Consider the following 144,179-nt stretch of genomic DNA (forward strand, 5'->3'; position numbering starts at 1 on the left):
ATTGGTTGAGGAGCTCCTATGCTGTGCTCGTCTGTATGAAGCCTTCAGATAGCAGCACTGCAGTGAACATACATCATATATAGACTCTTGCTAACGTTCAAGCTTTTGACAGGTTCGCCCTAGTTATACAGGGGATAAAAAGGAACTGCAAACTGATGTGGACTCATAATTTTCATTTTCCTCTTGAAGAGTTAATTTCAGGTATGTCTAGGAACCTGTGAAAGGTTTGGCTCCCAGCACCATGTTCTCCTCGTCCAAGACAACAAAGATTAAATAAGACTTCATTTATGCAGAAAAAAATAGTAATAAAATCCTATCTGCTATATCAATAAGGTTGGGTTAGTTTTTGTTTGGGGTGTGAATATTGGTGATATTTGGTGCTCACAAAAGTGGGAGATTAATCCAGGTCAGAGCAAAGTCTGGTGCAAAAGGACCCTGTGTAAACTCCCACACATTTCCATCAATGCATCTCAGTCAGGAGGGGCAGTGAAACGTGGCTGCTGTCCCAGCACCGGACCTCTTCCGAGGGGAATGCCAAATCTGCTGAAAAGCCCCAATGGTTTGCTTGATTGCAAATGGGTTTCAAACCCATCAGAACAGCACATTTAATTATACCTCTCTGTTGCTTAACTCTGAAATTGTAACAGGTACTTGTTTGTCCTCCAGCTACGCTCCTGTAATTGCCCCTATCCAAGAATAAACCAGGAGGTAGCAAAAATTGTATCTGTGATGACGGTTGGTTGGTTGGTTTGTTTTAACTAGATGTTGATTTTTAATATGCTCGACTGAATCTTGATGTAAAAGAAGCCACTTCTAAGGGCAAATTCACGTTGCCTCTTGCTTTGATCTTTTACACACAGACACACATACAAAAACCTTATGCAAAGGAAGAGAGGATTTGAAAAAGAAACAGGTGTTAGACTCTGAAAAACACTATAACCAGGTCAATAGGAATTTCCCACTTGCTGTTCAAATTCTGTGCCTGTTTGCCAAGGAATCAAGGCTAACCACATACAGTTTCCCAGCTATATACTGCTGGCAGGGATCTTATCACTGAGCCAAATTAGCAGGAAGGCATATTCTTAGATTGTTGTTGGCTAGGGGCCAATTCAACAGTGGGATCCAGGTAAAACTTGAAACCGATTATTTGTGTCTTTTTTTTCTTAAAGAAGCAGAATGTGAAAGTTAAAACTACAAGTTTTACATACCCTGTGTTGTTCTTCACTTGCAGGGCAACAGAATCCAAAAACTGAATTGTTTCAAGGCACAGTAGTGTGCCAAATGCACATTTTTATGTAGATGACCTCTGTTTTCCCTTGCTTTGGGGAGAGAAGAAAGAGCTTATTACAGGAGGGAAACTCTCTGCATAGAGGCAATATTTGTGAATGTCAGTATCTCTGGCACAGAAGGGCAAATATATATATATTGAACGTAGCCTATTCATACTTGCTTCTCTTATTTAAACCCCAACATACAACACAGCAAAATCACTGGGAAAAATCCCACTAATTTTCATTGATACAGGACAGAGTCCTGGCTTGGAAGAATAGTGTGATCATATTGACGTCACTGGACACTTTTAAGCAATGTTGCAAAATCAGTTCACCCATGGAATTGCTTCCCCCATGCTCATAATGTGCTTTGTGGAGCAAAAGCCCACACTGGGAAAAATGAGGGAAGGCTGTAACTCAGGGAATTGCTTACGCATTATCCTATTGGGTCAATTTTTTATTTTTTTTCTAGAGAATGTGAAATGCATTGGGCTTAAAAAGCTCTCAGCTTATGTAAGAGATGCCAAAGGGCAGACTATTCATTAGCCAAGACATAAAAGTAAAAAGGCTGCTTCAGGGCCTTGAGGCAGCACAGTTTCTTGAGCTGTGCTTCATAACAGCTGCCCTCCAAAGTCTGGTTAACGTCATCAGAAGTGCTCTTTAACAGAGGACTAAGACCATGTCCCTACTGGCACAGAATCCCCACTCTGGGCAGTCCCTACATGAAAAAAATAAAATAAAAAATAAAAATTAAAAAATCCTCAGTTTCCAGATCTCTCTTTCTATCTGAACCCTGACACACTGGGGCTCTTCCTTTACCTCAAAGTAATCGCCATAGGAATTTTTGCTCTTTTCTTCTTTAATATTACTTTCCATTCTTCTTAGTCTTTGATAAACAATGGCTGCTTAGTTATTTGTTACAACATGTACTGCTGGCCCTGCACATTAGTCCTCTCTGCGGAAACTGACTTGATCATTTGACATTTGATTTTTCGAGGTCCCTTCCAATTGCAAACATTTTGTGATTCCGTGACCATCACAGAGCAGCCTTACAGAGTGTGTGCGCTTTGGATTTACAGGAAAGCAGGGAACCAGTACCAGAAAGCAATGGGAGTGAGCAAGTTCCTTCCTACCATGTAATTGTATTACTTTTTGGTGTAGACATGATTAGTGTCTAGAAAGTGGTGTGATTAGCATTTTTTCCCTTAAATGCTGCTATAAAATGATATAATTGGCTAAAAATTCTTTGTGCTAAATCTGGTACGCCTTTTTCCCATGTAGAAGTCCAGCAGAAGAGCCGGACACCTGCATCTATTTCTTGCATACAGCCCACTTCCCTACTGTGGAGATATATCCTGTTCTAGCTTCTGGGCTGGGTTACTCATGCTACCTTCTAGCAGCACTTTATATGTGAGCGCTGGCTGTGAATCACTTCAGAGGAGCCATCAGCACACAGTTGTAGCTGTTCAGAGCAGTTACCATCACAGGGTCACTCGTTTGTGTTTGTGATGTCTCTCAGCCAAGAGTGTCAGGTTGCAGGGGAATGTGTTGGCTGGGACGTCTACTGTAGCTCAAGCTCTTGCCAAGGAAACCTGAATAAACCTTATAAAAATATTCTCCCCCTTCCTATTTATCTTAGATTTTTGAAGTTATAACTATTTAATTTATCAGACTTGATTTATTGAAGTATTTACCTTGGATGCTGTTGTACTTGATGGTTTTGAGCAAAGAAATGACTAATTCATAATGACAGTTGGGATGAAAAAAATCGCAGCACCAGGAATTAAACTAAACAAACTCTTGATTTATTTATATTTTTAGCTACAAGCAAAAGCTTGAAGCTGAGTAATAGAGTGCTAGCTGCAATTTAAAAAAAAAAAAAAAAAAAAAAAAAAGCAATACAGAAAGGAACCAAAGCAAGAGAAAATTCCATAAATATAAGGAAAAACATACCCATCTGCTCTATCCAAAAGCTTTGGAGGAGAAAAGGGAGAAGAGATTGAAATGGCTATTGAATAACACTCATTTGATGACTCCTGAGTATTTCTTTACATAAAAAGCATGCAAGTGTGAGGCCATCTCAGTTCAAGTTTCCTTACTTCTTCTCCAACAGTGCCTCCTGCTAGAAGCCTCCTGCCATGCAGCAAGCACCGCTGCTGGCTGCGTGCCTGTACTGCTTTAACTTAGTGAAGCTTCTTGCTATGAAAAGAAGCCTACTGGAAAGCTATGGAGAGAGACCAGAAAAGGAGATGTGGGGATTGTTAATACATTTCTGTGTAGCAGTGTAAAACCCATGACTTCAAGGACTACTGAGCTGGAAAGTCAAAAATAGCACTCTTGAAACTGTGACTCTCACAAAACACTGTCAGAAAACTATTCCTGCTAGATGGAAAAGTTGAGAACAAAATATCTAGTTTGAGGCTATTTCTTTTGTACCTGTTCTAAGATGAACTTTCACAATAAAATCTCACCTGGTATTCACTTGGGATGCAGAGGTGCAGATGTAGCACACAGAGTAGAAATGGGTCTTGAATGAAAATACATGAACCTCCTATCTGTAAGTATATGAATTCAGCTAACTTGTTTTTCTCACATCTCTATATGCTTAACTCAACTTTAAATTCTACATAGATAATCATAAACTTTATATCAATAAAGATTCAAGTTTTAGCGTAAATATTTGGTTAGCACTTAGCCAGCATTATTGGTTTTACAGGGCTCAGTAGCTGTCCTATCAGCTAAAAATGAAAGATCTAAAATCTCGGCGATCTTCAGAAATGCTAAAGCAGAGCCCATGGAATCCTGCACCATGATATGACAGCTGTGCTGACATCTCCTACCTTACCAATTGCAGGTTGGTATCAGAGGCTGAGCCACAGGCCCCAACAAATGGCATGCTATGACAAGTAATCAACCTCTGTAACATCTAGCCAAGTGGCATATGAACTTCATACAGTCAGCGATTCCAAAGCAGCATAAGACCTTTAGAAGAGATGTAACATAAACTTTTTTCTTGACACAAGCCAGGAAGCCTGTGGCATTAAGGTAAGGAGCGCTGCCTAGACTTGCTGTGCCTTAAGGGCTGCCTGTACCTGGCCACGCTCGTGGCTGATCCTGACTCACCCACGTCTCCTTGGCCTCACAGCTGCTTCGTTGCTTTGCGCTTGCATGGCGAGCAGTGGTCCACTGTCTGATGCTGGTTGGTGTCACCAGCCCTGCCCTGCTCACTGTGCCCGTGATGCAATCCCTTCCCTGTCTGCCTTGCTTCACTCTTGATCCAGGCTCTGCTTCCCTGGCAGGGCTGCCAGCTCTTGATGCTCCCTGGCACCTTGCACTGATGACATCCATGCCAGAAAGGAGCAGGGAGGACAGAGATGTGGACGGAGATGGAAGTGGAGAGGCTGTGGCAGAAAACAGATATCTCTTCAAGTCAATGAAATATTTGATATAACAAAGAATGAGAAAACCTATACAATTGATATTCAGGTATGAAGAGGCCACCATTCAGTAACTCAAGCAAGAGCTACCAAAGGAAAAGGCAGAGACTGACTAATTGGACTGAGGAGGCAAGAATGGGGCTGTCTGCTGGAAAGGGGGCTGCAAATTTTGCCTGCCTGCCATGTCCACAGAAAAAGTATTTCCATTGTGGTTGGAGCATGGGCAAGGCATGATTTGGTAGTGGAAATTGCTTGCTCTCTTGGGAAGGAGACAGAACTTATGGAATAATTTTTAATGCCATTTAAGAAATTGAATTTCTGTTCTGTGGGAATTTTATTTATGCTAAATCAATACATAAAGTCAGAATTTCATTTTACTGATGAATAGGAATTATATTGAAAATCAGCATAGACAAAGGAAACACTTTTAAAGATGCTGAACTGTTGTAGTCCTGAAGTGGTTTTAACGACAAAATGACATAACATTAAAATATGACATTTAAATATTTCATAAAAGACAAATAATTCAGTGCCAAAATTATAACAAGATACGGTCGTTCTCAAAATGACATTAACATAAGTAAAATAGGCTGAAAAATGATTCATTTCTTTCTTCTTTTTTTTTTAAACTTCAAAACTAACACTTGCCAAATTTCTGCATTTGGCAAGAACTTCATTTTTGAGTGAAAACTTACTATTGTCCTTTTTTTTAAAAAAAAAAAAAACACATATTTCTCTGAAGTTGAAAAATATGAGTGATGACTTCTATTTCAACAAGGGAGCTGACAAATGATTTCTTGGTAGACTGTGATGCTACCACTGATTTATTCTGTATGTATGCAGTCTGCTGTACCTCACATGTAGTTTATTTTTTGCAGTCATTTTTGAGAACCACTATTATAAAGTCTATCAGCCCCACAATCCAATATTGACTCCATGTTGTATTGCCTTACAAAAAAGTTAGCACAGGCACACTACTTTATTCCATTTTTTCTTTTCTTTTTCAGCCCAAGAAGCTTCGAAAAACCATCAGTTTTAAGTTGGGAATGTTATCTCACTGATACAGCAAAGAATTATGTTCACAACCAAATTATCGAGGCTAAGCATGGAGGGTTTGGCTACAACATGCACTCCAAACCAGAGCTTTGTCTTACACAGACACAATCTATGCATTTGTATAAACAAATGCTATCTTCGTTACCTCAAATGGCTCCATGCTACTGAGATGGAGCAAGCTGAACGCAGCGCAGAGCTCTGAACAGAGGTGTTTGAAGAATTTCAGCACAGCCTGGCGGGTAAACTGAGAAAATGCAGCAGGGCCACTAAGGGAATGTGGGCACACTCTGCATGGCCAGGATCTCAGCTAACTGTCAGGCAAGGTCAGGCTAGCACGAGGTTTGCCCTCCAAAACCAAAACTGTGATACTGAGTGCTAAAATTGGTCCAAAGTAAATTTCCTGTTTCTGTTTTGCCTCTGTGTTGTACAGCCACACTTGTGGGTTCAAAACACAACCTGGCTGTAAATAGTTACACGCCTTTTCCTTTGAAAAAGGTTTATTATTTTAATTTCACAAATTCAGTAATGTTATGTATTGCTGATGGTGAAAATACTGAGTCTGAGGACTTAGCTATTTGATAACCCCCCTTTTCACTAAGGTTGAAAAAGACTGTAAGACTTATTTACAGTAACTTACTGTATTACTGTAGAATTCCTTTTTGTCCCTAGCAAGGAGATATTTTAAATTAAATTTCTTTAATAATGTTGCAGTTGTCATCTTCCTTTCATTTGCATTGAAAAGAAAGATCAACTAATAAAACTTTTGTATAAAACTTTTCATTTATACCTTGCTATACGTTTATGATGTACTGGGTTCCATTCTTCCTCTGAAGCCTTACATTTTTCTGACCACCACAGCCTGGACCAGTCCCAGGCTCAGTGGCCTGGACATTTTTATGTCGTATAACATTCATCTCAAGAATCACGATATGGCTGATACTCATAACATACTCTTTCTGCAAAAGATATTAATATTACTACCTGGTTCATTACAGAGTGCAAGAAAGTTATAAAAATATAAACAAAAGAGAAAAAACACAAGGTTCATCCCCAGCTATAGTTACCTGACCAAGAAAGAACTTGTGAAGGCTCTGAGACCCTTCCTCTCTCCACATCTTCCTACACCTGGCTCCACCAACACGTCATCATTCTTCCACTTTTCTACTGGTTTCTATCCAGTAAATTGTGGCAGAAATCCAATCCCTTTGGTCACATTAAACCTTGATTAACTGAATTGGTCTCCCAGATTACCTGTTGCTTAACTCACCCATTGCTTAGCTATTTCTATCCTGGATTTCAGATTATAAAATACTTGTGAACAACAGCTGACTCTTAGCTTGAGGCTGTGGTTACCTGTCATTTTTCAGTTTAACTCTACTTGAGAAAGTCAACAAAGTTTTGTATCTTACTTTGCACGTTAGTTTCTCAGCTTCTAGGCTATGCCAAGTATCCAGCCTGCTTACAATGTTGTTCTTGCCTTAACAAAACAGTTTCTTAGCAGATTATTAGCTTGGGCTTTGTGCCTCACCTGTGATGTGCTTCGCTGTGTTCCTGGGAGACAAAAATACAACCACAGATCACCCACATGAATACAGAGCATCCCAGCATAATGGCACTCTTCTACAGATTCTGTCACCACCTTTTGGATTTTTGAAACTCAAATGACAATAGAAAAGGAAAAAAAAAAAAAGGCACCCTGATGTATACATAGCAAGTTCCTAGAAGTAATCAGAAATTCTAAAACTTATTAAGGCAGACTCCATCAATTGTCACATTGGGATTGTATGAAGTGTTATTTTTATATATATATATATATATACACACACACATATATATACATGTGAATGTTTGCTGCCACTGTACCTTGATAAGACTACCAAGCTGCAACACTTAACTGATAATTGTGAATTAATTATTTGATCTCAATTAGCAGCAAAATTAAATTAATGTTTTAACTGTGACCATATATGTTTTTTACATAGCTCTCAAGTATTTTCAATTATTTTTATTTTTTTCGTAAGGAGAAATTAGGAGCATGCAGTGATAAGTGGAGGGATACTAAGTCTGTTGAGTTTCTTTAATGACTTCAAGCAAGAGAAAAATGGTTTTGTTCACCTGTAATGAGAGAATCACAACACTTACCTGGATTCATACACAGTATTATAAGAATTTCCTACTCAAATTTGTATTTTTATCCATATATTGGACAGCTCAAGATTTTGTGCATTTAGAAGAAATGACCAGTTTACAGACTGTTAGAACAATTTCCACCACGTTAACTATTAATTAATCTTTTTATTTGTCTTAAAAACAGTAGGCTAAAATTCAGCAAGAAACAGTAGAAGTATCACAACTATAACATACAAAATCTCTTAATTAAAAAAAAAATTGTTGTACTAGTTGAAATATACATGGTTTGGAGAAAAGCATCTACTCTGAAAACAGGTCATATGCATTCATGGAAGTAATCTCTTTAAATTACAGGATATAAGCATACAAAATAAATGTGCAAGCACACAATATTTCAAGCTCTAAGAGTAAACAGAAAGTGTTTTCCGTCAGAACTGTAATCATTCAAATCTCCAAACTTTCTGCTTTGAATCTAATATTGAAATCTCAGATGAATTTATATGGAGCAACAAGGACATCTTGAGGCAAGTTAGAAAAATGCAAAACTTCTACTCCACATTGATTTGGGAGGATTTACTAAAAATCTGACCCTTGGAATTAGCACACAATGTAAACAATAAGCTCTTGAAGTTGTTTGGCAAAGTCCCATAAATTCCGCTTACTTAAACAGTGCTTGGTCAGCACTCCTGAGGTGATAGAACATATGCTTACCAATTAGAGTTAATAGTTTTGAAGACAGGCCTGTTTTAGTAATACACTACTCTTGCTGTGTTGAGTTCTTTTCCTCCTCGTTACAGACGTTAAAAAAAAAAAAAAAAAAAAAAAAAACACTTCCCACTGCTCAATATAAGAACATTGTATTACACTGTACATATTTTTAAAATGAAAAGCACAAAAGCAGTGAAAAGTTTTTGAAGAATTAAATGCAAATCTACACAAAAAATGAACTTTCACAGTTCTCTGTCACTCTTTCTGAGTTTCAAGTATTCCATTAAATTTGTAATTTTGAAAATCTGATATAAAAATAGATGTCTTCCAAAAAGGTATGAAGAGGGAAAAAAAAATCATATACTTCCTATTTTGGTTAAGATTTTTTGCACATCAAAATGCACTGTTTATTTTTTTAGCAAAAAAAAATTAAGTTAAAACTGGAGTTGTGGGGCCATTTGTTGAGCTTTCTGTTCCCTTAGTAGTATCTGCAGCCTTAGAATCCTCACAGACTTCAGAAGCCCCATTTTCCTCTGGTATTGATGTGGTAAGATCAATAGTGATCAAATCAGTTTCCTGATCTTTTTTTTCTACTTCATTGCAAAATTCAACTTTATCTTCCTGCTGGCTGTTCTTCTTTATTTGTCCATTCTGTGCAGGGTAGATACTGGCAATGGTGTCATACAGAAATTGGTAATGTTCCTTAAATATAAAGAGAAGAGGTTAGTATGAATGAAACACACAGAGCCCACAAATAATCCCATTCATTCTTTCTTTTCTTAAATTTTAGAAACATAGTACACAATTGAACATGCAGAACCACATGTGAAGCAGCTTCCACAGTTTTTGGCATACAGGATAGTGGTTCTATGGTTTATTCTGATTTCATGTGTATATAATATCTCTGTAGCTGCTTCTGTCAGATGCTCCAAGTTGAGTCACTCAATACCCTCTTGGTTCACAAGGCAAAGTCCCCAGATATGTTTTTCAGAGTACCTAAATTGTAAACAACATTTATCTCTGGGAGAGTTATATCTTATCTTAAACTAAACCTGGTTTGTTTTTTCAGTAAATAAAAAGTGTATGCCACAGAGACACAAATTCTCTCGAGTGACTTAAAAAAAAGTTGATGTCTCACAACCTGTGAAATGAATTTCGCCTCCTAACCCAGGGTGCTGTGCACACATGTCTCTAAACCAACTATAGAAATACCAATTAATGCAATTTGTAATTGTATAATGTGCAGCCTTCCATGAGGTGTTATAGCATTACATGGCTGGATATCTCACAGACTTCTTTATTCTTAGCAGTAATGCCAATTTCTAAGTAATGATTAGTGGTTGTGCATGTCTTGATTATAATTAGTGTTCTCTATGCAGAAACGATGCATAACATGATAAAGATATTTGTAACTGTGATAAGCAATCTTGTGATTTGTCCTGGTAAGTCACAGGATTTACTTACAAAGGTGGAGACCACTCCCAGCCTGGTGCGACGAAGAGCTTTTACTACTTGGAAAACATCTATTACTTCTTCTGTTTCTGCACTTTCCAAGAGGGTCATTAAAGCACAAAATACACCAGTCTGCTGCGATCCATCACTAGAAGAAAACACACCTTGTTAAAATGTATAATCAGCAAGACTTCTCACTAAACAGTAGCTTAATTCAAAGTCTATATAATGAATTACATTTTAAAAACATTTTTTACTGGACAGAAATTGTTACAATTAAGAATATCTGTAGGACATACACAAGACAGTTTATCTAGATTCCATCTGGAACTCATTTGAACACTTAACAGATAAGAGAGAAATTAGAAGTTTTAGTCTTAAAATCTCAGCAATCGTTATCAGGATTATCTTCTCTTTAAAACAGTATGCGAGGAAATTCCTGGAAATGATCCTAAAAAAGTGGACTTACGCACTGGGTTGAACTAACAGCTCTGCTGGGTCCTCATTAGTAATACATTACAAGAACATTCTGAGCTAGCATTTCTTCTCAAAATACATGTACCAGGCAAAAGCACCCAGCTCTACCCACCTACTCCACACCCATGCCGGCTGAAGAGAAGTGCACTCACCTTTCAGCACTATAATCAAAAAGCTCAGTTCGGAGCATTTTAAAGAATTTTATACAAAGAGCTAAGTGTCTCCCACAAGTCATATCAAGGCTTGTGGGAAAAGATGGGTATCACAAAATTGTGATTATTAAGTATATCCAGAACTTAGAGCCAGGTTACAGAGCGTGCTGCATTCATACCCACCGGCAGTGGACGACAAGTGGTACACTGCGGTTGTTTCTGTTGTCCTCAGAGGCTGGTCTGGTTGGGATTTTTTGTTTAAGGTTTAGAATCATGCTGACTAAATCTTTAGGATCTTCTGGAACATCCAAGCCATTCCACCTGTGATACTGATACTGATACACCTTCTGTGTTTCTTTCCTCTGCAAAACAGCAGTGGAGTCATAGTTAATGTTAAGGCTAAAATAATAGATACATGTAGAACACCATTGCAACTATTTTACAAAAGAAATCTTTTATTCCTGGGGAACTATATTGTGATATGAGTTCTGCCTTTGTGCAAATATGAGCTAGGCAGAGGTCTAAGCACTGCTTCAAGTACAAAAGAGAGCTGACCTCCTGAGACTCCACTACTACCATCTCAGCAGCTCACTAAGTGGTAAATTTTAGCCAATTTGTAACATTTATCATGATTAACTACTGGTCTTGAAGAGAAAAACACTTCAGTTTCTTAGCGCAGGAGGTACGTGTGTTTGGAACTGTCCCTGTCATCTTTCTTTGTGCTAGGCTTATAATTAGAAGATCTAGTGTAAAACTTCCTTTCATAATTTGCAAAGAAACTTTTACCTTCAGATGTGTAACATCAAATGCTCGTATAGTATAGCTAGGACAACAGTTGACATCCGTCATTTGAACTTCTATGCCATCATATGTTTGTTTGCCTTCTCCCCAGTACTGTGCACAGTGTTCCTAAAATAGATAAAAGTACAAGTCAGCGCTTACCATTCAAACTTCCTTTTAGTTTATCTTCCACATGCACTTACAGAATGTGTTCACTTCAAAGTAGTAGGAGTTTCTCTGTATTTTAAAATACAGCATCAAACAACACTTTCGTTCAAAAATTAATTAGAGGGCAAATTAAGGAGGTAAACAATAGAAAAAATTATATTGGAAATACAAATTCCTCATCCCATGAAACACACTTAAGAGGAAAAAGAGAATAAGAGAATGAAATTCAGTGTTTTCCTTGTATATAGAGGACCCTTAATACATCAGTGTGAAAATGATGCCCTCACCTGATCTCCATCTTTTAGCTCTGTCAGCATAACAATTACTTTGACTTTTCTTTGGAATACCATCTGCCAGAAGTCAGAGATAGTTTCCTGAAGTGGTCCCTGTGTTGCAATCATGGCTTTTGGACCCCAGTAACCCTATAAAAGAGATTTTAAGTATTTTTTTTTTCCTAAAATTCATTTGAAATGTGATTGTCATGCAGCAGAACTCATTGTTATATAACGTAAAGTGATTATCCATTTGTTCATAGGGAAAATATGCCTATCACAATAGGCAATGAATGATCTTACAGCAATTATAACAGCCAAATGACATTAAACTCCCAGTATCACTTCCAAAGTATTACTTCCAGACTGACAACAAGATATACTCATGCTATGGTGAGACCCGCCATTATCTACAAAGCATATTTTTTCAGAGCTAAAACAAATATTTAATTCTACACAGTTGTTTAATTACACCAATGAGAAGTTTAAACACTACACTAGACTTAGTGCACCAATCAGTTGACACTGAGCTATCCAAAAGCAAAAAGAATCTAGATAAATCTAATTTACCTAATAATTCCATAGCATACGTTATCTAATTAGCAACTGATAACTGCTCTCCTTGGAGGTAAATATGACACCAAAAAATTGATGGCCCAAATTTTTACTAGTACAGTTTTGTGTATGTGAATAACTGTACTCACATTTCACTCCCAGAGAAAATATTAATACGGATTGTCTTGTAGTAGTGAAATGTAGAAATTTTGATTATTAAAATTCTAAATGGATTTGCCAATCAACCATCAGATCTTCCGCCTCTGTTCAAGTAAACTTATTCTATTTGTGAAGCCAGTAAGAGAATGAGTTCAAGCTAGTATATAGTTATCATAGGCAAGCTTTATCTGAAAGCTTGTGAGATGCTTAGAATGGACCTTCTATATACATACAGTTATGAAGGAAGCATTGATGTATTTGCTTGATTCTTCACAGTCACTTTCTTCATCTGAAGAATCATCTGAATCATGTTCACCCTCCTTAGTTTGCTCCTCTTCGTTCCTGATTGGCACTCGGTTGAAGTCATCTGCATGAGACAGTGTCACGGTTATGCCACTGCTGCTCATACACAGCATTAGAGGAGGGTTGTCTCCACATCACCATTCTGCTTCCTCCAGGGAATCCCAGCTACTGTTTTTTATTGCTGGATGAAGATGGCCACAAACGTGGTGGCTTGGCTTCCCCTGTTTTTTTCAGGGTTTTTCCCCCTGTTTTTTTGGTTTTTTTTTTTTTCAGGGTCATTTTCCAATGATCCTGAACTGTAGCAAGTTTCTGAACTTGGTGTTGTGCTACTAAGTGTGTTTGTGCCTTCCTAAGCAGTAGAAGGGAGTCAGGGAACTGGTGGCTGATTTTGCAAAACCCTTGCAATACGTGCTAAAACCAGTTCCCAGGCAGTTGCGTCTTTACTGGGGAAAGGCCAGAGGCATCAGGAAAAAAGGATTTGACAGAAGAGGGCCAAGGGCTCCTCCACCTTGGGTAATGTCAAAAGCCAATCTTGATATACTCAACATTTGAGAAAGACTCCTCCTGGTTCCCACCCATCAGGCTTCTTCCTTCTCTCTCCTAATGCAATTTTTAAGTGAGACACAGACATTTTGGGATGTGTTGCATCCAAGTACTAAGAAAAGTTTTGCCCTATACATAAGACAGTGACCTGCTCTTTGAAACCTAGCCGCTGTGATCCTTCACTAGCTTGTCAGTCACCAAGTTCTAGTTCTTCATTTTCACCAAAGAAAAAGGCAGTTGGTTTCTGACGTTTTAATGGAGTCTGTAAGCAGAAAAAGTCCAGTTCTTCGATAACAGACTGCAGAATAAAGGCCACTTTATTTGAAATAAACTTAAACACTCATGAGAATTCAGTTTTTTTAAAAAATCTTCTTTAAAACACTAAGAGAAGTTTCTAATTTTACAACATTGAGAAAACTAATTAATCAAATACATCTCAGTAAGGTAATTTACTGTCCTCGTTTGTTCTAAATATATAGGTTTCCATAAAGAAGATAATAGATAAAATAACAAAATGTTCATAGAAAATACTTACATGGAATTGTATTGGCATTCCTATTTTTGCTTCTATTTTCTTCTCGATTTCCAGTGTTCTGTGTCCGCCAGCCTTTATAGGAAGGCAGTCTCTAAAGAAAGAAATGTGGCATTATGCTTGGAATAAAAACAGTTTCTAGGATCATTGTCCCCTGTGGACACCCATATCCTGTCTTCATCTCCCAGCGCATCACTTCTTACTATAATTCTATAAATTTTAGTCACATCTGGACTACATTGTACTACATGTACAATGGCATGGACAATATGCACATAGACACAAGTTTTTGTCTAAAGATTTTACGCCCCTAATCTTTATTAAAAATAGCAAGAATAGAAATCAAAAGCAAGAATCAAATTTAATTCATTTTACAGGATGGTTTTCTTTCATGAAGGTAAAGAAATTGTTTCTGTGCCAGAGAAAGAAAATAGCACATAAGTGATCTATTTTATATGTTACCTCTTTTTCATGGCTATATGTTAATGTTCTATGTTAATGTTAATGGGAGTGACAGGTTAGTGCACTTGAAGGCAATGCTTATTTACCTGAAATTCTGCCTCCAGCAGAGATGGATCACTTGGAGGATCTTTTCTTTTCAGATTGTTAAGATAGGAATGCAGTTCTGAGAGACTGATCTCTGTTTCTCCATATTGATTGTATTCCACTAGTGCTTGATGGATAAGGATGTACTGTGACTGGTATTTCCCATTTGAAGGATTTAAAAATGAAGTTATTGATGAGTAAAAAAATCATAGCACTTTTTAAAACAATTATGAAAAACAACTACTTATATGACGTTATTAGTGGTAATAACATTAAACATTAACTTTATATAGGCATTAAATTAAACTATTAAAAATCATAGGGGCTTCCAAATTAAATATTTTGGAGCATAGTGTGTTGGATGAACAGTGAATAAATATCATGAACAGTATGATCATGATACAGGATGAACAGTAAATAAACATCATACCTTTCAAAAAGCATGCAATTGAGATTTGAAAAATTTGATCTGAAAAATGTCTAAATAAGTTAAAAACATACATTCCACCAGTCCATGACATATATTGTACTTTCAACTCAACTGAAAATCCCAGGAGACAGAGAGATTTTTGAATATGAACATTAAGTTTGATTATGTAAATTCACCTTTGTTCCTTTGTATTTATGAAGTGTATGCCAGAAGCTGGATTATCAAATCCAAAATGTTACTGTCTTTTTTCTCTAATGTATAAACTTAAAAAGCTAAAGTTTCTAAAACTTAAAAATTGTAGTGGAAGTTTTTCTCTCTCTTAATATTTTTAAAGCTACATTTTCTATGAAAAACTTCACCTGAATTGTAGGAGTACCCAAGACTGAGCAGAGCACTTCTGAGAAAAACTGATGAAGAACTTAGAGAAGGAGAGTTCCAAGTGAAAGGAATGTTAGCAAGATACCTCTACTTGAACCATGAGGCACCGCTGCCGACGCAGTTTCACAACATAGCCATAAACATCCACTCTGCCTTCTGCATCCAGCCCCTCCAGCATTGCATCAATTCCAATATAGGTTCCAGTGCGCCCAACACCAGCACTGCAAAGTACAAAGGGATTTGATTATTGAAGGGGAATGGCATCTTCCAGTCCCCCCCGAGGGAGGAGAAGTCAGTGAGACAGAGAAAGTGAAAAGACATGAGAAGTGGATAGAAAGGAAATGAAAACAGTTCTTGTAGTGAATTAATTGGCAACACTAAAAATTATAAGTTTGGATTTTAAAGCATCTTTTAATGAAAATAAGGCCGATATTGTCAAATATTGTGTTTATAGCCAGAATAGCGTGGCATTTACTTGGCTGCTTTTCAAAAGTCTATGTATCCTCAAGTTTAGTTGACTTGAATCAGGGCTTCAGACTTGACTTGACTTGACTTCAGGGACTTCAGAAAACAGGCTTTTCAGTGCCTCTCTAGCTATTTCACTCTCAAGTAATCAAATCACAAAATTTGGGATCAAAAAAAGTATCAAAACTACTGAGCTTTCCTAGCTCCCTTTTGTGAATAGTTTCACTTCATGTTCATTTAACATATTTACATATATAAGATTTACCTGCAATGAACCACTATTGGGCCACTAAAAAAGTTGCTTAGAGCATTAACTCTGCGGCGGAGTTTAAGAAGGAGATGAGGATCCTCAGGAACTCCATGGTCTGGCCAACTTGTGAACTGAATGTGAGTGACTTCTCTTCCAGCTGTCCTTTCTCTTCCCTAGACAAAAAGATGTATGTTTTTTTGTTTGGTTGGTTGTGTTTTTTTTTTAACATATAAGCAAAAGAAAAATAAGGACAACAGTCATCAAATGTTGAAACAGAAATTTCAAATAGTGTGCTGTCGTGTGGTGCGCAATGGTCTCTCAGGTTACAACATCTTTCATATTCCATTTAAATTAAAAAAGTAGCAGTGAAGAGAGCTGTGAACCAGGAATTCACAATAACTTATACAGTGAACAAGCAGGAGGTTCAAAATGTAAGTACTTTGTTCTCAGGCTAGCTTATAGTATGTCTCCCCACACTATTCATGAATAACTTGGCTAGTTTATAGTTCTGCTTGCTTCAAGGGATACTGGCTAGTAATTCTCTCATGTCTCCTAAAAGTACTTTGCTGAGAGTACCACATATTAAAAATAAAATTAAATTAAACTAACTTAGAATAGAAAAACGTACAGGAGAACCTATGATTTTCAATGATACTAACTCTCTTTTGTAAGTCTCTTGATTAAGGCTTAAACCATGTCTAGGGTTGGGTCTTATTTTCATATGTTGCTGCTAGATTCAAAGAGAAGACACACATTTTGATAATCATTATAAAACAAAATGACTAAGACTTCCTAAGGCTTTTTTACTGGCCAAGATTCATTATGGCTACATGGGTATCTTTCCAGTAATTAATCCCCAAATTCTTGCTCAGATTTGAAGTATCCAGCTGTGACACAGCTGTTCATACAGTTATTCACCACTCTTTCAGGAATTATACAACACTATTGCACCAGAAATGTAGAAGTCTCCAATTTCTTGCCAGGGATGACTTAAATTCCACAACCATATTCAGTTTTATCTATATTATTATAACGTCAGCCAAACAGAGAACAGACAGCACTAAAAATATTAGTTGTCAGCCTGCAGCAATCTTTCCCTTCTACTATTAGATTGTTGTAGTCACAGAGCAGTGTCTTCAACAGTTAATCATCATATTCTCACTGTCTTCACACAAAGTTGCAATTTTGGCATTACTGAAATGCAGTGAGACAGCAGAGTAGGAATTCCCAGCTGTAATCATGGATCAAGATGGGTGGAGTCTGTTGCTTGAGTATTTTGCTGAAGAGCTGTGATTTGTATTCCACTTCCCCATACTGGAATGTATTTGCAAAGGGTGTGAGAGGAACATTTAGCCTTAGATGGCAAATTGTCTTCTCAATTACAAATACAGCAACTAATATGATTTCAGATGTATAAAAAAGACTGGTTAACCAGCCTTAGTGACTTTTCACATAGCCAAATGGTAATTTTAAAATGCTTTTGTTTATAAATGTACTTAAGATTACCAGAATTTGTACACCATACAACTGCACAACTATTATGAGGGTAGATAATGTTGGTCTGTGAGTCATATTAATTTTACTCGTAAAAGAAAATGCTGAGATACATAAAAACCATATAAATTTCAGGATTAAAAACAAGCTAAATATCTATTAAGATATTAAGTTATATTTAATATATTTTATTTATATAATTATAAATATAATATATAAATTTATAATTATAAATAAATATAAATTTATTTAATATACTTAGTATATTAAATTTCCTCTTAAATGTAGATTCCAGAGAATTACAGAAAATCCATTTTTAAGTAGGGAAATGCATGTCTAACTCATATTTTCTGTAATGAATGACACCTACATGTGGCAAGCTTTTATTTAAACCAACTATTGCTTGGGGAAGAACAGCTTCCAATGACAGCTGACTCTTCTCACGCTTTAAAATAATTTTTTAACAACACCTACAGACTCCAAATACACATTCCAACTCCAGTCAGTCTTACACTCCTGAATCAACTTACCTTTGTGATATGTAGTTTCTGAATTATATAGTCTGGACACATTTTACTTTCATTGATCTTCACAATAATGTCCCCGTATGTCGCAGAACCATTCTCCATTGATGGCCAGTACTGGGCACATTTGTTCTACAAAGATATGAAGTTAACTGGTGAGCAAGCATAACAGCAAACTGGCAGATGGTAGAGAGCTAAAAGGAAGTCTGATTTTAAATAGATAGCAACTTAGTATAGTTTTCCAGTTTCTCATAGGTCTTGTCCTCTCCTGAAAAGGTGGTCACTACTTAGGACATCACTGCCAAATAATTCCAAATATCCATGGAATTTAACTTGTAACATAAAGTGACAATACTGTACAATAGGTACATAGCAACACATTCTGTTTTCAGAAAAAAAAGGATGGATGGATGGATGGATGGATGGATGGACGGACGGACGGGTATTTCTCACCCTGTTTCCTTCCTCACAGCGAGTAACCATAACAATAATTGTTGCCTTCTGCTCCCAGATCATTCTCCAGAAATCATCCGTGGTTTCATCCTTGGGGCCTGGCAGGAGATATATTAAGGGATTTTTTCAAAAAGTCCAGCTACACAAAAGCGCCTTGTTGATATGTTTAGCCACACAGTCTGAAAAACTAACCAGAGATCATGCAAATAACAGCCACAGTTTTGCTTTCTTTATGACTGCAGCCATTAGGCTAAAATATTTTAAAAGTTGTATATATATGTCTGTGAAATCTGTATATATATCTGTGAGTATCTGTACATATATACATCTGTGAAATATGAAAATCCCTTGCATAAAACTACACCTCATAAGAAATCAGACTGTGAAGTACAATTTGTTCATCTTCACAAAATTCCCAAAGTCAAATCTCATTGGCAATTTTTTTCACATTTAATTTCAAAATGTGAGCTTTTCCATTTTTCTTTAAATTCACTAATACTTTGTGACTACTTCCTAAGTGGTTGAATGAAGAAAACAGATTCTTTTAAGTTTAGAAATTACCTTGTGCAGCAATATATTTTCTTGGTTCCTTGAAGCCCTGTAAAAATGTACAACGTTATTCAACTTTTAAAAATAAAACAAGAACATTTTTAAAAGATTTGCAAATTTAGAAATCAATTAAATATGCAACACTCCAATAATATCAAATACATTAAAAAGACTGAAAAAAATCAAATGAAAATCCTCAGAGTGTCTGATACATGAAATGTGCAGACCACAGGGTTTCTTCAATAGCATCTAAGAGGTTTTATAAATAGAAATCACTCACATCAATATGACTTGCATTGATATAGTCTGATCCTGGATCTCCTGGTATCTCAGAGAGCTCAACACGGTTATGGTCATCTGTTTAAAGTATTTTAACAAAATAATTATATTGTCTCAAAGCACTGAGAAAACAAATATTTATAGAAAATTTATGCAGAAACTGTAATACTCACATGGAAGGATATCAATGTAACGGTTTTTGTTCTGATTATGGCTTTTTTTGGCCTCCCTTATTGAAAATTTAGTGAAAATTCTAGGAATACTCTGTAAAATACAATGTTTATTTAATTAGTAATCATGTACTTAAAAGAGCTACTTACAATCAAATACATATGAAAGAAATTTGCTGCTAAGAATCTGGAAGACAACATTCATACAATACTATTTCATGCATGTCTTCTATTTAAAATAAATGAAAAGTATTCTCCCTTAATTATATATCTTCACAATTCTATATTATTTATATCTCCATGTCTAATTAGTGAAAGAGACTGTAGAAAGTTAACCTCAAAAAGTACTTTTGAACCACTGAAAGATAAATAAAAAATATATTTTTTCATCTGATCATAAGAAGTACTTGGTAGCAAAATTAGCTGAAGCCATATTTGACCTCAGATGAGAATTCACTCAATTTTCTAGGTTCTTTGTTATTTATTTATAACTAGTGCATATCTAGTGCATATACTTTAGACATGCTCCTCAACAGAATTTTTCCAACCACCTGGCTACAAATCTGTGGTATATTTTGAGCCAATGACAAACCTGAAATTCATCCAAGAAAAGTCTTCCTTCATCAGCAATCTTCCTCTTATATGTCTCCAACAATTTCTCAGAAGGTATTGGCTCTATGTTCAGAAGCTGTCTTTCATCATCTTTAACTGTGTAAATATGTTGAACATTTATTTTTACTGTCTTTTAAAATGTAAACTACATATCAGTAATGTAACGTGCTTCTCAAATTGTCAGTTAAATTAACAAAAAGATGAACCCGGTTATTTCAACTGAGTATATTTATTTTTCAAAAACTGTTGTTCCCCAGACAATCTACAAGCAAACAGGTCCTGGGAATAACAGGCCTTGTTCAACTGTGGATGCATCAGAAGGAGGCCACAAGCAGGGACTTTGCATGAACAGCACTTTTGTACGAAGTGGCTGTTGTCATACTTGGGTCACAGCAACAGACAGCCCAAACACCCACAATAATTATGGGGGTGTACTTTAGTTCTAATCATTTCCTGGCAATGTTTAAATGGATTACTATACAAACAACCTGCTTAACATTTCTTTTGAAATATAACAATAAATGTTGCCTACTTTGCCTAATTTTCTCCAACTTATTCTGAGTTGTTATAATATGTATTATCTTTTATAATAATGATTGAACAAGGCTTAACATCTCTAACTATTCATCTGTTGATTTTTCAGTTCAATTTAAAAGATTGTTTAAACAATTATGTGTATCTGAGCAAGTGGATTTGGGTATCAACACAGTATTACTCCCAATTTAATGTAATTAATTTTTGTGGGCTTGAATGTAATAAAAGATGTTTTCCTGAAGCTTTCTGGTATTGACTTAATCAGTTTTTCTTCATAAGCTTTGAAATCCTGTACAAAAAGCTACACATTATGTTTAGTTTCAGTCTTTGAAATTCTAAAGCCTTCAAAATTTATAGCGATAAAGTACTGCTTTATGTTAAAATTCTTGATTTTAAGAAGGTATAGGGAAACGGGAAATCTGGAATCTTTTTTTTTTTTTTAATGAAATAATACCAGTTTTTCAAACTGGTAAACTTTCAGTTCATTTAAGTATAAATACTTCTGGAATATATTTGAAGTTCAATATTTTAACACGTAGAGAAATACTGAATGTGTGTTTTGTTTGTTTGTTTGTTTTTCTCTAAAATAGGTTTTATTATGTCAGTATCTGTAATCTACATATAAAACCTAGAATGTAAACAATCCAAAAGTGGCAGTAAGACATGACTAATTTTATTTCTACCTGCTATATATATAAAGATACTCACCTCCTACGAGGCTGATGTCTTCAGAAGAATTGCTGTAGAAAAGCAAAAGCAAAAGCATCTGTAAAAGCTTTGACTAGTAAGACATATCTGATGAGTTAAATAAATACAGTTTCATATATGAACACCCACCAAGACCGTTCAGTAAACAGCATTACAAGCTCTTAGTGAAATAAAAGTGACACAGCTAGGACTTCTCTGCCAGGCAGAGAAGGACCTGGGAGTGATGGTGGACAGTCGGCTGAATATGAGCCAGCAGTGTGCTCAGGTGGCCAAGAAGGCCAACAGCATCCTGGCTTGTATCAGAAACACTGTGACCAGCAGGGCTAGGGAGGTGATCGTCCCCCTGTACTCGGCTCTGGTGAGGCCGCACCTCGAGTACTGTGTTCAGTTTTGGGCCCCTCGCTACAAGAAGGACATCGAGGTGCTTGAGCGGGTCCAAAGAAGGGCGACGAAGCTGGTGAGGGGCCTGGAGAGCAAGTCCTACGAGGAGCGGCTGAAGGAGCTGGGCTTGTTCAGCCTAGAGAAGAGGAGGCTCAGGGGTGACCTTATCGCTCTGTATAAGTACATTAAAGGAGGCTGTAGTGAGGTGGGGGTTGGCCTGTTCTCCCATGTGCCTGGTGACAGGACGAGGGGGAATGGGCTAAAGTTACGCCAGGGGAGTTTTAGGTTAGATGTTAGGAAGAACTTCTTTACCGAAAGGGTTGTTAGGCACTGGAACGGGCTGCCCAGGGAGGTGGTGGAGTCACCATCCCTGGAAGTCTTCAAAAGACGTTTAGATGTAGAGCTTAGGGATATGGTTTAGTGGGGACTGTTAGTGTTAGGTTAGAGGTTGGACTCGATGATCTTGAGGTCTCTTCCAACCTAGAGATTCTGTGATTCTGTGATTCTGTGACTTTCAGATCCTGTACAGAGATGCTTGGGATCCCTGCCCTACAATGAGCGCTATCACAGGGGAGAAGCAAGGGAGCTGCATCAAAGAGTCTTGCATAATTTTCATAGAATCATATCATAGAATGGCTTGGGTCAGAAGGGACCTTAAAGACCACCTAGTTCTAAACCCTCTGTCATAGGCGGGGATGCCACACACTAGTTCTGGTTGCCTCGTCCAACCTGGCTTTGAACACTTCGCTGTGGATGAGGCATCCACAACTTCTCTGTGAAGCCTGTTCCAGTGCCTCACTGGAGTGAGAATATCCTCCTAACATCTCATCTAAATCTTTTAGTTTAAAACCATTCCCCTTTGTCCCATCATTACCTGCCCAAGCAAAATTTGTTCTCCATCTTTTTTAGAAGCCTCCTTTAAGTATTGAAAAGCTGCAAAGAGGTCTCCCTAGAGCTTTCTCTTCAGGCTGAACAGCCCCAGCTCTCTCAGCCTTTCTTCATATGAAAAGTGCTCCTGGCCTCTGATCATCTTTGTGGCCCTCATCTGGACCTGCTCTAACAGCCCCACGTCCTTCTTGTGCTGGGGGTCCCAGACCTGGATGCAGCACTGCAAATGGGACCTCACAAGGGTAGAGTGGAGGGAGACAATCACCTTCTTACACCTGCTGGCCACTTTGTTTGGCATGTATTATTTTTAATACTTTTGATTTACTTTATGAAGGAAAGGTTTTGCAGATACTTGTGAATATTTTTTCACAAAAGTAGTAACAAAGCATATTGTTCTGGCAGATTAATTCTTCTGTGGCCTGAAAAAAGGTACGCTAGAGAGATTTTAAATCTTGTTCATTGTATTTGCATTGCCAGACAAACCACCAAGAGAGATTTTGATTTTTTTTGTGTTTTTTTTTTTTTTTTTGAAAGGATGAAAAGATGAGAGGATGTCTTTTCCATGTATTAGTGAAATATGAAACTTCTAACACTTTTGCACTATCTGTTGTGAAATATCTTTGAAAAATAAAAAATAACATTTTTATAAGGAAGGGAGAGAAATATGAAGCTTACCTAAGCTTTTTTTGGTGAAGATCATAGATTTTATACAGAACCAATAGCAAAGCAATTGATGTCACAACGATCAAGAACACCAAGAATATGATCAGGGCCCTAGAGTTATCTAGGAACAGGAAAAGAAAAATATATATTATTTTTCAAATAAATAATTAAGAGCATAAAAACTTTAATTTTTTTTTTCTCTCTTTGTTTTTAAAAAATCTGTATACGGAACCAGCCTCTTTTTTTTTTTTTTTTAATGAAAAGAACTAAGTAATTATTTTTAAATATTGAACTTAAGTTTGTTATTTCAAAGTTTAAAAATGGCAAGCTCACTGACAAGGAGAGAACTTTTTCATTAAGAATACTTTCACTTAAGGTCTTTATGCCCACCTGTCGAGATGCTACATCTCACTCACTGGCCTGGCATTGACATGGGCTGCGTGAGCTGTACATGTGAGCAGGGGAGCTGCCAGCTGCTCCTGGTTTTCAAGGCTGTTACACTGTTTGACAGAGGGAATGTGGTGCCTCATCCCCCAGCTGCAGGACTGAATTATCCTGTGATCAGTTACTCATTATATGAAATACTATGTGAAGTCTTGTGTATTTGGTCAGAAAAAGATCTGTTCCTAAATTAATTTCTTAATTTACCTCTTTTTAGTCTTTTTTTTTTTCCTGTCAGCTCTTGCCAGTGCTACAAGGACATTTCAGTAACATATTCTTCAAATAAAAACGTCTTTTATCCAATTTATTTTCTGATTTTGAATTGAGTTCAAAACAGGCCTTCTCATTTGGGAGCATCAATGACAGGTTCCCTGTGACCCTTACTGTTGATTAGACCCCAACAGCAAATATGAAGGTAAAGTTCCCAAAAAGTTTCAATGGAAAAAGCCTTCCAGGTGTATAAGTTACTCGAGATAAGTAATAAATAAAATTCTTATTTATTTATTTCTCTTGTCTATAATAGTTCCCATGTCTACAATGCTTGGACTTTCTCATGATTTTTGGCATTGGACACACAAACTCCATGGGAGTGGGGAATCCCTGACAACTCACACAAGTTCAGCTCCTGAAACACAGTATCTGAACACAGGAAAACAATTCTAAAGTGAATAATATAAGTCAGAGGAATTAATTTCTAATCACATTAGAACGTTTCCTGAAGAAGCCACAGCTATTCTGAGTCATGTTTGGTGAATTGTCAACATCATTCATTACCTTAACGCTGAAGGTAATGTGTAAAAATATTCTTTTTTTTTTTTTTTTTTGAATGCAGAATAATTATTAACTATAAAAATAGGCAGATTGGATTTTTATTTAGAAACAATTGTAATGGAATTCACAATTTACACTATTACTCTATACTATGCTAAAGACAAAAAGTAAAAATGCCATATTTATTTACTTACATTTGGTTTTTATACTTCCTTTTACTGGGTTGCTTTCTTTTTCGCCATTAGACACACGGATCTGCATGCAGCAGGTGAGAATAATAACAATGTTAAGACATAGCAAGTAAAAATGCCTGCATAATTTGTTTCCAAAAGCAAAGAACTATGGGTCTTTGAAACACATCCATCTATTTTCAAAGAATAAACCTCATTGACAGCATGATCTGTTGTCAATCTTTATACAGCCCTTTACAGTGCATCTCAGATCTCCACTTATGTTACAGCAAGATCTAGATCCAGAAATGTGTGTATGACTGAATAAAAATGTTAGTGTAAGAGGAGAGACAGTTTACAAAGTCAAAATCAGATGCATCTCAACAGCAACAAAATCCCGTCTATCCCAAAGCAAATCTCTCAGCTCTGAAAAGTAACCAAGTGATATGTAATAGAACATCATTTTATTTGCCTCAACAGTAAATATCTAAATAGTTAACTGAATTGGATATTTTTAACCCAAGTTCCTGTACTGGAAATAATTAATTAAAGGTTAAATTATAAATGCCAAAGAAAACTTTTAAATAAGCTGCTTTCTTGCAACATTATCTTTTGGGTACTTTAACTGATACTAAAATACTGGCTTTGTTTAGATGTGTTCATATTTTGTATGCTATTTTACAATTAGCCATTATTTTTCATTTTCTTAATAGAAAGTCTGATTAGATCTAATAGGCAGCTGGACATTTGTGCATGAAAGATTTTACACTTGCTTGTGAAGAAAAATGAATCTTACGATTTTATGTAAAGATTTAGTACTGAACAGGAGAGAGTACTAGCAGGATTAAATAATTGTGATTTTAAAGCAGTCTCCTGAAGCAAATGAGCAGGAAGGGGAGGAGAAGGATTGGTGAATCCATTGAATTATTCGCTTCAGGCTGAGCTCTCTCTGAGCCTATCCCATCCCTGGAGAGAAATCTGGAAGGACCTTGCCTTCCACCTCTGTTCTAAAAGGCTGATGTGTCCTGGGGCCTGGTGGTTGCTGAGTTCTGCGGCTGGGAAGAAAAACATTTTCTGAGCAGTGGGTAAGTGGCAGCACCCAGAGGAGTAGCTGGGGCAGCAGGGAAATCAAGCAAGAAGCTTCTCCAACTGCAAAAGATAGAAACCCATTGCAGCAGTCAGTCAAAACCTCACTAAACCAAAAAGTGTTGTGGGTACCCTTCTGTTTATTCCCTGAACGATTCAGAAAGTAGGCAGAAGGAAATTGTGACATCTGCCAGCTTTCACAGGATATCTGTTTTTCTTGAGCCTCTTGACCCAGAATCTTTTCACTACTGTCTAAGGCCATAAGGCTTTCCCTGGTTTCTCCAGTAAGAATTGGGCAAAATATGTTCAAAGCACAAGCTAGTGTTTTGACACAACTGGAAGCCAACTTCTTGTCAGACAAGCTGCTCACTGCAAATTGTGGAGAAGGGCCTACAGGAACGTAAGTATTTTTGCTCCTATTGGAGATCATCTTCATTTTCCAAATACATAGCTTTCTGATCATAATCTGTAGGAGAAATATCGACAAAGGCTCAGAACAAAGTCTAGACTACAAAAGCTCTCTGACATGTCTCAGGAAGACATGAAGGGGGGAAAAAGTTTTTTAAAAAGGGGGAAAATGAGTGAAACTGGTTCCTAAGAGTAATAAACTGTCATTCCTACTGGTTACTTTCTAACCTAATGTTTCCTGAGATAAGCTGTCAGGACAAAAAGAAATACTCCAGCTGCCTACATTAAGGGATGGACACAAGGCCATTGGCTTCACAAACAAAAGCCAAAAGGATGAAATGCCTAAAAGATGACAACACAGTAGGAAGCCTCCAGGAAAGTGAAGCCTGTAAATAGGGAAATCAGAGGATGATATATTTTAGATGGATACATGGGCAGGTTTGTGAAAGGCTGGTGTAAAAACACGTCACAAAAAGAATCCAAACTGCTTTATGATAACTAGTCCCTAAAACATTAGGGACAGCTGAAGAACAGTGCACAATGAAAAATTTTGAACAATTAATTTCAGAGCAATTATCTCAAGACTTAAGTTTCATATTTATTCTCTTTGATAGAAATGACAACCAGATATTCATTAAATGTGTTTTAAATATTGTAATATCAGATACATTTAAGACACCCAAATTTCTCACTGTCCCATGCTATTCAGCAAGTACTTTTCATGCTGTCAGAACTTATATGGAATAGCACATAAGGAATGTGCTACAGATGGACCATATTTGCCTTTTTCTCAAAGATCAAATATAATACACCTAAACAATGAAAATATGTTTTTTTAGATGTTTAGCTTCATATGCTTACTTACCTCAAAGACATACTGTGTTAAGTATGAGAGATCTTGTATTTTAAAATCACAATGATTACCACTTTTGTTTTGACCATTCCAGGATAATACAAACTTTGTTTCTGCCCCATACACTTGTTGATTTTTGCAGGTAATCTTGACAGCATTATCACCGTCCAGATCTAGATCGAAGGCAACCACCGGATCTGGTACTATTTATAAAAGAAGTGTTACTCCTTCCATTCTCATAACTCAAAACCAAATATTTTAATAACCACATGGGTTCATGTCTGTTATCTTCTCTCTTAATAATGTCATACATTTGCTTCCTTAAAAATTTCAGTCACAATTTAACAATACGAATAAAATCAATGCTGGGTTAATCATAGCCTTATCCAAGCTAGAAAAGCTGTAAAGAGGAGCTGAAGCAGCTAGGAGGACCAGAACTCTACCAACAGTCAGGCTGCCAAAGATAATAAGATGGCAACTTCACCTCTTGCTACTGACACCACTTTCTCATTTCAGGAACATAAGACAACAAACAAAACATGGGAACAAACAAATTTTTCAGTGTAAGTCAATGTCTAAGTTTCAAAGCTGCTGTAACTTGATTTTCCTATGAGAACTTACTGGTGTATTTTGCAAAAGTATTCTTTTGCTACAAGTGTCACCTTGTCCTAAAATGCCAAAAAACAAACAAACAAACAAACAAACAAAAAAACAACAAAAAAAAAACAACAGAAACTTTTTACTTTTTAATGATTATAAATCTGTTAAGGTGAATTTGTTTCCTAGCTCTGATTTTGTATGTTGCAGCAAAAGGCTTTGAGACTGGGGACGTGGGATCTTTCCTTGAAAGTTTTTTAACCCTTTCAGAAAGTCAGGAAGTAAATAACCTTCAGCAAGCCAGTATATATATATAAAAAAAAAAAAAAAAAAAAGGAGATTTCATCTAGGAGCTAGCAGGACATATGACTTGGCTGGGCAGGTGGCAGTTGCTCACTTTTCTGTACAGGGCAAGTTTGTGAGTTTTCTACTCAGTATGCTGCTGAAAAAGCTGTGGCGAGGAGAAAGTGAGCATTTCTTGAGGGAATGTGTTTGTTGAGGTCAGAAAATATTTTACAAAATGTCATTTTTTCTAGTCCCAAGGAGTTAGGCTCTAATGATATATTCTTCTCTTCAAGAAATAAAACTCGCAGTATCAGATTGATCATGTTATCTGCTGCTGTATGTTTACATACATGGAGAATGTGTAATACCATTAACTCATGAAGGCAAGCAAAATCTTACTTCCTCAAAAAATAAGAGAACCGTGTTTTTTTGTTTTGTTTTGATTTTCTAGACCCTTAAACTTGTGTCACAGAACACAATCTCCACCCAAGGTATTAAAATATGAGTATATCCCCAGAAAGTGGGGTCTCCAAAATGCAAATATGCTCATACTAGATAAATCATAACTATAAAGAAATAATCATAAATCATAAAAAAATAATCGTGCTCATATTAGGACTGTTTAAAAATTAAATACATTTTTCAGTTTTGGTTACAGTTAAGTCTCCGATCAAATATATTACATTATCAATGCATCCATTTACCAGTTGTTTATTTCTCTATGGGGCTTCAGGTGATAATTTTGATTTCCATATTGTTCCAAATAGAATTTAAAACTTGTTAACCCAGTTATTCCCAGAGTAATAGGGAAATTCCATTGTTTTCAAGGATATTTATATTTTATATTTAAAACTGGATGCAAAAGCTCTGTATATTCCAAAGAGAGATAGGATTCAAAATTCAAAATAATAGTCTGTCAGAACTATTTCCCAAAGACCTAGTGAAACAAATTTAATAACAACAGAAGTCAGATTCAGTGTTCTTATATATCCAACTCTACGTACTTTCCAGAAGTGCTAAAAGCAATGAAAGATTTTTATTTTTTCCTAATATTAGGAAAACAACAATAACAAAACACACACACACAAAAAATATACATGCACACACATAAAAAGCCTACCATCACTAATACAAAAATAATGCTTTATTTTTCACTAAAAGGTAATTTTTGATTTTTCAGTGCAATAAAGAAAATATCGATTTAGTATCCTAGCAGGTATTTTCCCTGCTAGGATATTTTCCATTATATTTTCCCTGTAATTGTACCTCTCTCTTAGATGAGCCTAGAGGTGGTGGAACTAGAGCTAAAAAAAAAGTACTGGAATAAATTGGAGAAACTTTTTTTTTTCTCAAAGAAAGAATGAGAACAGTGAGAGCCCCTACATCTGAAGATAACAAGGAACAAATAAACAAATAAATAATAATAATAATTTAAAAACAAACAAACAAAAAAAAAAAAACACTAAAATAACTCCAGCCCCCCTTCCAAACTAACAAACTAATTAAATGGCAACAATAAATTAGGAAGTAGTAATGTCTGCATCTGAAAATTAGTAAATATCTTTAAAATCTGTATTTTTTCAGCTCTTCTTGTAGTTATACTGATAGAACATGTATGTGAAACAAAGAATCGTGGCCAAGGGGACAGGCTTTCCATAGAGGACAGACCTTTCTGACAGCACAATGCTAGGTATGCTTTTTGGCTATAACCTAATGAGGAGTCTTAGAATTTGACTGCCAAACTAACTGAAACACAGTACAGATATTAGTATTGGTGTATCCTTGGCCACGCAGGTCTGCTTAGAGCAACCAGGCAGCTACAGAAGAGAAGGTACATTCTGCACATCTTTTTAGCTTTCATTCCACAAAGATGTTTTTCTTTCTCTTTTTTGCATAATTTGAATGTTCTCTTTACAGGAAGACATAAAGCTTTCTAGAGTCTTCTAAAAAAATCCAAATGAACACAGATATTTTGAAAAGTCTAGTATAGATAAAAACAGTAAATGAATAAATTAAAAATAGATTAACATTAAATAATTAGAAATGAAACACTAATGACATAAATGTTAGTAAAAAAAAAAAATCTAATGTTAATCGATTTATCAAGTAGTAGTAATAACATATATAAAAATGTAAAGTACAATAAGAAAGTACATATTTCCTGTGTTAGGGTCAACCTTGACCTTAACAGTTAGCAAACAAGACTTACCTCCTGGTTTTGTTCTAGAGTTGGTTTTGTTCCATTTTCCCACAATTATTTCCTGATGTATGCCTTTTATATATGCAGCTACAGACACACTAAATTCGGCATAAGGTGTAAAGTTATCACAAGTAAACTCAGTCGTGTTTTCTATGTCAATTATACCTTAAAAAAAAAAAAAAAAAAAAAAAGAGAGATATGTTAGGAGCACAGAAACTCTCTCACCTCATCAGAGCTACCTAAAACCACTGTTGTGTGATTCCATTTTAATTACTTTGTCCTAAGGAGGCTTGGTTGGTTTGTCCTGCTCATTAATGCTAAGTGAAGGCTCAGGAAGAAGAATACATATATTCCCCAAACAAACAGGTAGGAAGTTGAGTTTTTTTGTTTGTTTTGTTTTGTTTTACATCCTCAGTATGTCATTAAGACAAGCATAATTAAAAACTAATGTAAGGCACATAGACAAAGAGAAGCTGGTACTTTCTTCTGTGTTCAGCTTGGGAAGAGGTTACTAGATGTCCAAAGTCACTCTGCATGCTGGACAAGCTTGTTCTAGTAATGATGCAGGAGATGCCACCTGTTTTCAGTGGTGGCAAGCAGGACAGAAAGGTATTGCCCAAGGAGCAGCATGAGCAAAGCTACTACAAACACTGCTTTGGTGGCCTGGGGAATTGAGGAGCAATGGCTTTTTGATGTCTCCACGAAGCACAGATGCTTCAGATGAGACCTCCTCACACCCAAGCATACTACCTAGGTCTCCTACATTGGCCAAGCCAGACCAACCACAGAAACAGCACATACATGTATGAAAGGAGAGAATGCTTAGTAGAAGACAAGTACCTGGCTTTACCTCTGTAAGCATGAATATGCCACCCTCTGTACTTAGGACTCCCTGACTTTTACATACATTAATGTTACATAGAAGGCAGTTCCCTTTCTGCTCTTGTCACCATTTCAGTAAGTGTACGCAGATCTATAGTCCTCCTTAGAAATTCCTGTCATCATTCTTGAAGGAATAAATAGGTTCAGTGTTGCTTTACTAGAACCCATCAAGCTTACTATGTTAAGCTGAAACAGCAAAGAAAAATCCTAAGGGAAGAAAACTGCTAAAATAAAAAATAAAAAATAAAAAAAAATAAAAAGGTTTTCACCTAGAATAATTATTCCACTTCTCCACAAACTTCTGATTTGTGAAAAATTAAAACTATTAGATGAGAATCTTCTCTGAGAATAAATGAACAAGCTATGGGTGCATTTTCTGAGGCAGACAATGCCATTCTAAAAACTGATCAGGCAACTGATGATCTTGTCACATTTTAATACAAGATACTTGAGAAATGAAAGATGACAGTGATGTCCTGAAATGATAAACTAAATAACCACATAGTTGAATTGAAGCAGCCTCAAAGTAAAGAAACTTTTAAAAAAGGTTTGTAGAACAACAATAATAATAATTTAGTGTTTTTACTGGACATTTTTAAGAAATTCCAATATGTTTGGACACTGCCCCATGCTTGGTGCCCACTAAATAAAAACTAAATAAAACATGTGAGGAATTATTTTGTACCAACAGAGGATATACTTACCGCTGTTATCAGTGCCATTGCAGTTTATATAATAGCCACGTATAAGAGTTTCCGGAGTCTTGCTAGGTGGTGTCCATTTAACTGTTACATTATTGACATAAATTTCTACTGTAAGATCTCCAGGTGCTTCTGGAGCTGTTTGTTTGTTTTGTTGTTTAAAAAAAAAATGGATGGGAGGGAAAAGTTAGAATAAAAATGCAAAATATTCCGTTTTATTTCTATTTTAATTAAACTCAATTTCATTGGATATTAAAGCAAGATAGCAATAAAGTAAGATTTTGCATAGTCTATTTAATTCAGAGAAATTATACACAATTATAGAGTACATACAACAGCATCAAATTAGAGTAATTTCATAAATTTAATCAATTCAGGATATAGGTGAATACAGCAACATCACATCTTACTAAAATTCTTCAACAATTCCAATTATTATACATTGTTTTGATTTCCTTATAATTTTAACCAACTTTAAATTTCTATCCTGAAATTTTCTTTGCAGGTTTCTTGATTTAAGGTGATTTTCTGTTTAATTGATAAAATAATGCTAAGCCATTTCCAAGGACAATACTGTATAATACTTTATCATTTTATCTGGAGACATTCTTTGCAATTATTCTATCATCTTTCTTCACAAGCAAGAGTTTGATATTTGTTTTTCTCTAGGGCTGCAATTTTTTTATTCTTTTGTCTTCACTTTCATTGAAAATTGCTTACATTTTGCCACTTTCTCATCCTTAAGAATAAAAAGTCACAGTCTCTTAGGGAAGAAGAGGAAGGTTTGAGACTGCAGGTCTGAGCCTGGGGTTGGAGGGAGAAAGGACAACTGTGACTGTGGTCAAAGAACTACCATAAATACAGGAGATGAGGTGATAAGAGCTGGAGGAGAACCTGAGACTGGCTGAGCATGCTGCTCAAAATTTATCTTTATCCTCCAGGAAGCACAGACAGTTGGATTTGCAATGGGTGTTTCTAGAAATATGTGGAATGCAAAGCAAAATTAAGCATTATACTTGCCATCATATTCTGTTTGTGTATTGAAGGAATCGAGGTCAAACTCTTTTCCAGAATACTTTACTGTATGTTTGCATTTGAAAGGATGTTTGGGTGTAAAATTGGTCATTAATACGCAAGATCCATTTGACTGCCAAGATGTTTCTGGAAAGGTAGACACAAAAATGGCTTACCCATATTTTTGACAACTCTAAAAATATATCATATATCTAAAAGTATATCAAATCATATCTAAAAATATATTATACCATCTTAACTAGGATTTTCTCTACCATATTTATTCAACATAATTTTTAGTACACTACCAGAATATCCAAAACCGAAAAGCGTACGACCTAGTGAACCCAAGTGACTGAGTTCTAGGTTCTTTTACATCAATTCAGTTTGCATAGATCTTTACTTTCCATCTAACACTCCTATTTTTATACCCCTTTTACATTGTGGACCCCAAAGCTGCACACAGTACTCAAGGTGAGGCCATACCAATGCTAGGCAGAGTGGGACAATCACTTCTTTCAAGTGATTAGCTATATATTGCTTAACACACCCCACAATACGGTTGGCCTTTTTGGTAACCAGGCCATATTGTTGACCTGTTTTGAGCTTACCATCAAACAAAACCCCCAGATCCCTCTCTAGAGGGTTGTACTGCAGCAACTTGTTCCCCAGACTATATATACAACTAGGATTACACCATCCCAGGTGCAAAATCCAGCATTAAATTTCATACAATTGATGATTGTCCAATGCTCTATTCTATCAAGATCTCTCTGCAAGACCTGTCTACCCTCAAGGCAAGTGACAGCTCCTCCAGTTTAGTATCATCTGCAAATGTACTTGGTATGCACACAACTCCTGTGTCCAGGTCATTGATAAAAACATTGAAGAGAATATTTGTCGTGCATTTTTCTAGAACATGGGGATATGGAGCATACATATCTTCTTTACCACACCATTTGCCTTTAAGCTGATGTTTTCGCAGTCTCCAAGGCTGGCAAGCTCCAAGCACAGAGTGTCTGTACTCAGCTATTCACGAGCCTGCAGAGCCAGCTGCCCACTTTGTCTGCAAGGGAGCAGCTCACAGGAGACACTCGGATTTCCAAGTTCTCAGCTCCCCTTCAGGCCATCAAGCAGGAGCTCAACACCTCCAAAAGTCTGCAATTTGTGAAGCTGGTAAACTAAAGGAATGAGCTCTCTGGGCTTGAACTCTCCCCCAGATCTTCTGCAGTGTGTGGAATGGTAGTTCCTAACCTGCCCACTCCAGAAATTCGGAACATCTCTTCCCTCATGCTGGCACAATTAATGAAACCTGCCAGTCTCATCCAAAGACAACATCTATATTGCTTAATAAATAAACAAATAAATAAATAAGCATTTTAAATTATGTTAGAAGTGTCTTACCTTCACAGCTAACATCCACATTACTACAGGCATGTAAGCAACCTTCATCTGAGGTATTGTTTTTAAAACAGAACTGTACAGATGTGCTGTTAAGAATCTTCTTTTCTAAAGAACAGTGGCTTTTATCTAGAAAGGATTAATATTAAATAGCAATGTGACATTAGTTGTATTGATTCTTTAAATATCGATTTGTTCTTATATTTGTTAATTTGTTCTGCAATATGAAGATATAATTGGCACAAAATGATATGCAAAGAATTTAACAAGAAGATGAAATTTAAAAAGTATTCATTAGACAAAAACGGTTGTTGTATTCATATCATAAATTAAACTTTTAATTCAACAAAAGCAATAACTTTAGTGAGCAAAACATCCAACATAGATAGTAGCTCTCAAGTGTTGGCCAGCCTTGTTATTGCTAGCCATGCTGCATATGACTGATGCAGATGAAGTTCACTTTTCATTTACAATGAAAAAATTGTATTTTTTACATGAAAACCTGTCTGATTCTCTGTAAAAACAAGAATAGGCTATGAAATCCATGAAAGCTGTATTACTGCATGTGGAAGGAAGGAAGGAAGAAAGGAAGGAAGGGAGGAAGGGAGGGAGGGAGGGAGGGAGGGAGGGAGGGAATTACTAAGACCCTTCTATACCTACCCGGTGGAATAATTATACTTCCGTTTTTGCAGTTGTTATATTGAACTGTATATGTTCTGCATCTGTTAAGTTTTGTTGTGTTGTTGTTGACATCCACCCGTGACATCACCACACCATTGAGCAAAATAGCATATTCTGTGTTGTTTTTGAGATTCTTCAGTGTAACTTCAACCATGTTTTCCTCATCTGTTCCATCTTCTGTGATGTAGGATATATTAGGATCTAAAAGAGAAGGATAAAAAAGCAAACAATCATTTCATGACAATTTTAAGGACTCTTAAATGTTTTGTGGTAGCTGGTATCCCCAGCATCACAGGTGTTAAAGAATCAGAAAATACAGCAAAATTGCCTCGTTTATTTTTAATGTTATTTGTTACCTTAAAAATATTTAAAAGAGAAAATTTCCTTAGGAAAATATTGTTTTAAGTCATTCTCTAGTAAGGGAAACCAAAGAATTCAAAAGATTAACATTCCAGAATTACATTTTTTTTTATTTATTTAAAATGTCAATTCAAAGTGAAATATTTTATTCTGACACATTGAATCCTTTGTTTGTCCAGAAATTTCAGATTTTCTCATTTAAAACATTTCATAACCATTAAATAATAAAAGCCACTTCTGAAAACTGGAGAGGGGACAGCTCTCTCATTTTGAAGAAAGAGAAACCAATATCCAAGCTTTGGATTTACTATAGTTATGAACTGCAGTTTGCAGCATGTGTTCATTGGCAGTATGGGGAAAAGTTAGAGAGAGCCTAGTTGAATGAAAGCAGATCTCTACTGCAGCCCTTCCATTGACAGCCTAGTTCAAAGGCAACTCAACAGAATTCTAAATGAAGATGAGAAGATCAGAACTGTTAATAACTTTAATGCAAATCTTTCAGAAGCATGAGACAGTTTATAAAGCAAATTGAAATGGTAGCTCATTTGTTTTAGTGATAAATTTTCCCTGAGTTTACTGATATGTTCAAATATCAGGGCTGAGATAAATAAGGGGTTTGGTTCTTACCACAAGGTTCTTCAGTTGGCACTGAGGGACTTTCTATAAGAAAAGAAAACAAAATGAAGGTGTACTTCAGCAAGTATGATTTTCACAGAGCATTAGAGGAAGACTACTAGGTACTGCCTAAACTGGTACTCTTCATTCAACACGTTACAAGTAATTGTATTCAGCACCCTATTCGTATTTGAAAAAGGGGCCACATACATACCAATTCTTCTACAAGCTATTTTAGTCATGTGCATTTCATCATTCTCCAATGATACCAAACTGTTTTTTCATACTATTTCAGCATACAAAGTTACACAAGAATATTCCAAAATCACGTTCTCGCAGTGGTATGATAAGCTACAGCAGTTTGCTGGGATACGAATGCTATGGAATGCCTAAGCGAGCACTTTCCAATGTCACCAAAGAAACACATTTTATCTACTTTATGCATAGTTACTCGTGTATCTGGAAACAGACTAATTCAAGAGTACAGATCATTTTACAGCTATTGTTACACTGGAACATCCAGAAGAAATTAAGAGCTGGTATTTAGGAAATCTGTACAGAAGCTTGTGCAAAAAAAACTTCATCCTGCAACCAATTATTTAAAATATACTAAGGTGTGAGTACTATCAAAAGACAGATATCTAATTTTCTTCACAGAAGTGTCTTGGATTTGTCTATTCCCTCTGGCCTAGGAACCGGATGGCTGAGCAGTGCCCCTAATGAGAGGGTTAGCTAAGAGGGGCCAAGATGGCTCAGGGCAGGAGACCCACAGGTAGAAGCTAAGCTCAGTCTGTGAAAGAAGACAGTTTATGACAGCCTACAGCTACTTGAAGAGCAGTTATGAAGATGACAGGAGACAAACACCTGGATGTACTTTACTCAAACACACACACCCACCTCAATGACCTGAATAATTCCTTACAGCACAACTGCCACAACAATACATGTAAATGCTTCATATATTAGGCCCCAAGAAAATATTAATGCTGAGTGAAACAACAGGGAAGCCATTGGAAAACAGAAGTTCACAGGTTGCTGGATGTAATCTCATGTTTTTGCTGCTTTAGCAAACTTCTATGAGTAACGAGGAGAGTAATATTGACTGAGTAATTGGACAGATTCACTTTCCTACCATGCCACTCCATGGAAACAGTTTATGTTTTTCACTTCCTTAACAAGCAGTAAATTTGGTGCCTCTAATCCTACTCTTAAAATATTAATAATATTGCTTAAAAAAAAAACACATTAAGTTTGATGCAGTTGTATGCCTACTTGCATACCTAATTTGTATGACTTAAAAATATTTATCAAGATTATTTATTTCATTCTAACACATTTTCTGTGGTTGCAGTGTGATAATTGCGACAACTGTGTGCAAGTTTGTCACCTATTGTATGACTGGGGGTGGTCCCCGTGCTTGCTGGCATGCTGACTGGTGAGGTGGTGCTGTGCAAGGATGTTGTTTTGTTATCATCTGTAAGGAAATAAACAATATATCAGCATTAAAAAAAGCAAAATTCACTATTTCATATGGCTACATCATCAGTAATGTCTTACGCTACACTCCCTCCTCCCCCTTTTTTTCCTTCCAGGGTTTTTGTAAGTTAGAGAAGAGTGCTGAAGGAAAGATCATGTTCATATATCATGTTCATGTTCATATGATCATGTCCAGAAAATGAGAAAATATGTTACATACAGAGAAAGCAAACTTTTAGGAATATAGCATTTACTAATGATCTTTGAAATGTACACAAATTTTTTTTTATTTCCTTTTTTTTTTTTTAGGCATAATCTGCATTGGAGTCAACAGCGTAGAACAGAACAGAGTAAGAACTACCTTAGTAATTGTGAACTAGGAACTAAAACATTCTGCTATGTTCTGACAGTACAGCACAATTATGAACAGTGCCTGTGCTCTTTCAGAAACAAGCAATCCAGTAATGCTTAAATGCCAGATAAGACACATTGCTCATTGTATCACTTACTATATCTTAGTATTTATCTCCCTGCTTATAAGCCTCGGATGGGTTTCTCTATTCTCTTAGGTCCGTTCCCATTCTTGCTTTGGCAACAACCTTGTTGACAGTACTACGAGTTTTGATGCTACTGAGGTAATTACAAGATCTGAGCATCGGACACCAGATCCTGAAAATAATTTGGCTCTGGCTACTATGCTGAATTGCAGGTACCGATTCCATTTGATGAACTGCAAACTGGAAAAGGCTACCCTGAGGCTAAATTACTCAGTTTTCCCCTACAGCTCAGAGTGCAGCATGTGGCACCTAAAAGAAGTCGGCAAACCTGATGAAGCATGACTGAAGGCAGTGGGAGTGCGTGTGGTAAGGGCAGCAGGGCTGCTGTGTGGTGAGTTGCTGGGTCCCGTGGTTGGGTCGGAGCCTGCGTGCGTGGAGAGGTGTGTGCTGTTTGAGGGGATGCCACCTGTGGCAAGAGGAACGGCGGTTTCATTAGTGTTTCGGAGGTCACCCACTCACAGAACGAAGCAAAACTGCAAACAGCACAGGACAGCCCCACTGGGAGCTCTCCTGCGCTGAGGCACTGTGCGTTTGGGGCAATCAAAGGTACGCTGAATGCACAAGGGTCATGGTGTAAGGGAGAACAACAGGTGGCAACCGAACATCCTTATGGCACGGACTGCACATCTTCCATGACAAATGCTAGGTTTTAAAATACACTCAAGTACATGACTCAGAACCAAACTGGTTTGATATTCTTCCCTCTTAAAACAGTGTATTTCATTTCACTGGGCTGAATGAAAAAGCATTATATGTATTGCACACATTACACAAGACAATTATACACAGGAAATGGAAAGAAGAAACAACCTGAAAAAAGTGTCAGTGAATTTCTTAATGTAAATTAAAAGTTTCTTACTAGTTGGTGTTGTCACGTTCTGAGCTCCTGGAAAAGACAAAGAGAAAATGTGTAAATTACATTTTCAAGGAATCACAGGCAACCATATGAGATTAATTTTTTTAAATAAAAAGAAACATTCTTTCCTCCTATCAGCAGAGCTTTCCCCAGAGAATTACTTATTCTAAAGTAAACTCTATTCTAAACTTTAAAACTTTATTCTAAAGCAACTACTAGACCCCCAAAACATCAAGTATATAGATGTATGTAGGCTCTAATTTTCCATATTAGAAGTCCCATTTCCTTGAGCAGGGAGTCTGCTGTGCATCCGGAAGGATGGACATAGTTTCAGGAAGGCTGCAGCAGATGCTGGTTCAGCTGAAACAGAAGAGCAGCAGTGCCACGGTCCTGACTTCATGGTTACCTTTAGCGGTGCTTGCAGGTGAGAGTGACGTGGAGGGTGGAGGTGACGAAGGGGAGGGGGAAGAGCTGGTAGGTGCCTGATTTTCATCTCCTGCTAAACAGTGAGGAAAAAATATCGTTGAGTGAGCAATGTGTGATCATGAGAAGTTCATTTCAAGCAGAAAGACTACCACTTGTCTTCTGAATCAAATGCCTCCCTCCAGCACTGGCAAGAACAAGTTTGCATTGCTCTCCAGTTCCTGCACAGAGCGTGTAACACACCTGCTTGGATTTATCCCAAGAGCGTAGCTTACAATGAGGTCTGCAAAACCATGAAGTGCCAAATTCCTACCAATTTCTCTGGGATGCCTTTGTGGCAATGAGATTTGACAATCCTTTAGCAAGGTAAGGGGATGTACTGACTTCAGGTGTTTGAGAACACCAGCTAAAGGGGGTGAGTTAACACGCAGCTTGCAGAAAGCACAACGTGATTGGGGCTGTTTTGTTTCATGCTATTGATCTGGGAAGGACCTTCTTCCCACAGATCCTCAGATACCACTGTGGCGCCTGAGGTAAGTGCAGGTAAGTAGCACTGTGAGAGCTCAGGGTGAAATCCTCAGCTGGGAGCTCAAGGGCAAGGGGTGTCCATAAGGAAAACACAAACCCATAACAGCATGTTGCAGCTGGAATTGTGATTGCTTTCTTTAAAACGCATGCTTCAAATTTCCACACTTGAATTAATTAAAATAAATAAATAAATAAAACTACATATGTCTTCATCATATTAACAAATTTTGCTGCAGTATAATTGGCCTCGCACAACCTAAACCACCGGATTGCTTTAACAGTGATAGAGTTAATGTTTGATAGAAGTAGATGTCACTTCAGCTGAAACCGAAGAGTAGCAGTGCCATGGTCCCAAATTTCAGTATTACCTTTAGTGGTGCCTGAAGGTGAGAGTGACGTGGAGCGTGCGGGCGTAGGGGAGGGGGGAGTGCTGGAAGATGTTGCAGTTTCATTTCCTGCTGTTTAGTGAGGAAAAAATACGACTGAGTGAGCAATGCATGAAGGTGAGAAGCTCATCTACATTAGAAAGAGGGCATTAGTTTGTATGACTTTCTCTAAACCATGCTTCTTAGGTCAGGTGAGACTGGAGGGTACTTAAATGGCACTTTCATATTTATTGATGCATTTTGCGACAGCAAAACCAAAACCCTCAAAATCTTTCACTTCATCACACACCAGTGTGTACAAGTAACATCAACAAATAAAGCATGATTTTGCATTAGCAAGAAGAGACACCAACACTAATTCTCTTCTCAAGAAAAATCTTACCTGTCTGTAATCCTCATCATACAAAAGCCAGTAATCCAACAATCGGTATTCCTAACAGACCTTTACTTTACCTAATATTCTTTTCTAAATCCCAGCACACTTCCTGGACCACCCTGCTGATATTAAGAATCCCTCTAGAGAACTCTGTCTCCAGGTTAACCTCTCATAAACTACTGCCTGATTTCAGCTGGGAGTTACGCCCTTTTCACAGCTATAAAAATAAGCCCCACTTTTACACTCAGTTTTGAAATCCTGACCCAAAACATTCTTAATTTGTGTAACGTGAAATTTCTCTCAGGATAAAGGGAGACAAAAATAAATGGCAATTGTCTGGAACCAGGAGAATAAGGACTACTCGTAGGAGTGTCCATCAAAACAGAAGTTTGTTCTCATCACTGTACCTTTTACTCATTTAGAGGATTAGAATCTTCCACTTTGAAATACGAATTTTGAAAGCCATGCTCGCTTCCTGGAGACATCTTTCTCTAACACTATTGCCAGGCTTTCAAAAGGAGAAAAATTCCACTTGTTCACATACTGTTGAACAGTACGTGAACTGTGAAAGTTTGTCCACAAACTTTCATCCACTCATGTCTCTTCCTTTCTTGGCCTTTTTCTACTCGTTCTCCTCCCCTACGTTTCTGTTACAGATGAGAAACCAAAGTACAGATGATCTTCATATATCACTTCAGTGTCTGAAATCTCAGGTAAGGACTGGAAATTTGTTAACAGGAATTGTATAATTTAACTATATGTATTAATGTGCCAAGAACCATGTAAAGCTAATGTGTAATCATATTTGCCATAATCAATTCAATCTCACAGTATCTTCTTATATTTTTAAAATGTGGTGTTTGAAAGCCAGCAGTTGGTCACTTCCAGTTTCATAATATGATTTTGCTTTCTTCAACCTGCTTACCAGCTGAAAAATCAATAATTCCCTCTCCTTCCCAGATCTTAGTTCAGCACATAAATCATACCTCAAGCCCAAAATTAGCTTTCTGTAAGCATCCAGTTTAAATACAGTGTGATGTTTATCGCTTGCTCATGGCGACAGATACTACATGCCATGCATGATCACAAAACTGTTGAGGTTGGAAGGGACCCGAAGAGATAGTCTGATCCAATCCTCCTGCTCACACCTGGGTCAGCTCTTAAAACAGTTTGGAAAATAACAATCCTAGATCACCGTTGCCCTTTTTTTACCCTAAATAACCACTGGCATTTTAACAGAACTTCATGGCAGTTTTGTGCCATTCTAAGCAGTTTATCATTATCCTGTTCTTCTGTGATTCAATGATATTATATCATTTTCATAGCAATGAAATAGGATGCAGTTAATAAGAATTCAGTAGGTGGCACCAGAACACTGAAAAAAAAAAAAACTCTCAAACAGCAAAGGTATTGCAGTAACAGCAAGATACATTTCCCCATATAAACTTGTACAGGGATATTAGATAAAACAAAGGGAAAAAAAAATAAAAGAAGGATCCCGATACACTGGACTGTATTTCTCCAGTATTAATAGACATGTTGCTGAAAGCAATTTAGTTTTCCCAAAACATCCCACAGCTACAGATCTATGACAGATCTAACCTCTGGGTAACAAAGTTAACTGTGAAGTCACAGCTGTCTGCTCATGCTTAAATTCTAAAACACATACCTGGAAATTTAAAGGTTCAAATCTGAGAATATCTTTAATAAGGATGTTCAGCCCCCAGAAAACATCATGTGCGGTATGAAAGCCTGATGATCACCAACTGAGCAAGTTGGTCTATTTCCTCACATCTTAAACTTCACCCAGCCATAAACCATTTTAAGATAATATACATAGGATAGTCTCAGACATTCCAAGTGCAAGAATTAAAGTACGTAAAAAGTTGCTAATACAAAAGGTGTATGCAAGCTTCTCTTCACCTTCTCTTGATTTGGCCACTGGCTGGTTCCTACTAACCTACCCAAAAGCCAAGACCTATCAGTAGTGTTGGAGCACTTCTGGCCACGGTCGAGTGTCCTGCAAAAAGATACCCCCAGCACATACAGCCAGCAAATGGACAGCTTGGCTAATTGCTTTTCTGCTCTCCAATGTCTCTCTATTGGTTGGCAGACAAAGTGCAACTGCTGCCTTAAAAAAAGGTTTGACATGAGATGACAGGTTCCCAACGGAACTTGGACGAGCTAACCATCCTTTCTCCTGAAAGCTTGAAGGCATGAAGGCCCTGAGATTGAAATATGGGACTATTATATTTTGAAGCCCTTCAGTGTTCAACAAGAAAAGTAGATGGAAGAACTATGAAAGAAATCAGGCCAAACGTCTTAATCTCCAAGCAAAACAAGCTGTAGGGCACATTTGGAGGTCCAGGAGCAGCTGTATCACTGACGCAGTCATGGCTCTGCACCTGCTGCCGTGAGCCATGGTTGCACCCTTATAAGAAGTTAATGTTTGCCGCTGTTCTCTAAGGAAAGACAGAATAAAGCGAAAACACTTTCCATTTGGAAGGACCAAGCAACCCAAGAGCAGACAATTCAGACCTAGGATATGTTAAAAGATATTGTGTTTCAAGTAAGTCCAGGGTATGATCTTCTCAAGCAGAAGGAAGCACCAGCACATACTTCCTGTGCTTGTGTGTTATTAAAGGAAACTCCAACTGATAAGATAGCGAAACTGGAGAATCTGCATTAAAAGCCTAAAAACATTACCATGTTTTTATGGGCAAAATATTATCATGTTTTTATAGGCAAAAATGTCTTAACTGATGACAGGGAACATGCCTTTTAACTACTTTCTGCTTCGTATGTTGCACAATGGGTAAAATGGCCCCAGTTTTCTATTTCCTGCTGCTCTAGGCAGGGGACTGAGCCTGCAGGCAGGTACGTCAGGCAGCTTCTCCTCCGTGCACAGGAGTGCTGCAGTACTGCAGCCCGGACTGCACACAACACAGAGGAATGAGGAGGAAGAGGGTCCCTTTCTGCTAATAGCATATTTAGTGTTTTATCTAGCATGGTACCATACCCATCGGCTCTTCACAACCAGCTGCACTCTGCGTGACTTTGCTAGACCCGGGGAGGGGCGGAGGAAGTCGTTCTTCCTCTCAGCCTCACGTCTGCAGAACTGCTGGCTGCCCAGGGCTATTCTCTCCCAGGAAAAGTGCTTTGTGATTCTGCAGAGCTGCTGCCCTTTTCCCAGGACCTCCTCACCCTTTGGCATACTGGGCAGACCCCAACATCCCCCACCAAGCAGGACTTCACACTAAGCAGCCTGTGTAGGTCCAGAATCGGTCTGCCCTCCTTTTACAGCTGAACAGTGCTGCTCTGCCTCAGCAGGGTCAGGGCTCTTCACATCTGCACTGAAAGCAACAGGATGTGGGCTCCTTGTTCAGGTGGAGTAAAGCTCTTTGAGGGGGTCTTCTAGCAAACAGCACAGACATTACTCAGCTCCACTGCAAGCCAATGCTAAATTGAAGAAAAAAAAAGAAAAAAAAGAACAGTTCCTGGTGGGAGGTAAAGGGTGAGTAAGGCAAGGAACTACACAAAGTGCTGCCAACCTCCATTCTTTGGTTTATTTTTAAACTTCAAGTGGGGTAGGATATAATTCACACCTATTTTAAGGCTCCTTTCCGCTGCCAAAACCAGCTAAAGAGACCTTAAAGTAAATGAGCATCAGGGCCAGAGATGTTACTGCTGCTTTTGGCAGCAAACACAAAATGAAGGGATCCTCTGCTACTTTTTAAATAAATCTGGGCAAACCTATGAACAGGCTTGAAAACACTTCAACATCTGAGTAACTCTATATCACAGAAGACCCCTCAGATTTTATAAGGATCACGTGTGCTGAAGTGCTTTCATAAGCACAGAGTGCAGAACTAAACTTTAGCCTTTATCATTATCTGTATTTGGGGAAGAAAAGTGTTTCTGTTTTCTGGGCAAACTGCTGCTTTTTGAAAATTGGTTAAAAGAAAGCCACGTGAGGTTCACACACAAAAAGTATGTGAAATTTTGCATGCCCTGAGTTAAAAATCAATAAATACTCATTTAGGATTAACATGTAGAAACTTTTCAGTTTCTAAGTGGGACATTTCAGATGGTCCTAAAAAAAAGTGCCTAATATTTTTTCATTGCAGATTTAACAAAAGCACTTCAAAATAATCTATAATCCTAACTGATAAAAAACTCAATAGCTGTACAGCAGTCATAGGAATGATATAAATGTACAGCAGCTGAGAATTAAAACTAAGCAAATATTATAAAATCTATTCCCATGGGACATATTCACAATATTTATTTTCACCAGAAATTTGGGATAAACAGTTGAAACTGTAAATTTTAATCTAACAGAAGTTCTGAAATGATTTGATTGAGAAAAGCCAATTGTCTCCATTTGGCACCAGGCTGTAAGTGCTCATTCTAATTCTCCAAAATTATAATTGAAATAAACAGTTCCAGTGTGAGTTTGTCAAAACGTTTCCTGTCACACAAGTCCATTAATAATTGTCCCCAACGTGACTCCTTAACACACTGCAATCACAGTTTAAGAACCTGATCCCGCCACTCTTTCCTAGCACGAGTATCCCTCGGAGGAGACCTGGCTTTGTCCTTCCCAAGACCCAGGGAACCTTTGCTCCCACCTGAATTCCATCACGAAAGGCGGAGTCTTTCTGCAAACCGTGTCTCAGGAATAAGCACAGGCCTACACTACAACTCAATGTAATAGGACATAGGACTGTATTTTTAATGAAAATCAACCTTTAAAATTAATGTTTTTTCTTGCTTGCCAACACCTATGCACTTCTTGCTGTCCATCTTCCAGGATGGGAGTTTCGGAGCCAACTAGAAGAGCTCAGCAGCAGTTAGAGCATTAGGGAAGGCAATGAATTCAAACTGGCCAGAAAACTAGTATGAGGGCAGGAGATGGAATTAAGAAAAACTTATCGCTGGCAGATACAAGAACACAATGCTGTGTTCCGCAATGTTGCAGACTTAGGAAAGAGGGGGAAGGACAAACATCAAAGTTTGTCCACTCTGCTATTATACAGAGCCTGTCTTAAGGAAACAATAAGAAGAAAAGCTTACGAATGCTGAAATATTTTCTCAGCTAACCTGAAATTATATTTCAAAAATAATTTCAAAACCAGAATTTTCTGATTCCACTTATACAATGCAAGAGTTTAATTTTCCCACAGAAAAATAAAAATGCAGAGAAAAACAGAAATTTCCCTCAAGAAATATCACATTCATGGAAGCAACATTTGTTATGAACGAGAACTGGAATTTCACGAAACCATAAACCTGGAGTAGAACATGAACCAAAGGCAGCAATTCAAATTCATTTTGCCAAGTACACACATCTTGCAAACTCAAAATAAATACCTAGAAATATCAAGAATTTATCAAGCAGAAGAAAGGCATTCCTATCAATTGCACTGCATTTTAAATGACATCCTCAGTCTTCATAGGAATACTTTAACTACAGTAACCCACTTGTTCAACTACAGCTAACAACGCCTTTGCTGCTCTGTGGTTTCTCTCATGCTGTTTACTTCTGTTTTTCTTCTACAGAACCCTACTCAAAAGGAAGAGGGTGCAGCATACTGTGGTTTAGAGCTTAAGCACTTCCAAATGGTGAAACTGTGTTACCATAGCACCCACATGCTCAAGCAATCAGACCTATCTCAGTGCTAAACCACAACTTCTCTAGTGCAGTCATGAAATTTCCCTATTAAACTCCTTTTCACCAAATTTGCATTTATAATTATTTTTAGTTGTACAAATTCATTAATATGATACTCAAGGCTGCTTTGCAGGGAGAATGTGTAATGATGTGAACTGTCTGCAAGAGGGGAGAACATCAAATCCTGATGTAACAGTTAATTCAGCTGTGAAACGTTGGCTACCATCCACAGCCACTAAGAAACACCTATACATGAGGAATGTAAGATTGGCTGTCATACTTGCTTGGTAATTTCGTGATACATACAAAAGAAAAAATGTGCTAATGCTGCTTTGCCTTTTGTATATTTTCAGTGTTTGTGCATGTGCAGAGCCAAGAGCCAGAGTACATCTGCTAAACTTACCATTATGTCAAGCAGCAGTACCTAACCTCAGGTATAACTCTTCTAGCTCCAAATCTACCATGAGCAGAAAGAAACACTTGATCCAAACTATCAGCTTATGATACAGACAGGCTGGTTTTGGAATTGCTGAGTGCATATTGTTTGTGGCAAACAAAAGAAAGGAAGGACTTGCAACAATTACACTCTCTTCTCAATTTCTGTGCCCATGTTTTTGCAATTGCCTCCTCTGCTAGTTCTATGTATTCAGCAGAGTTGAAGGCAGATCAGTTCCCAAGATTTCTGACCACAAAAAGAATCTGCAACTGAGAACTGGCTGACTACTGGAGAGAGTGCGAGCTAAGGGCAAACTTCTTTATCTTGGACTATCTCATTGGACCTTGGCTTATTTAAATACCTGACTTAGTTCTCTATCCACCTCTGAGCTGCTTCATGGTAAAAGTGTATTGCTGTATTGCAGACATCTTCCTGACTACAAATTGCTTTTTACATAATTTTGCCAGCAATAAAAAAAAGAATGGGTCCTGGAAATGTTTCTCTAAACTCTCTCTAGTCAGCTCAAATGATAAACCATAAACAGTTTAAATACATACTGTAAGAATTGCAGCATTTGAGCCACTGATAATCTAAAATCTATCAAAATCATAAATCTCCCCTTTGGTATAGGTCTGTTAGCAGGAAGTACTTCGATCAACAGCTCTGTATCTACAAGGATTATTTCAGTGAGGTGAAATCTGTGAGTTTTAATCAGTGAATTTCAAAAAAAGTGCAGCTAGAAATTTTTAAAAATAAATGAACACTTCTTTCAAGAAATGATACCCACCTATGAGCTTTTACTCTACGTAATAATATTTTTCTCTAATCAGTTGTTGAATTAAAGACTCAAATAAATATAATGTGGCTAACTGTCCTAGGGGTTCTGAGGGAGGAGTGTAGCTTACAGAGATAAACAAATAATTTTCAGGTGCTCTGAACATTTATGTCTCCAACTGGCATCACCTGGATGCAAACACGCAGCTCTCCTACAAAATAGGATCAAAGTACAATCAAAAATGGAAAGAAAGCTCGTAGGCTGTGAAAAGACACAATAACATTTCCTTTAATTTAATTTTATTTTTAAAAACTTTAGAAGCATATTGTATTCAGAGCCAATAAAGAATTTTAGCTGGGAGACTAACTTTCAGGGCAAGGTTGCTTTCTACTAATTTAATTTTATTTATAATGCAGGAATATCAGTGTTCGTCGATCACAAATATAACTGCTTGGTGCTATGCTCTGGTTGTGTACAAGAAGTTATGCCTGCAAAGTTTTCATTTAGACATAATGGAAAAACAGAAAAGAATCTTTATAGTTTTACAAAGGAAACAAACAAAACAAACAAACAAACAAACAAACAAACAAAAAAAAAAAAAAAAAAAAAAAAAAAACAGAAAACTTGTCCCAGGTGTTTACAAGATCTTAACTAAAGAAGAGATGCATGAAACAGAATAAAGATGTTCCTACTAAAAAGCCACCACTAAAATTTCATTTTTTCCGGTGATCTGGCATTCATCTTCCTGCTCCAAGCTGAACAGGACCCTCGGCAGTTCCTGTGCCCCATGAGCCAATGTCCCAGCGAGACGTCGCTAATCAGCAGTGCTCCAAACTATCCTGCTACTCTCAGTCACCTCCCATGACCCAAATTTCTTGCAGCATTATTAGATCCTAACCAGAATTGGTTAATATACATCTTGCTTCTGTTTCTTAAAAGCACAGAGAGTACAGAGATATAATAGTTCTTCTGGCTCAGTGGAGATCCATTCCCAGGCCAACTCTGCCTGCCGGGCATCCCCCTTGCCCACCCAGGGCTGCCAACTGTGTTTCAAGGGAGAGTGATTTTACTTGGTGAGTATCTTCACTTTTTCTTTCTTTTTTTTTTCCTACAGACATTCAGGCCAGAAATGACCAACAAAGTCAAATGAATACCATTCATCAGAGACACTACTGAATACCTTTCTTGCTGTCCATGAAGTATTATGACTAATAGCATTCACTGATCAACAGCTAAGTCAGCCATACACTTGTTAGGTTACAATTTAAAGTAAAGTAAAATAGTGACACATAATAGGAAGCATCATTTAAGGATCAGATTTTACCACCGTTATACAAAAATGATTTGAAAAGTAAATTATTCATTGAAGCATATCAATATATTTAAGAAAAACTGTCAGTTAAAAATTATGTATATATGTTCCCTATGTAAAATAATAGGGAATTATTTTTATTTATTTATTTATTTTAATGTAAAAGCAGACATTTACCAGTATTTAAATTAGTCAGAACTTCCAATGTTTGATGGATAACCTGATATCCATCTTGTACTCAGCTAGCATGAGGACAGTTGGGTCTGTGCCCTGCTCGGTAATTACACAGACACTGCTTCAGTGTTACTACTGTGTGAGCAGTCGGACACAGCCTCCATCTCTGTGCCTCTATAACATCATCTGCAAAGTGGAGACAGTGGCACTATCCTATTAAACTGGCATATTGTGGTCAGAAAATCATTTTCATTAAAAATCATGAAGTTTGCAGTCAAACCTGACAGTGCTATAAAAAATAAATATGTTCAGACCCATCTGATGGCACAAACAGGGAGAGCCGTGAGACTGCAAAGAGTCAAATAGACTCTCAAAGAGAGACAACTCAGACTTGAACTCCCCAGAACGCCATGCACGTACATACAAAATCTCACATTATCTCAAAATCTGGATTGCTCTGCCCCTTCAGGAAAGCTGAGCCAACACTCAGGAGCATGGACCTGTGATTCGTGTCACAACAGAAGCAACAGTGATGAACAGCTTACACAGCAGTGCTGAGCACCCACAACTCCTCCTAGAATCAGTAAAAACTTTGAGTGAAAGGGGTTTCTCTATCCCCTTGACCTTTTTTTTCTTGCTCTTTTTTGCTATTTTAATTCAAGCAATCATGAGACGCTAGCCTCAACTTTAACCTACCCATCTATCTGGGAATGATAAGAAGGGGGTGGGGGTGAGTGGGTGGAATAGTTCATCTGATTTTGCTTTCAGTTCTGCGCTGGCCATTCTTTTCTAAAAGACTGTGTTTGCTGAAGATGTCAGGAGATGAAAATACAGGCTCAGAACAACTCCACTGGGCTCACAGGGATTGCAGAGCCCAGTATTCTAGCAAAGAACCTGTGAAATCTAAAGCTCACATTTCTCAGGATGTGAACAGGAATAATTTCAGTACTTTAAACAATTCAAAGCAACAGAAGCACAGTCTGTTTCTTTCTTTTGTATGTAGCAAGTAATTTTTATTAGCATTTCATAAATCTTCGCTTTTTTGTTTGTTTTTTTACCACAATTTTGTAACCTAAAAACGCTGAGTGGTTTGGGTGAGAAGATTAAAATCAAAGATACTAAGTAAAGAATGCTGGACAAAAAATTATTTAGGAGGAGTTTTATTGACTTTTCAAAGTATAGGGACCCAGAGAAAGCCCTCAGGCCAAAGCCAAGAGAACATCCAATTACATGCTCCAGATAATTTAAACTCTTGCTTTAGACACAGAAATGCACAGGCCAGAAAATTTAGCAGACCTGTAAACATTTCTGATGTCTAATAAAAAGAAAGACGTATGTAGTGGCAACTGTACATCTTACAACAGCAAGTACAACTCCCACTTGGAAGTGGGAGGTCAGAAAAGCTATGTGAGCAGGAAAATGAGTATCAGGTTGTATACAGACACACACGCAGACAGAGCACCGTGGACGTAGTATGTATAATGTCTCCTGTGAGGACAGATGGAAAAGCTGACACAAAAAGACACAGAATGTGCAAATGTGGGTAAGAAATCTATTCTTTGCAGGTCTCTAATTTTCCAGCATTTGGTTGAAATAGTGATGAATTTATGACCACTTGACCTGGTAAAATTAACTGTTTTTTTCCTTTTTAACCAAGGGAATGTATCAGAATTTTTTCAGTGTGTAGATTAAGACACTTGCAGAGTTTATTGAGCATCCCTACAGCCACAGAAATGTGATTATATGAACGAAGCAAAAAAAAGACAAAAGGTTCTGGTAAGTGTTCACTTCCGCACCCAAATTCATCAATGTCTTCAGTAGGAATTAAGCCCATAATTTAAATTAAGACGATGTTCTGAATGAGGAGTGCTACAAAGGCTGTGGTATAAGCACGGGACAGATCCCTAATATCACCCCAGCAACAAATACGAATGGGTATCAGGGACTGACAGGGCTGAATTCAGCATTCAGCTCTGCTGGTTGGGGAAGGCATGTGAGCCTTTCGTCTGCCTGCCGCTTGGTGCACGTAGACCAGCTCCGGTGTGGAAGTGCCTGGCTTTCTGTGGGCTGGTCTGCACCAGATGTGAATGCTTGGATCAACTGAACTACAATCAAAACCCATCACGACCTACAGGACCCACTGCCAAACTTCAATAATTTGTCTATTTTTATAACACTTCATGATGCAAACTGAAAATTTCAAGGTAATTTCATTCAAATTGAAATCATGACAGTTTGTGATGGTGCCCAGCATCAGCACAGCAACTGAGACCATTACACCTGAAGCCTTGAGGAAGCTGCAGCTGCTCAGTTTGGACTTTCAAGATTAGCTTCACACCCAGAAAGTCTGAAAAATCTATTAAAAAGTAAAACTCTATCTTTGGGTTCCCATTTTGTACAGGATGGGTTTGTAACAAATCCCATGGCAAAGAATGGATGACACACTGCCCCGCATAACAGAGAAGGTATAGAAGGAAATTGAATTAAAGGCTGTCCTTTCATTTTGGTAGGTGCCTGGGATAGATAACTGCCCCAAGGGAATATGGTTCTCTAATGAATGAGCACAGAAATGGAACTCTTATGAAAGCATCCTCCAAAGAACGCAAGAAACAATGGTAGGATCCCTAACGCCTCTTACACCAGCTGACATCCCCTCAGCCCCCTCATGGGTGACTGGAATCCGGCCGCAGCGAAGGAGCTGGCTGTGCAGAGGTGAGGTGCTGCTGGCTGAGCGGGATCCCAGTGCTCATGGGAACTTCTCAAACGAGACCAGTTGCAGTCTGTTTGACCACACTGTTCCCCCTGTGAGCATGGGGATTACGTGAGGAACGTAGGCTTCTTGCCAGAGCATCTGCTCTCCAGACAGGAGTGCAGGTGCTTTTACTTGGCAAAGGTAGTACAATGGCTTAATAGCCAAGCATGTTTTGTCTCACAATTTTAAGGTACTGGCAATTGCCAATGAAAGCCATCTTTTACCACACCAATGTTACTGAGCTTTGGTACTACATTACCAAACGTAGTGTTAAAGATCCTGCTTACGCAGCTAGCTGTGTTCAGGGATGTGTCAGTCTTGCTTTGCTGTGCCCTGTAGTTGTGTCTATTTGGCTATGAGTCATTAGTCAGCTAAATGGTTAAACACCCGTTTCAGTATAAGTCAGCTGCAGTTTGGATTTGAGTGGCTAAACTACGGGAGGGTTCCTTTTCTCTTGTGTGTGAACTTTCTTCCTCTGTCCTTAGGGGACAAAACTGCGAGGTCAGTTTTGGTGGTTACCCATCAGTCAGCTTGGAGTTTTGCTTGGTCTTCATCTGTTAGTTTGGCAGAGATTTTGAGCTATCATAAAGTAAATAAAATGCATGGCAAATCACCACCTCTCTAGGAAGTGGAAGAAAAATTATTTGAGCACTTTAACACAACAAAATTGTAGTTAAATGTGCTTAGTCTCTACTAGTAGCTTTGTCCAGCAATATGTTTTTTGTGGTCCTGTCCAGGCTATGTATAATGCTGACACTCACAACAGCTTATGATGACACGTTAATATACTAGTGGTCTAAAGGAGGGGTTTGGGGACAGCTGTAGGTCCAGCAAAGCTCTGTTGCTTTGCGCACATGCACCAGACAATGGTACCGTCAGCTGGGAAGCCTAAAATTGCACAGTTCCTAATTCTCTGCCTCTTCTGGAACAGTTTCAGTGTCCTGCCTCTAAACTGCAATGGTCCCTGGTGTTACAGGCAAGGCTCTTCCTGCCTGGCACAGTTTGTTTTCTTGCCATCATGTACCTGCTTACATCAAACTCCAGGAAACTGGTCTCTGACTCCACAGCACAAATATTCCCATCTTAAAGATGCGTTCAGTCTCTGTAGCCTAAATGCTGGCTGTTTCATACACAAGTCTCACTACAACCTTGCAGTTGCTTCAGAATTTCAATGTAGATTGCATAATTTGGGGTGCCTTGAAAGTTTGCTCTGTCTTCCAGCTTGACCAAAAGTCCTGAGATTTAGAGATGATAAGATCAAAGAGATTGGCTTGGCCTTCTATAAAGTTATTTAAATCTTTTATAAATTCTTCTATAAAGTTATTTAAATGATTTTTCAGCAAGCCTGTGACATGACTATGTCACCCTGATTATCTTCCTAGTTTTAACCAGATTGCACCAGGGGAATACTGTTTGACTTCAGGTAGACTAGCAAGCTCAATGGAAAAGTCTTTCTTTTCAAAAGCTAACCTACTTAATTTCAAAGGAATTTCCAAATTCACCCATTTGACCCCATTTAATCATCTATTGTTAAAGATAGAAAAAAAATTAAATTCCTAGCTTTGTTCCTGCCAACCACAGGAAGAAGAAGGAAATGCCCACTTCCACCTAGTCTGTGACTTCAGAAATGTGTACGTGTTCCAGAAAGAGAGCACAGTCCAAATCATTTAATGGTTTAAGGCTGGATATTTTGTTGTTTTTTGTTGGTGGTGGGGGTTTTTTGAACAAGGACAAGAACTGAGACATGAAATAACAGCAAATAATGATTGTAGATGTACGTGAGCAGTTGCATTAATTACAAATTGCAGCAATGTACTTATTTTCATTTGCAGAACTAAAATGGCAGGCAAGTGGCCAGAGCTGTATTTTGCTCTTCCTCTGACACCACCAGGAAGAGTCTGAGTTGCATCAGAAGATCTAGCTCACAAGGCATGCTTTCAACTGTATAAAGCAAAACAAGCACAATATAAGCACTGTGGGGTTTTAACTCTGTTTGGAACTAATGGACTTCTCTTCATTTCCTGGTAAATGGCAGCCTACAAGAACTATATGGTATCACAGGATGTGGGTGTCTTAATTTTATCTCCTTTTTGCAGTGTGCTGGTCTCTATTTAGCAAACCAGCTCTCAGCTAGCATTTTAAGCAAGCGCCTTCCCCTTCCCATGGCAAGGCTGCTTGTCAACCCACAAATGAGTAAACTTCCTCACTGAGGTAAGTAAGGTGAATAGCAGCAATATACAAAAATATTAACACTTCAGCCTACAGCGTTTGAAAACACAGAATCCTACAAAACTTAATTACCAGAAAGTGCAATTGTCCTAATGACTCATCTCTCATTTTTAGCTACAAAGCAGTCCATAAGCAGCCTCTCCAATGACGCAAGCCTCATGGTACATCACAGTACGAGACAGTCATCATCTAACAAATGAGATGGTTTGTGCTTTAACGTCTGTGAGCGTTACTCTACAGAGAAAATCCCGAGACCGTCCTGGACTTGGACCATTTGAGTCGCCCAGTACAAACACCTGATGTACTTTTTTTCTCTCATAGTTTTGCCATTGCTTCTCCAAGCTGGTACCTCAGCTAACACACCGAGCCATGACAGACCACCCCCACACCGCTGCCAACAGGGACAAAGAGCTGCACCTCCTCACAGAAGGCCACTGAAGGAATAAATACGCCTGTGCAAAATAGATAAGGAAATAGAAATCACTTAAGAAAATGCATACAACCCACTAGCAAAGATTAAAATGTATTTGATATGTGATTCTTTTCAACCATATACCACCCCTAAAAGTGACACTGAAATATTCACCTCAATCCACTTGCTTTTCCCAGCTGGCTACGAATGCAGTTCATCATTGCCAAGAGATGGTTCTCCCAGTCAAGGGCTTTCAGATGGGTTTCAGGATTGCTGTACAGTGCACGCTATTGCCTGAAATACCTATTCACATTTGTGGGTTTGTTCCCTCTCCAGAAACACTTTGTGAGACCTGATTTTGAGAAAATTCATTTCAGCCAAAAGTAAATATACAAGTTCAATAATATTTCTGAAATAAACATATATTTTCCTTCATCTAATCAGCTTCCAGTCAACACAAATTACGACAGCACGGCTACATAGCCTGTTATCCAGTACCCATCCCAGGTGTCTGGTCATACAATCACTTTTCCCCATTGTATTGTTCCTTAAACCTTTATAAGAAACTTTTATCAATGGGACAGCTGTTTGAGAAAGAGATTGGCACTTCAATATTACATGAATGCTTTTTACTACCAGTATTTTCTTTTCCAGCTCTGACTGGAAACAACCTCAATGAAATTAAATTAGCTAATTTTTTATTATTCACTCTCCACAACTTCCTTTGTGTACATGTGCTGGGACTGGCTGGGACAGAGTTCCCTTTCCCCACAGCAGCCCATACAGCGCTGCGCTTTGCTCTTGTGGCCAGAACAGTGTTGATGGCACACCCATGTTCCGGCTGCTGCTGAGCAGGGCTGGCTCAGCACCAAGGCTCCCTCCCCAATTCCACCCCCAGGGGCCAGTAGTCTAGGGGTGGGCTGGAGGTGAGGAGTGGACACAGTCAGGACAGCTGCCCTAAACTGACCAGAAGGATATCCCCTACTGTATGATGCCACACAGCAATAAATCCAGGGGAGAAGGGGGGACACCCATTATCAAGGTGTTCCTGAGCAACTGTGATGCACGCTGAGGTCCTTGCTTCCCAAGAAGCTGCAGTACATCTCTTGCTAATGGGAAGTAGAGATTTTTTTTTCTCCTTTTGCTGCCATACAGACTTTGTTTTTTTTCCTTTCATTAAGCTGCTCCTCATCTCAAACCAGGAGCTTTACTTTTTTCATCATATTTTCTCCCCCTGTCCTTCTGAGGAGAGGGAGAGAGAGAGCAGCTTGGTGGTACTTAGCTGCCCATTGGTTGTTAAACCACCACTGTACAAGCTGGACTAAAGATTTTTAATAGAATCAATGTGTTTTGTTTTGTTTATCTTTTTTTTTTTTTCTTCTGTGCCATATTACATTCCAAGTATTCTTTAACTAACTACTGAAGGTTCATTGATCTGAAATGCAAAGAGCCACCCTCAAAAAGATGATTTCTGGAGTACACTGACTACCCCACCGAGCTCCACTCTAACAACTGATGTTAATGATAAGGCAGTTGGTTTTTTGGTTTTATTTTAAGTTCATATTCACAAGCCTCTTCAAGAACTTTTGGGTGAACACCACATTGTTCAGTTCTGAAGCTAACTTTCTGAAGACAAGATGCACAAGCTTTATGCAGAGATCTTTCCTGAAAGAAAATCTAGCATCAAGCAAAAAGGCAATAGTCTAGCCCTATACCAACAAATCCAAAAATGCTTCCAAGATTGCAGGTCCAGATCAAGCATACCAGAGAGCAAAGGGTCCATCTGCCATGCCTTGGCTGCTACATGAGGAAGCCTGAACCTGCAGGAGGGAAGGGAACAGTGCCGTGTGCCTGGATGTCCCCCGACAGTCACAGGGCCAGGCCGCAATGAGAAGCTTTGAGCATTTTTTACCTGCAGAAGAGATCCACAGATGTTTACACCTAGACATTTCACATCATATTTCTTATCTACCATACCATTTTTATGAATTATTTTTTAATTTAATAGTTTGGATTATTACTGAGGTTTTGGAAAAGACTGGTAGCAATAAAAATACTTCAATTTTATAAAAGAAAACAACTGTTTCTCTCTGCTTAACAGATTTATAAATATTAGAAAAAAGAAAGAAAGAAAAAAAAAGAAAGATTGATTTCAATGAATTTGCCTGATAGGCAAATCGTACATGCCATTGAAAAGAAGGATATATTTATATAAAGAAATACAGAAAGTTCATTCTGATTAATTATTAGCCTGCTGACAGTACAGAGCTAATGCAACAGACCTGGATGTGTCCTTGTAAGGAAAAAAGCGGCAGGAACTGGATTTTGCAGAATACGAACAACCCTTGTATCTCAAGAGAATCCTCAAAATTCCCCCAGATCTGCGGAATCTGTACATTATGATGTTCAGATCTTTTTTTTTTTTTTTCTTTTCTCCTGTACTCTGCACTCTGCAGAAAACTCCTGTCCTAGCTGAGAAATTCTAAGGAATATTTTTACTTCCTCTATTTTTCCACATAGCGAGGCTTCATATGCAAAGAAGACATGGGCCTGGCTGGTGCTCACCATTTCAATTACGTTAATAAATGTATCAAAAGCAATATCAAAAACATTCACTAGTAAGTCTGTAAACACTGGACATTTAAATCATATTAAATCTAATGCTTTTTAGGCAAAGAATCATCAAAGAACTGAAATTCTGAAAGTGTTTTGGTTTTTATAACAGCAGGCATACGAAAAGCACCTTATTATAAAGACAATACGCGGAGAGCCCAAGCTAGGATCTATTTGCAGTCAAACCGGTATCTTCTTCAGCAACTGCATTGTGAAGCTTCTAAGTGGATTGTGCAGACAAGAAACCAACATCCAACACTTCAAATACTCAGCATCAGGCGCTGTCAGTCATTCCCAGTATTCTTCATTATGAGTGAAATCTCCTGTCTCGGTATGAGAAGAAGTCACACAGATTTGGTTTTGAGTTTGTTTTTGAGCAAAGGCTTTGAAGCACTTTTTGTTCTGAAACATATCATTACAATGAATTTTGTGACAGATCATTTCCCTAACGATCACGTTTCCTGTAGTGAGACTTCTCATCTGTCTCTAAACTGCACCAACACTGCAACCACGTGCACATGGTAACAACTCCCACCTCCAGTGAAAATGCCATTATGTGCACATGGACAGGATGCAGAGATGTGTCACTCTGACCTACAGCACAGATGAGGAGCCTGCTGCACCAGCGTGGCTGAGCTGTTTTGATTTTGCATTTGTTTTACAAGGAGATTAGACAGTAACTTTAATAGAAATCCAGATTGTGAAGAGTTATCATTATAGTCCTGACCATGCTAATTCCTGTTTGCGTTCACCTCCTGCAGTACACAGTAATTCCTGAACATGAAATTAAGTGCAGCTGCTAAATGGACTGGTGCTGCAAAATGGCCAGCACTGTTTGCATTACCGCTATTTCCCTGCTCTTAATTTACTCATTTCTCTCTAACTTGCTTATGCTCCAGAACACATACAAGTTACCACTCTTTGATCTTACCCAACTGTCCAAGCAGCACTTTACTTTGTACTTCAATTTAACGCCCCTGCCTGAAAGTAGGCAGAAATTTTCCATTGAAGCTGACAGCAGTGCTCTCTCAGGAAGAGGGATTTACCCTTACATCATTCCCCACCAGCCCTTGCTGATTTTCAGGCTACATTATTGTGTCCACTCTCAACTAGAGTAACAAGTACTGTATGCAGAAGATTACTGAGGATTTCTGCAAGCGTCTGAGGTGATATACACACCCCCTCCCACTTGGCTGACTGACTGCAAGGATTCATTAAATGAATGGATAATTTTGCAAAACAATCAGCGTTGGACTCTACTTTCCTTTTTGTATTTTTCAATATGATTTTTGCTTGTTTGCTACAAAATAGACGACTTAAAAGTTTGAATTTTTAAAAATGCTCTTCTTGTGCCCTCATTTGCCCTCCTCTTTTTGCTTTTCCTTACTCTGCAAAAGTTACAGGATATTTCTTTTTGTCCAGCAACTTCCCAGGTGACACTGTGGACATCAGCTCTCTGTGTCCATTTCCATTTAACCTGGGAAAAATGACTTTGATTAACTAATGTGTTTTGAGCTCTGTGTAACTGCAAGATATTTATGAAGGTTCACTGAAGTCCATTTCTGAAGTAGAAATATTTTATATCAACTCCACAAGGTGACAATTTGTGAGGATGAACAGGTGTCCCATGGCTCTTTGTGTTGCATTTCCTCTAATAATTACTGTTTAGCCCAACTTAGTACAATACACATGCAGTCTGATTGCTGCAAATACATACAATACCTTCTAACGACACAAGCATCTCACAAGCTAATAATGTAATGAAAAATGTTCCATGATTGTCACTGCTGTGTGAATATACATAAGGGATCAAACCTTGTGCATTTAGCCTGACACTGACGTATTTTACCTTCACTGTAAAGAACTCCACTGAAATTGCCTCTTAAATTTAAGGTAGTGAATAACCCTTTGCTTTCTCAGAGGCACAGAACTTAAATAAGTGAAATTGCCAAAGTCTTAGTAACATTTCTCTTAAAGACAAGCTATTTTTTCCTCAGTTAACCTCTCATACATATTATCTGAAAGCTTCTCCAAGTAAGAATTGCAGAAGGGAGACTATAATCATTACAACAATTATTAGTATGAAATAAATGCCTTCCTGACTGGAAAAAGGATGTATTTTTCTTAACTAGATATTTCTTCTTCCTCTTTGCATTCATTCTGCACAATATGTTTACTCCATAGAGAGACATTCTCAGCAACTTCTTCGAGCAGGAATTCCTCCCCCTCCCCTGTAAGAATTGTCTTTAATCTTTAAGTGGAAGAATGATAGTATTCTGCCTACACTTCCTGGAAACTAAGCATAGGTCTGTGTGTCTGCGTTTATCAAATATCCATCAAAGGTCAGGTAATTTTCCATACTCATAGAGAGACAAAGATGCTACCTATCTTGATGAATCAGTTCAAGAGCGTTAGTGTTTGTCCCTCAAAATGAATCTGATTTAATCACTGAGAAAATGAAGGACATTCTTTCCGTAACTTTAGCTGTGCTCAGAATTACAATCTTTTCATGTCCTTCCACTGTGGGCCCAGATCTTCCCTAGCTCTCAAGTTGGTGACAGGAGACAAGTGACCAAGCAGCAAATCAGTCAGTAAGTAACTAGTTGGAAAGGCTAAGAGCTGGATTTTGGAAAGTATGAGGTCACTAGGGAGCAACAGGTTCCAAGTGCTACCTTGGAGAAAGAAAAATAAATAAATAAATAAATAAAAATGCTTTCTTTGTCCTAGCACTAAAATGTTGGAGCTTAGTTATTACACTTTTATTCTCTTCATTCTAATATATAAAATAGTGATTGTGCCCTCAAAACTTATTTACTCCCTGCATATGAAAGAATTCCACTTATTTCTTAGGGGAAAAAACAAACAAATAAACAAAAAAAACAACCTCTAGTGTTTGTTTTGACACCAGGATTGCAATTATTAGTACAAGGTATCAGTATGTCAGTACATTCATAGTAAGACATTTCAAAGGCTTATAGTTCCAAAACAGGTAGGCGAATTAGGAGCCTAAGTGATCCTCAGGAATTCCAGTATATCCATCAGGAAAGCTTCTGTCAGCTTCAACAATAACAATACAAAGAAACTTGGCAGAAATCAGTTTATGCTGCAAGTATGTTAACCTGATCCAGAGAGGCCAACATATTTTTTAATATTTAATTCTTATTTTGGCATTCCAGCAGTAACACAAAATTTGCTAGATGTCTTCACTTTGAAAGAATTGAAATAGTCAAAAAAAAAAACAAAACACTTAAGTTTTTGTTTTTTATCCTCAAACCTCTCTCTTACACCTGAGCAAAGATAACAACTATTTCTGCACAATATTTTGCACCTGTATTCTCTAACATCTTTCAACTTTGCAAGTATTGGTGCTGATTAAATATATAAAAACAAAGGCTAAAACACCAAACATACCAGAGACTGATTTGATTTTTAAACTATGGTGGTTTTTCTGAAGCATCTTCCTGCTACTTCCATATCAGTTCTACACCCCACTGAATGGGAATCTACTTTGCAATGTTTCAGTCCTTTTTGCAGGAAGCAGGAATACCTCCAAATATTTCAAGTCATTTGTTGAATATGTAACAACAACAAATGCCAATTCCATTTTGATAAACAATAATAGAAAGCAGTACAAAAATGATGAAAACATTAACAATACACAAGTCAGTTTCATTGGTCATAAATACAATAGAGATAATCACACTCCTCAGAAATAAGTAGAAGACAGCCACCAGCGTGTTGTGCTGGGTCAAGAGGTGCAGGATTGACATCACACTGCTGCCAAGAACTGGATGTGTTACCAGACCTCGCTAGATGTCTTAGCAAAAAAAAAAAAAAAAAAAAAAAAAAAAAACAACAACAACAAAAAAAAACCACCAAATGATCGTCGAAGAGTAGCTATGAGAAAATCTCGATTTGCTTCTTTTACAATATTACCAGAAGGATTTCAACACAGAAATACACTCAATAAAGTTTCAGATAGATGTGACTTTCGCAGACACAATGACTATTTTATACGACAGTCCTACGCACACAAGCTGTTTCAGAAGACATTGTTTGGGAAGCAGTGGCAATTATTCAAGAATTGGCAAATGTCCATTGGTATTGTCTTAGCCTTAGCTTGTAGAGCCTGGGCTCTTTCCCTTTCCCAAAGCCTATGGACATCGCTGAGACCTTTTAGTCGGTGATCACAGGCTGCTCTTTTTGTTCAGCACAGCCCAGAAACACCACAGAGTGTGCCGTGAAGATACCTTCTGCCTGCAGAGTTAATGCTATGCAGGAGCCATGGGACTACAAAAAGAAAAGAGGTCTCATAGCTAAGCAGTAAAATTCTGCTTTAGGTAAGAGGATTATATACCAGCTCACCACAGAATTCTTATATGATGCTACAAAACCTACTTATGCTAAATGTTCCATGCAGCAGCCGTTAATAACCTTTCTGCATTTAACAGGTTCTTATTTTCAGTACACCACCCTACTTTACAGAATTGGTGAGCCTTCAAACAAGCACATTAACAGGAAGGATGCTTTAAGGAGTATACTCCCTGGCAGATCTCAGATTGAGCTTTCTCGTTTAATCATCCCGAACTTGGAAATCCATTTTTGTACTGCACTGAGACACAGATGAGGAACACCATTGAAAATCTCAAGGGGAAACTACCATTTCTAGCTGCAGAAAAGGTTTTGAATAGTGAGTCAATAAATATGGCCCAAACTATGCATTGAACAACACAGACAAATACGTTGTCTGAATATATTTTCATTCTCTACACAGAAAAGCAAATCCTTTAGGGGGAAAACTGTATGACAGTAAAAACTACCATAAGACATACAGAGAAGGCTGAGTCCTGAAAACTGTGAGTGCTTGGCTTTACAACTTTAACATCACTCTGTGTGTGTGTGAATTTTTATTTTTAAAAACATCTTCCACCCTCCAAAAAACAAAACAGAACACATGCTCAAAAAAATAAAATAAAATAAAATAAAATAAAATAAAATAAAATAAAATAAAATAAAATAAAATAAAATAAAATAAAATAAAATAAAATAAAAACATGCTATGAGAGGGCACAATAGTACTCTTCCCAGGCTTTATCAGCAAGACTGAGACTTGTATCCATCTCCTTGCTCAGGTCTGCCTCTGGAGTTAGGGGAGTACTTATAGCATTAGCATGTTTTCATCTTCTGTGCAGGACGGTGCTAGAAGACTTTCATCAGTGAGGTGTTTGCTGACAGCAGAAGAGTGGTGAAACTCAGACTTTCGCTGAGTACAACATAGAGACAAACAATTTTTCTTACTTCCTTACTTCTAGTCCTGTATATCTTTACTGGCCTGTCTTTGCTCAAGTCATGTTTTCTATCAAAACAGAGCTATCTCATCTAGTTAGACCCAATTCCTTAGGCTTCTGATTCCTACCACAGACCCGTCTTTTCCCATACCCTGTCTAGGCTCGGCTAGCAGTTTTTCAGGTCTTTCCTTTGCTCCTTCCAGCTGCTCTGTTCCCTGCTGCAATCTCAGTCTCAGCATCCAACCTCTTCTCTTAAACCAGTTTCATCACTTAGCTTCATATCTCCTTAGAACTGCTTTCTGAACATTATATGCTTATAACTACAGGGAAAAAGTCTAAAGAAGATAATTACTAATCCACTAACACTGTGAAGATCTGATATCAACCATAACTTAAAAGATTTATCACTCTATCAATCACTGCAGAGCTTTACAAAGGCTGCCATGAAGGTTTTAAGTGATTTTTAAACAGGATGCAGGGCTGTACCTGTTTCCTGCTACCTATGTTGCACATTGTCACAAAGATAACCTGACATAACAGATAGAGTTCAGATTTTACAGAAAGACAGTATTATTAAGCATATCTTACATCAATTTCATTTGGAAGTCTAGTGATAGCCATATCTTATGATCAGCTGTTTTAATAGCAGCCCCAGCCATTCCAAGCCCTCAGCATTTCACAACAAAATCTTTTTACTCAAACTTGCAGCGATCTAGAACCTCAAAGTCCTTATACCCTGAGGAATTCCAGCTCACAACCAATCTCACACTCACACAAACCACCTCTGTGGAGCTCAATAAGTATTTCAAAACTATTCTATAACGCACTACGGCCAAACTTGAATTAATTAGAGGAAATTCCAGAGCTCATGTCCACGAAGTTCACAACATGATATCCAAGAAATATGATGTCATTCTCTGTGCTCCTGAAAGCAACCTCTGTATTTCTTCTTCCTCCATTTTTTTCAAGAGGAAAAATTGTCTTTTTTTTTTTTTTTCTAATCTAAATAAATATTTAGGGGCAATGACAAGTCAGAATTCATTTAGCTATTGTTGTTACTGTTTATGAGCACTCAGATATAAGAATGCTGAACATAACGTAAAGAATTTTGAAACTGAGCAGACCATGAAATGTGGTCCCTCTTTTTCACATGCAGATGCTATTCACATTAGATAATATATCTACAGAGGATGAGCTGTTACAAGAATTGAGTATCAGAGGGGTGAAATCATATGCTCTCCCAAACAAAAGCGTGAGTGTGTTTGTAACACATCATCCACACATTCTGTTGTTTATTTTTTGTTGTTGAGTATTTCACTCACTGGTTAGAGAATACAATTTGTTAATGAAAGGATTAAACAGCTGGAGAAAATAATCATTACAAACAAATCTAGTGCCTTCATATGTGAACTGATTTTGTTATTTCTATCTAGCAAAAAAAAAAGAGCTCCAGAGCAGCAGAAGTTTTTACCTTGGGCTATTTTATCATTCAGAATAATCTGCCATGAAAAAGCTGCATCAGTTGTTGTCACGTAAGGAAGTTGCAAGAGCAAAGTGTGAGAATTGCAATACATGGATTTATGCAGGAGAGTTTGTTCTGGATCCAGGGAATAGTTTATTCAGTTATGTGTTCCTCTGAATAAGGTGTTGTACGTTCCTTTCACAGAAAAAGAAATAACATGGGATTGGACAAGGTGTTTGGCTGGGCACATATGCTACTATTGCTTTTTTCCCTCATCTGTCTTTCCTCTGTACCATTCCTTTTCAAGAAATGTCCATGCTGTCCAGAATCAGATCAAACTCTTTGTGGACAAGGCTGTCCTTCATCCTCTGTTAGTACAGCACCTGGCCCAAGAGGAACGCTTGATCACGCCTGAGGTCATTAGCCCTACTATACACAGAGGTCAGACTGTCCCAAACACACACACAAGCAGCTCCCCCCTGACTTTCCAAGTGCTCAGGATTCACAGCTGAAGCAAAACTCTCAGAAAAGACTAACTTGCAGCTGCACTCTCATATTTTTCATGGTATCTGAGTGACCAACATGTAGCGGTCTTCTGAAAATCTGAAGCTTTTCTACTATGAAAAAACTGCTCTCAGGTGTTTTGGAACTGACAGTGAAAACCAGGGGTGTCTCCTTCGGGCAGCTTTCTCAGGGAAGCATACAGGAAAGCAGCACTTAAAGTTCAAGGACTTCAGGTAGGTTATATATATGTGTGTGTGTATAATTTTTTTCCTTATTTTAATATAAAGCCAAAGAAATTTCAAAAAAACACAGTATAAACCACAAAGATAAAATAAACCCTGTAACACTGTTAAAAGTTTCAAAGGCTTGCCTTTGCAGACTTTCCACTGACGTCACCACTGAGGCAAAACTTAGGTAACCAGCAGTTCTGTTGCGAAGAGAAACCAAGAGCAGCGACTGCAGAGAGAGCAGCTGAAAATGGCGTATCTGACATGCGCTCTACTTTTAACATGTCCTCATTGCTCAGTGGAGAGTGTTTTTTAGAAGCTGTGGTTTGCAGGCAATCTTTCCCTTGCCATTTAAGGCACACTCCTGCAATGATAATACACTTGTTGATGTCTCGAGCAGAATTACTCACACATAAACAGCTCTCTTCCCAATATTAAAACACAAACTAAACACAGCTACTTGTGGATCTCACATTCATCTGCTTGAACTGCATCCCTCATGTTCAGCACAATTCCACTGCAAAGCTTCGTAACTCAGAGCTATTTTGTCATTCTGCTCTCTAAGTATATATCAGCTCAAGTGGACAATAGGTTAAGCACTAATTAATTCCTAATGTTTTCTCAGAGTGACAATGAGTGCATTGTGTGGCTCCTAGAAACATTTATTTCTGTGTCCTTTGATTAGCAGACCAGAGCTGCAAAACCAGCAATGCTACTGTTGCACTATGCCACCGATTCGCACTAATGTGTAATTCTTACTGCTATTTCACATCTTTCCCCAAACCTCAACCACATTTCATACTCCAGACTAGAACACCAGACTGCAGGTGTGGAGGATGTAGAAAAGTCTTTCAGTTCTGTTGAGCCAGCACAGTTGAGCACAGAAGCATTAATGAAACTGCAAACAAGGCCAAACCGTTTCATGTACATACTGGGCAGACTCAAGTATCCTAAACGTGATCTCTCTGCTCGCATACCCAGATACATTGTGCAGCCATACAAATTCACACACATGGGAAATATTATTGGGATGGGGGAGCTTGTGTACTGCTTACAAGAGACCTAGGGCAATATTCTATCACTGCCATCAAGAACCTAGTAAGAAATTTGCCTACCATTTAAAATATAAATGATTTATTATCATTTGAATGCTTCCAAGAGTATGAATAGAGAAATCCTCCAGATACTCTAACCAAAACTCATTAAAACAAAAGATTTATCTAATGCATGCATGTGATTCTGTTTGTGTTTTAAGGTATCTGAGGTGTATCTCAAGAAGATAAATTGAATTGCAGCAATATTGGCCATCTTCCCTTCTGTTTTGTGAGCCTACAATTTTAAATGGATTCAGCTTGGCCAGCACTTCTCTAGGAGAGTTATATTTATAAATGTTACGACTACAACTTCTAAAACACCTAGATTGCTAGAAAGGCTCAGTGTAGTATTCACCCCTAAGTGGGGAGGATGCTTTGTAAGGTGAAGCCTTTTGCAACTCTGGTCCATGTGGCACATGTTGATCTCACCTCATCTGCAGACAATGGAAGTAAAAAGCTGGCAGCTCTGTTTCTGTCTCTCAAGGGCTCACTGAATTCAGTTCTTTCACTCAGCAATGGTTAAAATGGAGACTACATTAGACATGATTGCATTTTAGAGAATTTCAGATTGGCTGACATTAAGCACAGTATGGGTTGCTCTTATTTAGCACAAAAGTATCAACTCCCTGTTGACAACACCTGTGCTCTAGAATGGAGAACAGATCAGAGCTTTATGCAGAAGTCATTTGTTTCATGCTTTTCATTTTCATTGCTCAGATACACTACTCAGAATATTCTAATGCACTCTGAAGTTTATTCAGATTAATCTGGGGTAACTTACAGGCTGCAAAGGACAAGCATCCCTCTGAATATTTAAGGAATTATGACTTTGTATGTTGCAATATGATAACCATTAGTACCCTCAACTTTATAGATGATGTAACAGATCTGGAAAAATGAAGACAACACTTCACACCATGAGTTTCTGAGATAGCCAATGATTTCTGTCTCTCACATCTTATTCTAAAAGCTTGAATATGTTCTGCCATTTATCTTACTCTTTTCTCCACCTACATATATTTTAACTCACAAACACCCAGAAACAGTTCAGGAGATAACAACACATTAAATATTCCACTCAGCATTGCCTCAGCAATGCATATGATTAGCTGGAAAGGCTTTACTCGCCATCTCAGCTAAGATTCTGTATTGTACTACATTTCCCTGAGTTAAAATCTGTCAGGTTGTGTAAGAAGTATAAGCTTCATATAATAAAAAGCTATTTGCTTATATGCTGCACAGAAAGCATCTTTGTATGGCTTCATTTTTCTATTAGACACAGACTGATTTTTTTTTTTTTTGTCAGGGAAAAAAATACATTTGCAAAGGCAATTAAAAATATTGCTCCATGGTGTCCACATTTTTGCAACAACAACAGAAATTATTCATGCACAACAAAATATACCTCTAGAGCTCTGTGCAGGGCAGTGGGATTATGAATGAATAACAGACAGGTTGTAACAGAAGTCTTTGAAAGTAGAGAATTGAAAACTAAGCAAGCAGGCTACCTGAGGAGGCACTGACACTGAGGGAATAAGTGGAAGAACATTTGTGGAAGTACTGCAAAGCAGCAGCATAAAAGAACAGAAAAGGAGCGGATTCCGTTAGCTATCTGCAGAGCTATGGATAATATGTGCTGGCACTGCTCACAGCTAGGTTCTAAAATCCTGGCACTGAGGGCCCCAAGCTGCTTTACTTGAAACAGAAGGAAGCCTGGAAATAGATAAAATGCTGTAAATGTTACTGAAACCCCATTGAACATGATCTGTTTACAAGTGTATGGATAGCCTGGAAATGTATCAGGACACACAGTGCAGCAGTCTGAGAACAGTTAAGTTGCAGGAGGAAAATTAAAAAAAAAAAAAAAAAAAAAAGGAGGAAAAAAAAAAAAAAAGCTTTCACTACTGTTTAGATTACTTTAATCTCGATATTTACAAGGGGAAGTCAGTATTGCCAATTTGAGCCTTTTTACCAGTGATGGCAAAGAAGGAATTCAGGGCCTAATCTTTGCCTTGAAGAGAGTAAACAATTACCTCCCAAAACATTTTGATGTTCTGTACTTCATAAGTTTGCCTAAAAGAAATAATTGTTTGATTTCTAGTTATATACAATTAAAGATGAATAAACACAAACAACTGACAACTCCACACAATGGGAAAACTGCAGAGCTCAGGGACAACCACCCAGGCAGGGCTGCCAGTCCCAACCTCAGCAGCCAGCTCAAGGATGCTGCAGTCCTGAGAAGCCCACGGGCATCCTGTCCAACCCTAGCGAGTCTGTTAACGTGTTAACGTTCCCAAGAACACACAGCGGTTCTTGCTAGGGTTTGCAAGGCACTCACACGCTAGCAAGCCTTGCCCAGCACATGACACCTTCCCACATTGCCTCTTTGCACAGCTGTCTTGGGTATCATTGCTGCAGCCACCCCAGTGCGCTGCGGTCTTCACCCCCAGGGCCAGCAGCCGGGGAGGAACAGACACCACAGCTAGGGGGAGAGGCAGCAGCAAGCCTTGGGGTGTGTGTGTTCTGCAAAATGCAGGGTAATACGGAGACACCTGAGCTAATGCTGAACAAGGTAGTTAAATGAGTATGAAGAAAAGTCACACCAACACAGCAGACAGCTCAGTGTTGGTTAATTTGCTCTGCCTGCCTGGTTGGCCAGATATATGCCTGTTAATAGTAACTCTTTGAAGTAGACCAAGAATATAAACAGAGGACAAAATATTTTCATGGCCTGCTGTTCTCCTTTGCTTGCTTCCAGAAGGGTACAGAGCATGCCACAATGCATCTGCACAGAAAAGAGAACAGGGTAATTTTCATGCGCCACACAGAACACGTTCACAGTTTCAGTGTGGAGTTTGCCTACTTGTTTAACGCGCGCACACACTCTCAGGGAGGCAGTCAGCTTTGCAGATAGGTCACTGAAGTCAGACAAACATAGCTTGATTCCTAATACAAGAAATATTTTGAAAAGTCACTTCATCCTGTTTCCTCCTTCATGCCTCGTTATATACATGATTTGTCTAACCCATTCACTATTGATATGTTATTCAGAATCAAAACATATAAATTTATGTTCACCAAAGAAAAACTAAAACTAGACGAAATGGTTCCAATACACCCTGCCACTGAGAGCAGGATTTTCTCTAGAATGAGTCTCTGCCTGGCAGCTTTGTGGCTTTACGTTTACAGTGGTAAAACATTCTCTCTATGTTGATACACTAATGTAAGTGAACACAGAATGACCAGCAAACACCATTGCCACACTATGTAAGAAAGACCCATTAGCTTTGAACCGTTATCTCTTGCCCTAACTACAGTTATCAATCAACATCCCACAACAACGCAGCCATCAGCTTATTCTGTTTGTGTAGGATCAGCTGAACAGGTGAAGAAAAATTACACATTTGGTCAAAGTCTGGAGCTAATTCTTGCCCAGAAACCACGTAGCCATGTTGGTGTGGTACTGTGCTCAGACTAACATCAGCATCCTGTTAATGATAAACTCCACCATGAGTGGAGTTCATCGTAACTCATAATGAGAACTCCACCATAATCAGAGTGGCTTCCAGTTTAGAGCTGGCTTGCGTCTGAGACAGCCCAGGAAGTGAGCAGGACTGCCTGCAGCTCCCTGCAGACACCAACTCTTGATCTTGAAGCAAGTATTTGAAGCGTGCAAGATGTGAAAAGCAAGTAATTTGTTTCAAATTATTAACAGGTCCCTGTCCACAGGACTCTGAGATATGTATTTCAGAAAGCCTCAAGTTCACCACTGAAATAAAGAATACGATACAGTCCTAGAGGGAACGTGCAGTGGGGTGCCTCTAAGAGGAAAACCTCAGAGGGGGTGTTGTGGAGACACCGGACTTCACTTTCTTTTACCCTAATGCCTATCCTCCTGCCTGCACAATTCCCCTTATCCTTTACTGGACACAGAAAACGAGCCAATATTACAAAGTTCTGCCACTTGAAAAGTAGATCTGCCAGACACTTTCCAAAGGAATAGACCTTTTCACAGAAAGTCAGAACCATAGCATGATCTATACAGAAGCTGACGGCTGTGCAAAGAAAACATAACACTTCTAGGTGGAAACCTCCACAGCTGAGAACAGAGACTCCATGGCCTCAGATTTCTGCATGCCCACTGAAGCTCGATACTTTTTACTTGGAGAATAAAAAAGTCACATCGAAAACTACCAAGCAATTTTTTAACTTCCTGAAATAAAGGAAGTGGCACAGCAGTGGGCGAAGCTTTCTGAAAGCTGCCAAATTGCTAATACTTTTGTGGGGGAGAAACCTAAATTAAGAAGCTAATGGGAAAAAAGTGCGAGTCCTGCAAGCATTTATTTTGCTTTCTTTATTATTATTATTATTTAATGGGAATAAAGGATTTTTTAATTGTTGTTTTGATTGTTTTGTTCTGCTGTCGTTGTTGCAAAGACAGCACTGTTGTTGCATTGCATCAGTTATGTTAGCACGACTTTTTTGAAAAGCAAGTCAGCTTAGATATTTGAAAGTATTATATTATCAATTTCCCACTGAAGATTTCAAAGAAGCATGCAGCTGTCTGCTGAAGATTTTCAGAAAGCTAGCTATGCCAAGCAGGTGAAGATGAAAGACTAATGAACAGTGCACAAAGCGCTGATGAGTTTAGTGAAACACTTCAGCAATGCAAACGCTTACAATGCTCTCTGAGTAAATACTAATACAAAAACGAGTCCCAAAGCACACCCAACTCTTACTAATAAGTGACTGAAAATTGTTCTTGCCATAAAACCAAAGCCTACGCCAACATTTCCTAACATTTATCCTCCAATAACAAATTCCTGTGGAGAAGACTGCACAACAGTCCCTAGCCACCACGCAGAGTAATCTATGCAGCAAAGCTGAGATAATGCTTCTGGCTCCCTGATGGAAGAATCAGCCTCTCTGAGATACCTGCTCCGACCCTTCCCACTCTGACCATTATTTATATAAAGGGGTCCCACATCAAAATTCAATGAAATTAGGAAGTTATGCAGATGGGTCATAAATGTAAAGTGTAATACCAGACAGAAGGAGAGGAGCTCTGTGTTCTCACAAGTGCATGTGCCAAACTGCGCGGAGAAAACAAGGTCTGTGAGGTTGAGTACTTGACATTGTAGCATCAAACTGTTAATTGCTTTAAGTGTCCTAATGTAATGAAGAGTTAAAACATCATTTCTTTGATGCTCTTCGTTAAAAAAAAAAAAAAAAAAAAAAAAAAAAAAAAAAAAAAAACACAGAGGAACTCACTAAAGCTAGACTGCTGTGTGCAGACCAAGAAAATAATTACTATTTGAAATAAAATACCACTAACCCTCTTTAAGTCTTCCAGCCCTCTCTGTTAGCTAACACATCAACTGACTGTGGAGGTAGCTGTGAGAGAGCAGACACTAACCTGCCCTTCCTGAAGAAAAGGAACCAGTGGGAAGTCTTAGAAAAAGACTTAAAAAATAGAAAGTAGGACAGAAGATTCAGAAAAAAAGAAAAAGAAAAAGAAAAAGAAAAAGAAAAAGAAAAAGAAAAAGAAAAAGAAAAAGAAAAAGAAAAAGAAAAAGAAAAAGAAAAAGAAAAAGAAAAAGAAAAAGAAAAAGAAAAAGAAAAAGAAAAAGAAAAAGAAAAAGAAAAAGAAAAAGAAAAAAAGAAAAAGAAAAAAAGAAAAAGAAAAAAAGAAAAAGAAAAGAAAGAAAAAAAAAAAGAAAAAAAAAGAAAAAGAACTTCACGCTTTTCCTTTACTGTTGGCATTCACTTTTCTTATAATGTAATCTACTAACCAGATTTATTCAGCGCTGGTTTTCTTCAGGGACTCTGAAGGATAAGGAGACTAATGCTTGGACTTTAAAGCTCTTCTTTGCTAGTTATCATCTAAAGGCAGATAATTTTCCTGCTCACATCACTATAAACCTGGAGTTTTTACAGTGACATGATAATAAGAACCATACATACGCATGTGAGAAGAGGTTTCAGTGCTGCATATAATCTACTACCATTTCGGAATACATGTTATTAGCCACTTTTAAGGCAAACATTACTTAAGGGAAAAAAAGCCCTTTGTGTCTGCTATAATCCCTAATTTCTTTAACTAACTAAACTGATGGCAGGTACATGAATATAAAATGCTATACATTCTTTTTACAAAAATGTCTTCTTAAACATAGGTCCATAAAGTTATTATCTTTATATAGAGTACTACCTCAAAATTAACTGCTTTTCTTGCTACTTACAGTATCTGTGACAAATTCACCTGCAGTGGCCTAATATCCATATCTACAATTCTGAAAGTTTTTTAAGAAGCAATTTTTAAAAACTAATTAATTATAAAAGTAATTTCCTGGATATAGAAATTAACTTACAATGGTTGAGATTTTTTTCTTAACCCCACTGCAGTACAAATCAAAATTTGAGGAACCACAAATAGACTCTAAGATCAGGGAACAGCTTAAATGGATGGGAACATTTTTTTATTTTTATTTTTTTTTTAAGATTTTAAACACAGAAGACAAAGTACTGCATTGTGAAATGAAAACAAACATAAAGGTTATATTGAACACATTCACCTAAGAGATCTCTTTTAAATGCAACTACAAATCTTTTTTAAGTTGTTCTTAAAAAAATCACAAATGAAATGACCACACAGAAGACATTTTAGCCGTGTACGTTATGCATCGATCTTCTTGATCCAGGTTCGGACACCACTGCAAATAATTGCATTCTAGTTGCTGAATAAAGAACTTATTTCTCCACTTTACAAAGTTTTGAATCTGTTTTAGTTCTACAGAGGACATTATGGGATCAAAATTAGAGAATGAAGTATCAGTTGCTACCTACCTTTGACAAAAGCATCCTGACACAGGAGGGCAACGCCAAACGCCAAGAGCTTAAGCCACAAAAACATGGTTATTTCTGGAAATCAGGCGTATCCTTATGAAGCAGCATGTGTCTCTCACTGGAAAGCAAAATAAGAGTTATCTGTCTGCAAAATAATTTCTCAGCAAAACTTGAACCAAAAAGGAGAGTAACCAGGCACATACATTATACTGCCTGCTTATCTGTGAAGGAGTCGCTTCCTCTGTTACCCCCAAACTAACCACTCACAAACTTGCTATGCAGTTTAGTGATGTCAGAGACAACTACTTCTTCAAAAAAAATTCTTTCAGTTTCCAGGAAGTCAACAGGGTTTTTCTTAACTTGCTGCAGTAATGCTCAGCTTCCTTAATTCGAGTGAAACAGGTTGTTTTCAGCCATTTCTACTGAGGGAATAACAAGACTTAACTTTTCAAAGGACTGGACCCAACAAGCAGTCAGTCATTCTTTTTCTTTGTATTCACTTTTCTACTGTATGCATTTCATTGAGACCTCTCATTTGTGGACTCTTGAGATTTCTGTTGAAAGAAAGAGAAACCCAAACAACTGGTGAATAAAACCTTTTCTCTGGCAACAGGCCTTCATAAAAACATATATTTCTGAATCTTTCTGCAAGAATGCAGTTCTAGGCATGACAGTAATACCCAACAAATGGATAGAGGTCATCTAATTCTGCTTTCTGAGATGGTCAGTTCTTCACTTGGTATTCTCCGTGCAATTCTCTACCATGACAGTGATGGAGGATTGTGGTCCCTCTCCTGGAGTAGATGCAAGGTAGACCAAAGGCATTTACCCACTATATTCACTGAGCTAAGATTCAATAACTGGATAACAAATGCCCGTTACATGGTAGCTTACAAAGGGAATAAATGTTGGAATTGCTTTTTTTTATTAGAGGCTGCAAAGTTTTTAAAAGATCCACCAGAATGCTGTCATGAAATTAAAAGGGAAAGGAAGAGTATATATGAAGAATCACAGAATCATTAAGGTTGGAAAAGATCTCCAAGAACACCTGATCCAATCATCCCACAAATTTTGTGTTTATTGCTCATGTCATAAATACTTCAGAGACTTCCTAAAGCATCATACTTGAAAATGTTGCACATATTCACACAATAATTTAGATCATATAAGTGAATCCAACTCCTCATAAGATTATATCCAACTTCTACACATCCAATATTGAGTGAAGTCCTATAACACAGGCCAAAATCTTAGCTTCCATTAAAGAGTACAATAATGACATTGTGAATGTGTTTAGAACGAAACTCATGGAAGTCTGACACTTCAGAGACACCAGTTTTGATACATAACTCCATCACCCTAGAGGTGTAAGTTGAATGTGGAATATAGCCATATCTATGACATCTAAGTCCCTGTTACTCTGGATGAAACCTTACTACTGAAGCGTCCCAACTGATGAATATAGTGCATTGCAGCCAATGGAGAATTTTGTGCAAAGGCTCTCAACAAGAACCAGGCTCCATTTCTACCTGACATGCCCCAGCAGTTGTATACAACCTCTGCTTGATTTCTCCAGCTGTCTCCTCAAGAAAAATTCCCCCATAGTGGACCTTTCCTGGCTGTGTGATATTTAAAAAGCCTTCACATCATTTAAAAATTGCAACATATCACATTATTACTTAATGATAACATCACACACTCTAGCCATCATACCGTTATTGCATATTATTATTACTCTCACTTGATAGCTGAGAAACTATAAACCATTATCAGCCATTAAATTACTGATTCAGGTTACAAATGCAACTCATAGATGATTCACTGATTCAAACCATATACCAAGTCTTAGTGAAGTGCAAAAAAAAATCTCTTTCCCAGAGCAGACCCTTCATTAGCAAAACTATTTCAGTGGGCATTGTTTCACAAGGAGTTTAACAATTGCCCTGTATCTGAGGGAGAACAAACACCTTTCACAAAAAATACATAGTGCCTTTGATTTTAGGTTAGTCTCAGATGTTTTAATATTCAATCTGCTTGCAATGCATTTAAAATACAAATCTCAGTAGTCTGCCTATTTGACATTTGTCTATTTGGACATCTGAAGGAGAAATAAAGGCTATCATGGTACTAAAACACTGCATTTCAAAGACTAATTAATAAGCTGATATTTTACTGAAGCTCGCCATGTGCATTTTACTCAAGTCCTTAGAACAGCTGTGTACCTGGTCTAAGAAGGAGGAAGGAAGTGTGTGACAAGAAGCAAACTCTCTCAAGTTTTCTCCCCTCATAATGAGCCTTTGAAAGGAGTCATTATCAAATACATACACAAAGCTAGAAGTTACACAAAAGAAAGTTTGCATCTAAGCAGAAATATAGAATCAGTCTGCAACCTTCTGTAGATTAATATACATGTATTATGGCTACACAGATATATTGTACTCAACCTCTTATTTCATGGCTCAGACAGAACAAATCACAAATATGTTTAAGGCTACTAGAACTTAAAAATCTTCTACACAGACTGCAGGCTTTTTTCCAAGGATAAATCCAGAATTTGGGGGGTGGTAGAGGATTTGTTTACTCACAGATTAAGCAATGGTCTTGTAAAATAAACCCCTTCTCAGTACAGAGTCTTAACTTTTAATCAGCCAGATGACTATGTCAGTATATAACTACAGATGTACACTGCCCCTGAGCCAGAAAGAATCAAAGCCAGAACCATCAATTTTATTATTAAGGATTTCTAAAATTACATTAAAATAGCACAGAAGTGTAAGTCTCCTTCTTCTGTAACTTATGAAGTGGTAAAAACAAACAAAAAGCCTGTAAGAAGTTCTACGAGGAGAGGCTGAGGATATTTGAATTGCCGAGTCTGGAGAAAAGGAGTCCGAGAGGCAACATCACTGCTCGCTGCCACCTCCTGAGGTGAGGAAGCAGAGAGGGAGGCGGCAGCCTCTGCTCCCTGGGAAGATAACAGGACTCAGGAATGGCACCAAGCAGCACTAGGGGAGGTTCAGACTGGACGTCAGGAAAAATGTCCTTACCATGAAGGGGGTCAGACACTGCAACAGGCTTCCTAGCCAGGTGGTTGATGCCCCAGACCTGCCCAGAGGCTTTTGGATAATGCCCTCAATGATGTGCTTTAACTTTTGGCTGGTCCTGAGGTGCTCGGGCAGTTGGACTGGATGAAGGTCCCTTCCAACTGAACTATCCTAGTCCAAGTAAATCTTCCATTGTCTGATTTACCCATCTCACTATACAGTACAGGTGTTAAATTAGCATAAGAAAAAATCTGTACAGTTATACACCAGTTCAAAGGGCAATTGTGTCACAACTGGAAAAAAATCTAAAAAATAAAAATAAAAAAAGAATAGGATGAAGTGCTAATAATTTGCCCTTCATATTATACCCAAGACCTTTGGAAAAGATCACAAATGCATTGCAGAAAAGGTACACTGAAGTCATTTATATTTTCTTGCAGTTTTAAATAAAGTTTTTTGCTATAAATTGTGGGTGGTGACAGAGGAATAGACAAATATGAACCTCCTACAGCTCACAGCAGTAATTACTAATATACATCTACAGACATCAAGATATTGTTTGTCACTCTGGCCTCCTGTTTTATGCCAAAAATTAGTTACGAACCAAGTCCTTGACATACAGAGGAAATAAGGGGAATTCAAAGGAGAAGGAATTAAAATATTATGTCCTTGTTGCAAATGCCTCCACAACTTCTCATAAAGCATCAGGAAAAAACACTGCAGTTACTCAGAGACTGATCCTAGATGGTGCAAAAGCCCTGACCAGGTCCCAAACAATCTCAGAGGTTGCAGAAAGAGACCAAGCTCTCCCATAGCCTCCCCAGTTATTGACAACATCCTTTCTACTAAGAGGTGTTTCTGAAGGTCTGGTTTTTAAGCTGTGCTGTGGCAAGCACAAAAGCATCAGATTAGAGTGCACCAGGCATGGTGTGAGCCTCGACACTGCTACACAAGGCATTTCACCTCTGTGACTTCTGAAGGCAACGGCACGGAGCAGTTGTCCTGCTCGGCCAGCTCTTATCACACTGTGTAGGCAAAAGCAAGGAAGGGAAAATTCACCTGCCTGTGCCTGATGGCATGGATAAGCAGATTGCCTTTCCCTGTGCATTTCACCCACTTTCAGACAAAACCAAATGGGAAGTTTGGGCTGTACCTGCTTATGCAGAAGTCACAAGGAATGAAGTCAGTGAGGAAGGCACTGAATGAGGCTGGAGTGGGCAACATGCAAGAAGAGGCCACAGTTTTCAAACACATCTAAGACAGGACAAGCATGAGCAATAACGGGGGAGTAAAAGGTACCCATGTAGGCCACATAAACTGCTCCATAGCTTCCTGCTTTACAATAGCTTTACTAGGAGGTGGTTCAGGGCACATGTGGCATCTTGCTCTTGTCAGTACAGAATTCTGCTTTGTTTCCTCCGTCCTAAATAATACGGGGGAGGGCGAGGGAGAGAGAGAAAGAGAAAGACTGTGTGTGCATCATGTCACATCCTGCCCCAAATAGCTCCATCACATGCTTATGCAGCTTCAAAATCCCCTGCTATTCTTTGGGGAGGAGCTGGTTCCTGCTCCCATGAAGGGCAGAGGAAAGTAGAGTCTCGCCATAAAAACCACCACTATTTACCCGACAGGCAGAGAGAGCACAAACACTTCATCCACGCAGGGGACTTTGAAACTTCACACTTCAACCCCCACAGGGTGTTCCCAGAGCTGTTCCCTATCTTTACCTGGTACAACAGGTAGAGATAGGGAAGACAAGGAAGAGAGAGTGAAGGCCAGGAGTGGTAGTAACCAGGGTATGAGCAGGGTTTTCATACAGCCGCAGACGAAATAAATTTCTGTCTCAGGTTGGATTGTCACGGGATGCCCCGAAAAGACTGTGGCACGCTGTATGTGCCATCAAGTATAACATAATAGCCAGACTCAACAGCTGTCACTTCAGCATTCATTGGAAAGAATTTTAACTAGGGCGTGTTTATGTTAATTTAGGAGGTGGTGTTCTCCATAGTTACATAACCTGATGCTACTTTATGCTAATGTGCTTACAGGATGTTGTATAAATTAGTTTTCTCAAGGAACTCTATTTTTGAGAAGCCACCTTTGTTTTCTTTTTTGGTCCAGAGGCCTCAAAGTGTTAAGCAAAGAGCACATAATTCAATAAAAATGAAACTCTCTAGATCTCCACTCATCACTTGGATTTAAATGACAAGTTAAGCACACTTTCTTTGTTCTGCATAATTTTCCTTGCATGGAAGTCATTTCATATGCCTCAATTCTGTTACGTTCACATTCACCATGGCTGCACATCAGAATTAAGCAGTTCCACAAAATCTGAAGTCGCACACCTTTGCAAACACTACGAGACACAGGATAAATTCATCCCAAGGGCAACTCTGTTTAAATCAATGGAGCCACCTCCGTACTGCATTTCATCCTGTGAAATTAATTTGCTGAGATAACTGTGAAAACATTGTCCAAAATTGTGCTAAAGAATATATGTTATACCACTTTTAAATTTGTGTTGAGTATTTGCTAAAGAATCTATTTTGCACATACTTTTTCAAGCTTGTTTGCAATTGCCAAGGAACGTTTCTTGAAGAAAGAAGACATTTTTACTTAATATGTCATATTGGATCAAATTATTTTAAGCTCAAGAGTAAACAATGCATCTCTTTGTGCAGGCATACTGCTCTGCTACTATCAACCCTCAGGCAATGATGATTTGACATCTTCATTTCATATGTTGTCTGCATGATCTGTATTACACCTGTTCGGGACAGAGATCAGATTTTGGTATCCCCAAGGCACTATTCACAATCTGGTCCCAAACAAGTAACACATCTATGATAAGCGCTCAGAATTGCCAGGCACTTGCTTCTTTCCTACACCTAAAATCATTCTGGGACAACACTAGGCGTAGCTATTCTGAACTGGGTGTTCTTGAATAGCTCTCTTTAACACACCCCTTTAGAATTTGCTCCCTTAGACAGTGGCAGCGTACCCAGAAGCATTGCATCAGATTTTTGCTGAACATCTGCTCCTCCTCCTGGTTTTGGAGGAGGGCTAGATCTGAGAACAGCTCAGAATTTAGCTTTGTAGCTTTCAGACACTGCACTATGAATGAGTTCATTACAAGTTATGAAGGCAACATGAAATAAACATTTTTATGCATGGCATAAAGGATTTCTTCTTATCCTTCCATCATCCAGTTTGAAAGGGAAAATAAATAGGAGGGACAGAACAATTATTTAAATATTTGCTACCCACAAGCTCCTTGTTTAACTCTGTGCTGTTAGTTAATTTCCCCAAATTATATTAAACATAAATACATAAACTAATGTATATAAAAATGAATTTATATATAAAATAATATACAGGCATATAAATATATATATTAAATATAATCCATGACACTCTGCAGGAAATGCTGTCTTACCTGCCACATACGGAAAGTCATAGTTGTGCCATGTTTACTGAAAGCCTGACAGAACGTGAGTCAAAGCAATAGTAACACCAGCCCACACACACACTGAAAAGAAAGAAAAAGCCTATAGAAACAATCTTTCCCAAACTATTTCCATTTTGGTTTCAAAAAAGCAGTCACATACTTTATCACGGTTCACTGGATGTTCCCTTATCTCTTGGACATTGTTTCCTGTGTGCTCTGTAGCATACTTCAAGAGATGCCTGTTTATTCTGAAACAGAGTGGGGATTTTTTCTCTTCTTTTTTCAGTGTGGTTCTGGCTGGAGAAAGCCAGGACCAGTGTCAGGGTGGATTAATGAACCTGTGTTTTAGGCTGCCTTTCTTCAAAACGATACCTCTGAGAAACTGCTGGTTAGCCTGTATCTTGAAGAAGTAGGTTAGCTTTCCTTCTATGAGTTCTCTGTTTGTTTTTTTTTCAGCTCTTCCAAGTAGTCTAGCACTATGTTCTTGTTCCACACAGACTGCTTCCCACCTAGGATGCCAGATTCGTTGTCATATACTATTAGCTAGGGCTGGCAAATCCTCCCAATGTTTTTGCAATGTCAGATGACAGTGCTCATATCCAAGACTATTTGTGTTCATCTTTTCAATAAAATACCAGATGACTTTATACCAAATGCCTTTGTAACATCCAAACTGTGATTATTTTGTGGATAAAAATGTGTTCCCACAGCTGATTGCAGTCATTATGGTATAGAAACAGAAAAAAGCCTCTCAGCAAGGTAGTTACAAGCACAAACGACAAATATTTAGCTAGAAGGCTGGTCTGCTTGCAGTAATGCTGCTGGCCATCTTCTGATAGCCCATCTCTTATCATTCTCCAAGTTCTGACATGATTTTTCTCTCTGGGGCTGTCCAAATGGTTTAGATACATGTCTCCAAAGACAAGCATGTGGCAGGCATTACTTCTTCCTCAGTGACTTGTCAGGAAGCTACCGTTGTAAAGCCAGAAGAGTCCAGAAGATTTCTATAATCTTAACTCATAATATGCATCTTTGGATTTGAAATAGCTAGAAAGCCAGACTGATCCCACAGACTTACTTTGCACATCAGGGTCCATGCCACAGCTCCCTGTCTCGGTTTCCCTGGCTGTAAGCTCTTCATTTTAGGTACGTTTATGCACACGTGCACGTGCGCACACACACACTAAGCCAACACAAAACGTAGCAAGTTCCTACTGAGGATACTCAAAAACAAGACTATCTAAAGATACACTGGTTGTCTTTGTTTATCCTCACATCACAAGAACAACACGGTAATTAATGCATGCACTAAACTGAAATTTTCTTTAAAGAAAAATAATTATGAATCTAGAAATATTTTTAAAAAGTGAACTATAGGAAGAGATTAACTTTTCTGAGAGCTTTCTGTAGCATATGAAGATTTCTGTAACAGTGAAAATCTCATGAAGCTGCATCCTGAAACATGATTGTTAAAAATATATTTAAAGTATTGTCCCAGCAACATTTTCAGTTCACAGTCTTGTGAAAGTACATGGCTTGATTATTTGCTCCTTTAGCAGAAATGCTAAAAATCTGATCTTACCACATGTCTTACCCTGACTGACCCAGAATGAGTCAATGATGTTTAAATAAACAAATAAAACTGCAGTTTCACGACACAGGTAAGAAATGGGGATGCGGTGGGGACAGAGGTATTAAACATGTGGGATGGAGTGCTGTAGTTTGGGAAAAAAAAAAAAAAAGGTTATTTGCCACATTAAATGTGCTTCTTGGTCAAAATATTTCAAGCTGGTAAAGACTCTGCAATAACATTTACTTTAAATCAAACTTACCAAATTATCAGCCTTTTCTCTGTTACATCCATACTGACTTTGTACTTTCTTTTAATCAAGAATAGCACTGTCCTGGGACACTAAAGGAACTTATTGCAAATAAAAATGAGAGTGGAAGAGATAAAAATGAAGATAATATTAGATTATTTAGGTGAAACCATGATCTACAGTTAGAACCTACTAATTTGAGATGGTCTGGTTGATTTTTTTTAGCTCACATATTCATTTGGCATTCTCCAAACTTCTACGGCATTCATAAATTTCTTTGAAAATCCTCACAATTGGGTAGACTGGTTCTAGGCTGAATGAGAACTGCAGAAGATAAATCTGAGCAAAAGTGGGAGAGGCTCAATCAAGCATTTCAACTTCATTGAATGGATTAAAATGAGTATTCTTTAAGGTCATTTATGCAATTTCAAATGCTTCTTTATCATTTCTTGCTAATGGGTGTAATTAAAGTCAGCTGACAGAGGTGCAGAAATAATTGAAAAACATACTTGTAAAGCAAAAGCAAGGTAAACAGCGTGTTCTTGTGCAAGAGAAATTGTGGCTGAGAGCCAAGGAAATGCTGAATGATTTAAAGACAGGTAAGAGGAAAGACAGCACTGGGAAATTAAACACTCTGAAATAAAAAGACTTGTTTCATTAATATTTTTGTTTCATACCCTATTTCTATTTCAGTGTAGGACGTTCTGTAATAACCACTCTAAAATATTTCGCACAAATTGGCTATTTTAACCATGTCAGAAAACTTCAAGAAACATATTGCTGGACCCTTATAAAGGTGTATGGTGTGTTTATTGCACACAGTGTAACAGAACGGCCAAAAAAGGCCAAAAGAGGATGATGAAGGAAGAGCAGGAAAAGCTCGTAATCCATCACACTGAAACAGTTCATGCCATGATACTCCCAAAACAACAGGAATTCTCAGTATATAAACTACTGCATCACAATGGGAATAAAATAGTAGCAGTTTCTATGAGTCATAGGGAAGAAAAAAACCTTCCATGTCTCACAAAGAGACATAGGAATATTAAAATTTAATGACAGCTAATTTTATAATTTATGTTCACATATAAACCACCAAAATTCTAGTTTGTCAAGAAACAAGCAAACATTGGCCTACTATCACTTTTTTCCTTTTTCTTGATGTAGGTTTAGTAATATAAATACTGGCATGGCAAGAATATCTAATTTTTCCCATACCAAGCTCAGGCTGGCAGACCAACTGAGGTAATGTGCTCTCCCTCCAAATACAAGCATAAAAGATTTTCACATCCTCTTTCTGCCTTACAGCAAGTGTTATTTCCTATATTTAGTAAGTTAGGAAATACTGTAAATGAAACTCTGTGCAACAATTATTTGGAAAGAGGCTCTGTCATCTTCTGATAAGATCCGCTTTAGAGTTCATGAAATTCTGAACTAAAATGCAGAGACGTTATTTAAAACTCTCCTTATGTAAAACTTGTTAGTTAAATATAGATAGTTCCTGGTGTTAGTCAGTCTATCAGGCCTGTAAACTGGTAAATAAAGAGTTCGTTTTTTTTCTTCAGACAATTTTAGAGCAAGAAATGTATCAGCTTCGTTTTCAGTTTGCTGGTTTTCAGTGAGTTGCTCCAGACTGATCCATAGAAACTGATTCTAAAGAGGAGAAGTTTCTGACAGATTTTACCCTCTCAGTCAGCACACCGACATTTTAGGGAGAGGAGACCAACACCTATGCAAAAAATACAGATTCACAAAGGAGTTTTTATAAGAAAAACAACTAATTTGGTATTCATTTTCCTTTTCTTCTTCTGCTGTAAACAGGAACACAATTTAAAGACAGACAAAGACAGTGAACAAAATAAGACCAGCCTGTTCTCCATGGTCTCTGACCCATAAAGTCTTACCATGCTTATTTTCTCACTATTGTTCAGAGAGTGTTTGCCTTCTTAAATCTTAATCCTTTAAGGTCAGACTTATACTTCTAGCTGCAAATAAAGTTTTTGCATGCTACTACAATATTTGGACACTGAAAGCACCCAATACCAGTCCCGAGGAAACCAAGCTCCAGTCAAACCCTTGAGTTAGGGGCATGGCAGAGAGGAGGGGGGGTTAAGTCTTCTTTCCATTTTGTTCACATGAGGAACACAAGCAGGGTGAGAAAAGAGAAGTGCCAAAATAAGATGGGAAGGGCCCTTTTCTGATGCTTCCACAGTGGTCTTTGCTCCAAAGGGCAATGGCAAGTAGAAAAAGTGTTTTGAGAAAATTTAGTTTTGATGTATGTCCTAGGACAGTATTGGAAAGATGAACAGGCTGAAGATGCAAGTATTCTTTGTACAGCCATCCAAACATGATCTCTGAAGGTGATGCATCTTCACTTATTTCTTTAAAAGAATTTCATGCTTTCATTAATATTCAAATTATTTAAGGAATAAACTAGTTTGGTTTGCATGATCTACAATAACCAGACTGTGTAAATCTGATGTTTATAGATCATTTACACCAAGCTTCAAAACCCCTTAAAAGTGCTCATTTAGCAAGTGAAAGCCCAAAAGGAAAAGCAAACACTGAAAGCCCTGTTAAACAGAACTTCTATCTTGCATCCAATATCCCCTTAAACTACTTCACTGCTGATACTGCTTTTCATGCTGTGCTTGTCAATAGTTTGTGTACTGGAAGCAAGTTTGGTTTAACTGCACCTTGAGATGCACTTCGTGTCTTTGCTGTCAATTTCTCCACAAAAGACTGGCAGCAGCATTATTATCAAGACCATTTGATTACAACTATTCGGCTCAAATATGCTATAGCTGAAGTCAACGCAACTGAACAACAATGAAAATTCTGCTTTCTGATTCTGTTTCAGCTTGGCTGCAAAGCTGGGCTGCTGTCAGCCTTCCAGGGCAGTTTCACTTTCTGGTTCCTGTACGATAATGAGTAAGGCCTAGCACTGGGGCAGAGCTGCGAAGTCTGTAACAGAGGTCTAATGAAATTCAGAACTTTTCTGGCTAAGTGAAATCCAAGCTACATCTGTGAAGGCACAATTGCTCTCGTGGTTTCTGTAGTCAACCTCTCTGCAGATGGACCTTGGAGAACAGCTAAGGCATTTTGATGCAGCCCACTGCTGGTTCCTGCTACGAAATACTCTGGGAGCAAACTATAGCAGTCTGACATCCAGACCCCTACTCCCCAGCCTTCATTTAACATATTGAAATGCTTTATGTCAGCATCTGCCTTCTTATCTTTGGATTATTTGGATGAAAATGTCCCACCTTTCATGAAGATCTAATTAATATCTCAGATTTCATTTTGTACATCAGAGGTATGTAACTCATTTTCACCAATCTGGCTTTGTATCTGAAGTGCCACAAGAGCCAGCACTTTCTCAATGGAAGTGGGAAAGAACAGTGACAGTGAATTGCTACCCAAATTCAGCAAAATTTCTTCATCAGTTGCTTCATGTTCTCCTACGTTGATAATCTGGTTTCTTATCTCTTGTCAAGATACCTCAAAAACAAGTTTACACTGAACTAAACCATACAAGACACTGACTCCCAGGTCCTGCAGGACCACTGTACCGTACCCAGCTCTGGGGTGGTGGTGCAGTTACAGAAATGTGCAGAAACTTGAAGATCAGCCCAGTCCAAGTGCTGGGGGATGGCTGTTGCTCTGCTTGGCCTCTGGCTGCTCTTTCAGCTAGTTGACGTCTTCCAGTCAACAAGAGAGGAGTTGAACATGCTGTACAGAACGAAATACCCTAATACCACTTTTTAGCAGTGCAGTCAATGAGAAGTCACAGAATCATAGAGTGGTTTGGACTAGAAGGGATCTTAAAGACCATCTAATTCCAACCCCCTGCCATGGACAAGGACACCTCCCACCAGACCAGGTTGTTCACAGCCCCATCCAACCTGGCCTTGAACATTTCCAGGGATGGGGCATCCATAGCTTCTTTGGGCAACCTGTTCCAGTGTCTCACCACCCTCATAGAAAATAATTTATTCTTAATATCTAAACCTACACTGTTTTTGTTTTAAATCATTACTCCTAGTCCTACTACTACAATCCCTAACAAAGAGTTCCTCCATAGCTTTCCTGTAGGATCCTTTTTAGGTCCTGGAAGTCTGCTCTAAGGTCTCCCTGGAGCCGTCTTCTCCAGGCTGAACAGCCCCAACTTCGTCAGCCTGTCTCCATAGAAGAAACTGTTATATCTCAGCATGTTTTGGCTTGTAGTTTAACCGTACGCCCGATCTACCTACTGTATACACAACTAGTACCTCCCTCCTTCCCTTATCAGCTAAGGCGTGTGAGGTTTTCTGTATTCAGAAAGCTGGAACTGTTGCTTTATGGTTATATCTGCAGCATCCTTTGGTATAATTTAAACATTTTCATCTTTAGAAGATATATTACTAGTAGCAAGACCAATGTTGTCCTTCTCCTAAACAGGGATCAAGCACTGACAGCATCTTTCATTTTTCAGCTGGTTTCCTGTAATCATACAACCTTTCAGAGAAACGCACACTTTGATTAATCCAGCTCCATGCAGCACTCATGTTCTGGCTTAACAGTGCAAATGTGCATGGAAGGGAAGGGGGAGGAGAAGAGCAGAGAAGAATAGGTCACAAAGTAAGTGGTGTGATCACTCAGAGCACTGCAAATGAAAGTAAAGTGCTTGTAATAATCTCAGCAGAGGAAGCACAAGTGCTGGTATGACGTGCTTCATTATGTTCACCTCCTGCTAGGTGTCAGATGGTTGTACTCTACACTCACTGCACTACATGCATTTGGCAAGTTCCAAGCAGTGATACAAAGGGATACTGATATACAGGATCATGAATACATGGATAGGTATACAAAGGAACGTATACACGAGCATGAATACATGTATGAAATTGCAAAAATAGTAGTCATTTTCAGATGGAAGGGTTATCAGGATAAGAGGACTTTTTTTTATGTTCCGTTTTTCTGTTATGTAGAAGTCCTTCATCAGATACTTGTTTTAAGCAACTCACACTGACCGGCCCAGCAAGGGTAATGTTCATATTTCCTGCTAAAATTACCACAGCTAGCATTTGAAGGGTCATGTCTTCAAGGTTCTCAGGTCTAATAACCAGGAAAAAAAAATCTAGCAAGTAACTTGGTAACTTAGATTTGTAGCTAGACCTTGAATGATGGGAAAAAAATCTTACAATGTTACAGATTTACAATTCTACTTTCTGGAGACCCTGACTGGAAAATTGAGGTTTGACTTCAAGAAAGTTCACTTCTGTTTTTCTTAGAAATGAGATGTGTCTTTGAGCTGTAGCAACCTGGAATCTTGTAACAATTAAATACAAACCAGAAAAAGCTTTCAAGTAATCTACATATTCCCTTGATAATCTACATATTCCCTATATTCTCTTAACTGTTTTATATAGAAGTGCATTAAATCCAAGCTGTTGTTTTTATTTCCTTCTATCTCCAGCTGCATAGAGATAGTGTGCAAAAATTCTAGTTTTTATTCTGAAGCTTTCTTGAGATTATGATATTCTTTCTCTTCAGATCCAAATTTTAAAAGTACCTTCTCTCTTTCCAGGTTGGCAGCCTGCAAACAAACCTTTGCATTTTAGCATATCAGAATTTTCAAAACCATATCAAACAGCCACCATTAGGGATAGTTCACAGCTAAATACTTTCAAGCCTTAGGGCCTCACTCGTGTGTGATGCCCCATATCTACACAGAATCTACTGCAATTAATATAATATGCTAGAACAGTAATTTTTTTCAGAATAGAAACCTTCAATACAAGTGTTACTCACTTTACAGATTAAGTTGATAACGACAGAGATGCTTATAATGAATTATTTCCTCTATTTAGGAGTCAGGATATAAACCTACGATATGACATTGCCTGTTTTCTGTCACAGAGTTTTCTACCTCTCATTTACTACATTTATATACTCTACCCGGGTGCGCTCTATCTGGGTCGCTGTGGCCTCACCTCAGGCACTGTGTTCAGTTTTCTGTGCCACAATACATAAAACTATTTGCGAGTGTCCAAAGGAGGGCAACAAACATGGTGAAGGGCCTAGAAGAGAAGGTGTGTGAGGAGCGGCTGAGGTGGTCTGTTCAGCCCCGAGCAGAGCAGGCTGAAGGGAGGCCTCATGGCGGCCTGCAGCTCCCTCACGAGGGGAGCAGAGGGGCAGGCGCTGAGCTCTGCTCTCTGGGGACAGCGACAGGACCCGAGGGGACAGCATGGAGCTGGGACAGGGGAGGGTCAGGCTGGGGGTTAGGGAAAGGGTCTGCACCCAGAGGTGGTCGAGCACTGGGACAGGCTCCTCAGCACCCATGGCCTGAGTTTTGGGTGGTCCTGTGTGGAGCCAGGTGTCGGACTCCATGATCCTTGTCGGACCCTTCCAACTTAAGATATTCTATGATTATAAAAGTATAGAAACCTGAGCACATGTTTAGCAAACAGAAAATGAGAAAACTAAGTTTGTTGATCTGGATTTAAAAAAAAAAAAAAAAAAAAAAAAAAAGCTAAAAGGAGATCTTACTGCTGTCTCGGCTGCCTGGTTGGTGGTTACAGAGAAGACAGAGTCTGACTCTTCTCAGAGGCGTGCAATGAAAGAACAAGGAGCAACAAGCACCAACTGCATTGTGGAAAATTATGACTGCGCATTAAGAACAATAACAAAAAAAAATCACAAGGATGATCATTCGGTAGAAGGAGCTACCCGCTGTGGCTGTGGGGCGTACACCCTCAGAGAGAGTGAAAACTATTAGGAAAGGCCATGATCAACACGGAGACAGGCTCTGCTCTGAGCAAGGGATACAACCAGATGATGTTATGAGATCCCTGCCACCCTACGTTATTCCATAACTCTACAACACCAATGCATAAATCTGAAACAGGAAAGTTTCAAGCATTTGGTGGGGAGGGGGAAGGAAGAAGGGGTAGAGTTACTTCCTAAAGGTTGGGGATTTTGTTGCTTGTTTTTTAATGGCTTCAAAAATATGAAGTTTACTTTTACCTTCCTCTCCTTAGTTTCCAGAAGTAACTATAAATGCATTTTAGTTATTTATTTATTTATTTTCTGCAAAGGAAAAGAAAATGAAAAAAAAAATGTAGGAGTAGATTTCAAACTATCAGAGGTTTTCTTTCTTATTAAGGTCCACAGGCTGGCCATAAAAATGTATTGTGGCATTAGATGTATTTGTTTGAAATACCTTATACTGAAATTCAAACAGTTCTTCAAGCAGAATTCCTAGCAAGAAGGATTTGTGACAGGGAAACTACAAGATTTACTTTGAAGAAAAAAAAAAAAAACGGGTGTTTAAGAGACCCACAAACCTTCAAAAGAACACCTCCTTCAAAAGGCCCCACCTCACAGCTATAAGGGATTTTTTCAGAAGTTAATGTATTTACATAAAGTGGAAAGACTTGCAAACAGTACAAGGCAATTACTGCAAATACTGCAGCAGTATTGAACAAAATGTTCCTGATTTTCATTGCTTTTTCAAAGAAATCAATTATTTCTTTCATCCACACTAAAACTATAGGCCAAATCCTGTACTTCTTACTAAAAGAGTTATTCTAGAGACCTCCTGCTGGTCTTCTATACAAAGAAAATGAATATGCCAATGAGGTGGAGAGAAAGAAAAGGAGATTGAAAATACAATCCATATGGAAAGAAAAATTGCATTTAAAATGCACCCAATAAACACAAAAGATCTACTACATTGTACTTGAGTAGCTTTGAATTTTGCACACTATTGTTGACATTTATATATTTATCTGTATGTATGTATATAAAGACACTTATATGCACATAAATACACACATGCTTCATTCTACATATAACCATGCAGATTAAAAAGCCTGCCCCTTCTTGTTTTTAGTATTAACACACTGGATCCTACATATTCTCTGGTATCATTAGCTAATAGCGCCCTGAATGTTCTCTGTGGTTTCTTATTCCTGCATATTTTAGATCAGCTTTGTGAACATACTAAAACTGTATTTCATGAAGAACAGTTTAGAAAAGATAAAAGATGCAGATAAGCAGAAGTGTCTAGTTAGGCAATTCAAAGTAATCATTGCATCTTATCTTTGGTTTACTTTTTTAAAAAAATCTACTTCTGGTTTATACATAAATACTTCTGCATCCCACATTTCATGTTTCTTATTATTTCTGGGCTTATCCCTAGAATGCTTCAGGAAGAGTCGGGGAGAGACCTTAAAATTTTTATTGCAGCAAGGAGAAGGACTGCTTTCATCAACCGGTGTACACACCAACAATCACACTTCCACTGAGGTTTCTTTCCTAATCTGTAACTGCCAGTAAGAACTAGAGGAAAAAAAAAAAAAAATCACACTGCCAACTATGGTACAGCAAGTGTCCAATCTTTCTGTATAGCAGCTCTGTAGATTTCATCAAGGGATTCTCTTCTCACTGCTGTAAGCATAGCAGTATCCTTCATCCTATGCACAATAACATATTTTGTATTTTAGTCCAGCAACATTTTCCAACGTGACAAGAACACTAAGAAGTAAGACAGTTACCCAACATCTGCATTCATTCCCACCTATCTCCTTTAGCAACCACAAAAGACAAATTTTAATCAGAAGTTAGATTCATTTTGAAAACTACCCTAAATAATTTAAGAATATTAATAATCATCAATTCCCAATAAATTAATTACATTACCTGAATGCTTCACATCATTTAAAGCCATGCTGCCTACTTGAAGGTTGAAAATATAAAAATACAAATTTTTTTCTTTACATCATACCCAACATATGCATTCTATGAAAAATCAAGGTTTTGTAATTGTGAATATCAACACAGTTAACAAGATAAATAAATAAAATAAAATTTCCTTATCATTCTCTGCATAATTAACAAGTTAGCTCTGAAATACTAGCAGGCTGAAGTGTTATTATTTCTTGTGGGCACTTGGATGGTGAATTCTGAAGACAGTTATGAATCAGTAACTGAAGTCAGCTTTCTGTTAATACCTAGAGCTTATAGATTTGCATACAGAGCTATAACTGAAGGCAGTCCATCAAGCATTTGCAAAATTGTGCATGAAGTTTGTTTGGGGTAACCCTAATGTTTGTTGTTTTGTTTTGTTTTTTCTTGCTTAGAACCTGGTCTCCCATAATTAGTACCACTCTTTTCATTTCTTCCCTTAAACTTCAATTTGCTCCATTGATTTTTTTAATAGAAAAACAGATATTTCCTATCTGAAATGGTGATTTCAAGATAAAAATATTTTCAGTTATTTTTTAATTTCCATAAGTATATATTTCTGATACCATTATTTTATCAATAATGATACCACAAATAATATACAGACAGCAGAGGAAGGTCAAGATACCACAGACTGTGAGGTGGAAGAAAAAAAAAAAGGCTTCCAAAACTCATCTTGTAATCCTGGCATATGATTTAAGATAACAGACCAATCTAATAACCAAGTTGTACAAAGAGAAAAAGATAAGGTAACATTGATGGAGACTTGAAAGATCATCAGCATTCAATGAGTACAGAGACCTCGGCACACCATGTTCAAACTTAGAAATTCTTTCCATTTTTATGGCATTTTGCTAAAAATCAGAAATAATTAAATGCGTAGCCACCTCTGGAATGAGGAGTCTATGAAGACAATTTTTACTTTGGGATTTCAAAAGTGAATCAAAGGTTTTTGTGTATGATTCTCCAGAGTGACCCTGACTGCCTTGTTTTCACCTAAATCATTCCATTCTTATGGGAGTTCCAAATATTTCTGCTTTTAAACATTCTTTTTAAATGTGAGGGCTTCCCCAAGTGCAGAGCCTACTGCCACTTACCTTCTACAAAAACCCTGTGCACTAAGAACTTGTGCAGTGACTGCAGTAAACACAAATCTTCCAACCATTTCCCAATAGTCAGGTATTTCTTTGTTCACATGTCAAGGCCTGCCACTTAAAGGTTTCTGTGACAGAGACTGTGATTTAGTAATATTATTGAAAACTACAGGCCTGAAAACATTTCACTGAACTCTGATTTCACGGGAGGAAATACAGCCTCTCAGGCCCTTCCACTTTCCCATATGGATGCTAGTGCAAACCACAGAACGCTACCTCTAGGAAGGATTTAAAAACTAAATGTATGAAGCAGTTTTCCAACTTTATGTCCTTTAAACAAACACCAGAAATGATTCATTACAGCCATGTGGATACACTGCTTGTTCCCTACTGCTGCCTGCAGCTGTTACACAATGTGAAAGACATTGCTCTGTACAGAAAAGGACTGGGCCATCTCTGCATCCTCTCTAGACTAGGATACAGACAGCCTATCCATAGACCATGTGGATGAGGTCCGGTCATGCCATAGTGCCCATGGTTTTAGTTTCCAAGGATTAAGGATGCCTTTTTGCTGCACCACTATTCTGCTTCTTCAGAGCTCAACCAAAGTTCTGACAGACAATGAACTAAAATATCTTTCACCCTCAAATGCTGGTAGGGTTCAGGACTCTCAAATCATGTTCCTGCACAGAACTGTGAAGGTTTCCCTTGCAAAATTATTTTTCAAGTCTTTATTAAAAAAAAAAAAAATAAAAAAAAATGTCCCTATCAAAGAATCTGTGTTAAGATGGTATTAAGATTCTTGAGACCAATACCAACACAAAATACCTCTGGCCATAGGTTTATTTTCACACAAGCCTTTGGTTTCTTGGTATAAGGCTATCAGATACTGTCTGGGGAGGGGAAATGTTTCCACAACTAAGTCATCCCTTTATTTTTTTAATCTGCAAGCTTCAAAACATCTAAAATTTGTCGAGAGGAAGTCAAAGTTACTGTAAAGCATCAGGTTTCTGAACGTCTTACCGTCAGCTCTCCTCCCACCCTGTAATTCACATACCTATTGACACAACTTTCTACACTTCAGAGCCTTGTTATTTCTTCAGTATCATCAATGCTGAAAGAGCAAGTGTTCCACAAGCTGCAGAACTGCAAAAACAGAAGTGTGAGACGGTCAGAAGAAAACACCAATATCAAAGATATTACAATGACAGTAGTAATTAGTAGTGCACCATTACAGGGAAATGAGTGCTATACCTGTAATGCTTCAAAGCATAATAATGCTTGTTCCTTGTTTTTTTCCTGAAGTACGTAGGACATAATGTGCACATTATGAAAAGTATGTCAGATCTGTTGCTACTAGAGTCAGCTTGCACAGCATCCAAAGAGACTGAAAATTAACATAACAGTTATTTGATGCACAGGTGAGTGCTTTCCTTTCCCCCCCCTAACTGCTGCAGTTCACAAGAAGAAAGTCCTGCGTTTTCATCACCATGCTCTCTCTCTCTCTCTCTCTCTCTCTGTCTTTTCCTGGTGGGATTCATGAAAACATGGCTGCACATGCCAGTGAAAGAGCTGGCAGTGCTGCATGCATGTGCATGCAGAAGGCTGTCCAAAGGAGGTTCTGAGCACACGGCTCTGGACAGCCAGCTCTGAGCAGAGAACAGCTGATAGCTACAACATGCAGGTGCTGCTCTCTCTATTATCACAAGTTCCAGTCATCTTTGTTCTGTAGGCAAGAAGGAGTAGAGTGGCCAGAAGGAGGTAAAAAAAATAATTTCAGAGAGTACCAATACATTGGCATAAGGTGTTCATCCCTACCTGGAAAAAGAGGAGAAGTAACAAGGACAGCTGAACTGCTCTAATATTTTGAATTCTAGGACACATATCTACGGTCACCTCTGCTATTAAGAGGAGGAGCTCAGGTGGCTTGGAAGGAAAGGATCCAGTGGGGCACGTTGACAGAATAAAAGCTATTACATTTTAGGCCTTTACTGAAGAATTTCAATGGATTTAATTTAATTTCAAGAGGGTTTTGAAAGCCAATATTGTGTAGCCTTTCATCCATAGTTATAAGCATGAAGCTTCCTCTTTTTTTTTAATGCATCTTTTGAGGTTTTTCAAAGCAATGGATTTTCTTTTGAAACCTCTCCTATTATAGCCTGTGCGATGCTCTATGAGAAAGGGTTTAATCCACACTGCTTCTGCTGTTCCCCCATAGTGTCAAAAAAGAGCAATGCAAATATTCACAGTATTATCAGACAGATACAGAGAATAGTTTTCTGCTTTCGTAATAGTCTAATTATATTTTTTGTCCAGTAGAGAAAGATCCATCCACTTTCCCTCATGACTTTGAGCCAGCACACATCTCTGGTCAGAACATTCCCCTTTGAAACACCGCGTGTTACCAGAAATCCCGTGGTTCTCCGCAGCGCCTGAAAATGCTGGCTATGAGTCAACAAGGAACTCCCAAAATGTTCCTCCTGCACAATACTTTGCTCCTCCTCGTTCTTTGCACCTTCCAGGTGAAGTCTGACCCACAAAACCTGTCTGCAAAACTACAGAAACACAGAGCCAGCTTCTCCACACAGGAGCTCCGACAGACATGTATGAGGAGCTCTTCCATGGCAGCCCCTGCTATTAAATGCAGAATTCCTACCTGAAAAGAACCTTTCCAGCACAACAACGCACATCATCTTTGACCGGTCTCTGGATCATGACCATCTCATGTGAAGGATGGGTCTCAAGAAACGCTGGGCCAAAAGCTGAATTTAGAGGCCAGTCTCACCCTTCCTCTGTAGAGGCGTTATGAGGGCCCCAGCTTCTCTGAAGCTGTCTCCTGCCAGCTGCAGCCTCCTTTCCCAATCCCACGGCCTCAGAACAGGCCCCTAACCCCCATCTTGCTCCCTCAGCTCAGGTTTTGCTCCCCGGGCTTTACAGCTCCTGTACCAACAAACAAGCAGCTCTAGGAATCCGAAGCTCTCTGACAGAGCCCTGGCCTTTCTGAAGGACCTGTCGTCTCCTGCATTGCACTGAGAGCAAATAATCTGCACGTTGGCCTTTGGATCCACTGACGACGGCTTCCTTCTATGCACAAGGCCTCGCAATCCACACACAAAGCTGCTTTTCTGTAAGCTTGAAACATCACCTAGTTCTAGTTTTCTGATTGCAGCTCCCGTGTTTTTTTTCTTCACAAGTTCTGCATTTGCATTTCCATCTTAAAAGATACTACGTATAAAGCAACACTTCAAAAAATGATGCTACTGGATTAGAAACAAACTGCTTGATGATGCATTGTGCCGGAGCCTAAAATATTCACCAGAACTGGATTGCAGAAAATAATCTGATGTGATTTTTACAGTGCCAGTCCTGAAAATATAAATGAAAAACACAAAACAAACAACCACCAAAAAAAAAAAAAACACCAACCCCCCCCTCCCCCCCACAAAAAAAACACACCTTGTATCAGTAGTCTTAGATGCATGCCCTTACCAGTTAAAGCAGCAAAATTCCTCACTGCATTTTGCAGCAAGGAAAACAAAGTGTGTGGCACACAGACCTTTTGCGTTGCTCACATTTTTAACTTTCTGCACTCACCAGCATAAATCATCCAACTTTTAAAGAAGTCTGACACTTGGAGCCAGGACTTGTTCAACATGCTGTAACTGCTTAGTTTAGCTGAGCTCTGAAATTACTTGCAAGTGAAGTGTTTGGAAAAAAAGCAAAACTAATGGTGATTTTTGACCTTTTCTCCAAGTCTGTAAAGGGGAAAAATGAAATACATAAAACATACAAAGATCCTCACCAGCAGAATAACTTTCTGTGAAGCAAAACTCAAACCCCTGTACGTTACCACAGAACTGAAGAAAAAAAATCAAGTTTACTGCATCATGCTTTGACGAGAATAGTCCTTCCCCAAAGATGAAGAACTGACTGACATGCAAGACTTGCTATTCTCAAAGTCACATGAGAAATAAGAGACATGCAGAATAAAAATACCGGAGACATGATGTAAAGTGGTGAATAGGCTAAAATTAGTTCACATTTTCTTTTTTCTTTTTTCTTTTTTTTTTTTTTTTTTTTTTTTATGAAGAGAGTGTAAGGTTTTATTATTATTATTAAACTGAAAACCTTGGAAAGCATGGAAAGGTGAAAAATGGAGATTTTAAATCTAAATGTACAAACACATGCATGTGAACCTATACTTGTACCAGCATAACTGCACGCATCCATTTCTCCTTCCAGGAACGCTAATTCAAAGGCAGTTGTTATAAAAATAATGAGAAAAATACCACCACATCTCCCTCATAAAAAAAACATGAGGAATAACATCAGGAAATTTTATAATGACTAGGCAATGTCTATTCTGGTCTCAAAGACAGATTGCCAATATTCAGCATTTTTCCACCCCAGGTTTTGTGCCTTACCTTTCCAAATGTTCACTTGCTTTATGAAGACTAAAAATAAAGGCTTCTTTCTTCTTATTGTAGTGTTAATATTTTCACTTGAAGAATGGGAATACTTCTTATTCCTTCTATTCATTTTCAGTTTAAGCTGGTATTACTCAAAGCTGGAATGAAATACAATGAGATGACTGAGTATAAAATTAAAGTTTTATAGTCAAAGGTCAGCAAATTGGTTAAACGTCCTTTGAGTTATAGAAGCAGCAGCAGCATATAAGTACAGGACAGCAGATTACAAGTTCAGCTTCTCTAGGCTGCAAGCAAAGCTGAATTATTTACTTTGTGATGTCTCTGTTGAGCTCAGTAAATCTAATTCTAGACAGCATTGAAATTTTTTGATACACTACAGTCACTTTCTTCAAGTGAATGTAGAACTGTGACATGGATGCAAGTTGTTGATTAGCTTACACAGTTAAAAATATATTTTCATGACCCCCCACTTCCCCTCTACTCCAAGCCTGCCTGTACAAGTGCACTGATTAGGCTGCAAACCTCTTTGGAAAAGCAGCACTGCTATAAAGTCATCAAGAGGATGTGGTAAGAGAAGAGGCATGCTCTCTGTGCCAAAGGGTGCGTAAAAAAATAGTGGAGAACAGCACTAGGAAAGGGGGTGGGGGGAAAGGAGGAACACATTATTTGAAGCTGGGTCTGACTGGGAGTTATTTTTTTCCTAGCAGCCTGCACATTGCTGTGTTTTGGATTTGTGGCCAAACCAGTGTTGATAACACACCTAGTGCTTGCAGGGTGTCAAGGCTTCCTCTGCTGCTCACTCTGCCCCCACAAGGAGCAAGCTGAAGGGGGTAGGAGGCTGAGAGGGGACCCAGCTGGGACAGCGGGCCCCAAATGACCCAAGGGTACTTTATGCCATGTAACACAAGGCTCAGCAATGAAACCGGGGCACTGCTCTGTCCACAGTAGCCATGGCTCTGAGGCTAGATAGCAATCGCCTTGTGGGAAGTGGTGACTGATTTGTCTTCCCATCACCTGGGTTTTGTTCTTTGCTTTTTCTTTTTTTTTTTTTCTTTCTTCCTCTCCTCGTGCCTCACTTTTTCAACTGTCTTTACTTTGACCCACAAGTTTTCTCACTTTTGCTCGTTCAGTTCGCTCCCCATCCTGCTCTGGGGGAGGGCTTAGCTGCTGGCTAGGGTGAGCACACCATACACTGAGAATAGGAAGTAATCACAATCATACTGATAGTCAAGTTATAAATTAACCTGGACATTTTGAAGACTATATTTTCTTTTTCCTTTTTTTTTTTTTTTTTAAGTTCACTGTACCTGAATAATCACATGACTAACAGAAAATGCAGACATTTCTCTTCAATGTCCTCCTTGCAGTTAGAGACATTTTTAGAAAAAAATAATTAAATAGTTAACACTGTTGTTCTCTGAATGCTGAACCAGCTACAGAAGTAAGCATAACTGCTCATATCTAGACTGCACAGGCCAAATTTAGGAAGAACTGTGTGCTGGTTTACAGGTGGACACTCAACATAGGGCACGCAGGCTGCCATGAAGCGGGGTCTGTGTCAATAGACTTGGCCAGCAGTCAATGAGCTTGCCCAGACTCTATGGCAGCAACCTGCTTCTGGCAGTTCATTAATAGTTATTCCTCTTTGCTTACCTATTTGTTCCTCTGCTGTTCAGGCCTCTGGGAGAAACTCAGGCTGCTGAAGTCAACTGCACTAACAGAGCAAGAACATCACTGGTAGGAACTGCTGGAGCAAGAATCCCAGGTTACAGCTATAATCACCCCTTCCACACCAAGTTCAAAATTATTTTTCCTCAGATATAGTTGTCTGATTGTGACAGAAAAGGGCATGATTTTGAGAGGCATGTGATGGTCGTCAATGCATACAGTTTAAGTTATGTGCAAAGCCTTTTAAAGTCTATTTGATGCGGATGCTGAGAGAAGCAGCAGACCTGCGTGCCGTGGCAGAGCTCAGTCCATTTGAAGGTGCTCCATTTGTAGAGGAGCGGCCCTCACTGCGGTGTAGGAAGCTACGTAGGTGTGCACAGTGCCTTTCCGTCCTGAGGCCTTTCTAGAGCAGCGAAACGCAAGGCACGCATGCTGACACACAAAAGCTTCTGCGGCAGCTGTCCTGCCTGGCGCGCCGCTGATTTAACGCTTTCTCCTTGAACCAGTGCCGCTGCTTTGAAGCCGCAGCCCGAACAAAGCGCACTGCTTGGTAGTCACAGCAGCTCTATCTAGAAAAAACGTTTTTTATAATTTAAAAAAAATGATTACAAAATGTGTGTGCTTACAGAAATGCAGCCACAGAGACGATGCATGGGAGACGTTCAGCTGAAACGTTTCAGCGCAAGCTGCCTGCCGCCGCCCTACATAGAGGACAGCCTCTGCACACAAACCACAAGAAAAGGAGGCCAGCGGCCTCCACTGCTTCGACTGCTCGGTGGTAGCTGCACTGAAACGTTGCTACTTTCATGCTAAGTGAACTCAATCTGAACAACAGCAAGTGGCCCCTTTCCAAATAAAATAATAGGAACTGCCTGGGGTGAGTTACCCCACTGGCCCTGACCTCCCCAGCGCAGGCAGCAGACTGCAGCTGCGCGGCTCAGCCTGCACCAGAACCGCCTGGCTTCAAGTGCCTCTGCTGGCTGAGCTGAGGATGAGCAGCGGGATCCCTGCAGGGGCTCTCGTCCTCTGCAAGACCCTTCAATTTCCAGCTCCGCAGTTTCGCTCTGGGCAGCGCGAACGGCAGAGCTGTGCCTGTCCTCCCGTCCTGGTGGTGGCAAGAACCAGGGAAGGCTCTGAACACTCTGGGCATGAGACAGCTGGAGGAGATGCTGAGAAGGAAAGGGAGGCGTCTTAGAGAGAAACCTCTCTGCCCTGTCTCCCTCTGCTAACACCTCTCCTCCCATCACCAGTCATCCCATCAGCTTCTCTTCTCTAATTAAATGAGTTTGGAGCTGACTTGGAAAGAAAGCCAGTGACTGCAGCACAGAAACGTTACTCACTTGCTTGGTGATGAAGTAGGAGCCTGTTTGGTCAGTCAGTGGCTTAACTTACTTTATTTTAATGAATTATCCTAGAAGTGGGATACAGAGAGGTGCCATGTCAAAACAGCCTGACATCATCACCAGACAAGCTTCAAAATGAGTTCCAAGTGGCAGCATTTGTGTGGAGCCTCACACACCGCGTAGCAGCCCCAGCCAAAGTAAACCACCTTCTCCCCCCGTAAGGAGCCGTCCCAGTACCCCACGTCAGGAGCGATGCCAGGGCGGCGTGCCACCGTGCGCTGCCCCCGCCCGCTCACACGGAGCCAAGACCTGAAAACTGACTACAAGGCAAGTTATAAACTGAGAGTCTTTGATTCAGAAAAAAAAAAAAAAAAAAGAAAAGCATGGAAATACATGAGTGTGACATCTGCAGCTCATACGATCTGCTTGAGAAATATATGAATTTTTGAACTGTGGAGTAACTTAGTAATCAGTTCAAGGGTGTGCCATTTTTCCATAAAAATCCATCACATAGAACTATTTTCTGTGAAATATTAAAATTAGCAGGTTGTAAATAACAAAATCTAGATCATTACTGGGGTCCAGGTAACATAATTACAGCACTGAGACCTGCTCTGAGGAATCGACATGCTCCACCCCTGACACGTCCAGAGGCTCCAAAGCAACCCCGTTTGCCAGCAGGTTCGGTACAGGGCTGGGAGCGCAGGGATTTGCCTGACAAGACCCTTTGCCTTGAATGTGCTCCTGGTGGCTGTGACAGGCCTGACGACATCTCTGCTCTGCTTCCTATTAAATTTTTAAGTAACTTGCTTTCAAGTTCTGAGCCCAAGTTTCCTGCCCCAAGTAAACCAAGTATCTGTGCTTTTTTTTCTCTTTTTACTTTCGTTTTCTACTTCTGCTTTTCTTTGCCGGTCAGCAGGCTTGGAGCTCAGCCCCAGCAGCACACCAGGCTTCCCAGCCCTGCAGCTTGCCCTTTTTCTGTGCAACTGATCAGCACTTCCTTTTCTATTTCTAAATAAAATAAACTTGAAAGCTATGCCTTAAAACCCGCTAAAAATAGTGCCATGTCTGCTCTCTTGCAGCTAGAGCTGTTCCCTGATGTCAGTGCTAGGCAGGGGGAGGCATCTCGCAGTTTCTGGATGAAGGAAGAAGCCCGGCAAGTAACACACTGTAAGAAGGGAGCATCTTGCTGAGACTGAGCCTGGCTGGAATTTGACTCCACAATATCACAGATCAGAAAACAAACTAACTTCTCAAAGCCTTAGTACTACTCTTATTCTGCATGCAGCTGAAGGCAGCATTAGGGCAAGAGGTTTCTGCCCCCATTCTCCCTCAAGCCCGCAGCCACTAGGAGGAAAAAAGCCTTCGTACCAGCAACACGCGTTTCCTCACAAGGGGCAGGTAAGAGCCCTGCAGCAAGCAAACAGGACATCACAGCTTGCTTGATCTATTCTCATCCCAATTTTTGACATGTTCCCCTCCCGTGTAATGCCCAAAGTACCTTTGTCAGTGAGATTTATTTTATTTTTTAGGATTCAAGCTGATCGTGCTGCTCATTTGCAGTGGCACGCAAGACACGCGCCCACCCTAGGGAACAGGATGTGCACCTACACCACGCACACGCTTGTTTGACCACTGCACACGTTAGCAGGGCTTGAGGGGAAGCCCTAGACCAAGAGCTGCACCATCCCGGAGCCTGGGGCTTAGCGCTGACTCCCACGGCTATCACTCACCACACTCAGCTGCCTCGTGGGAGATTACAGCTTGGAGCACACCTCTTCCACCACACGCTTATTGTAACTGTAGTCCCTGATTAAAAAAAAAAAAAAAATACCTTCAAGTAACACCAAACAAAAGCCTACAACCAGTTCGGTGTGTTCAATCAAAACAGTTCATGGACTGCCCGAGTCTGATTCCTCATGTTACGGGAAGTTTTATTAAAAGCAAGTTTCAAGAAACAAAATTATGTGTTTCCCCAGCGCCTCTCACAAGGTTAACCACATTCTGCTTCAGCATTAGAAGATTTTTAAAAATCCCAGTAAAACTACAAGCCACTTGGAGCGTTATTCTCCTCTTCCCCAACGTGTTCATGGGACGCTTCGGTGACCCTGAGGAGGAGGGAGCGTCCCTGTGAGCCCAGCCACTGCATTTCTCTGGTTCCACCAGCAGCCCTTTGTGCCCAGCAGCAATCCGGACAGAGCAGGCTGGTTTGGTGCAATCTGGAAGGCTGTTGTAATAACCGACAGACCGAAAACACAGGGAAGGGTTTGGCAGCTGTATAAAGCTCCCCCGAGCTCCAGTCCCCGCAGAAGGGCACCAGCCCCAGCAACCAGCATGACCAGCCAGTCTCAGGGAATCCAGCAGCTTCTGCAGGCAGAAAAACGTGCCAAGGACAAGCTGGAGGAAGCCAAAAAAAGTAAGCATCTGGCCTGTTTTTACTGTCTTTTTCTACTGTAAGCTCTTCAGAAATACAGCGGCTCATGCAAAACCGGCATTATTTCATCTGTACGCAGCACAGATGGGCTGCTTCTATTCTTTTTCTGTGCCACTTTCCTCCCACTCGCATCAGTGCCGTGCCCTGACGGCAGTCAGGCATTTATCCCAGCCTTTGGTGCACGGCTTGCTCCAAATCGTGTGCACACATGTGCTTGTGTGTGCGTGCATGCACGTGCCTCTTCACACTGAACAAGGTTTTCTTTGTTATGTTCGTCCTGTCAGCTAGATTTATTACTGCTTTTTCTCAATGCCAATAATGTCATTACATCCTTCTTTAGGCATTTAAACGAGAAACCTGCACACCTCTGGCTGCCAGCTCTGGAGAACCAGACTCCAAACTCTGTATTTCTCTTTACATAATATTTTCAGTGTTCCTCTTTACTTATGAAAACCAGTAACTTGCCTTTTAATCTCAGCTGGGCTTCAAAAAGAAATACATGGAAACAAATGGAGACTTCAGAGTAATAATAATAGTAAAAGCCACAGCACAATCCCAAGAAATGTCAGGACTGTGGTCATTGCTGTAAGTCTTATTATAAGCAATCACTGAGTGATCAAATGGTAATTTTAAAATAAACATCTTTTTTTGCTGAATGCCTAATGCCCAGTGTAAAGTATGTGTAGATACCCAAGAATAATAAATTCAACCTTTTTTATTCTAGTCAAATCTAAGCGAATAGTAGTAACAACAAATAAGAAAAGGAAATTAACATCCCAATAAAATGGGAAAAAATGTAGCTGAATCTGCTAATGATCTAAATAAAAGAAACAATTCATCTGTCAGTCTTCCTGTTATATATTTCCTTCATTTTCTGCATTTCTCTCTCATTGACTTAATACAAAATAGTCACCGTAATGTCTCCTGAGCGTAGATACCGACCACACAAGTCACTGGCCTGCATTAGCCATGAAATGTTAACGCTGTTTCATGGAGAGATCTTGATTTAGAAACCAGCAGCAGGAAACGTCATCCTCTGAACTCAACTAAAACGCATGAAGATATCACGTGCTGCAGGAGACTATGATGAAAGATTTTGTTTTTAAGGCAGAAATAGAAGCTAGAGAAAAACTATTTGTCTAGTTTGTGTATCTCTTCTAGTACAAATCAGCATTGCTGTGTGCTCACTATTTGTGTAACATGTTAATTTGTACAGCAGCACACAGAAAATGAGCAGAAAAGCAACACCCCTTTCCTAAGCATCCAGCCACTGCCTGCACCTTGTAGCCATGCAAAAGCAGAGGAAGAACATTTTTCCATCTTCATAACACAGAAGACTCACAAAAAGAGGGTGTTTGGGGGCGCTGCTCCTAGCTTGAGAGCAAGGAATTATTAGGGAGGGATTCAGCCTTTATGCAGCCAGCTGAGGTGCTCTCAATGGGATGTTGCCTCTCTTCTTATGTAGGGCAAAGGAAACAAATGTTTCCCCAGAGCAAGAAGCAAGAAAGCCCATGATCTGGGAAGGCACAGCCTCGTGGAGGGAATGGGTGTTAGGTCTGAACAGGGACTGCAGAATCAGGCCTTTAGCTATGATAGCTTGATGCTGCTCACCTTATTTTATTTTTCAAATCCAAAAAATGTCACTTCAGCTTTTTCTGAAACAGACGGTTTAAAAAAAGGTTTAAAAGTTTAATAAATTAAGAAACCCCCAAATGCAAACTATCGTAATAACACAAATGATGACTGCTAATGAGAGCATCTTGCTGAATCCGGGCACGAGCTCCAGCTGCACTTACTCTGCTCTGCTGGCGAGCACACTCCTGTCCCCACCTCAGCCCCACGCACAGCAGGCGTGAGAGGCACAGGGCTTCCTGCAGGTGACCCCTCTCCCAGCCCCTGAGCCAGCAGCCTGAACTGAGCCACTGCCTGCGCCTACCAGCGCTGCAGTGCTGAGGTAGAACTTACTCAGTAGCTCCAGAAAACCAACTATTAAAAACTCTGTCATCAGTAAAAACAGTACAACTATTTTATCGGTATGATTTTCTTCTCTATTCCTTGCCTCTGCTCTCACACATCAGACTGATCCCAGCGTACCGGGGGTTTTCCTTGTCCTTCACCTCAGTGTTTCACAGCAGTGTCACTGTGCCACCTGACAGACCTAAACCAGCATGGCTTAAATAACTTGGGACAGGGACAAAAAGGGTTGTTACAGCCAAAGTCTGTTGTGGCCAGCATAATTTCAGCAGCTTCTTCCCCAGAGTGATTCTGTAGTTGAGTCAACGTAAGGTATTGCCTCGTTTGTTTCAGACAGAGTACAGAATCTAAAACAAAAGGCAGTGCATGGCTATCCACTGTCACAGGTGAACCAGCACACACAGTGTGGAGGAACGAGGCGAGGCGATGCTGCTTCACTCAGCAAACAGCAGCCCAGACCCACCCCGTACCAGTTCAGATCAGCAGCCCCTGCTCAGGGCTGGGCACACACGGCTCTGGGCTGCAGGTGAAAGCGCTGAACCTGCCCCGCCGAGCTGTAAGCATGACCTCTGCTGTCACTGCAAACAGCCCTCGAGCAGCAGCACCGTCCCAGTGCGTCAGGTTTTTCTATTTACCTTGTAACGTGAGAAGGAAGAACGGCAGGTCGTTCGTGGGACACAACCAGGAAAAGGCATTTTCAAGGAAATGTGATTACCAAAACTCTCCTTATGCAAAACCTGCAGTGTTTACAGCTGATATGCACATCACCAGATCAAAAGGTAGCATGGACACGCCTAATGCTGTATATAAACACATCATGGGCCTCCTTACTGACACACGCAGCTGCTGCAATGCAAAATCCACTTTGCACAACTGGAAAATCGACACCAGAATTCTATTTATCTTCATAAAGTGAAGCGGAAGTGTGGTGCTACAGCTCTTCTGTGCATGCCTTTTCACACCTCTTGCTCAATGCCCTTTATCTGGCCTTGCAATATTCTTTATCGTATCACGGGCTGATGTCATTTACACCTGGCCATTTATTAATAGCTTGTTGGTAAATGCACTTGTGCAAGGCTGAAGCTACCAAATTGATTAAACATGAAAAGAGCCTGCATTTCTCTGTCCTTGTGTACACTGCACTGCTTTGTCTATCATTTTGTCTTTAAGCATAATTTGGATCCCAGAAATAGCTTCACATTATCAGAGCCAAGATGTCGATTCCTGAAAATCCTTCTGGGTAAAACAAGGGAAACAAATGTAACGTGAACACTGGGTTTAGCAAAACTTGGTTTCCTATAGATTTTTTTTTTTTATATATTTTGGCTTGAATTTCTAGTTTCTAATGAAAGTGAAAGCTCAGATGAAAACTTTCAGGAAGTCAGGTTAGAAAACAACTATTAAGCAAAATAAGATACATATAAATAAAAGAATTGCATCAATTACATCCATCACACTCACTTGGCTAACATCCAGGATATATTTTAACTAGCAAAAAAGCTATACATACACTGATCAGCTGTTTCTATTGTATTTTCATTAATATTGCAAACGTCTGCCCAAAATGAGCATTCCTAAATCCCATTTAGCAACGTAGCACTCTTAAAAACAACAGAAACGGTCCTATTTAAAGAAAAATGTCATTAAATTTTGGCAACTTATGCATATGACATTATTTCTGTGCAGAAATTTAGCTAGAAACCTAGATGTTCTGTTTGAAAACAGCAAGCCAATTTTAGCAACTCTGTTCTAGGAATGTAAGATAACTTCGTGTTTAAGCAAATTAGAATGCAAAATTTTCAGAAATATTCTCTTGCGAGACCTTAAAAAAAATAGTAACAAAACTGAGCATTTTGAACTTAACCTGAGCTAGTTCATTAACATCAGAGCAATACCTACAAAGAATGTTACCTTTCTCCAGGCTAATAATGCTTTTCCACAGGTTAGATAAGACAATATCTAGTACAGGGCTGACTTGCTCCAGAGAGTAAAATGATTAAGATTAGTCCAGTTCGATGTGATTCTAGAAGCTCCTGACTGTCCCCTTCCCTCCTGCTCAGCTACCATACCCCTGGACAGGAAACCTGGGCAGCACAGCTGCTTTGCTGCTCCTAATATTCAAGCACAGGAAGAAAAGACAAGCAGGCAATAGTAAACCTGGCCCTTGGGGCAAAAGTTTCCTCAAACATGGAGTTTTCCACACCTCTTCTTTTTAGTCCTGGAGTAAATCTCTCAGGGTCACATTGTTTTGCCCATCCTCCTGTATTTCTAGCCCTCTTTTTGTATGATCTTGGCTGAATTTCAGTGCTCTGCTACCTGTAAGGACATAAGCTTTAATTTCAGCTCAGCTCTTTGATACAGAGAATCCTGTCCAGAAGATCAGTAAGACTTTGAAAAGGCAATCCCTTATTGCACAACTAAGGTAGCAGACAAGTGGTTAATAACAGACTGATTAATTAATTTTGGTTTGCCTCTAGTGAAACAGCAGGTTAAGCTCTAGTTTCTGCTTAACTTAATCAGGTGCAGCATATGCACGATCGCATATGTTGGCAGTTGCTGATTCTGTCCACAACGTTGTTGAACTAGCAGTAATTTACTCACAGCTTTTCCACTTAATTAAATAGGAAGCAGCAGGTTCCTGCTGTGCCAATCCTAAAGGCACCGTGGAAAAAAAAGAAATGGTTGCCACCCTACAGTGACACCCTATGTATTGTGCTTACTCCAGTGCACTGTCAAGATGTGACACGTATGTGTATACATACTTTTTGTTCACTAGCTGCTTTGTGAGAGGCAGATGAACTGTTGTTTTACAGCTAATCCCTTTCTATTGTGTGCATTTAAAATGGATTTATTTATCTATCCTGTGGCCAAATATGCAACATATTTACTACAGATGGACCCCCAGATGGAATTTGAAATTAAAATCCCACTGATTTTGAAATAATGTAATTTGCTATAGAGACCCAGTTCTTCAGCTGGTGAAGTTGGCAGAGCTTCTTTGTAGTCACTCCCTCCAATTACAGCTCCAAAGAATCTCCTCCCGGCTCCTTCTCTCAAGGAAAACTCTGTAAAAGGCCGGTCAGCTCTAAATTTGGAGATGAGAATAAGAACAACTTCAAAACATGAACCTAAACCTCATTTTGAACTTCGGTGTCCAGACTGATGTCAGGCTTTTACATGTATCAGTCAGTTCACGCATACTGGTCCCAAGACTTCATACAGCAAGAGACAGAAGCTGAGGGAATCAGCTTTCATCAAACAAATACAAACTTTGGGAAGGTGTGTGCTAGGTTTCAACCTGCATCAGTGCCCCCTGTACAAATTAGATTGCCTTGGTGGCAGGAGCACTCGGAGACATGCAATAAACTACACAAAAGAACACTCCCCACTGGTGAACTGTCAGTAAATCTGTTGAGCTCCCCACCATACTCCTCCTTGCTGTAAAATGCTGTACACGACCACCTCTCACCTCTCCTCAGGTCCCACAGTCAGTACATCCACAAAAGTCAATGGTCCAGGAACCAACACTTCAAATGGAAATTCCTGTTTCAGGCATCCCTCAGCTGATCTGCAAATAATAGCTTTAGAAGGGGCCACCAGCTGCATGTGTAATTTACTACAGGATCAGGAATTTTACCTGGGATTTTGTTGAATCACAGAGGTATCACCAGCAAGCGTCTTCCTCACAAATTCGGCTTTGCTGTTGTGCCCTGCCCAGGGGAAGGGGAATACCCCACGTCACACCTGAGAAGGCTTCAGAAGCCCAGTACAGGTGTAGCCCATCTGATACAGCAGCATGGAAAAACAAATCAAAACTACTAATGCTCCTCTCCCTAGCTTCGTTGGAGAATACTGTTTAGGATTTCAGAAAAGGTACAACTTTCTGAAAGTATTCATGTTGCTCAGTGACATCAAGTAAGTGGTTCCAATAAATAAATAAACAGATAAATATCAGGGTGCTTCATGCACCAAATTGAGGTGCCTTTTTCAGTTGTCCAGTCTTTGTGCTCTCATTCTGGTGATGTCCTAATTTACACAACTAAGCAATAGCTTTTTTAGCCTCTGGAGCCCTTTCCCCTGGTGAGGGAGCAGGAACATCCCAAAGTTCAGGTTGTACAGAGGAAAGAGACCAACAACACAAATCAGCATCAGCCCAGCAGCCTCAAATACAACATATCAACATCCAACGCAAGGGTTTTACAGCTAGTGACTTTTTCCTCACAAAGGAGCAGAGCCCTGGGAAGATCCACGTGCCTTACTGAGTTTCTGTAAAGCAGGCAGGCAGGTGCATCTCCGTGGGGCGGTCACAGCATGTTCAGTACTTGCTTCATGTAAGAACTTCAGTATTGCATGCCCATCAATCCTTCTGCTTTTATCCTTTGCATAACATCCCCGCGAGACCCAGGATGTACTCGGGCCTGGTTCTGCAATGATTTACATGGGTTTAATTTTACATACCCTTAGGATTTTACCTAAGACAAAGTAACTATTATCAGTGCACAAAACAAAGTTGGCAAACACAACCCTTTCCAGAAAGAAGAGTTTAATTTCCACTACAGCCTAAAATGCCACTTCCATAAGGATGCAAGATCACCATCCTTTTAAAAATAAAATTATGCATATATAAAATCACTTTCATATTTTTTACACGTTAGTAGAAATAATACCATCAGCTTCCTTTTTCTCTTAATCATTCACCTCTGCGTTTAGCAGATGTTAGGGAAAAAGGGTGGGGGAGAAGAGGACAGAGCCTGAAGGTTGCAACTCAGTTTGGTAGTGGTTAAGATGTACCTCGCAGCATGCTGGAAATCTGCCAGCTCTAAACAGCATCCAGTTGGTGCAGGATGAAGGGATCCTGGCAGCCAATCAATACAGAAAAACTTACAGAATAACGTCTTTTCCAATCACTGACAACTAAAATCTGTTATCTGGCTGCTACTATTGCTGATGAAGGAAAGATAGATATTTATTTAAACACAAAGCTGTGATAAAAAAAAAAAAAATCATTTCTGTTATGAGAAAATGCATAGTTGCAAAAAGACTTGTGTTGTTAGCAAACCAACACGCTTTTCATGTTGATGCCCAGGGAGCTGGGCTCAGAAGATGTGTGCTGGTGAGACGGGCTCTCAGGCACAAAGTGCCCTACGAGCTCACTTGGCCCCTCTGACAATCCCAGGCAGATAGCACCGCTGTTCACTTTGCTCACAGCTTCGTCCAGGAAACTTCCACACCAGGTAGAAATACCTCTGATCTTGAGCAATTCACCTCTTGAGATGAAGTGACACCTGCAAAGTAAATCCTTGTTTCTCCTCTCCATTAGGAAAGGGAAAGAGGCTGAAGCAGGCCAAAGAAGAAGCCATTGCTGAGATAGACCACTACCGGCTGCAGAGGGAGAAGGAGTTTAGGAATAAGCAAACAAATGTAAGTAAGAAACGTGCATGGCCTTTTTTTGTCAGTATGCTCACTAGTAGAACAAATTGCTTCAAACAGCTTTACCTGGACACTTTCCACAACCTAACGTGACCACACTGATTGAACCCAGCTGTCACACAGGCATCTCCTGTGACGTGCAGATGCTTCATTTGGGCTTTTTCACTGGCATGGAATGCATTTGTACCTGGTACTGTAGATTTTAACACTAAAATTGTCTAGATTCTGTATTTGGTTCACACTTGCCCTTTTGAAGACGTTAACTCCCTCAAGTAAAATGCCTTCAGGTTCTCCTTCAATTCCAGACAGATCTTGATTCTGCCCTGAAACTGGAGGTTGAAATAAGGTGGATGTTTCAGTAATAGTGACGATTTAAAATCCTTCTTTCTATTTCTGTTCCACTTTAGCTTTTTGTCTGCATACAACACTGCACCTCTGGTGAAATCAAATCATCCAAGCCTTGGGGTTTTTCCTATCTTCATAGTAAAAGTGGTCTGGATAATATTTTCCTATTTGAATTGCAGTTCATTTTATACATTTATGCCATCTTGCTGTCTTCCCTAGTATTTTCATAAAGATTCACAAACCGTTCTCTTTTACTTGGTGACCTCCCTCTTATATTTTTGTTCTTGTGTTGTTTTGTTTTTACTGCCAAAAAAAAAAGCCAAGGAGGGCAAATGAAAACTGCTTTATAAACCTGCTATTTCAGTCACACTTCACATAAGACATTCTCCAGCAGAGATCATAAGCCTTAAGGATATACGTACGCAGTCTCCAACAAACACTGTCAGCCACCAGCCACACCATCACACTGCCAGGCCAGGTGGTGTTGTCTCAAACATAAAATATCAGATTTTTACTGATACTAAAATAAAGTAAAAATACGCCTACAATTTATTCACCTTTTCAGTCAAAACGAACTTCTCACTTTAGGTCGGGAATAGCAGAAGAGAAAAAAGCCCTTCTTTGGTGTGAATTGAATTTTTTCATCCCAAACAAAGCTGCAAGAAAAGGCCACTGTTTGTCAACTGAGCGCGTTACACAAACAGGCCAGAGCAGACATTGCTCCTCAAATGGCAGCACGCGGCTATCTGTACCCATCACTGCAGTCCTCCCTCATGTTCCCTGACCCCCTTGTGTCGAACATTTATCTACCCCAGACAAATGTCATCGTTATTTACCTGTGCCTGGAAGGCAGGCAGGAGTTCCAGCTAAGCCAGTGAGGTCTGATACCCACTTCACTTTGCTGGTTCAGGTGTCCAGGCACAAACACATGTTCCTTCTCATCCTTCTGTGTTGCCATATCCTTGCTTGGGTAACTTCTCTCATACCACAAGAAGTTCCACTTCAGTCCGGAACAAACAATGGCAACAAAAACAATGATTAATTTGAAGTTAGAGACAACTAGAAAGATTTTTTTTAACATATAAAATTTAAGCCCAGAGCTCAAGCTGATTTTGATAGTGCTCATAGTGTTTGTATTTGGGGTCTAAGGTCACTGAACTCTGGAGATGTGAACCCTGGCTCCGAATTTGTGGTTTGTGTAACGTGTAATGTTTTGCCAACTTTGGAATGACACTAACATTAGACCAGTATAGGCAAGATAAGGGACAGGCCTTCAAGGTCAGCAGAAATCACAGACTAAGCAGAACGTTGCCTGCATGCTGACAAGAAAAAGATCTTCAAAATCAGAAGCAGAAAAAAAGGAGAAAGAAATAAAGGAAGGAAGAAAGGAGAGTAAGAATTGATCTCAGATTACGATATTAGCACGGTCCAGGAGAGCAAGTTCCCAGTCTACAGAGGCTCTTCTTCAGATTAGAACGCTCTCCTTGAGGTTTTGCGAAAGTATTTAGTAGCTGGATAACACGCAACCATCTGGGACCTTTGGAAAGTTATTTTGCCCAGTGGAAAAAAAATCAACTTCATAAATCCAGTTTAAGCTGTACAATCCTTCCCACATGAGGCCCTTACAACTTGTCTAAAAGCTAAAATAAAATGCCAGCTAAAAATAGTTACTATAGAAAACAATCTTCTTTTCCCAGTGTTTACTATTGTGTCTACATCCTGTATATCTTCCAAATCATAAAATGTTTTACATCTGGAGTGCAGACAAACTTCATACTACGTTGCCAGGTACAGATAATTGCAAAGGTGATTTGTGCAAAAGGAGATCTTCATTCAGCTGCTTTTCCTTCTCTCAAGGACTAAGTTGGGCTGAAATCACATGGAAAATAAAGCTAACGACGCCTCCCTTTGTTTGTGGTCAGCCTCTAGGTACCCCACTACCCCCACAGGTTAGTTCAGCTGCTAGTCCCTGCCAGAAAACTGTGGCAGGAATAAGAAGGATACGTTATTTATTCCTTTCTTACTTTGTGTGCAGAAACGTCTTCTGCTCTCCTCCATGGAATTCTCTGGCTGAAAACAAATTTCTCTCTTGCTATCTGAAGGACTTTTCCACAAGGGAAGAATGCAAGGGATGTTGGAGCAATGGGGGAGGAAGGAACAAAGCCACGGATTTGGAACGTGTGCATCTGTTTACAACATAACCTTGCTAAAATGTTCAGCAAGTCTAGAGTCAATTAAATTCTAAGCGAATGTCCTGATACTAACTGTGCCAGAAGCTGTCTGGTATTTTGCCAGATAAGAAAATGTAACATTAAAAGACCTTGTCTGAGGCCTGTTGAGGGTTATACATCAGTAGCTGCTGAAGACTCTTCAAATACTCTGAAACTCTAATTATGCATTTTCAGGAAGGCTTTCCCATGTTTTGCTCCTTAGCGGTGCTCACATTTATTCTCAGTGAGGCCAAATGAAGCACACTAGTGCTAAAACTTAGTTGACTAGTCATTAAAATAGAAAACAAATTAAAATGAATGGTATAAAAGACAAAACATGTACAATGTTGTTCCCACAGCAAGCTAGGAAACTTGCATTTCATGGGGAGATACCCATTGCTAATGAGCATATGAAAGAGTTCCCTCGAATCCTGTTTCTATGTGTACGGTTCAACCTAGATCACACCCTTACTGTTAGAAAACACTGTGACATGTTTGCATTGTGTTTATGCTAGATGATAAAGAGAAGTACAATAAACATGGTCATATACAATGCCTTTTTTGCTTAGAGGGCTTCTGCTTTTCAGGTAATGGGCTCCCAAGGTGACCTCTCTGCTAAAATAGAAGAGCAAACAAAGGAAACCATCCAAAAACTCACCAGCAGCTACCACAAGAACAAGGAGAGCATGATGAAAAAGCTTTTGAACATGATATACGACATCAACCCTGAAGTCCACCCAAACTTCCGACAAGCAGCTTAAGATCAGCTATGTGCTGGGGAAAGACGTTTGTAAGAAGTTGGCTTCTTTCTTGATAACCATAGATATTTGCTCCTTTATTGTTTCTGTATTTGTGAGAGAAAGAACACTAAAGCCAAAAGTGCACAGTTCCAGAAAGGTTTTTGATGTGACAAGAATTATACAGGGTTTCACAAGCATTTGTTGGAATATTGTTTTTTCCTGGTGGTAGTTAAGCCCCTGTCATTTGAACGAGGGCAAGTCAATAACTGCAGAATAAATAATTATTTGACACCAGCAGCTTTTCAGTGGGAGTCTTTCTTTCTTTTTCTCATATAATATGTTCTGTACTAGATGTGTTGTTGCATAAAGTCTGTTTATCCCATTCTTTAGTGTACTTCAAGTCATGTGAAATAGAACCCCACAAAAATAAAAAATAAAGCATTTCTGTTCTCCTTGTGACGCATGGAGCAGCCAGATTACGGAATATATAGGAACTGCCACTTTTGGTCAGAAAGAAGAGGTCAAAACACTGTCAGCTGTTTAATCCTAATTTGAAGCAATATATAGCTGACTTGTACACAATCATGTTCAAAAGCCATACTCCAAGTATCATCCTATTGTTTAAATACATCACAAGCTTTGCATAGCTTTTTTAAGGCTGAAAAGTGAGAGCAGGAGTAATCATTATGTGTAACATCGCCTTGGTTCAAGGTGCACTGTAGCATGCCCATCGTTATCTATTCAGTTATTCCAAAAGCAAGGAACCCAGTGGCTCAAACTTCACCACTGCTACACTAAATAGTACCTTAATCCACAAGAAGCTGATGGAAATCAGGTCACTCAGGGCTCACGCCTGTTACCCAAAGTGACCTTGAGTAATAATTCCCTCCACAATGGCACAGATTTCCCTTGAAATAAATATTTCTGAGGTTAGGAAAATATAATACGATCTGGTTGCTTCCAAGGGGAAGCCTGTTAAATCTGATGCAAGGCACTGATGAGGTGTGTGTGGGGGGGGGAGGGTTCATGAACCTATGCCATGAACCTCATTAATGCCTTGTCTTCACTACAGAATTATACTGAATTAGAAAACAAGCTTGAGTAACTGCAATGACTAGCAAACAATAGCCATGATGTTCAGTCCATGTAGCCTCAGACAAATCATTTCAATTTCACAGCAGCTAGTCATAGGCAATCTCCTGTTCCAGAGAGGTTTACACAACTGACATGCTGTCATGTGTAAAATGACCGTAAAGCTGTAGTCAACTTAATGTCAGCAAACATGACTCCTCAAGGCTGTGCCTGATACTACGCAGTCTCAAAGCCCTGCTTGTTACTGTCTCCTGTGCTTGATTATATTCTCTGGAGACACAAGGATGAGGAGGAATGGGAAAGAGACTAGAAATCCTATTGACATCAGCTGAAAGGCTTATTTCTTTAGGAGTGGTTCGAATCACGTTGTGATAGGGTTTGATTTACTGCGGGGATGAAGGAACCCCAGTCCCAGTGCCGGCACCCTTCTGCATCGTGCGGCACAGCTGGGGCTGCCCCGGCACACACGCCTCTGACTTGGGTTATGGCTGCAGACCCAGTGTAGTGCTCAACTGTGAAGCACATATTTTCTGTGAACTTAAATAAACACTATAAAAAGTGAACATTTTAAAAGGAATAAGCTGAAACACAGCCTCAACTCCACACCAGGGGAGTATTCTCCACACAAAGGGAATACTCAGTATAAGAAAAATGACTTCTCGGTGGTTACTGACAAATACTCAGATTTTGCAGAACTGAAAGAAGTTACTGACGGGGAAACTGATTCAAATTTTGGCTATGCCAAAGCAGGGACTGAAGAAGGAGAGAGAATTTATTTAAAAAGTTGAAGTTTGAGGTGTGGAATCAATAACTAGTTATCAAGATGTGTTATCTTTAACATAATTAGATAGCAGTACTTTCTGCTTTTCTTTACGGTGGAAATCTAATATGAAAACTACTCCAGTGGCTAGAAAGCAGACCCAAGGCCCTACAGTGGTTTTCAGAGGGGACATCAGATAGCAAAGAAATGACATTCCTTTGATACCTTCCCCTCTCCCTGCGTTACACAGTTGTACCAGCATTTTGGAAGCAGGAAGAGTTATTTCTTAAACAAATTCTCAGTCGTTTGTTCTTCCCTTCCTAAACACTTAGCAGTCAGTCCAGCAAGGACCTCTGTTAGCACCCTTCAAGGCGGGCACCGACCTCTCTGGAGCACTCCTTGCTGTGACCAGGACTGCTCCACTTGCCCTCTGCACTACCTCAGTGCCCCTTCTGCCAGTTATCACTTATTTGTGACACCCCCTCTTACTCTCAATCTTGCTGAAACCTGTCCTTTGTCAACAATTGCTTCTTGTGTGAAGCTTCTGTCCTCCTTTCAGGGCTGCTTTTTACCCTTCTGGTCCGAGAAGCCACACGCATTTCTTATTTACGTCTCCAAAGCACGCAGTCCCTCACAGGCACAACTAGGCCGCGAGTGCCGGCCTAGCCACTTACTGCAGCACCAGCTCTCACCCAGCCACGCTGCGAGCGTGGCAGTGACCCACCTGCAGCTCTGTGCCCTCCGTGGACCCGAGATAAAATTGTTTGATGTTGAGAGATAAATCCAAGAGCTTTGAGCACTCTGTGCATTTGCTCTTCCTACATTCATTCCTACTTCTGAATGGGGATTAGGGTGGTTGTAGCACCACTCTGAGCTGTGCAGAGGTAAAAGGCTAAGTTAGACAGTTAGACTTCGTGTAAGTTGACAAGATACCTGTTTTTTTTTTTTTTTTTTTTTGGACAAAGGGTGTAAAGTACCAGCTGCATCAATAGAATACTGAGGTGCCAAGAAAATGTCTGCTGAATTTACAAGTGCACAAAATATCTTGTATGCAACATTCAAGCATTCAGGGTAATGGCAAACATTCGTTCCACTCCAAAGAAAAAGGAAATATAGAAGCAAAGAGATTTAATTTTAAAATGCTTTTAAATGCATTAAAAATAAGCAAACATGCCTACCATCAATATTTTCTCTGTCAGGATGCCAGGAATGCATTTTTCCTGGTACTGCTTGTTCATCAGTGAAGATGAAAAATCTCAACATGATCAGAAGAGGGATGAGCTTAACTAAACAGCCCAAGCATTTCCTGGAAACTTCTCCCTTTCAGTTTAGTTGAAAATGCTGTCCAACCATTGTCACTGGGGCTCTGCCAGCTTCCAGAGCTGTAAGGAAAGTCTCCCAGCAGTAGGGCTTTCAGCAGCCTGCAGGAACACGTCTCTGGGCAGGCCCCTGGGGTTCGTTTTGCTCTGTCCACCAAACAGGGCAACCATCGCTATATGAACAAGTCGTGGGGTACAAGAACAATGTGTGACCCTCACAGCAACATGCTCTGCAACTAGAATAAGCTCTTCAACATGCTCCTTCTTGGTGCATAAAGAGCCCCACCTGTCTCACCTGTGCTTCAGACCTAGGACAAATAGTCATAATTTTGGGGGTAGCAATGGATCACAAGCTAAGCACCCAGGCTTCTTCATTGAGGAGAGGTGGGAACTGATTATCTTAAGCTTTACATGAGATAAGCACTGTGCTCGCATCTGTATTTAGTCCTGGCCATCAGCAGAGCACTATCTTGTCATGTCACCAAAGCACTGAGGCAGCAGGCAGCTATAATCTGAAAGATTTTGGGGGTGCTAGCAGTAATTGCAGCCCAATTCTGTTCCAGGAACCTACCACAGGCATGTGTTGATTAAGTAGGAAACATGAATGCTATGTAATATTATGTTCTTCTTTATGTATACAATGCATATACTTCAAAATGATTTTCTCCGGCTCGTCGCAAGAAAAGAGGAAATGCCTGCTGCAGAATACACAAGTGTCATATATTCCTGCCAAGTTCACAGCCGCCTGTCCCTCATAGATTTGATTATTCCTCATTTTATGGTAGAATAAGGCACTTCAAACTCTGAGTCTTCCCTGAGGAATGTTAACGCTTGTTAGAAGTACATGACCCAACCAGTATTACTACAAAACACTTGGAAAATGTTACATCGGAGGACTATTAATGCACTCCATTGCGCTTACAGGACATGACTGCATGTGGAAAATCTGATGACTTGCAAGCCTATTAACTTACTGAGATTCCTCATTGCTTTTATGAAAGATATGCCACAACCGAATTACCTGACACAGGGTGATTCCTGGAAGTCCCCTTTTGCCCAAAATATTTGATTTATTTACCAGCACATCATATTCCAAACTGCTACCAAATTTCCCTACCACTTTTGGAAACACAGAAATTTTGAGTAGAGCTGTGCTCCAAAGAAAATTAGTTTGGTTAAAACTCAAATATCATGCCAGAAAACTGATCTCAATAACTAGCATTAAATAAACTTTGATTTAAAAAAAAATGAAATACAGTATTTATAATTCAATTCATTTTTAACAAACCAAATAACTCTAGTATAAAACAGATCAGCAAGGTTGTCTCGTTTGTATAGCCTGCTCTTTACAGTCTACGTAAAAATTTATTTTACAGTCCTATGGCACTGATTGTAGGAAACAGATTGATAAAAAACAGCAGCAGATATATAAGATAAGCATAGCTGAACTATGCAGGTGTCACTTTGGTAAATAGATTCAGCATTTTGTGGCAGTCTTCTTTCCATTCACACTTACCTGAGAGAAACTAAAAGGTATCTGTGCATCCCAGGGATGGTAGCAGGATAATTCATACTCACGCTTAAAATTAAGCCAAGATGACGTGGTGGCAGCTCAGGGGTGAGAGCAGAAGCAAGACCTCCCAGCAAGGAGAGGCTGCCAGGGCACCACAGGGCTGGAAGTTGCTCCTACGACGAGCCCTGTTCCATGGCCCCTTCCTCTGCTCCTGGTCCTGGCCATGGCAGCACGGCTCTCCCATCCCAGGATCGTGCACCGTGACCCTGCAGTCACTGCAGGAGCTGCCTTACACCTGCTTCATACCCCTGCATGAGGGGGATGGATTTTAGCTCCTCCTCATGGTTTCCCAGCAGTTAGCAGCAGTAAAGAATGTTTAATAAATGAAATAGTTGCCTTGCATCAGATTAACACTTCTTAAACGATGTATCTTCTAATTTTAGTTTCAAGGAGAAAAAATAGCATTGTTTCCTATTAACACTTAACTGCTCTGTCTGCATGGGCAATGGAAAATGTTTCTTGCAGCACAGGCTGCCAAACCTAGTCAGCTTATTTCCCTGAATGGGTTTTCCATTCAGCTCTACAGTAAGTAAATTATCATTCAGCACTTTTCTCTGTTTAAATATTTTTTCTTCCACATCTTTTCTTAAACATCCCTTGGAGTTGCCCACAAACATGACATTAATACAACAATTTACTCCAAGAGAAATAGTTTGCAGAGCCTTCACGTTCTGTGAAGTACTCCAATCCATACTACCAAACACAATGTTTACTTACAGATACATACGTATCTACACACAAATACATCCCATAGGTATCCATTGCATTTTTAAGAGTTATTTTACATTTTAAAAAGCAATTTTCATTTTCCAGTTCCAGTATTTGATCCTAATTATTTATCTGCCCTGAAAAAAAAACAAACAAACAAAACCTACTTTCCTGCCTGTGTCAAATTCAGGCTTGAATAATTCACCAGTTTCGATTTAAACAGTGCTAGTAATAGCTCACATTCACCACCTCGCTTTGTGGATCTGACCTCAGAGAACGCTCTCCAAAGCAATTGCAGGTTTCCTGGCAATACTCCTTCCACACTTTTGGATACATAGAACTGTTGTGAGAAAATCAGCTTAGACTTGATCGCCAACTGCTGTGAATCAGCGCAAGGCAGATGATGCCAAGGGAGCAGCAATCGACCCAATTTTGTGATAATTTCTGAGCTCTGCATCAGCATATACCTCAGGCACTTCCTAGTTTCTGTTGTTCCATAACGTCCCTGTGCTTCTACTGCTCCTTTGATACTATTTCTCATCTCAGAACCAACTCAGCAAGAAGAACACTTTATGATGGAGAGAGTTGCTGGACTAACAAGGCATGAGAATCAAGACAACGTCCATAGTCACCAATTTCATCGGCTTTGCGTGCAGTCATTTTGACTCCTGGAACAGCACACTGTCAACAAAACTGGCTACAGAGTACAACAGAGAATTAAACAGAATTTCAAAGCCAGAGTGTGTCTCAATAAAACTGGCATTTGCCGAGAAAAATTTCCTTTTTTTTTTTTTTCCAATCAGCTCTAGCTGTGAATTATGATGCTCTATTATGTTCAAATGAGAACAACTTTAAGCAGCAGAAGCTATTCTAAAACCCTCCCCAGGAATCTGGCTGTTTCAACATAACAAATTGATATGACCATGGTCAATGTGACATGAAACCTTGTAGCAGAAATTCAATAATTCCATGGTATAACATGGTGCTTTAAAAACGTGATTCGCTTCTTTGAGATGCGACTTGCTCAAGCACTAAGACCAATATTTATACCCTTTGGTGGCTAAGAAAGATGTCATTCTGGAGAAAATATGTTCTACACAGAAACGTGTGGACTTGTCAGCAAACATTGAATGCAGTCATATATACTAATATGTTATTAATTACTTTGCAGATAGTAAAATTGAGTCCCTGATACACTTCAAAGTGAAAATATCTTTCCTTTCCTTGAAATGGTGAGCAACACTCGTATCCTCCACACAAGCACACACTACAGCTTTCCCCAAAATCTCGTGCAGCTTTTAAATTAAACTTGAGACTCATTCTCTAATATCAGCTGGAAAAGGATGAGATTAGACGTGCCCTAGCCAAGGCAGCATATAATTAAAATTCAAAGCATTAACAAAAACTGTACTATGCTGTTTATAGTTGAGATGCAGGCATAAAGTTTAATGAGCCTCTTTGTTTTCTCACCCCCCTGCGACTTGTTCCAGCTCTTAACTATTCCTTTGCCTTGTAAAGTTCAGGTCCATGAGAGGTGAGGATCAGTTTGAAGGTGCATGTAACATAACAAGCGTGTCTGAGTTTATGTTACAACGCCTGGCTTCCGCTTTGCTGCTCTTGTGAGGCTGGAGTCTTGCAGAGTACTAACAGCAACAAAGTTCAGAAGTCAACCAATAAATTGGCACTGAAGCAGTTACAAATGTTTGCACAGCAAAAACGTTAGTAGTACATACACAAGCATTTGCTGACCTTACAGGCTACTGCTGGAGTTCTGACTTCAGCATGTCTGTGAAAGAGCTGGGAATTGAAAAAGCATCTTATCAGAGACCTAGCAACTAAAGGAAGCGCACTCCAATGGCATGGGCTGGTAACGGGTCCAGTTCTTGACTTAAAACCTCCGGCTAATGCGCCAGATAAATTGCTAGAGGTGCGATACCCAGATCCTCTGTGCTGCAGTGGCTTTCACCAACCACCGCACTGCTCTATGTTTTCTTGTGGATTTTTTCTAGTACATTCATGAGGCAGAGAAGGCCTGTTATCCAACGATCACATAGAGGTGCTGCCATGCCTGAAGGGCTTGAAATCATCTCTCCATAATCCTTGATACTGGGTTCATCTGCCTTCCACGGGATCACTGCTGAACGTACATGTACCTACCACACCAGGGAAATATAGATGCCAAAGCAATATCACCAATAAACTTAAAATCATCTTATTCTATTTGACTTCATCCTGAAAGGCTGAAAATATTAACTGACATCACATTGATATGGAAAAGATATATAATTGATACATGTTTTCATTCATTTTGGTTTTATATTTATGTCTCCCTACACAAATTTGTCCAGTAACAGAATATAACATGATAAAATCTACAAAACTGTTTCACTGTTCAGGCAGAATCTGATCTGTGGTGTTCCGTCTGGTACAGATTAATGTTATCCTTTATTAATTTAAGTTTCAAATTATTTTTCCAAAGGAGGAGAGGGATTAGAAAATTACTTTCCTGTTCATCTCATTTTTTCTTCACTATTCCTTTTTCCTCCCTGGCACAGACACAAATCCTTCTAAGCTATTTTCCTTTTATCCCCTCATCTTCCTTTTTGGTCTTTTTTGCTCTTAGCCACTCATCCCTTTTTCCATTTCCACCTCCTCCTGGTGCCCACTCCTGTTCTCTTCCTGATGAAGGGAACATTTTTAGTTTCAGCCATCTTACAAACACGCAACTTCTCAAATATCGCTCTGCCTGCCTCCAGTTAACCACTTCATCCCTCTTTTATCATTGCAGAGGATCTCCGTAAGCTTATTCACTGCTTTCCATTCATTTCCTTCAATGCATCCTGGAAACCCTTCAACATATACTCACTCTTTGCTTTCCACTCCTGTCATTCTAATCCCCACTAGCATCCTCATCCTCCAACCTCATCAGTGTCAGCACAGTCACTATATGTTACTATTATTATTACTGTTTCCCTGGGTCTCTCTGCTTCTCTACCTGTTCCTACCTCGTTCTTCCAGTAATCCCCAAGCCTCTTGTAGTGTTCAGTATGGACAGATCCCAGGGCCCCCACTCCTGATTTCCTCTCCTCCTATATATCATCCCAGAGTACTGTATATGGGAAAGGAAAACAGGTTCTCAGTGATCTCGGATTTATACTGCACCTCAGCATTACTACCCTACATCAGCTTAGATCCCCCCTGCCCAAACAAAACTTCTCTTTGTGCCTCAAACTCGTCCTCGCTCTGGCTCACACTCAGCGTAGCTAAAACAAAGCTCTCCTCTGCATCCCTTCCCAACTCCATGCTAGGCCACCCCTCGCTAACAGCCATGTGGCTTCTCATTCCTCCCTGCTTCTTGCACTCATTTGGCCTGGGCATGTCTGCAAGTCCTGATGCTCAAGCAGTCTTTAAACCAGGTGCTTCCTCTGCATAATTAGAAGAATTGTCCTGTGTAGCTCCTCAGTTACAGCAGTGATATGTTTTTTTGTTTGTTTGTTTCATATCCCCTAATGCCATTGTGAAGTACAAAAAAAAAAAAAAAAAAAGAAAATGTAAAATCCCCCAAACTTTCCTGGTCTCTTACATCCATCCAACCAACATCTTCTCTCACATCAATCTGCTTTTCTTTGCTTCTAAGGTGCATCCTAATTTATTCCCACTGTAGCCTCCATAATTTATGAATACAGCTTCCATTACCCTCTAATTAGTTTTCCAAACCAGCATGTTCATGCTTTCTCCTAGACCCCTCCTTTCCCTTACCGGAGTTCTTTACACCACATTGCTTTGTTTTCCTCTGAAAAAAAAAGCTTTATTTTAGCACAAATCCTAACAAAAGAATGTGTCACCCATAAAACAAATTGTCTTATGAGACTACTGACTATCATATTACCCAATAGCATCACAATAATTTGTTTTTGTCTCATATCCCCATTTATCTACTGCCACGCTGTGCTACAGCTGGCAAAGTCCTGCTGATGGGAGCCGTCCTCTCCTCCAGCCTCAGCCCCGAGTCCCACCCTCAGAGCCATCCTGGCCCAGACCCTGGTGCCCAGGAGTTACCAGGCACAAAGCATTACCATTAAACAGCTCCTGGTGCTGTTGTGCCAAGCTCTAGACAAACTGAAGAATAGTTTTGAGCTGCTTTGAGCTGTTTTTCAAGTGTGGATTATGTTTGGATGCCAAGAAGTACATTTAGAGCATTAGCCACTATTACAAGCATGAAGCTGACTTTCCTGAAGTATCATGCAGCCATTGCAACCTGTTTTGGGGACACAGCTATAACATGTTGCTTGCAGCTTGAACAAAGCCTTTGCTAAACCCAAGTGAGTCTGCAAAGGCTGAACCAGTGCATTAGCCTTTCCACATTTGGAAGCAGCAAGTAGTTCTGCTCTGTCTCTATTAGGTTTGATTGAAAGAGTCTTCCTTGTGTTTATCCCTGCAGTAGGATTAAAAAGGCATGCTGGAAGTGGAAAAAAAAAAAAAAATCACTGTATTTACTGAAAGACTTTAACTTAACAGATCTGACCTAGATTAAAAATTACAACTCTCCAATTTCCAAGCCTTCCTCATGCAAATGCTGGCTGTCCATTTGCAGCATCACCTGAGCCAGCTCTGGACTTGGAGCCAGCTCCCCACCACCTGCCACTAACAGGTTGTGCAAAGCTGAATCTAATTGCTCAAGGAGTGGTTGAATCCATCTAAATTATTTCTTAACTACCCTATCATGCCTAATTATAGCATGGCCATCTCTAAGCATGCTGGTGGACAGACTATAATCTACAACATATATAAAGAAGGGAAGGGACTGCTTTGCCACTACTGCTGGCTAATCTTAATAAAATAACAATGTCTATAAATAATTAGATGTTGGAAATAATAGGTACTGCTCTAGTTCTGCCCTCATCTTTCTATATTTGACTCAGTATTTCAAGAGAGAGTGATCCGATGGCCTCCAGTTCTGACCTTTATCAAGTATTCCCAAGTTCTGCAGCTCAGCTTTTCTAATCTTAGCTTGACTCCTCCTCCGTGACCCCCCCTTACAGACTTCCCAATTACCTCAATATTCACAGTATTCCCTAAAGCGCCGCTACATGGAACACTATTATCTCTTATCTATTTTATCTATTAACCTTAGGAACATTGGCAAGCTATTACAGGCAATCACTGTGCTTGGAGAAGGAGGGCAGAAAAGAGGCTGTGCTTTAAAGGTGTGTGTGGAAATTGTTTGCCATTTAGGCTACATTTTGCATTTTCTTCTGAGGGAAATAGAATGAGATATTTTAGAAGCAAGGCCAATATATCTCAGTTAAGCATCTCAGCTGCTCTGCATTCAGTGAATTACTCAATGTTATTTATTTATTTACTTATTTATTGTAAAGATGCTTCTACTTGCTTGTATTTTTCCCCACACAGTTTCTCTCGCTCACTTATCTGAGAGTCCTTCATAAGGCAAGAGCGACCTGGGGATAAAAATGTGCTAGATCTCTACCTCTAGCCCCATACCCTGTTTCCCAGGTTGACCACCAGGTTCTCTCAGTTTGGTGATGCTGAGCATCTGCTTAGGGATGGGAAGCAGACACCTGAAGAGCAGGATGCTTTGGGAGAAATAGATAGTTTGGGATGGAAGGAGCAGTCAGTGCAGAAGAGACAATGATAGCATGAGACAGCAGCTAAAGCTGAAGAAAAGGTCTGCTGGAATAGAGATCATCCCTGCTCACATCCCATCAGCAGAACCAGTGAATTATTTACTGAATAATTTACTTATTTTCTACTCAGAAATGTTTGGGGCTTTTTGAAAACTGAAATTCAGAAATATCCTCTGCAAAGACAGATCAGTTTTTTCCCTCTCACCAATGATTTCTGTGTTTTAATTGCAGAATTAACCAAGCAATCAGATTGTAGAACAATGCTGATTTCAGATAGAGGGGGAAATAACTGTTATGTTTTGTAGACAAACTCAAAACATTTTAATCTTTTGTAGTTGTTGTTACTCCTACTTTTTAAGTGAGGAAAAAAAAATTGCAGTTTTCCAGTTTTCCAAAATGCTCCAAAGGCTTTTGAAAACTATTTCTCATTTTGAGTAGTGGAGGAGTAAAAACACCTCTGAGCATGGGGAGAAAGAGGAATCCTTGGGGCTCTGCTTTACATCTTGGGTGAAATTTCAAAAGTACCATTATTGTTCAGCCTCCTTCAGAAAGGGCCACATAGCCCCGAAGCACTTGGTATGATTTAGAGGTGGTGAGCTCCCCCAGAGAAAAAATAAATAAATAAAATCCCAGATATTTGGTGCTTTTCAAGTTTTACAGCTGTTGTTTAATCCCATAGTTAAATTTTCTTTTAAAATGAAGAACATAGTAAATACAATCCCTGACTGAACTCAGAGCTACTTCCATCACTAATCAGTAGATGGCACCATGAATTCATCATAGAGCATGGAGGCCTGAAAGAAGTAAAAATTCATCCTCCCCAAAAAGCATACACCCAACTTGACGCATATAAATCAGGAATTAAATGCAGAGGGTAAAACCTTCTGCCCATGCGCCCCTTCAAATAAAGTTTGCTATGGAACACACTGTGATATGCACTGAAACAGCAGCTACACCTAAAACGGTCCCCCCTTGTCCTGTTTTGATCTAGATTGTCTCATGACTTCCTGTGAAATTGAGAACAAAAAAGATAACCTTTTCTTCTGTCCTCCCCTAGCTCTGAACAGTGGCATCACCAGAGAAGGGCTTCTCCTGGATGAGTCAAGAGCACCCACCTGCAAGCACAGAGGGGAAGCTGGCAGGCAGGGGTGGAGATCTGGCCCCAGAGACTGACATGGGGTTGGGAAAGCCTCACCTGGGGCTTCTGCTCCATGGACAAAGCCCGTTAGCTCAGACACTGCAGCGTTGTGCAAATGCATAGAAGGGGGTTTGAGAGAACATCACAGATTGTTGGCATCTCCAAGGCTGAGTACAGAGAGGTGGAGAAGAGTTTATGAGACACTTTTTCTGTCACCCAAACTGCAAGATTTCTACCTGGGATCCAAAAGCTTGTAGAGACGTCCTCATCCTCACCGTTCAGCAATGCCCTACATCCCTGAGGAGCACAGTGCAAGGCCAGCAGCTCATGAAGGTGGCCCTCACCACTGAAGTGCCTGCTTGCCAGGAGGCAAGCTGTGCTCAGAGGAGCAGCTCAGCCTGACAGGTGTTCACTCTGCTCCTGGCCTGGCCACGCTTACCCTCACCAGTGCTGTAGGACACCTGGTTTGCCACCCAGCACCTCCCCATGCCCACCCCGCTGCCTGAGGGCTTTGCTGGCAGACTCTCTGTGTGGAGAGGCGTGCTCCTGTGTGCACCAAGCGATGTGCAAGATGTGCTCAGTCCCAGCAAAAATCTGCTGCCTCTAACGTGGGCTCTCCGTGCCCATATATGAGAACAGTGAGAGTGAAAATCCTGTCTGTCCATCTGTTACTTAAGGGTTTCTTTCTTTTGCTGCGCGTCAGAATTTCAACCCAAATCTTCTTCAGCAGCACAAATCACACCAGTGACATTTATAGGTTAAGTAACTAGTACGCTGCTGACATCATCTATGCACACACTAACAGGCACCAATAGATTTCATGCTCTGGACCTCCAGCTCCATTTATCTGACTCTCAGTGAGCAGTAATTAAAACCTGCAGTACCAGAAGCATTGCTGTGAGAAGCAACAGCTCTACCAGGCGAAGCACAGAAAGTCTGCCAACAGAAGGGAGTTCAGTCAAGGGTCCCAACCATGACACAGAGTGAAACATCTGATGTATCAACTCAGGGAGGAAAGTAGCACCACAGGAAAGAGAGGGGCCTACCTCGCAGAGCACAGAGTCGTCAGGTCTCATGGCCACAGAGCAGGAGCTGCACATTGCAGCCACCCCAGGCTCTGCACGCCTGGCTGTTCCAAAGCGTTTTTTCTTCCTGGCCATTCCTTACTGCTTTCCCACACTGCCCAGCAGACACAGCTCAGGAACTACCAGCACCATCGGCAGCGACACCACTGATTGAGCACGAGCAATACCAGCTTGGGTTTTGCCTCCAGTCAGTGCTCTGTAATGGCAGCGCAAGGGCCTCGCTTGCTGAGCAAGAAGGGCTTCATGTCGCCTCTCCCTGGAGCAAGGTGCGAGCGGGCCTGACTGAGATGGCAGCAAATGCACTGTCAGAAGCCATATTCTCAGGAGAAAGACAGAGCAGTGGAAAATAAGTGACAGCACAGAATCAAGGAATCGGCTCACCCCTGAGGCTGGGACATTCCAGGCTTCCCTGTGACACCTGCTAAAGGCACGCAGGAGGGCCTGCAGCCAGTGCCTGCAGAGACCTGGCTGCCTGAACCACGTACTGAGGGAAAACCAGTGGAAACCTGCTGCAGCTCTGCTGGAGGCCAGGGACCAGAGCCAGGCACTGGCTGCATGCTCCTGTTTGAGGCCTGGGCCGAAAAAAAACACAATAGCACCTTGTAGAAATACCCGGGGCCTGGCCACCCTTTCCTTGGGACACTCCTCCAGCTTACACTGACTGATAAAATGTCTTTTTTTGGCTGGGAAGGTGGTAACGAGAGATTTGGGGTTTTCACCTGAGAGACGCAGACAGCCCCAGCCCACATTCTCCACAGGGAAGGACAGAGCTTGGCCAAGGATAACCAAGCAGGTGCCCTCAGCCCTGGCTGCTGCCTGCCTGGGGTGGGGGGACCTCTGCTCAGAGCCCTGGCCTGCCTCAGGCAGAAAATTGAAACTTCGGGGTTGTCTTTCCCAAATTTGTGCTGGAAATGCTCTTGCAGGGGTAATCAGCAGCACTCAAGAGTCTTGGTAAATAAGCCCCAAATCCAACTACAGCAACTTCTTGCTTCATTACAGTGAGAAAGGAATACTTCTGGGGAGCGGTGTTTCAGTCTGCCTGTAGACTGGGGAAGGCCCTTTTTACTTTTGATGCAGTAACATGTGGGGATGTGGATACCTTCTGGTACAATAAATCCATCCTCCTGTTCCTCATCTTTATTTATTTAGATTAAACAAAACATCATGGCAGGACGGGTTGCAAGCAGGTAACATAGTCCTGTTGCGTGTCCCATAGCCAGGCCCCTGAGCTCTCCCCAGAGTTCCTCTGCACCACCGAGGCTCTCCATGGGTATAGGGTTGTGCCCACGCAGCAGCCAGACACTTTCTTATGTTTGCAAGTTTGTAAGGATTGTGGGGCCTTAAGTAAAAGCTGAGGCCTCAAACAGTACTAGAAATAATTCTGCTTTGATGCCAAAGTGTCCACAGGTCATTTGCAATGCCTTCACTAAGCCAGCCTCCCGTGCCTGCATAAAGCAGCAAAGTTAAGAAGTGAGAACCAGCACCTCCTTGATGCCCGAAATGCAGCAACCTGCAACTGCTGCTCGGCTCAAACTAAAAACCAGGGGTTGGCGTTACACAATCCAATGGCAAGGAGGAAGTGGCCAGCACTAATAACAACAAGTTTAGGTAATTCATTCATACTTTTTACCAAGACGGAATTGCTTCCCTACAGACTTTTCTTCTCATTAGGAAGGCTTTTCTATGCATTTTTCTCCCAGCTTCAGGATGGATAAAATCTTTTTAACGCTAGCTGTTTAAAACTAGAAAACTATTATCTTCGTCACGGCTTAGGAAAATTAACATTATTTGTGCCACTGTGTATTAGTAGTACATTGTTAGCAATTTCATTTAGCCAGAAAACTGATGGTTAAGCTAGCAACTAAAATGTATCCTTAAAATGTTACGTGGCTCCACTAGGCTGCTTCTTCCAACAGGGGAGCCACGCGGCTGCCAGCACCCTTCTGCCACCCCTATCACTTCATGCCCCTTTCACATGATGGGCCTTTAGCACCAGTCTCTAGTTTTCAGAACTGCTGCTATTCCTAATTTTATGTGCATCTGCAGCTGGTTACTGTTTAGACAGCTTCTGTACTATTACAGAGTAGCCGTGACTGATCTTAAGCCTGAAGCACTATTGCTGCTGTGAGAACTGCTGTTCCACTCTTAGGAGGGGAACTAAGTAATTCAGAGAGAATTTTCTCTGACAAATGTAAACATGGTATGTGTGAATTTTCATTAATATTTCACATATAGAAAGCAAGGTCAAATTATTCAGATGCTTATTGCAATTTAGCAATTATCTCTAGAAATAAGTAACATGGCTCTTAGACCAAATCCACACCTTTCCAATTCACTCACCACTTAAAATGATGTTCTTTCTTTATGAAGTTTTCTGCTCCCTATACTTTCTCTCAAAAGCTTACTTACATATTTTTATTTGTAGCTCAAGTCTGAAAACATTTACCCTAAGTTCTCCACCTCGCATGTCCTGCTCCCAAAGTGCACCATCCTTCCAGTGCCTTTCTCAGCTTGCACTCCCCATTGTCACTGCAGCAGCACTTGCCTTACTGGACACCATAAAGCACAGGAGGGAAAGAAGCCACCTGGCAGCAGATCCAGACACAGGTGTATCCCACCACAAACAGAAAAAGACAGAAACAAATTTGCATCCATCTACTGATACAACAGAAATAATCTTTTCCAAAATTTGACTGGGCTGTGGAGCAGCCAGAGGCTTGAAACGTGCTCAAACAACCCTAAGAGCTACACCACAGGTGAGTACCGGAGCCTGCTGAATTCAGCCTGAAAGACACGGATGTTTTCAAACTGTGCAACCACAGAGCTGCAGATAAGCTTCTGTCCAAATTCTGCATTTCCTTGCAAAGAAGAATCAAGCTCTTCAAATGCAACATTGTGCTAATGTCAGCACTACCCTTGGAAATATGTGGCTGTGTAACAACAATTTCAATTCCAAACTCAAAAGCTGAAAATATTATACTGACAAAATGAATGTTGTCAAATGTTCCACATTAAGCATCTCAGACCCTTAATGGCTTTGTGTTGTTTTTGTTTTTCCTCAATGGGGGTCCTTTTATAGATTTGGTAGTATTTTATTTACAGGAAGGTTGAAGACTGTATGCCAATATATGCACATGCACCATATTTCTTTAAATATGTTCCAGGAAATGCCATACTCATGAATTGCTTTATAATATAATCCTTTGGACTGGAGCAATTCATAAGATCTCCAGAACAAAAAAGCTTTTTCAGCAGGTACACTTAATCAGGAAGTGAGTACATACCCACATTAGCATCCCCTAAGGGTTTCTCATGCTCAGCAAGAGCACGGCCAGTTTGTTGTTTTGCTCAGAAAGCTGTCACAGGACAGACGTCCTCATTAGAGCTCCATTTTCATGTTCTCTGGAGTTTAGAGCAGAAGCTTTGCCATCTTCCCTCCGAGACCTTTACTGCTTGTACCCCAGGACAGGTTTGAAGGAAAACTCTCAGCCCTACAGTCCAAAAAGTTCACGGTGTAAGAAGCAATTCACACTAAGGATAAACTGTGAAATGCATTCTTATAAGTGTTTTATTATCATTTTCTATTTCAGCCTTGTGCAGGAGGTAGACATCTTTCTATTGACACAAAGCCCCTTGTCCCACTACCAGTGTGAGAGCTCCAGGGACAAAACTGCAAATTGGTTTCCATGTCTACTTTAAGAATGGCTTAATAATTTGAAGAGGAACGATAATATTTAAAACAAACAGCTAATTTTGTTCAGTATTAAAGGTGATGCAGCAAGATCTGCTCTGAGAGCACAGAAGGAAGAACAAAATGCAAATATCCAAGCAAAGAGAAGCTGCACATGGTCCAACGCCCTCTGAAGTCACGGGTTTCCTCCTGCTGACTTCAGCAGGGGAGCAGGGGAGCTCCTGGGAGACAGACAAGCAGGAGGCTGGGGCTGGTTTCCTCCCCCAGCACACTGTGTACAGCACCGCATGCTGCAGTGGGCAGTGCACGAGGTCAGCCGCACCCTTGCTGAAGCACACAACACCCAGTACTCCATGATAAACTCTGGCTGCCTGACATCTCCAGCAAGACTGCCCATCAGGGGGCATTCACCCAACACCATGGGTAACGTATGTAGCATGAGGCTGCCAAAAAGCAGCAGTTAAGGGATGCAGACATCCTAAATCTTGCCCTTTCTTCTCTCTGCTGGAGCAGACTAAGTAAGAGCAGGATGACAGGTTAAATCAGGCTGGCACGGAAGGCAATACCCCTATAACTATGGCCTGTACGGACATGCCAATCCAGAGCATCTCAAACCGTTTGTAACTCCACTGACAGGAGAATATAAACATGCTCACAACGTAACAAGCAAACCTAATTCATTTACAGTTAGCAGAGAAAGGTGGTTTTTTTTTCAGGGTTTTTATTAAGCTATTTTTGAGCAGTATGGTTTCTTACTGTTCACTTGAAGAAGTGGAAGGACTTTATGGCTCTTTTGCCACAGAAATAACACACAATCAGGTGACAGTGCAGCTCAACTGCATGGGAGAAGGGAGCAGCACTGCTTTAGCTGAGCAAAGGAGCCAGCCTCAAGAGTCCTCTGTACTTTCAAATTGACATGGACACACTGCAACCCTTACTCTAAAAGAGGGTAGGTCTGGTATAAAAAAATACTGAAAACCACTACTGGCTCACAACCAGCTGTGCCTTTATACTAACTTTTCTTGTAGGGCATATCATACACATTTTCATGGCCCAATTCAATTAAACACTACGCCCAACCGTACCCAATGCGGCGTGTATGAAATTGAGCCACGTGCTGCTTGGAGTGTGTCCACATGTCCCATAGCACCGCAAACCCAAGTCTAAGTGTCATCAACATGGGGCAAATCAGTGCTCCAAGAGGATTCTTGCAGGGAAATCCATACTGCTCTACTTGTCTGGGGGCTATAGGGGACATTTAATGGTGCAGTTTTACGGATGTAACTGAGCACTAAGCCTCTGCAGTCACACTGATGCAACTCCCTACTACCAAAATGCAATAGCATTATCACATTGGCATAATCATAACAGGAGATAACCCTTTGTGAACAACTTTTAAGAAGTGAAAGGCTTTTCTGCCCTGGAAAAGAGTAGGCAGATAAAAATAATCTTTCATTAGATTATTTTTTTTTCCTCTGATTACTTGCTTCTCTGGTAGCAGGCTGTGTGTCAGGCAGCGTGGGCTAACAAAAGGGGCAGAGGCTCGAGACAACCAGCATCTCATCCCTGGTTTTCACATACTAAGTGAAACCAGGTAAGTCACGTCTTCTTCCCTTTGAGTTTGTTGGTAACACCAATATTTTTTCTGGCAAGAGAGGAGACATGCCAATTTAATACAGCCATTGTCTAATTTCCTCAACTCTGATAATTTTTCTTCTTGATGCTGCCCAAAATAAAACTTCTCTTGTTCCAGCATTACCCACTGCCATGCTCCCCACACAAATGGGGCTCCTTTTGCCCAGCAAATCTGATCCTGACATTTGCAATAGGTTTGCATATTCAGGAAAAACAACCCAAACTGAGCTCTTCTGGGTGAATGTAACCGGTGTAATTCTCCAGAGAGAGGTGAAGAAGAGCAAAGACACATTTGAATAAACTTCCTCTGAAGCCACAGAGGAAGGAGCAGTTCTATCTTTTGGCACGACATGTTACTTTCAGTGCTGCAGAGACGCACTACAGTGGCAGGACACCTCAGCTGTCCTAAAACAGATCGTGGAACAGCGTCTCACTCTGCTAGGTAAATGGGATACACAGTAAGCCCACTGTCTGGTTTAAACATCCTTCAGATGTATTTGCTGATAGTTCAGTGTTGTCACAAAAGCCCCGCTGCGCATTTAAAACACTCGCCACTACCCAAGAGCTGTGCTGATGCTCTGGAGAATGGCGGGCTGCTGCAGAAAGTTCTGCGCCACAGAGCACCTCTGAGGCAGGAGCAGGGCTGTGGGCACCTAACGCACCTCTGGAGGCCCTGCCACAGCTCCCTGTTCCTAATATACATCCTGTGTGGTCTCCGTAGGCACCTGCCTGAGGTGCTTCTCCTCCTGCAGGCTCCCAAGGACAATACCTGGACAGCAGAACTGACTCCGGGCTTCCTGTGGGGTAGCTCAGTCACAGTGCCTTTCCCAGAGGTTGATCTTTGCTTGCTTAACCGACAGGTGGGAACTGGGGACAACCTTCCTTACCTTCAGGTGCCTGCCAGCACGTGGGGATGTGGGCAGCGCTGCCTGGCCACAGCGAGCAGCAGCACAGCCAAGTCTCTGCCATGCCCAGAGCTCCTTGCCACACAGCAGCGGCCCCGTTGGGAGCACGGCCACCCTGCGCCCCCCGCTCCTGAGGCCTGAGGGACGCCCCACGCTGACTGCACGCCAGGGTTTCACACAGGTCCCGGGGTGCACAAAGCATTTCAGAAACAAAGAGTCCACAAGCAACACAGAGGCTAAGCAGATAACAGCTTGACATAAATGAGAGAAAGACGGTACCCCCTCAAACCCAACCTGCAAATAAGTGAAAAAAGCCAGTGCTCCCAAGGCAACAGTGTGAGGCAATTCAGCTTAAAAGCTGGCAACATGCCATAAATCTCCTGAGCACACCTTGGGACGTGATTTTTTTTTTCTTCCTCCTGGTATTTTTGAATAACAGAAAGAGTAAATCATATAAAAAGGGCGTGTGGGTCCCCCTCCACCTCACCAGCACAGCCATGGTCAGGAGGCCAGAAGGGACGATGCATCCTGCACCGCTGACACACGTGGACGTAGAGACGGGAGAGGATGAAGTGACGTGAAGATGTGATAGCACAGTTCCCTAAGTCAGCTTTACCAGATATAACATGGTCTTATCTTAACTTTCAGCTGCCCTCACAGTCCTTCAGGAGCATGAAGCAATGGATCTTTTTTTTTTTTTTTTTTTTTTTCTAGCAACATGGACAACTTCCATCCGTCCTGCTCTTCACAAAGCACTAAGAACAAAGAAAACTGGCAATGTCTCACACAGAACGGTTTGGGTTAATTAAACACTTAAATGGAGATGTACAACGATGTCGCTTGTATGCTACCCATCTAGCACAGTCTTGCACGCTGCAACGTCTGCCTGAAATCCTGAATTCACAGGAATTTTGAGCCAGAACTGTATCCATCAAGAACAGGTGGAGCATTACACTTAAGAGAAAATGGATTTCTACTTTAGTTTATCAGTAAAGCTAACAGTTGTCGTGCTTTCTGCATTATCATATATTGAAGTTTTAACACAAGAAGTCATCATTATCCTGAAATGCTTAAGTTAGCATCTCTTTCAGATATTCCCAGCTTAATAAAGTATAGCGACATGCTGCAACTATTCAGTTGGCATAATCAAATGAGCGACTCACGATCTTGCAGGTGCTAAAAGTGCACACACTTGTCTGATAAACAGAAAAGTCCGTATTTCATTTGCTACTTGATCCACACGTTTTAAAATCAGCATGCGTTATTCTCAAAATATCTAAATACATGACTCGAGTCTGTCACATGGTAATCTAAGGACCGAGGTAAGTGTTTGACTTCATACCTGAGAAAGTGAAAGAGATTATTCATATTTACTAAGCTAAATAAATATACAGTTCTTTGAAGACATGGAAAACAAATTGAGACATGAAACCGCACAATGGGAAAAAGAGATTGCACAAAGAGATGACAAAGCCATATTAGATCAGCATGACATGGCTACCTCGCTGTTGGGGTGTCTGCTTGTGCTACTTTTCTCAAAACGTACTACATCTTCAGGAGACACTAAATATTTACCTTCAGAGAACAATCAAGCCCATCTGAAGGTGCCAGACAAGAAGCCTGCCCTTGCAATATAAGGCTCAGGTTTCTCTGCTGCACCAGGAGACATTCTGCCTCACCTCAGCAAACCTGTAAAATACTACGATGGGAAGTGTGTTATTCCAGGGCACTTGGATATCACAGCATGGGATGTCAGATAAATACCTGGAAAAGAGTCGTCATCTGCAGCGGGAAGACTATTTTCCTTTAGGGTTTTTCTGCAGCTTGTTTTAAATTTGCTGCTTTCTCATTTTTTAATCTCTTACTTAGAATCTCAGCAGCAAACAGGGAGCAGCGTGGGTCATCCTGCCTGCATTTTAAGCTCCACTGCTACAAGTGGCTGTTCCAGACAACAAGAAAAGTAAGAGATGAAGGGCATTGTGCACTTTTTAGGCGTAGGTTGTCAGTGAAGTTGCTACGCGTGACACTTTTTTGGTACGGGCACTCGTTTCTAGGAAACACTTTGGTAAACAACTTTGAAGTCAAAATGAAAAATTACAGCCCGAGTGCTTTTCTCGCTTTTATCCGACGTACCTTCATGACTGTACGAGTCCATTTAAATGGCAAAGCAGTGCTGAATGCAAACTGCTTCCTTCTGCAGGCTGTCTCCACAGTTCAATTACCAGTGCTTTAACAGTGCTAATTAGCATTCCTCAGAGCTAGATCTCTTTGAGTGACAGGTAACCATGGAGAGTCACAATCCTGTAGGTGATCAGCAAGAGTCTGACTTTTCTTTTTAATTAAAAATTAGAAATGCCTTAAACAAAAATAATAATTCACTGATTTATGCTATTATCACAGGGTTGCCAAGCTGGTGAGAATAACATTAGTGTTGTAAAAATGAAACAATTTTTAAATGAATAGACTAGCGTGATAGAAAGGAGAGCAGGTTTATTATCTGCAACAAGAGAATGTACTCGTAATGATGGTACAAAATAGTAGACACTTCTCCGGAGAGTTGGCATGGAGACCGAAAATAGGACACTTTCCTGAATGTGGGATGGGATTGCCCCAATTTATTTTAGTTTTTAATAAGATAGATAGATAAATACAGAGTCTGTTGCACAAATAGAAATTTCATAGGGATATAATTTCAGTAAAAAATTAACCGTGAGTTATACTGAGAGATAATATTGCATCTGGTCCAAGTGAGAGCCAAGATTGGAAATTGAATCAGCCAGCTAATCAATTAGTGAAAATTGTTTTCAACGCAACTATGCCATTTCCCGCCAGCTAATGATCTAGCTCTCTTTTCAGAAACAGACTCCAGCAGCAAAAATTCCATAGTCATATTTTTTTAAAACTGCAGTGGTTCCAGCAGTGCTGACCCATCCTAATCGGAATATTATTCATCAACAAATAACAAAGAGAATTTCAGGCTGAGTTTGCCAAAGATGGGGGAAGGCTTATCTGTAATTATGAATGCGTATCTGTAATTATGAAGTATCTTCCAAGACCAAGTCATCTTGACACTGCAAGTTTGTTAATTACTTGTAGATTCTAATGACAATGATTGCATATCAGACAATAAAAAGATGACTGAGCAAAAATTATTCTAACAATGACCTCAGTTCAGAAATCTAACCACAGTTTGCAGGTAAAATCATGACTGTTAATTGTGAAGTGTCAAATACTCATTCAATGAGGTTATATAAACCTTCCTTAAATAATTTTCTCTTGCATATGCAGAAAGCCTGCATCATTAAATCAATATGGTTTTGTCTGCTAATAGATGAATTTACATCTTTATGAAAGAATCCTCATTAGGAAAATTTCATTCTGTATGGGAAGAAACTAAAGATAATTGCATCCACATCAGAGGTTCAGCCAGATTAACTACTACTATTTCCTTTTAAAATCAGAATGGTAACCAAAGAAGTTAATTTATACAAATCTGGGAAAGAATGCTTTCCTATAAATACAATCAAAAAAAACAAAAACCTTCCTATCTTTACCAATTATAAATGCAGAGCAGGCACTATTAACAAGAGTATCTAATTTTTAAATCATTTGTTAAATATTTATGCTTACAAATTGATAACAACTATAAAAAACTATCCATGGTTGTTAGGATGGGCATATATCCAGGGCTAATCACATTTTTAGCAAAGTATATAATAAAGGCAAATAAAGAAGAAAACAATTTTAGATGAAAAGCATCTCCATATGGGTCTAATATTATCTTTGTTTCCTTCAATATTTATAAAAATATCAATCACTGACAGATTTTTAACTCCACCGAATGTCCTGAACTTTTTATTTTGGAAGAAGTTTTGCAAGCAGAAGAATCAGGGAGCTGCCTTTGTGCTGTCAGGAGACTGATCAATGACCCAGTCCTGCAAGCTGTTATGCAAGGCAGGAATCTCAGCAGAGCTGGGAGCACTGAGCTGATTCAGTCTTGGCCTGCCCTGACGGTTCTCAGTAAATTCAGTTTGACTCTTTACTAGTTACCCACATACACACACCTCAAATATTTAATTTTTTTTTTAAGGTTTTGTAACCTTCTTCATACCTTCATGTTTCAAAGCAATAATAAACCAAGATTATTAATAATAAAAAGGTCCCAAATTCAGCCTGTTTATGTACTACTTAGAAGTATTACATTCAAATACTATCTTTTAGTCACTGGCATTGACAAAAATTCTTAGTAATAGACAATCAGTGAGAAAAAAAAAAAAAAAACTCTCAAAATAAAGGCAATCTGCTTTTGAGACTGGATTCCTCACCTCATTTTTGAAGCCATTCTGTTTTCCTTAATCTCTGTTGTAATGCAAGGGAAAGAAATGGCTTACATAAAACAGGGCAGGAAAATAACTCCACCACTCTCTGAAATAACTGCTCTTGTCCTTGTTCATGGAATGAAACTCTGTTCTTATGGATCTGCTATCAGCTACTTAAACAGAAAGTAGATTTAAGCAACTACAAAAATCAGAGTCCTGCCAGCAAGTTCCAAATTTAAAGACAAATCAAAAAGATGCAGTGTTGATTAGAAATAATCATCTTCTCCAATTCTAAAGAATTTTCAAAGAAAAGTTTAGTTCAGTTATTGTAGTTTAAAGAAATAGACAATCAAACCTTCCTATAGTATTATCGTGTTGATTAACAGCTTATATCCTGCTTGTCTCGCTCACATAAATAGGCACATCCCAGCAAGTTCAGGTTTTCAACAATTAGTTATCCTACCCAAAGATTTGGGTACCCCACGCTTGCCTCCAGAACACTTTGCATGTTGGCATGCCGACATCAGCATGGTTATATCCCAATAACAGGATACAACCCAGACTTCGCAGCACCAAATCCCATTTGGAAAATGAAGCAAGCTCTTGGATAACTTGTAGCTGAGGAATGAAGCTCACTGACAACAGAGTTGATAAAATCCCCCCAAAATGGTTATCAGAATTTCACAGCAAGGTCTCCAGGTACACCAGCCTCAGTGGTTGCCCTGTTACTGCGGAGCTGGAAGGGTTGCTAGCTCTAATCTCTTGGTTTCTGTGTCAAAGTCTTTGACAAAATCTTGATTGCTCTCATCCTTCCCAAAATCAATACATGCAATCAGATTGACTTCAGTAGAACTTGTACCAAATCTCAAATTTGCTCCTTTTGCTGATTCTGTGATTGATCCTGGTGGGTATTTCAGTATTAGTAAATATTTATAAAATTTCAGAATTTTATATTAGCTATTATTTCTCCTCTTCCCTGACAGGAACCCTCTGGCTATGAAATTGAGTGGCATTTTTCTGAAACCACGCTCTGCTGCTCCTCTCTCAACTCCTGCCTCAGTCAGCTTAAAAACAAAAATAACCTCAATCCAGTCTGGTCTCTCCATTAGTCTACTTGGAGATAGGCATCATAGGGTAAGATAAACAAGATTTCTTTTTATTTTTCCTTTCTCTTCTTTTAAGGGGTCCCTAACTCTTCACCAGCCTTTGACTGTGGAGATGACTCCCAAAGCAGGAGTCCTCACAGGTGGTAGCTGAGCACACTGCCCCATCGCTGCTGTGAGTGATAAGCTCATTTTGCTTCCATCATTTCTTAAAGTCCTGAAGTGTTTGCCATTTGATAAAGCCCATTTTCTGAATCACATTATTGAGAGCAGTATAAATCTGCAGTTCCGAAGTCCCTCTGGATGACTGAATAATTATATAGCTGAAAACATTTCCTTCAAGATTAAAAGCAAAATGTAATGAAAACATTCAATTATTAAAGTGGAAAATTTACTGAAGAACAGTGCCTGACCAGAAAGCCTACCTAGCAGCAAGCTACACGCCGGAGCACAGTTTACCACCGGGTTACACAACACGTGTCAGCCCGTGCAGCATCTCTGCCCTGCCACGCCGTGCCAGCCGCAGTGAGCCTCGCCACGGGAGGCACGCAGCAGGACCAGGCTGTACCAGACCAGCTCCGTCCCCAGGGATGCTCCTCCACCTGCTGAAGCTGAGTCTGCCCGGGGAATCCAAAGGACTGAACATGGCACCTGTACCCAGTCCCCAGCAGCTCGACGCTGGGCCACCCATCGGGACTGTGGTCGTTGCTTAATCTCAGTCACACTGCGTGGTTATTTCCCTGGGCTCCAGAAGAGCCTTCCAGCACGTCCTAGGGGCTGCTGGACGATGGGTTCACTTTGCTCCTGACTCAAGTGCAACCCGAGAGGTCACAAGTCAAGCATGGCACTCACTGTTACTCATTTTGCTGCTACCTTTTGGGTTAGGTCAATCTTGGAGTCACTTGACAAAGACAACAAAGAGAACGGATTAACGACCTGCTCTCGGGCTCCTTTGTGACTGCACGCAGGGCAGCAGGGCTGTGTTTACACGGCTAAATCCTGGTTAAACATGCACGGCACGAGGAAAGGGAAGGACACAAGCTGGACATTCGAGAACCAACTTTTACATCTCTTTTTAAAGGAAGTTGTTGGAAAAGCTGCTGGCATTTGCAGTAGCCCTGCCCAGCTCAGCTAGTTCCTTAGGACTCAGCATTGTAAGGGGAAATGTCCGTGCTGCCCAACCCAATGTCGCTCCTCAATGCTCTTGGGAACCAAACGATGCAAAGTACCATATACACTTTCTTCTAGCAGCAAAGAGGATAAAGGCATCTGAAAGTCTATAAGAAGAATGATTTTATTTTTTCCCCTCAAAACAAGCAAAATTACTTGCAAATAAAGGAGAGAGCACCACAGGTTCATACAGTGATTATGTACACAGATAGCTGCGTACATACTACAAGAATTTCAAATACATAGCAGCTAAATCTAACTTCCAGTGATGCTAAAAAGCTGTTTGCTACTTATTTCCATGGGCCTAAGTGATTTTATATTCAGGAGAATGGGACAGACTGCATTTCTCTCTTATACACAGAATGCGTTTCTCTCTGGTATACAGCAAACTGAGAAACTTGCAATGAAAGGATGCATTGTTTTGTTCCAGCTACAAGAGAAATAGTTGATGAGTGAATAAGCGTGATCTAAAGCCTATTGAAATCAATGGAAAGATTCTCATTGACTTCCCTCGGCTTTGGATCAAACCTCAAAAGAGCAGCTATTTCTCTCTGATACAGCAAGGAATCAATTCCCTCTCCCAGCGGTACTCTAAATAATTCAATATTTTGTCTCAGATCATTTCCTAAGAAAAATGATGAGGATGTTGTTTAAGTGGGCGATCCCCTGAAGTGACAGAGTTTACCACGCACCCAGCCATGTAAAATCCCCCCCGTGCTGTACGCAGGCAGCGTCCAGGTGCCCCGCAGGAACCGAGGCGCCCGCTCACCCTCCGCAGAACAAAACACCACCACGTTTCTCCTCGCAGTGGCCAGGGGGACACCCACGGACTTGCCCACGTCTAGAGGAATGCCTGCACGGTGACATCTCTTTAAAGAAACTACATTTTCTTTTTCTTCACTTGAAATCATAAACCCTTTTCTCCTACTTGCACAATTCATTTTGATGCACACAGATGGGCAAAAATTGCCCCACTGATTGTGTATTTTACCTACAGCCAATGTGCACGCTTTGTAGAACAGAACACAACACACAAACGATACCTTTTTCCTTGAGCTCTTTTGTTTCACATGAGAAATGCGTCAGTAAGAAGCAGAGCAGCTTTACACTGAGGAAGTCTGCCCCAAACCACTGCAAAACCTTGCTGATTTTCTCTCTCCTGCCACGACCAGGTGCCTTTCTGCACACCGATCCCTTTTTCTCCTAGAAACCAGAGGATTCTGCTACGAGCTGCCCACCGACAGCCCAGGCACGAGCTGCAGTGCCTGTGCCATGCGGAGGCAGGCAGGAGCCCACCCCGCCTGCAGCCTCGCTTGCTTTCAGCCGGGAGCAGAGTACCTGGGAGGTGTTGGCCCATTCGCACGCAAGGATGGCAATTGCAACAAGGCTTTTAAGGGTGGGGGAAAAACACCACCACCACCACAACCACGCTTCTTCGCTCCCACCAGGCAGCTCCCTCGCACCAGCTGACACCCGTGCACGATGAAACTGGCACAGAGCTGTGGCTGGCGCAGCTCTCCCCCAGCCCTCTCGCTTCTGGTGGAGCTGCAGCTGCGGGGAGCATCGTGCAGCAGCACCTCTGGTGAGTGCAGACGAGGCAGCTCTGGCACAGCCGCTCCCTTCCACTCCCAGCACCTGCCCAAGCATGCTCCTGTTCACCCCCAGCCTCCTTGCTGCATGCTCCCACCCTCGGTCAACGGTGCGTTTCACCTGAGCAGGACTATGGAGAGTTGAGCAGGGTTACACTGCCAGGAGCGGGTGGTACTGTGGGTGCCCATCCCAAATTCTTGTCCTGACTTCTCAGCAAAGCCTGGGAATCGTCCCACAGAGAGCAGGAGTTTAGCTGCCACCGACTGCTCTTCCCTGAGGGCAGGAAGGGACACGGACCCCAGCCTCACTCAGGGCTTCAGCGATGCTTCCTGGAGCCCTGTGGGGTGTTTCTGCCAAATCCCCCCTGGCTGCTGCTCTCTGGACATGGCTGGCACAGCCACGGGGCACAGCTACCTGAAAACACCCATCAAAACCTCCTCACAAGCTATGCAAAATGCACTGCTCAAAAGCCAGAAAGCATGTGGTCTGGGCACTGCTGGAGAGGGGTGTCCTCGGTGTCAGCCCCCAGCCCTTGCTCTGCTGTTCACCTGATGCTACCATGTACAGATTTCTTTTTTTATTAAAACACTTTTGCGTTAGAGAAGATTATATTTGCTCTGAACTGAGCTGAAACCCAAACAAAAAGACTCAGCGTATTTCTGACATTCCTTGCCAGGAAGTGCTCTTCTGGTTTCCAATGGCATCAAGACATTCAGGAATGAGGAAACTTGAAGACAAATAACAAGAAACAGATAATGCAAAACACACACTGTTGAAACTTCTAGTGAGAGAAAAACTTATCTATAGAGAGGAGAACATATGCCAGGAATTTCCACTGTTACTTTTACAGTATGGTCAACCAGAATGCCTGCATTTTTGGACAAAGCTTCCAAAAAGGCAGCAACTCCCCAGTAGCTTTGTAACTTTCCTTTTAAACACCTTTCCCAAACTTTCCACCTCTGATCCCTCCTCCCAACCTGGCGTTTGTTTAAACAATTTGTTATAGTACCATGGGGGATTTGGCAAAATACCGTATTTATCACTCACTGGACAAAAACCACGAAACCCCTCACTGATTTGCTGTTTTTATGTACAAAGGTAAGGTAACACCCGCATCACTCGGTTACCCGAATTGCCATAACAATGCTTAGTGCACCAACGGTAAGACTCGAGCAACAGTTTGAATGCCTTGTTTTCATTAGTATTTCAAGTTTCTTTTTAAAAAGAGCAGCCTTTCTTGCAGTTTTTTAATAAGCAACACATTAGAGAGTATATATTATAGTTAGAAGCTCTCTTCCAGCACGAAGCATTTAAACTATTTTATATATGAAGGATTTTTACCCATTCACATGGAGGTGTGGGCTCTGCACAGCAGGCACACGCTTCTCCCACCACCACTAAACATTCGCCCCCTTTCCTTCTGTACCAGGCTCCCCAGCTCAACCATGGCACCAAAGAGACTGCAATAAGCTTCTGTGTGCATCTCAACAGCCTCATCAATAAGACAGAACAGTACCTGTGTGTCCCTTCGACCTGAGCCTCCAACCACTTTAATCTCTGCAAAAATGGGGATGAGAAACTCTCAATCCCGCAAGTAAAGGGGGAAGAGAGCACAAGGATTTCACAGTTACAGATAGCTAACCACAAAAGGAATTCGCTGCTAAAAGAACATCTCCTCTCCTAATGAGCAATTTTACTCAGCAGCGAATAAAGGAAATTTGAGAGCTGCCATTTATTACAGGGAAATTACAACTGCTCCGTCAGCACAGAGCGCATTCACTGGGGAAGACACGGCGTGCAGCTCTCAGACGTATCAACCGCTGACTGGGGGCACGCTCGGCTTTTTCTTCTGCCAGCCCTGTGTGTGTACTCACACACACTCGCTGGTGCTGACAGAGCTCTGCAAGAGCTGGGCTGCAGCTGCATGCCGGCACGGCACGGCATGGCACGGCACGGCACCCAGGGCTCGCGGCGGGTCCCACACCGGTGGGAGATGCGTGCGGGGCTGCCGTGCTGCGGGCCCTTTCATTACGGACTTTCTGTTCCTGCCTCCATAACTTTTCAGAAGCTGGCGGAGCCTTCACAATTTAATTGGTGTTGACACCTTTTGAAGCAATGCCTGGAGGCGCGAGGGTCATTGTCTGCTCTTCCCTGCCTTTCTGAGGCCGCCTGCATTCGGCCGCCCCGCAGCCCGTGGTGCCGCGCTGGCCCCTGCACTCTGCATTCATGTTTGTGCTTGTAGCGGGTCCCCTTACAAGGACCCTTGTTAAACGCCCAGCAGGCAGCACTGAATAGAGATTTTGACTATCTGGGATTTGAAGGCCTTTAGCAATAACGGAGAAAGCCCTGAACACACAAAAGTATCCCAGTAGCAGCGGGGCGTTAACGTAATCGCGCATTTATGCCACGGGACCTCAGGACCAAGCTCCTTGCTGTTGATTCACTGGCTATTAAGCCCTGGTAATTAGGTGGTTTCCCGTGACTTTTCTTTCTTGGGATTCACCAGCTATCCTTTTCCATATGTCCCTTTTTCCCAGAGCGGCTCTACACCCTCACACGTGCAATAAGCTGGGCAGATGGCACCGTGCGCCAGGCTCCGTGCAGCCAAAGCCCATTCAAAGCAAGTAAAAAGGTTCAGCACAGCATTCCCAAAGCGGCCTGGGAAACCTGGATCCAAAATCAACGGAGCTCCCCTGGCTTCACAATGGCAATCGCATCTCTCTGGGCTCAGCCCCAGAGCAGCACCTGCTGGAAGACGGTCGGGGTCCCAAGTCCACGCAGGAGCTGGGGGGAGGCAGCTCCTGGTCCCCCAATATCACACAGCAGCCGCCACAGGAGGGAGATGCTATCAGCACACTGACAGCCATCTCCCACCTCAAAAACAACTTTTAATGTGTGTTTCAGTGACTTTTCCCTGGTTTAAGTAAATAAAGATCGACTCACTTTGTTCAGTCCTGAACACCAGCCAGCTTGGGGCCACACCTTGGTAAAACTCAGCTTTAAGCTTTGTATTATGACAGTGAAAAAGCTAAGAGCATAACCAACTGCAACGCAGAACGAAGTTTCAGCTGGACAGGCAAATTCCAGATACTAAGGTCTGGCCAGGACTACCTCAGTGGCAATTCCCTATTTGAAAAATTCCCTCCCCTCCCCAAAAGCAGCATCGCCAGCCAAGCCTGGTGGCTGGGCTTTGCATTTTCCAGCTCTCCCTTTGCCACATTCAGCCTGCTTCTTCCCATTCGTTCTGAAACCCAGCAGCTCACCTGCAGGGACACAACCAGAGAGACTTGTGATGTGATGCTAGCAGCTGCTCCCACTTTGGGATCCCCTCTGTCCTTTGCCACCTGTGGGGGCACCCCAGAGACACGGGGTGTGCCCCCAGACCTCTGCCCACATTGAGCCCCCATGTACAAGGACCGCACCTCTGGGCTCCTCGTGTGAGCCCCTGTGCCTCAGTCACCTCAAATCAACACAAGAATTGCTCAGACATGGAATAAAAACAACTTCCCCAACACTGACAAAGCTGCGTTCAGCTGTGATAAAGGCCTTACCTTTATGGCCTACGAAATCCCTTTCCATCTTTCAGCGTGCTTTTCCTCTGGCACGGCGCACGGGTCTTTCTGGAAGTGCTTCAAAGCCAAACTACTCAGGGAAAACAAGCCCGTGGGCACAGCAGGAGAAAGGAGAGGCCAGGCTGGCCCGGCTATGAACAGACAGGATGGAGAGTTTCACAGAAACCACCCCCGATGCCAGGTATGCTCTCACCCAGCCAAACGCAGAGAAGGCCAGGCACGGCTCCCAGCCACGACACGCTTCACGCGGTGCTGCTGGCTGAGCCCAGACGGGTTTCCCTCTGGCTGACAGGGGAAAACGCCGCCGGCAGAACAGGAGTGGCCTGGGAGCAGCACTGGCAGTGCCAATTTGCTGCCCCAGCACAGGAGCAGTGAGAGGATGAGGACTGACCATGTCCAGAGAGGTGGCTGCAGGCACCCGCAGCGGAGTTCAGGGCACAGCTGGGGCAGGCCCTCGCCGCTCCCCTGTTTGCCTCATCTCATGCTCGCAGAGCCTGCAGGAGGGGAAGGACGGTAATGGATTAAAAAAAAATACAGAAGCTCCTTGAGAGCAGCTGCTCCATCACGCAAGTTCAGCTCAAGGTGTCCCTTGCGATGACGAGGCTGAAATTACCAGCCTTTCCTCACAGAGGCAGGGACCCGACAGGGTGCACTGCAGAGCACGGGATGTTATTTATCTGCATGCACAACAATCATACCTGCTCGAATGAGAGGCTGTAAGGGACCTGTGTGCCCTTTCATTTAGGAGCCTTTAATAAAGTTCTCCTCCATCACTGCACCCAGACTCTTCCTGAATCCAGGCAAACTTCTGATACCCCTGCCTAGGAAAAGCCCTATTCCCGAATCATCGTGCTTATTTAAAATATCTGCTGTTCCTTTAGTGAATCCGACATAAAAGCACAACGTACAGGAACTGTCCCCACAGCCAGAAGAGCACTCTGACCTCATACACTTATCTTCATTCAAAAGGCTACGCAGAAAACATCATTTCTATTTAGGAAATGTTCAGCACCCTACTTCTGTGTTTTTATTTTTAATTCTACTCTATTTTCACTGAGATGGGAGAAGAAGGTGCTGTCCAAGGACTTCGACGGCCAGTATCTGCTGAGCTGAAAGATGCCCTGTGTCTGCCCGACACGCTCTGTGGGACAGCTCTTGTGCACTGAAGAACGATCCCACCTCTATGCCTTGGCACAGGCAGGCAAGAAGGGCTGTCCCTCTTCTCCTCAGTACCTACCAAGGACAGGTTATGTTTAGCCACAGTCTACATCTAGCAAGGCACAAAGGCTTCTCCAACATCTGCTGCTCATACCTGTATCGCTGGGGCTAAATAGTCAAGCTGATTACAACACAGTCCAAAATCAGGTCGTTTAGAGAGACCAGGACCCACAAAGTCAAAGTATTTTGCTAAATTTACAGTGGGACTTCACCCCGCTCCAGGTTGGATTTACTTCTGTCCTGGTTGTCTTTTAGGCATTTACCTCTGGCTGACATCACACTGAAGATGAAACCATCCATCTGATGCTAATTATCAAAAGAGCAATGCTGATCCCACCAGGCATCAGAGTGGGGATTAAAAATGAGGGAAGGAACCACCCCAGCTGACTGGACACACTTCAAAATCCTTTCCTCTCTGCACCCTGCATTTGCTCTTTATTAAAGTAAAACATAATAGTGCAGTGTTTACTTGGTGTGCAGGGTAGCTGTAAAATTTAATTAATCACTCTAACTTAGCCTGCTGAGATTTTTAAATGAAAACAACCATAAAAATGCAAAGTTTTCTATTAAAAAAATCAAAATTGCTTAACTTCCTGCTTTTGTATTGTTCCTTACAGGATCAATGGTTGGACACGGCCTACAGTCCTGAGTCAGCAAATTACTTGGAAGTAAGCACATACTCAGGCCAATGGACACTAAAGCATGCGTTGGTGTGGCTGACTAAGGACAAACTTAAATTGGTGCCCTGAAGCCTTTCTGCTT

The 144,179-nt window shown here is 40.2% G+C and overlaps 2 protein-coding genes and 1 non-coding gene across 21 annotated transcripts; 1 reads left to right on the forward strand and 2 right to left on the reverse strand.

Moving 5' to 3' along the window:
- Positions 1-8,039: 8,039 nt before the first annotated feature.
- Positions 8,040-72,530, reverse strand: PTPRC (protein tyrosine phosphatase receptor type C). Of its 17 annotated transcripts, none has more exons than XM_072041590.1 (33): positions 72,391-72,530; positions 72,188-72,305; positions 39,993-40,079; positions 39,080-39,169; positions 38,677-38,703; positions 38,086-38,223; positions 37,172-37,258; positions 35,797-35,829; positions 34,789-35,010; positions 34,132-34,257; positions 32,734-32,874; positions 31,717-31,851; positions 30,140-30,295; positions 27,061-27,251; positions 24,726-24,786; positions 23,332-23,440; positions 21,388-21,419; positions 20,126-20,241; positions 19,537-19,627; positions 19,365-19,441; positions 19,097-19,133; positions 18,536-18,633; positions 18,089-18,214; positions 16,080-16,237; positions 15,435-15,570; positions 14,544-14,693; positions 13,999-14,089; positions 12,851-12,984; positions 11,919-12,053; positions 11,470-11,592; positions 10,867-11,045; positions 10,067-10,202; positions 8,040-9,304 (listed from the first exon to the last, which is right to left on the reverse strand). In XM_072041590.1, exons 2-33 carry the CDS (start codon positions 72,252-72,254, stop codon positions 9,032-9,034), a joined length of 3,762 nt encoding a protein of 1,253 aa, XP_071897691.1. In that variant the 5' UTR covers positions 72,255-72,305; positions 72,391-72,530; the 3' UTR covers positions 8,040-9,031. The 17 variants fall into 17 exon arrangements, with proteins under 17 accessions (XP_071897691.1, XP_071897690.1, XP_071897689.1 ...); XM_072041589.1 differs by having other exon boundaries at positions 39,080-39,172; XM_072041588.1 differs by having other exon boundaries at positions 39,993-40,082.
- Positions 72,531-87,416: 14,886 nt separating this feature from the next.
- Positions 87,417-107,473, reverse strand: LOC106019440 (uncharacterized). 3 transcript variants are annotated; one of them, XR_011810889.1, is made up of 7 exons: positions 105,807-107,473; positions 105,639-105,737; positions 94,745-94,887; positions 93,915-94,075; positions 91,575-91,707; positions 91,378-91,466; positions 87,417-88,955 (listed from the first exon to the last, which is right to left on the reverse strand). It is a non-coding gene; the product is annotated as an uncharacterized protein (transcript). The 3 variants fall into 3 exon arrangements; XR_011810890.1 differs by lacking the exon at positions 91,575-91,707 and having other exon boundaries at positions 105,807-107,471; XR_011810888.1 differs by lacking the exons at positions 91,575-91,707; positions 93,915-94,075 and having other exon boundaries at positions 87,423-88,955; positions 105,807-107,458.
- ATP6V1G3 (ATPase H+ transporting V1 subunit G3) lies at positions 99,964-111,188 on the forward strand. Its single transcript, XM_005027310.6, has 3 exons — positions 99,964-100,177; positions 107,490-107,590; positions 110,742-111,188. Exons 1-3 carry the CDS (start codon positions 100,096-100,098, stop codon positions 110,913-110,915), a joined length of 357 nt encoding a protein of 118 aa, XP_005027367.1. The 5' UTR covers positions 99,964-100,095; the 3' UTR covers positions 110,916-111,188.
- Positions 111,189-144,179: the final 32,991 nt, after the last annotated feature.

Source organism: Anas platyrhynchos, chromosome 8, assembly GCF_047663525.1.
Source record: "Anas platyrhynchos isolate ZD024472 breed Pekin duck chromosome 8, IASCAAS_PekinDuck_T2T, whole genome shotgun sequence".
NCBI classification, from domain to species: domain Eukaryota; kingdom Metazoa; phylum Chordata; class Aves; order Anseriformes; family Anatidae; genus Anas; species Anas platyrhynchos.

Excerpts from the sequence above, each read along its gene's own strand:
- ATP6V1G3 (XM_005027310.6), top strand. The coding sequence starts at position 100,096 with ATGACCAGCCAGTCTCAGGGAATCCAGCAGCTTCTGCAGGCAGAAAAA. Across the intron at positions 100,178-107,489 it reads GCTGGAGGAAGCCAAAAAAA|GAAAGGGAAAGAGGCTGAAG; the intron begins GTAAGCATCTGG and ends CCTCTCCATTAG. Across the intron at positions 107,591-110,741 it reads TTAGGAATAAGCAAACAAAT|GTAATGGGCTCCCAAGGTGA; the intron begins GTAAGTAAGAAA and ends TCTGCTTTTCAG.
- PTPRC (XM_072041587.1), bottom strand. The coding sequence starts at position 72,254 with ATGTTTTTGTGGCTTAAGCTCTTGGCGTTTGGCGTTGCCCTCCTGTGT. Across the intron at positions 34,258-34,788 it reads AAGTATAATTATTCCACCGG|ATAAAAGCCACTGTTCTTTA; the intron begins GTAGGTATAGAA and ends AATCCTTTCTAG. Across the intron at positions 24,787-27,060 it reads TAACACAGTATGTCTTTGAG|ATCCGTGTGTCTAATGGCGA; the intron begins GTAAGTAAGCAT and ends TGCTGCATGCAG.